The sequence below is a fragment of the Mchenga conophoros genome, linkage group LG8 (assembly GCF_057382185.1).
Source record: "Mchenga conophoros isolate Kocher_MC1m ecotype Shallow Benthic linkage group LG8, M_conophoros_male_GT1.1, whole genome shotgun sequence".
In the NCBI taxonomy this organism is placed as follows: Eukaryota; Metazoa; Chordata; class Actinopteri; order Cichliformes; family Cichlidae; genus Mchenga; species Mchenga conophoros.
This window is the reverse complement of record NC_140533.1, coordinates 13,186,520-13,326,720: the sequence shown is the minus strand read 5'-3', so window position 1 is coordinate 13,326,720 and position 140,201 is coordinate 13,186,520. Positions and strand designations below refer to the sequence as shown.

Below are 140,201 nucleotides of genomic sequence, written 5' to 3'. Positions count from 1 at the left end.
TGTTCATAAACAAAACAAATAAAAGCAAAAAATAAACCAAATTTGATTTCATAATTTAAAATTCACCGTACATCTCTGGCAGCAAGTCTTTTTTCATCCTTATATTTCCAGCCTCTTAGTCAGTTAAGGCCAGCTTTCAGTGGAAATCAATTACAAAGCACCTTTTGAAAAGTCCCTCAAGACCTGTTTGGTTTGTGGTGTGAACAGCGGTATCACATTACACATCTAAAGTGGGCTTCAATAGGCTACCAGTCATTAGAAGGTGCTGAGCTACAACACGGCTAACACCAGCCCTACAATAACCGCTGTGGTTATGACTTTTCAGCGGTGGTTACCACAGCACTGCTGCAGAGTTAGACTAGCTCGAGCACTTTGGAGTGAATTAATGCCGACTTGTAACCATTAGTGCTTTCCCTCACAAATCTGTGGACCTGAATAGTTATTTGTGAGTGGTTAATTTGAAGCAGACTTGTGACACGTGTCATCTGAAAAATTGCCTGTAACGTGATGTAAGGTTTGAATTTGACAAAAGTCCCCTGAAAACATTCAACCTTAGAATGAAACATTTATTTGCTACTGACTACAATCTGCAATTTAATATTTGAATCTTCTCTGTTTCGTTTAAATGTGTTTTTGCGCTTGTGACTGAAGAGTTTTTGTATATTCCTGCTGTCACTCAGGTGACTGTCTATATATTTCTCTGTGTGATGCAGGCTTTCATTCCTCCTATTCATTTTTTTTTTCTTTTTTTTAATCAGCCAACATCTGGTTTTAATTAAGGGGCCATATGGAAGCCCCCAACTCATGCACTCCTCCTCCACAGAAGATGGAAAGTTACGCATATGTGCAGTCACATTTATACCTGAGAGGTGAAAGACTGTGAGTGATGAACACTGTGACAGACAGATCCAGACAGCGAGAAGAGAGATGTTTTGGGGGAAGCGTTTCCTTAATTTGGATTAAGACTGCTCAGGCACAGGAATACGAATCGCTGAAGTTGAATTTTTGATGATACAGTAATCAATATGAATGAAAAAAGACTTCAGAACGTGATACTGTATGTAAATTGCTGTTGTCGACGCTCTTTAAAGTCTAGCTTTTGCGCGTCATGCCTTCATCCAGTGAAGCCATGCTGTTGGTTTGAATTGCTGGCAAGCAACAAAGTAACATATAAAGCTTCTCATTTGAAACCGTCGGTTATTAAGTTACTTTTCAAACAAGCAATCTGCAAAGAATACTTCACACAACAGCAACCGCAGGATTTTAGCCCTCCTACAGCTATCACTCTGAGTGAATCTGATGAGCTTGTTGCTGGGCAAATGGTGGAGGAGAAACCCTGAGTATTACTGTGCTGTGCGCTAAGGTGGAGTCAGTGGCAACAGCAATTTTATCTACAGTATATAGCACGTTTCATTACACATAAAAACAATGTGCTTAAGTCTATGTTGGCCAATGATGCCTTAAAGCAAAAACAACAAAAATAACCTTTACAAAAATAAAATAGAAGTTAACACACGCATTAAGTAAGTCTCAAACTATGGCTGCTGCATTGTGAATAAGATGAGGTCTCCTTACTAATAATGGTAAATGGTCTGCATTTGTATAGCGCTTTACACAACCAGTCATCCACCCATTCACACACACATTCACACACTAATAATCTGGATTATCCTGCATAATAGAGTGTTGCAAGAGTCTAACCTGCTTGGTATGAATGCATGCACCACTTTCTCAGAGTCAGTATAAGATTACAATTTTCTGATATTTCATACATTTTTAGTGTTAGAAAAAGTTCTCGTACACTGTCATAGCTAAGAGTGATGTCATACTAGTCCTCTGGCAAGTTTTTGACTAATATAGTTTTATTTAATGGAGGTTGTGCTAATCGGTGTTATAATCTATATTGGCAGACCAATCACAGTTGTTACATTGTTACAGAACCTCTATAACATTAATATAAAACAAGCTAATCTGTCTACTTTTCTCAGTAGTTGTAGTGCTGTAACCTCACTAATTATTTGTTAATGTTACTGTTAAAATGTACCATTGCCCAGCTTTTATGTTGACCTGGACACACTATGCGCAGTGCTTTTAACCTTGCTGTGCACTGTGTGATTTAAAATGCTGTACTCTCCTCAGTACAGCATTTTGCCCAACTCTGGTTTGGACCCAGGAACTGCCAAACCAGTCTAAGTCCTGAGGAGACCAAGTGCCAAGTGAGGTGTGAAGGAAAGGGAACGTGTCTGATGTTTGAAGGATGTGCTGATTTTAAGCAGTTAGAGAGCAGTGACATTCTCCTAATATAACTACATCTGTTTTCCCAATGTAGATGTATTACAATTTTCTGAACACAGCTATGGGAGTGAGAGGAACTGCTGCCTCTACGAGCAGAGGTATTGTGTGTCAAGTCATGCCGGCGAGCTGGCCACTGCGAGGGGGCCTCTGCTGAAATTGGGTATATCCTGGTACAGAATTGTTTCCTCAGCTGTTATATTTAGCTTTGTTTAGCTTTATTTTTCTTTCTGTTTTATCTATTTTAATTCTTTTTCTTGGCCCGACCTTTTTTTCGGTTTGGGCAACAGTGGATATGGCACACCGATCCACTACTTTGAGGAAAAAGGTGAATAAAAGCAGATGGGACTGTTTAACTGTTTGCCCATCCCTCACAGCTCTTAATAGAGATTCATTATGTTTGTTTGTTTTGTTTGGTTGAGTTCTTCACCACCCAATTTAAGTGAATATGTGACTTTTCCTCAGTTTGAAATGTTGCATGTGTTACGTTACAGTCATTACCAAAAGTCGTTAAAATTCTATTGAATCTCAGTCAACCCTTAAAGCTAGCCTAAATTCCTAACAGCTGCCTCCTCGCCTCTGCGTCTTCAGCCCTGTTCTAGCACAAGGGTTTTACTCACTGTCTATTTATCTTGATGTCTTTCTTTGCTCTAGCTGCTGTCTGTCCTTCAGCTTTTCTCCCACGGTGGAGCGTACAGACAGGCTGCAGATGGCACAGACCTCCACCCTTTCTGAGTATTACACCTCACAGCCCCGTGCATAACTGTGGCAAAGCCGAGCTGCAGCAGTACAAACATACAGAAAGCCTGCATTCCTATACACCCTGTCGGACTGCTTAGCATCAACCCCTGACTGTTGAATTTTTTAGTATAATGTTGTGGATATGTTAGCATAATGTTAGCTGAGGTTAAATGTGAAGACAGCACAGCTGGTGCAGTCCAAGGATGAGAGAATCAGATCAACCACAATAACATTTTTTACTTTGAACTTAGATAGATCATCAGTTCCCAATAATATGGCAACCTGCCAACGAACAATTTAAACGATTTTATACGTTGGTGTTTTTCATACATGCGGTGCAACATATTTTAAAGCTGCAAAGTAAATGTTCTACACAGTCAAGAAAATGCCTCTTTCTGAGGAAGAACAGAGAAACTGAAATTGTGGCTTTTGTAACTTGTGTTTCCAGGGCTAAAAATGCTCATTATTAGTCTTTTAAAGTTGATCTTAAAGTTTTATTTATGGGCGGCTAAACTCATTTCAGTCATCTGGTTTTGGTGATGGTTCTATTTTCTATGCCTGATTAAAATTTCCTGCATGTGTAGACATCATCAGCTGCAGCGGTGTTGAGATTTTGGAGTATTACCAACAACACTGTCATCACTGTAGCAGTTCCCATTTTAATGACCTTGCCTTTCATTGCCTTAGTCAGACAAAAACAAAAAGCTTTTAAGATGTATATCCAACTTTGTTCCACTTTTACACTGGTGTTTTAATTCTGCAGATTTGGGAGGGTTATAATGTATCTTATAACCCTGCAAATAAAAACAAATAGTAATTGTTGCCTGAGTTATCTTACGTAATCTACATATTCTGATGTTATGGGCACCAAATGTCAAATATTAGCTGTGTGGCAGGCAGGTCGTGGGCCCAAATGCACGACCTGGGAAATGGGTATAAATCAAAGATATCATTGAGTCACACTTAATCATGGCACATGTTACTGGATGGGATTTATTAGGAAGCAGGTGAACACTTTGAATTTAGAAGCAGGATAAATAGGCAAAGGTAGGGATTTGAGCCAGTTTGATGAGGTCTGTATTGTGATGGCTAGATGACTGGGTCAGCATCTCCAAAACTGCAGCTCTTGTGGGGTGTTTCCAGTCTGCAGTGGTCAGCATCTATCAAAAATGGTCCAAGGAAGGAACAGTGGTGGACCAGTGACAGGGTCAAGGGCAGTCAAGGCTCACTGATGCTCATGGACAGTGAAGCCTGGCATGTGTGGATCGATCCAACAGATGAGTTAAACCTGGTTAGAAAGGTATCAGAATACACCGTACACAGAGTGCACGACAGTTTCTTTCATATTGGTCTGCATAGACTAAAAACATAAGGGAAGCATGAATACACAGGAACACAAGGAGTTAAATATAAACCCAACTATAACTATGAACAGAGCTAGATGAGAAACTAAAACCTGCTATTATAAATATAAAGAAACCAACCAGGAAATAGCATTATAAGAAAAATACAAAACTCAAAACAAATGATTCTCAAAACCAAAAGCAATAATAACTTACTGAAAACACAGGACCCTGGATCAAAAACGCAGGGATTGTTACAACCAAAACTATTTCTCCTTCAAATGTAATTCATCATAACTGTTACAAACTTGGAAAATATGTTTTGTTTTCTTGTTCTTGTTTTGTTTCTATCTTGAGAAAGGAGCCACAGCCTTCATGCCCGAATATGTCTGTACATGTGAATACAAGTTCATAGCCAGAAACTAAATATGAGCTAAAGAAGTCCAACAATTCAAAATCACGCGATCCTTTCACTGGACTTAAATTCTCCTTTTTCGTCATTCTTTAAAATCAACCTGATGCAACCCTAAATGGAAACAATGGAACAATAACACATAAAAGGTGTATCCATTACAAGTGCTTTTTGCACACAGCGAGATAAAAAAGGCAGAAAAATTCTACTTTATGCATCATTCATAGCACCATACACTACACTATACTCAGGGATCACAGTGAGCTGGAATGATCCTGAATGGCATTTTTAGTGCAGATGTTCAAAGCAAAAATGTTTTCTTAAATGGCACGTCATTTTGAATTTAACATGCAAACATTGAAACAAATATCAGCTGTTTATGTGCAGTTTGTCACACAGTGTGATTGCACAATGCTAATGCTAAAGGTACCTAAAGATTAAGGTACAGCTGGGATAACGTCACTCAGAAAGAAAGACAGGACAGTTTGACACCGGTTAGTGTCCAGCACTGTGGTAAAGTTTGCAGTAATACTCGCTATGTTGGACTGGTGCAGAGTTGCTGTTGTGCTCATGGTCAGTGTAGATCGAATTACATTTACGTTGATCCTGATTAGTCATTCACTGAATTCCACCTTTATACTAACTGTTTACTGTCTAGGGGTCAGAGATCAGCTCCAATAGCTCATTCTCACACACTTCCAACACTGCAGTGTGGTTCCCCCACTTATTGAATCTCACTGATCCCACCAAATCTATACTTTTATTCATTTATTTTAGGTATGGAGACAAAGTCAGTCATCTATAATGTAGGCAACAGTAGATAGAGCTAATTTTTTTAATTCCCTTTGATTTTTCAGCTTGTGTTCTACCAAACAGATGTTAGGTAATATTATTTTATCGTTGGCAAAAATAAAATAAAAAATAGCTGGGAGAAATGTCCTCTAAGAACTGCTTTTTTACTTTTTGAATTTGCGCACAGGTACTTTTTCACTTTTACTTGGCTAATTTTTGACTCTATTTGAGCAACCACTGTGCGTACTTTTGCCACCTCTGATTAACTTTGAGTTAAATATTATTGTTTCTTTTAAGCAGACCCAGACAGCAGCCACAAACTTGTAAAGATTCCTTTAGAGATGCACACCTGAGCCGGTGTGACCTGTGCAGCTGTTTGCTTGTCTTGCTCGTTTCTTTTATAAGGGACAACAGTGAGTCAGTACTCACTGGGCTTTCACTTCAGTAATTCCTATCGGTGACTCCGACCCCGTCACCTTTTATCGCCTCACACACCTGCACATTCACTTAAATACCTGTTACGGCTGCAAACCCCTCATTTACTTTCCCTTAATGGCTTTTTCTCTAAATAACACTGGATAAGAGGATGTTTGTGAGCAGCTTAACATTCTGAGCAACTTAAACCTTACATAAATGTGCATTCGAGAACACACAGCCCGTTACCACATTAGGTTACACACACACGCTCACTTCCCCTGCATCCATCTGAATATCAGTGGAAGGTGAGCTCTTCCCATTGGGACCCATGCCAGTTTTCTTTTCATTACTCTACCTGGGAGCTGAACCCCCACTATCACAATAAGCTTTATTTTTATCGACGTGTCCAGACGGAAGCAGCATTCCAGGGAATTAGGCTCAGTTTCACTTGGCCTCCAGTGTTTTTAGGGAGTACTGTGCTCCAACAACTGCTGACCTCCCACCCCCCCTCACCTCAAATTGGAACACGGTGCTCACTAAATATCATATCTCCCCTGATATTGTATACTGTTGTTCCAGGACTGAGTAGAATGACTCCACTTGTCTGGCTTTCTGAAAGGCTTCACTGCAGCAGTTATTGGGCAATTAATTAAATTACTAAATGAGCGCTCACTATGTTTACACTCATCACACTGATAGCCATCTGAACTTGTCAAAAGCTACATGTCGCAGGCTTCTTTATCAGATGATAAGCAAAACCTCCTTGAATAGATGTATCAGGTGTTGCGTTTTAGCGCAGTGAGATGTGCCACCAGGCAGGGAAAACGCCAACTGCTATATGAACTGTAGCAAGCTATCATAGCGAGCATACTTCGGGGAGCTGTGTCACATATTTGTCTAGTATTATGTGTTGGTGTACTAGAGCATTTATCTTCTGAGGAATGGTTACAGTTGTCACAAAGTACTGCTGTTGTCTGTAAATCACAATTTAGCTGCTGCAGTTATAATACTATCACTTTGTGATACAAACTTTTTTTGTTCCTGGAGGTTTAACCATAGATGTTCCAATGTTTCCCATCAGCTATTCAAACTAATGCTTAAGTATGCACTTTGTGGAGAAGTAAGAAAGTCCATAGTCCATGTTAACTTGACTGGGAATCCCTAATTAGTTGTTGGTGTAAACATGTTAGCCCTGTGATAGATTTCCAACCTGTGCAAGGTGAACTTTGCCTTTTGCCCCAGGGTACATGGGTAAAAACTAAATTTTCCACCCATAACTGGAAATTTAGAGTTCGATATCTAAAGATTTTGAATTAATAAGTCAAAATTTAAAGAGATTATCTTGAAATTTTAAGTTAGCTCTGCTAATCAGGAAGCTGATTATCAGGAAGGACATCATTTCCTTGCTACCCAGAAGCAGAAGGTGGAAGGTTCCTAAAGGAGAGACACTCTAATTTAATTGTACGTACAATGACAAGAAACACATTCAATCATTCATACCAGTCACTACCTGAATTCAACTTACTAACTCAAAATTTCGAGAACATAAGTGGACATTCTGAGTTATTTTCTCAGTATTTTGACGTCTTAATTCAAAATCTCGAGTTATAGGATGACAATTTTTCAGTGGTGGAAACAATCTTTCATACTTCAAACATATGAGCAATGTTTTATGTGGAGTTTGGGCTATGATGCAGTGGTCGTGGTCAATAGTGAAATATATCTCAGGTCCAGTTGTATACATCTGTATACAGCCATTAAGTACTCTTAAACATTTTTTTACCTTTACTCTGCAGGGTTAGTGCTGCAAAGGGCTGCAATCATTTCTCAAACCTACCCAAGCAGTGTTTGAGTCTGAAATGATGAACTACCACGTGAAAGCAAAAGTTAAAAGTGAGTAAGCAGGACACAGATGTTGGGATCGCCTTCTTGATTGCAGACTTTCTTTCACTTCTTTTGTTTCTCATTGAATGAGGCCCATTTTGTTGCATCAAGGCACTGGCATCAAGGGACTTTTTGAACCTTCTAAACAAAACAGCACCATCTGAAGCCATGAAATGGGAACGATTGGGTGACTTTATTGTGTAATACTAAAAAAAAGCCCATAATCCTGATATGAGCTTAGCATCAAAATAATCCTTACTGTTCTTTGAAGCTCTCAGTCCAAAGGAAAAACTTCAAAATGCAAACAAAATCAAAACTTGATTCTTTGTAGGGCAGCTATAGAAGGTCAGTGCAGAGTACAGTCATGTACACAGGGGGCTTTTACCACATTGCTCACTGAAAAAATCCCTCTTTTGCCAACTGAGCACAACTCTAAAGGGAAAACCCAGTGTGGCAGGTATTTCCCAGGAACTCGGTTCTGCCAGGCTGTGGTGTTTTCATTAGAAAACCGAGGGTTTTTTCAGAATAAAGAGAAGAACTCAGTACTCAGCTTATGATAGGTCATTTACACAGAAAAACAACACAGTGTAGCAAACTCGGTATTTGAAAGTCTCACAATATTTCCAGGGAAGGCTGATTCTGGAGAAGCTTTTCATTATTAATAAAGAAACAGAGAGAGTTTTTATTTAAACCTGCTAACCACTGTGGACGTGTCACTTAAACTGACTTTTCCAAGTAAGAATGTGTGTAATTAATTATTTTTTCCACTAATTGCAAAGTAAATGTGTTGATTCATAAAAAAAGTCTGAATCATTTATTTAATTTAAATCCACACCATGATCCTTTCCCATCCTTGTAAAGCGTAAGTCAAAGAAGCAATACCATTAGTGGAAGGGTTAAACCGCCGCCATTGGTAACCACCTAATATCTACAACTTCTGGGTAAAACCACAATTTGCTTCTTAATGTCTTTGAAAAAGAAAATTAAAAAAAAACAGGTTTTTCTAAAGTGTCTCAAGATAATGTTAGTAAAAACATTGTCGGCCCACCTGTTAAGGCTCAGTTATTGCCACTTTTAAGGAAATAAACTTGTGGTAACAGCGTGCGCTAGCTAGAGCCTATTAGTGTTTTATCATCTAAGGCAGGCCTGGTTATGGAGGTTGAGGGGTTGACCTTGGGTACTGGGGCCTCCCCTCAGTGTGTATACAGATCCCCCCACTTTTAATTATGTGGGGATTACCCCTTTATATGAACAGGCTTTGTAGCATTAAAGAACCTCTTCCTCAAAAATCCTCCAATAAAAAAAACACTTCTGTAGCATCACAGCAGGGCACAAGCCAATCACTGTCTATCCCCAGAGTCACATGTTCATCAAGTGGACGTCTATGTTCAGATGGAGCCATTCATTATGGAAAATACATCACAAAAAGTATAGTTTTACTCACTATGACTGCTATTGTGATAAGAATGTTTTCACAAGAGGTGTTCCCACACTTTAAGACTTTCCTGTGTTTGGATTGTGTAGCTCGTTTGCCACATGGACTGAATAAATTAATGGACTAACATGGCAACTCTTCAACCCCCCTTTAGTACTTTAAAAGTGGCACTCACGGTGGTTTTTACCTCCAATCTTTTACGTTAAGCCATGCCTCCTTGGCAAATGGAAGAAAGGAAAGGAAAGAACTGTAAAATCATACAGGAATTCTGTTTATGAGGCACCGCAACACAGTTTGTTGGAGCTGGCGATGGAAGTCCATGTCAAAGGACAAGCAGCTGGACCTATAGTGGCATTTACCAGATGTTTTACCAGAAGTCTTTTAATATACATAGACTGACATATTTAACAAGACTCCGACTTACTACAGGTGTATCCACTGTTTCGGTAACACAGTGCATGCACAGCTATCCACCTCGACGTCGTGCCAGCTGTGGTGTTGCTCCTGGACTTTGTTCCCCACAGCCTGTAGCAAAACCCTTGCACGCAACGTGCCAACTGAAAGCACCCCAAATCACACAAAGAGAGGAGAAGCCAAAGTGGGAGGGAAAGCCGGAGGAAGCCTGCAGAGGGTTTAGACACAGGGCAAAAAGGAAAAGCCCATTAAGTGACTTCTCTAGCTTAGCCAGAGAAAGTCATACGCAGCTTAAAAGGAACGACTAAATTTCGCCACTTCTCTGCTGCCAGCTGTGAAAAATTATGTTTGTGGATCATAATTGCAATCTTCATTAAAGTGGAGGAAATCCAAGAAATGGCTTTGTTGAAACTCTGTTAAGTTTGGAGAAACATTTGTTCAACTGTAAAGGTTACATTTACCAAAACTGAAACATTACAATAAAGCCAGTGTATACAGGTGGCTTGAGGAAAGAAAATGTAATGAACCCCCAGTTTTTTACAAGCCTCAAAACCCCTGTGTACACCTCATTCTGGGTTGTGCTTGGACTCTTTTCCTGGCACGTCAAGATGAAAAATAATAATAAAGACAAATATGTAAGCACTGAGAATTTTAAGCCACTGGGATGCTTTTGTAGATGAAACTCCCACTTATGAACGATGACCTTCAACAAAGGTGAGAAAAGGTGGTCCTGCTTGTTCTTTTTACAGGGAGTATTGCTGAGCTCTTGGATTGTGAAGAATAACACACAGTTTTCGCCAACAGAAATGAGTTGTAAGCACTGTTAGACATGTTCACCGACAGGAAGCCGAAAGCGTCTGTTAATTCAGTGGGTACGGACAGTCGCTTGGCTGATCACTGGTGACTCTGAGCTTTGCTTTGTTTTTCCAGCAGCTTTTCAAATGTTAAATGTGCTCACTAACCAGTTGTTTGCCATTTGGCACAGGCACACATTTGGAGTTTTTCACTTAGAGCAACTTCCTATTGTACTGTTAGTGAAAAGAGTGAGAAAGCATCCAGCATTTTAGTATAAGGAGGATTTTTGTGAAGTGACAAAAAACATACGAATTTAGATTTAAGACTTATAGTTTTTAAACACAAGTTTTAATTATCAAAGGAGCGAGATGACATGAGCATTTAAACCGGTTGCTTTACAGTGGACCCTCGTTCTAAAAATAACCCGCGATAGGTGAAATCCACAAAGTAGCCAACTTTATTTTTTAGAATTATTATAGATATTTTAAGGCTCTAACAACCCTCACTACACACTTTATACACTTTTCTCAGACAGGCATGAACATTTTCACACTTTTCTCTCTTGTTTAAACACTCTCAAAGTTCAAACCTTCGTAGAAAATAAGTCCAGTTTTATAGACGGAAACCAAAAATTAAACCCTGTTTTCAGGTCCAGAACATGGGACTAGAGCAGCTGCTAGAGAATTCAACATTATGAATCAATGGTACGGAAGTAGAAAAAGCAAGAAGAATGAGTTGAGTAAAGTTTGACGTATCTGACTGTTTTATTTCGCTTAATGCGCCTTATAATCCAGTGTGCCTTATGGTCCGAAAAATATGTTAACTTCTACCTTCCTTTAGCTTTAACTTTTTGTGCGATGGTTAGCGTCTTCCTTTGCCTTTTGGGTGCTACCGCAGATGCCTTTGACGGTGCAAAACGTTTCGTCGACATTGTTGTGTTTGTTGGGGAGAAAACTTACAACCATACAGTACAGCACTTCAGAGTTATACTGCTAGCGATCGAAGATTTATGTAAATTTGACAAGCTGAACGCATTCTGTACTGGACAGGAGACAGGTCTACAACCAATCAGGACGCAGAACACAATGCGCTGTAAAAAAAAAAAAAAGAAAAAAAAACCATGCAAAATTGCACACAAAAAAATCCGCGAAACAACAGGGCCAGGAAAGGTGAACGAGGGGCCACTGTTTTGTGATGAGAAACATGTGGAAGAGTGACACCAAGAAAATTGCAAACTGAATTATTGTAGGGAATAATATAAATAATTTAGGATTGTTTTAGTTTCTTTTTTATATTTTAAAAATGAACAAAAAGCCTTTTAAGTTAGAAACTATGATTTTACAAGTGTAGTGTGTATTTGTCAACATATAGAAAGTACCGTGTACGAATTTAACATTTACCATAGTTCCTTCAGGGTCGATAAATTGATCTGAAGTTCAAAAGTGATAATAACGCTATATACGTATTGTTTGTATTGACAACATAGGGAATGCTACGTGATGATATATGGGGATTCTAAATATCACATCGGACCTCTGACCTTTTCTTCAAGATCAAATAAGGGCAAGATTTCATGAAATGTCTTTTATCTTAAAGTTCTACTCTCTTTGTTTTATTGCGACTTTGTTACATACACTACAGTAACACGTTATAACCATTTAAATACAATACGTTCCTCTAAAAAAAATCAATCAAAAACTATTACGTGATATTTATGACAAATATTTTAAGAACTATTACTGCAAAATGACAACCAGATGCAAACGGGGTCTTGAGGTGTCATTCCTTTTTATTAAAGGATCTATTTAAAATAATACAGGGGGGTAACATTTTAAATAAATCCTTCATTCTTCGGCAGTTTTTTTCTTTTGTGGTAGAACCACCTCAACTTCCCTCCCAACTCATCTTATGCCAGTATTTGGTTACAAATCCTTCCTGTCACGTTTTTTTGTTTTTTTCAGTCATCACACAGTGTAAACACTTCATATGGGGTCTAAAATCTGTATAACAACCAAAACCACTTACATAAGCCTGGCCTGCTTTCTTATTAACATTTTCACAGACTCTGTATATCTTTACCGTTATTTTCCCATTTGTAAGGAACACTTAAATCAACAAGCTTCCTACTAACATTTGCTTTTCTGACACTGTTTAGGCTAGGCACCAAAGTTACATATATCCACAGCATTAACCACAGGCAAATATCTCCTATCTGATATTAGCTTTGCCACCATTTCCTTGGACATCATGGTTATCACAGTCAGCAATAAAACAATTTCCTGGTGGTCTCTCGGTATCTTTTTCAGTGCTGGCATACAGTGCTGTAACTGTATGCCAGGCGTTCTTTATTAGCAGCCAACATGAACCATTGTACACTCGTAACCGGAAGTACCCCCAAAAAAACTATTTTTAGAGAGCCACAGCAACACCTGCTGGAACCCTCTGTAACAGCAGCAACGGCAGGCAGTATGGACAAACATTAAATTACTGTTATCTACACTTACTAAAAGGAAAAACTAACTAAGGAGAGATGAATAACTGTAAAGAAATTAAATAAGCAAAAGACAGGGTAGCTTGTGTGGTTGACACACTAAAATGCACAATCAAGCTAAAATGTGATAAAGCAGGCATAAACAAGAGACTGGCACATGAGACTGCCATTAAGCATTGGGCAACCAAACACGGTCACCAAGGCAAATAATCTGGGTTCTTCCACTAGCTAAAAACCAAGTAGAGTCGAGATGGTCAAGTCAAGTAGGTGCTAGTAGAAAAAAGTAGGACAAGAAAACACTAGGACAAAAAACAAGGGACTACAGGTCACCCCTCTAATCATGCTCTGATTGGAGCACTGGAGTCCAGGTTATGTTGCATTCACAGGCACAACTCAGGTAAGGAATGTTTTTCACTAGGAATTCCCCACATTGATACAAGTATCAAGCATTAGTATATGACCGGTTGGGAGTGAGAACAGGTTCATGGCACATGCAGTAACACCAGGTGCTGACTCACCTTCTTCTTCCCTCTATTTCATTCCTCTCGCTCCCTTTTGAATCTTTTTTCCCTCTTATTATTCTCTCTTTTTAATTGCAGATATTAAAAAAATTTCCAAATATTTCCCTTTGATGGGGAGGGATTCCTGACATCTCTTAGATGTCTGTGCTGCTTTGTGGTAACCCAACTCTGGTTGAAAGCATTTTCCTGGGAAAAAGAGGCGGCTCGCAATCGAAGGGGCACAGGGACACCTGTGGCTCTGGCGCGGCGGCGACTACAGATCATTCCTGGACGCGACTCAACACCGACCCAAGCACACAAATGCACGCACACACACATACACAGACTTCCACTCACACAGAAGAAAGTCCTCTGGCCTTCAACCTGGCTCTCCCCACATTTCCAGTGGCCTCTCCAGTTCATTCAGTGATGTGCACGCTAATGAGAGTAATATGTGAAAATGAGGACAGCTGCGTCTATAAACCCTGTCATCAATTTGTCCCAGTCATTAAAACTGGCTTTGATTGGCCTAATTGTGGTCAGTCATGCTTGCCAATGGTGCGGAAAAGTACATGGTATCCCTTTACAAGGAGAGTGGATGATGAAGTCGGAGCGCGTTGCTCTGCTATGGAACAGTGATGGTGAAGTATATTCTTTATATATATATTCAACCCGAGGCCAGAAGTGACCCATCTGATGAAGAGGAGAACACATAATGCACAAATGGCTGACAAGTTTAGACAGTAAGGTTGTCTTTCTGAATGTTAACTGCAACTCCTGTGATCCCCCCTGAACAATGTTTTATTTTTCCCTCCATAAACCAACTCAAACCTGCAGACCGCTACTCAAAACCAGTATATTATCTGATCAGGCTCAGCACCGAGCCGCCGCAGGATTGCATTCTTCAGACCTACATCGTGAGGTCTGCTGAGACAAAAACTTTCAGGTACTGTGAAACAAGACTCCTCCCGCGGGGCCATCGACTGTCACTCTTCAGAGCGAGGTGATTGACTCCCCGAATACTTTGCTCTTCAAACATCACATTTCTTATGCACACAAACACGTGCGCATGAGAAGAATGTGTGGCGGGCGGCCATGAGTGACAGCTACGCATGCCGGAAAAGGTGGGTGAAGAGGTGGGGGGGCAGCGTTTCTAGGAAGGTGTGATGGGGCAGCATAGGTCCACCAGGGCAGATGGCTGTGCCGGTAGGAATTCGTATTAACCCCCCCAAATTGTTTCCATGCCGTGGCCATCAAAACGCTGTCAGGTCACCATCTCTTCTCTCGTTTTCATTCTGCTTCATCCCTCCTATTACAGACGCTCACAGGCTTTGTTCTCTTACTTACTGGGTGTTTAGGGGGGGCTGTGATGTGTGTGCAAGTAGGTGTGTGGCTTGCCTGTGTTATATGTGCAGACTTGTTTCTGAGCCATCAGCAAAGGTCTAACCTCTTAAAAAGCAGTACTTGGAATAATTTAGGTGTAACTGAAAATACGTCTCAGGATTTCATGCATGCTCGGCAGCTGTAATCAATCTCTTTGAAGAAGTGGCCTGACTCATTTGGAAACCAAATAAATGGCCACTTTCGCTGAGCTGTTTGACATTAGTTTAACTGATTGTGGAAAATAGGACACTGATTTTAAGTACTTATGTCACTTCGGGTCTCTTTGTTATTTTTCAGCAGTTATCCAAACTAATATTCGCTGCACAAAAAAAAAAAATCCTACAAATTAGTATGGAAAAGGAAGTCCTTCAGCACATTTTATGAATGTCCAGTAAAGTATCTCAACCACCTCTGATGTTGCTGTAAAGGAAGCAAATCTGAGGAAGTTTACTCCAAGTTCTAGTCCAAGGTCATGGTTCTGGGTCCCAGCTGTGAGCTGTTTGATGGTCGGTTGAGCTCAGACAGAAAAAAACAACCTCTCCCCTGCCTGTCAGACTAAAGGTACAAGGCTATGTGTGTCTGCGAAAGGTGGGAGAGTGAGAGAGCTCCTATTCGCTATTTTGGGGATCTGGGGATGCTGCGCGGGGTTACTCGGGGCAACAGGCCACGCCTGAGCGGAGGGCTCTGTGAGGAGGGTGGGAGTTGATTACAAGCAAATGTCCTCCATCATGATCATTCCATTGCAGTACATCTCTTTCATGTTTTGTTGGACTTGACCTGACCTTGGACATATCACTCTCACTTCATATCACTCTCAACAACTGTCACCCATATAAAAAAAAAACAAAGGGCCATAAAATTGGCTAAACCTTTTGGAAGAGCTTCTTACATCCCAGCACTTTGAGAATGCACTCTAGTCTCAATAATGCATTCCCGTGGTTGTTTCTGTGATATGGGGAGCCCAGTCCTGCTGCCGTGTGATTTATGAGAAGCATCCAGGAGACGAGGCAGGAACAGAAACTTTGGGATCTGATTTTTCATTGTTTTCCTTCAGAGGTGTGGAAACATTCAGCAAAAAAATCCCCTGACTTCTCCTGGTCTCCTGTCACTGGTCTACTTTTATCATGCTATAACGCTCAGTACCAGGAACCCATGTGTCCTTTTCTTTTTATGCACACACATGTTTTTAAAACTGTCTCGTGGAAAGGATACACCAACACGCACTACACACACACATACACACACACACACACACACAGGAATACATTTACACCTCAAAGACTTAGGGCTTATGAAGCAAATCCATCCACTGATACACACATCGCATTTCTCTAGAGAGGAGGAAGATGTTTTTTTGACGTAAGCCTCTCAAAGCAGTGGGATGTGAGAGGTAAATCAAACATCCTGCAGTGACACAGATGCAGCCTCCCTGTAGGAATACCGTTCAAAGATTTCCAAGTAGACTGGATGGCAAGTACACAGACCGCTGATGTGTTCAGGAGAGAGAAAGCGGCAGGGAAAGGGGACGGCTAGAAAGAAGAAGATGGGAAAAAAAGGTGAAACGATGCAGAAAAGATGTTGGCAAAGGATATGAGAAATGTAAAAGGAAACGATGTATTGTGAAAGAAAGGAAGGTGGCTGTCAGAGCAGCAGGAACAACAGCAGAGACGAGACTGATGGGATGAATGAAGAGACACAAGCGGGGCTTTGGGGGGGAGGAAAAGATGCAGACGCAGAGTGAAGGAGTGGGTCCATATACAGCTGATTAAAACCACATGTGTCTGCCTGAGGTGAGGACACCGCAGCGCTGCGCACACATGCGAGGAACGAATGCCGTCACTCGCACCCATCAGGGGTACCGCACGCTTGTTTTCACAATTTATTTTCTCCTGCCAACTTTCTGTGCTCGCAAAAACTTTTAACATGTCATCTCCGCTGCGTCTGTCTCCCCAAACGGATAAATAAATACACACAATTGTTCTTGGGCCATCTTTCCTCTTACTTACTCTGCTAATGGAACAATACTTTGGTAAGCGTTGCCATGACAAGAAGCTCCCTAGAGAAACCTATGCGGTCAGAGGAGTCATGGGAAGAGGGCAGTGGGGGAAACCGGATGCCCAGGACACGTCGGAGGGCCCGGTACTATGAAATGTATCACGAGTCAGAATTTCAGGTGTCTGTTTTTAAAATCAGTTACATTATATATTCATCATCTCGCTATCCTCCTTTGCATTTATCCAAATTTGTCTTTCTATGAGCTTCTTTTTCCTTTTTTTGGATTAAATAAATATACATTTCCGTGCAATTTGGATAGCTTACATCCTGACAACCTTCACATGTATTAGTGTGCGTGCTTTAAAAAAAGCACAAAAACAGTCAAATTACAAAAAAAGTATCCATGACTTATATATATCATCTTTGGTAAAATGTATTTAGGACAGCTGGAAGAGCCTCGAGAAAGGAGGGAGTGAAAGGCGAGGGGTAGCTGAGAGAAAAGGGGGCGAGACAGCCATGCTATGGGAAAGTGTTTTGGGGAAACCAAATTAAGGGAAAGAAAGGCTGGACACAAAGGCCTTTGAAAGTGGCAGACAGTTCCCTTGACATGTGCCTTAAAAGAGATGCTGCCGCTGATGCCAAGAAGGGGGGAAATGATAGGGGAGAGAGAATGGAAAGAGAAGGAGGAAAGGAAGGAAAAAAAGAGATCAAGGCAAAAGATATAGCAAAACTAAGAGGGCAGACATAAGTGTGCACACACAACGAAACTCATGAAGGAAGACAAAGGTGAAAAGTGGAGGGAGGGAGCAGGTGAAGTCACAATAGATGAAATGAGCACAACGGATAAGGACATCAGTGCAGGCCTGTGGTCTGTGGAGCAGACCAATTCAAAACAGCCTTCCAAGGTATACGCTTTCTGAGCATGCCTGTGCACGTGCACTTATGCATGTGTGAGAACACTTAAGGGAGATGGATGGTTGGCTGGCAATTGCGCACTTAAATGTTCGTGTGGGAGAGGCGTCAGAAAGCGGAAGCTGAATTTAAACAGACTGTAAAACAATGAGCATCTGCAATTGTCTGATCCAGTTTTCAAATCTGAATGTACGGTATGGCACAGTGTACCGCCCTGTTTGGTTTAACGCAGTGGTTGTAATGTTTGAAGAATAGGAGGAAAAGTTGTTTTTTAAAAGAGACTGATAACGAGAATATATTTCAGAATCTTAAAAAAATAACAAGTAAAATCCTCCCAGGTTTATTATGTTGCAAACATGTAGATAGAGTGAAAATGTAATCTGCTCCTGCCTTAATTTTGGCACTTTGACATCATCGAAACAAACCAAAACGTGTGAGCATGCGAGACTGTACCACTGCACCATTCCTATTTCTGTGTAAGCAGTGCCTATAAGCAGAAGAGACCCAAGATCTTCTGCGTCAGATCTAAACAGCAAAACGAATGTACGTTAAATCGCTGCGAGGTAATTTATGGAACTGAAGGAATAAATGACATAAAACGCCCACTTTGTGTGGCGCTGCTTGCTGATGATGTCAACAACAAAACTGCAACATGCTTTTTCTCATGCAGATCCAGCCTCTTTGATGCAGGTCGGCCCCTCTCTTTTTCCGTGTCTCCCCTCTCTCTCTCCTTCTGCCATTGTGTGTCCCTCAGAATTCACACTGGACTCTCTCCCTCTCGTCCTCACACACACACATTTTATTCCTTCCTCGGGGCTGTGTCTGACTCCGGCATGAAATCAATTTCAGAGCCTGCACCCTCCCACCCCAGCTTTGGCGCCCATTCTCTCTCACCATGAAGCGAGACTGTTGCTGTGCCAGCCTGAGAATAACCCCCACCACCACCTTAATGCCCCTTTCCTGTCCCAGAATCCTTCAGTGCTCTACCCTCGTACCACCAGGCTCGCTTCCGTCCTCATCATCACCTGCTGTTCAAAGTAGCTGCGGAGCTCTCAGCTTTCTGTTATATGTAGCCTAGATTTTGATCAATACATGAAATAGGAATGCTTAGTTTAAATATAAAAGTGCAACTCATGGAGATAGTTGAGACCTGCGCTATAGTAAGATTCTTTGTTTTTTGCTTTTACTATCAGGAATACCTATGAAAATGATGTCTGAGAAATTCTTACTGGGTTTTTTCATAAATAGCTTGCCTTTGATCATCAAAATACACTCGCAAAAGCTAAATAGGATCCCATTAAAACTCCACGAGGAGAAAAAAATCAAAGGCGTAACAACAGTTTGGCAAAGTGACAACTGCATGAAAAGGCTCGGAATCCCAAAATTGGTATAAAGTGACAAACAGTGAGTAAGTTGAAAGAGGGGTGGACATATAGAGGTCCTGTGCCACAGCTTTTATCACTGTTATTCCCTCCACTGACACACACCGTTCTTTCCTAATCCACACTGACAGAGTTTTCATCATCTGAGGAGGTGGGGACGACGGAGGACTGAAGGGAATTGGTCGAGGTGGGGGGACTTTCCTCCGCTCTCTCTCCCCGGTGGCGTTGCGCGTTGAGCGGCTGCAACCGTGGCCACCAAGGCCCCCTTTGTGCCGGTAATCACCAGGTGGTGAGTGACGGCACCGTGGCCTCCCGCTCTCAGAGAGGGAACGGGGCTGGGGAGGGGAGGAGAAGGTGAAGAGGAGAAGGTGCAGGAGCGGAGCAGCCTGGAATGTTCCCAGAAGAGACGGAGAGTGCGAAAGAGAGGGAAAGAAAGGAAACGAAAAGAAAGAGGCCGTTTGACGAGACGGGAGAGGAGGAGTTGGAGCATCTGTACCTGTCTCACAGGTGCACCGCAGGAGGAATGTGCTTCGCTGTGATGACTCAATAGGGCTTGAACCGTCAATGAAATAGCAAGGGAAAAAAATCTTCTAACAGTGTGGGAATTGTCGGTATTTCACTCATTATCTTTCAAGTTCATCTCATAACCTTGTTTTATTTGACGGCTCCACTTTAACGAGCTGATGTCATATAAGCTCCAACCAGGCTCGCCGCGTGATTACCGCTATGATTTCATGTCTTGACTCAATTATGCTCACCGAGAAACGGCCGTAAGCACTGAGTGATGTTGAAGCACATCCGAGTCTCTGAATCTTGGGAACCAAGCGAGGAGTCAAAGTTCAGTTTTCCTTCCTCTGCCACTACACTTCTCTCTCTTCCCTTTTTTTCACCTACACCCCCTCCATCGCTGACTCACCTGTGATATAACAGCACCGACGTCCCCTTTTCTCGTTCTCTGTCCTACAGAAGCACAGATAGCAGTGTCACAGTCGTCTCTCTTTCACACACAAACACACACACAAATTCCAAGCCTTCCCAGCTGCCTGTGCACCTGGTCTAGCAGCTGTCATCACTGTGGTAACTGGCATACAGCAGGCTGTGTCACTATCACCTGGTTCATCTGCCTCTGAAGGAGAGAAAGAAATGGGCACAAAAGCAAGACAGAGAGGTGGTTGGGAACAAGAGTAAAAATTTGAAAGTGTGTTTGCACTGAATATCGGTAAAAGGACTGGTTATTATCTAGCGCCTTTCTGCTCAAGCACTCAAAGCACTTTATGCAACATGTCTCGTGCACCCATTCACACAAGGACTTTTCTTTGTCTAAGTGCTTCTAGCTAACATTCACACTTGAGTGAACGCATCAGGGGCAACTTGGGGTTCCGAATCTTCCTCAAGGATACTTTGGCATGTGAACTGAGAAGCAAACCACCAACCACTCGATTAATAGATGCCCTGTTCTACCTCCTGATCAAAAGCCACCCTAATATTGGACAAACAACCTATCGCATGCCATAGCAACTTCATCTTATACAGCAATTTTAATTATACTCATCTCCCATGCCCACCATACATCACTGTTAATAACTTCCACCCAGCTGCTCTTCATGTATCCAAGCAGCTATTGCCAGAGCTGAAAAAGGAAGCACAGAAGTCAGTGGAGTGGTCTCCAACCTCGTCTTACCTCTTCTGGCTCCAACAGAAAAACAATATGGTAACAGCCATAAAGGTAAAGTTAAGGTTCACGGGCATCTTTTAACATTTATGATTGCTTTCTGCATGCACTGAGGGTGAATATGATCCTCTCTGTTAGACGAGGGTTTATTTTACAAAAGAATTTTGTTCAGTGCCAGTGAAGCATCTTTGCAGGCACAAAGGCAGTAAGCAAAACAGCTGGTATTGTGTAAATGGATCCCTTAAAGGTACAGTCAAACATTCTTCAAGGCTTTTTATTAGAAAACAAGAATGTTGTGCTCATAAATATGCATTCATTAGTGTGTAATTACATCTTCCAACAAAGTGATATAGTCTCATAAACTTTAAAAATACATAGGAGCGGGTGGCAGTTTGTAGAAGCCACAGTGTTGCCCCACCATCTAGAATGCAGTGTCCAAGATGGACATAGCCATTCCACCCAATCGTGTTTTACATATGTGGCCAGAGACTGGTCACATATGTAGTACATCAAAGACGGAGGAGGCAGATTTTTATTTAGGCTCAAGATAAGATCATACCTATGTTTTATGCTCTAAGAAGTTGTCCGCTTCACCATAGAAACAGAAACACAAAGTAAAGAAACAATGTGAACCTCACACTCTTCCTGATAAAGAGTTTGATTAAATTCTCACATTATATGAGATTTTTTTCACTAAGTGTCTAAGTCTCACAATGTTAAAGCCACTTCAAAGTTTTGCTAACGCTGGCTAACAGCAGCTAACTGCGGCTAACATCGGCTAACAGGGGCTAACAGCAGCTAACAGTGACCGAAACACACTCTTACCAAAAAAAAAGTTCAGGATATGTTCAACAACTCAATATCACCGTCTTCAGACAGAAGTGAGCTTTACTTACTCAACAACTCCTATCGAGCTCTTTTAACAAAGTTTTACAGCCTCTTTCAGAGTAAATAGGCGTGGACACCAGCCTAAACAGACAGCCTACACGCAATACAGATGAACAGTGGCCGGAGCTCTTTGTCCTACGCTGGCCACAGAACTAGGATGATGCACTTGAATTGAGAGGGGTAAGAAAACAGAATCAATTTGATTGCACTATTTTACCAATCTATTGATATCTAGTAGTAAGATTTTACACACTGTAACTTTGAAATTTTTCTTTACATTTAAAACACTGGAAAAAAGCAGGTTTGCAATGGGGTTGCAGTGGCCTTACATTTGCTCTTGTTTGACTTTTTGTTTGTGGTGGACAAAAGAATGAAAGCTATGACTTGCTTCTGAAACTGTTTTAATTTTCCTGCAACATTATTTGTTCAGGTTGACGTTTGGCGCCTGTCAAAACCAATGATTGATCACCACCCAGAAATACACAGAAACTTGTTCAACAGTTCAAAAAGCCTTGCCCTTGCCTTTAAAACGGGTGTAGCAAAACAAGACTTTTAGAGACCCCCTGCACGGGCAGCTTTAATTACAGCAGAGGAAGTGGCAGAGCTTAACGTGAACCACCCTGCTTGGCTGTTGCTTCTCATGACTCTGAATGAAAGCAGAAAAGCAGTTTAATATCTTTTAATGTGCCTGTGTGTGAGAGAGTCGCACGCTAGCAGTGTGTGGCAAAGGCACCGTGCAGCATATGGGTAGGCCCGTCTGCTCTGCCTGTTAAGCAAGGGGAGGGGGGGGGGGGACATCAAAAGGTGGATTTTATACCCCCCCACCCCCTCTGCACACTCGATTCCCACACCTCACTATAAATCCCACCCCAAAAGGAGCCATTTATGGGACAATAAGAGCCAATTTATGGGCCTCCAGAAAATGAAGGCAATTCAGAGGTGTGGGATGAAAGATGACAAGGGCATTCTTGAGGTTACAGCCGTTAGCTAGTTGCCCTGTGTTTTTTCACAACTCTACAACAACATTGAATTCTGAAGATGGAAAGAAGAGGTTGGGTATTAGAGGCCTGGAGAATTTTAGGCGCACCAGTTCAGCATAAAATAAGCGCACATACCAAACAAAATAAGCAACTGTTTTATTGAGTTTTTGGCTGCATGGTGTTCTGGATTTAGATATTAGTTCAGATTTCACATTTAGTCATGTGGCTGTGGATTTGTCTCAGCCTGAATGACCTTGCCTATCCCCTGGAGGTCACAAAACGCTTGCCGTTGAATACATACATAAAGACAATGGCATTAGCAGCTTTTTTGAACACACACACACACATGCTAATAGACAGATGCACAGGAGAGGTGGACCAGATCACATCTGCCTCAGAGTTACTCAGGTGTGATGGGATTGCTAGAATACTGACATGGGATGTTTGAGGGGGGGGAAAGAAATCACAGAAAGGCCTGTGCTATACCTCAACTATTCAAGCATATACAATAGATCCCAGGCTTGCAGTGAGTGCATTGCCTGATGGGCGTAACAGCAAATCAGGCAATGCACTGCTGCTTTATCTAGCTGCTTGCATGGTTAATCGGTGAGCTACACTCAAATGGTGCATCTCTTTGAGGTTGCCCAACAATGAGTCAGCTACCTACATTAGGTCTGGAAACAACTCCCGAACAAATCAATGATTGCCCCATTTCTTTTTTTTTCTTTCTCTACTTCTTTTCTTTTTTTAATTCATTTTGTTTAATAGTCTGTAATAGTTACCACATATCATTAAGGCCAACCTCTGTGGCTTCTAACAGCGCTGTAGGCAAGCCAAGTGTTTGTTGTCGGCATTTTATTGGCTTCCAGGGAGGAGGGTTGTTGTTGTTCAGTGTAATCTTGGCACGCCAATAACAGGTTTCAATAAAAGCAGCTGCTTTCTTATGGTAGTTGAGCCGCTCTCTCCCCTACTCCTTTTTGCAAGTGTGTTGAGTGGAATAAATGGAGCGCTTCCTGTAGAGAAGAGTTTGAGTGTCTCCATTTGTCCAAACACATCTGCAGATTTTCTTTTCTTCTTTCTTGCTGTAGCTCTCAAAAATGTTCAGAAATCACTTGGTGCGTTTGTTTGTCTTTCTTGTCGTCTCTGTCACTCATTTCTACAGCAGGTTGATGTGGTTTATAAGCTATGACATAGCACAACAAGTTTAACCACACTGCCCCCTTCAGGATACAGAAGGTTATTGCAAATCAACCAAGATGAAATAGCAGATATTTCAAAGATTTTCTTGCAGTATTACATCTGTCCTTCTGAAGTAGGTTTGCATACTTTTTAAACACAGGTGAACAACACTGTACGACTAAACTAGATGTGTTTCAGTGATATTAAGTACCTATCCTATAATAATTCCGGCACAATCAGCACTTTAAAAATACAAAATAAAAAAGAGGGCAGTTCTTGCCCAACTTGCTGCACAAAGTTCCCTTAAAAATCCTTGTAACCATAAAGTCTGTCTTATCTATTGTTATATTGGCTGTAGAATTTGTATGAAGATGAAATGAGGAGAAGCGGAGATGAAAATAAGAGCAGAAGGAATGTTAAGACAAGTGGGCAGAAGATTGAGTAAAATTAGAAATAAGTCTGTCTGAAGTGGTGTCTGACTGGACACCGCAAGAAGATTGTGAAACACAGTGTAAACACCATGATTGATTGCACACAGTCCTGCAAATGTAATAAAGCAACAAAAGTTTCAAGTTTCCAGGAACTCTTAGAAAGAAACAAACATTTATGAGTAATATGTATAAAATCTTCCCGAGATTCTGAGTATGAAGCTTGATACTAACTCCTGATGCAGTACAAGGAAATATAAAACGTGTTAGCTCAGTTTTGTCCAGAACCAAAAGTTTGATAAATAGGAGTGAAGTCCTCCAGCTTTCTTCACCAAAATATCTCCTTTTCCTTGGCAATGAAATTGAAATTGCCACGACAGTCTACAGCTAAAAGATAAAGAAGTCCCTGTGTAACTAAAAGATATAATTTCTCTAGTGTAAAATTAAGAAGCACACTGATAAACATTATTGCATCTCTGCTGGAATATGAACCCTGACGCAGCTTAAAGTTTCCTCTCTTGGTTTCCTTGAGGTTCCGTTGTTTTGGTTTTTTTCCTCCAAACAAACCATACAACATTAAAAATTAACAGGGTTTTTTCTGCTTCTTTGTTTTGTTGGGGGTTTAGCTATGCTGGTGGCATGGTAGTGTCAGTCTTTTGTTTGCTCTGTCACTTTGTTTTGGGAAATGTCAAGAAACAAAGCTTTATACTGATATTTATGGTTCCCAGGACATTAAAGTCAGTGGATTTTTGTAAACCTTATATACTTTGAGTCATATAATGACTCAAATACAAATAAACTTGGCATCACAATAGGGTGTACAAAAACTGTATATAAAAGATGGAGTTTTGAATCTGAAAAATAAAGCCAATGAAGAAGCATCTAGAACCTGCATTAACTTTTCATTTTTTAGGCTTCAGGCACATAGAAAGCTGCAACAAGTCAGATTATGAAGGCAACTATGAGAAAAAGACCCTACCGTAAACTTTTTCCTATTTGGTTTAAGGACAAGATGCTCATTTTGTAAATTAGAGCCATCCATATATTTTCAAAGTTAGATCTACTTCTGTCTTATGACATCAAAAACCCATGGCCAAAATGCTCAAGATAGGGCTTCATAATTGTTTTATGTCAATCTAAGCAGAGTTACTACTTGCCACCAAGCAAGGTAGACAAACTTTAAACAATGTCCAAAGTTTGCAGTGACAGTTGGCGAGACCTGACCTAAGAAGGGGATCCCACAGGACTTCACCAACATCATTAATAGTTGCTACAAAGGCCACTCGCTGACAATGAAGAGGAGTGGAAATGAAAAAGAAGAAAAAAGAAAGAAGAGGAAAAGGAGGATACAAAAGGAAGACAGTGCTCAATGGATAGATAATAAAGATTAAATATGCTAAATGCTAAACTAAATGCTGCTATCCTAAAGTATGGGGGAGAGACACTTGAAACTTACGTGTAGACATCTTTTTTTTTTCTTCTGTTTACTTTTTAACACTCGTTAGCTTAGCTAGCCAAGCAGCCTAGTGTTTACCAACTCTGCTGGCTGTGATGTCACCGGCAGTCATTGGCTCAAGCTAGAAGCTAGTAGTTATAGTTTTAACACTTCGTAACCTGTCACCTTGGTCTTGGTCACCTTGGTCTGTGAATTTTTCCCTCACTACACCAACATAACCTTGAATTTGCACGGTCTCAAGCACTGACTGTACAGATATTGCACTGAACAAAAAAAATCTTGCATAGACAGTATTGTTGCCCTCAGGATGCACTGCAATCAGTTTCCAATCAGTCAGCTAGTCTATAGCACCAACATTTTCAGCTGTTTAAAATATGCTTTAGTTGTCATCATATTTTGTGGTGCTGCTTATCAATACTATTGAACTGGAGGTACAAATTTGCAGTTTGCAGCAATAACCACAGACCTCAAATTATCATCCAAATCACACAATGTCTACAATCAAATTGGTTTCTGGCAAACATATGGACTGTTTAAGTTCTGCACGCGTATACCCAATCAGCATGAGGTCAGTAGGCAACCATGGGGAACACTACAACCTTTGTCCCAGCTTGCTCCATCCGTACTTGGGCTTGTTTTTGAAGCCTCGGTTTGAACCCTCTGCTATCAGCCACCTGGGAAGTGAGTGACAGCTTTTATATGCCATAACACATGTAACTGATATGAGTCAATGTGACTCATCCAGAAATTACACACGATTTTCCACAAATTAGTTTCAGAGACGTCCCTCCGAGTCAAAAACAACTTTAATTTTCCTTTGTTTCAAATACCCTCCTGACTTAAATACAAGTCCATTTCCATCATCTTTGGACGGGTCCAGCTAATTTTGCAAAAGTCACATCTGACAGAGCCAGACAAATTCACAGAAATGCACAAAAGCTGTCACAAATATTGTTTTTGTGGACGATTTCACAGCCATTTACTAGTCTATCATGTTGTCAACTAGTCTTGTTGTCGCAGGCCTGAGCGGTCTGATCTCTGAGTGACAACATGTTCTGGTCACATAAAATGTACCGAAGCAAAAAAAAAGGTCTCTTTTTCCACCAGTTCATCAGCGTGTTGTTTCCAAGAAAAACCTCACATCAGTCAAGCTCAAAACAGCAGCTTGTTGCCATTGCTGGAGCCATCTTTGCTAACAGCTGTGCTTTGTAAGTGCAGCACCTCATCACTGACTGTGAGCTGTAGTTTCACCTTTACTTGTTATCATTTGTTTCTTTCACGTGTAGTTGTGCAACCGGTTGGTGGGGGTGATGAGAAAAGCCTGTGTGACTCTTTGAGCTTTCAGAATGGAAATGATTAAATGTACATATGTAAGATTTCCATTTTTGTTCATATCAGCTTGGACCGTAACGCACCCTTGGGCTCTCAACAAATCTGTAAGTCATGAAGCAATCGGGGAATAATCCTGGAACCCCAGTGCAAAATGAGACACTCGTTGTGATTAAAATCATTTTAAGCTTTAATTTCTATTTTTTAAAAAATCATGAAAATACAATTAATTCTGTCTTAACTGACTTTTTTCCCAGGTTTAAATGACATAAAGTTTGCATTTGAAAGCCAAACAATGAGTTCCTTCCTACAGCAATAGTGGGGAAGGGGGGGGGGCATAGATTTAAAAAGAGCTGAGGGGGTTTCCTAAGTCAAAGATGGTTGGGAACCAATGGTTTAGATGACAGTATAATAATGGTCATACGGCTGTGACCTCCCAAATGGATTCAGAGGTTATCCATGATTCACTCCGATAATGAGCCTCATCACTTAGGCTGTCACCCTCTCTCCTTTAAGGCCCCAGGCTAATATCTGCAGCCAGCAAAGCATGAAGGAGCAACATGAGCAGCAATCCCATGCAGCACTGGCCACTGTGATACATTACTGTAAGCGAATGAATAATTAGATACTTATTTTGCATAACACTGAAGCCTACTGCACTGTGTATGACTAGAGTAGGCGAAGAACTGATGTAAACTGGTCTGCTTTTGTACTCGCCGGTGCCAGTTTCCACTTGATTTAAACACATGTAAACACATTTTCCCTGAGGTGCATATTGCCGGCATTCAAAGGCTTTTTTTTCTTAAGCTACAGTAACACTTGACACCAAGGGAAATCAGGCCTTGGATTTACAGTTCTTCAGCTTGTCAAGTACTTTAAGGAAAGGACATTCAGTCATGGTTACTTCCTCAGAATTGTATGTTATTTGAATGTGTACACGTACACAAACATGACTGCAAGGCTTTCAATGGCTTTGGCGGGAGAGCTGTCTCCCTTTTGTTGGGAATCTTTACCTGTACAGCATGCATTGCAGATGGCTCTTTGGTGCTTTTCCTGAGTTCTTTCAGTGTTACTTAGAGGCAGTCAAGACAGATTGCAACCTATCCAGTTAGGTGAGATTTGCAGGGACACAGTCTGCGATAGGACGGATCAGAGCCAGCACAACTGAAAAGCAGGGGCTCCTGCTGGAGGCCACACTGACGACCCCAAGGACTGTAAGAAGGAAACAAGTGGTTGAGTTCCGGCAGCACGCTGGCGCAACTTAATCCAAGCCTGCAAATTAAAAAAAGGTAATTAATTTATTTGCATATACAGTAGTGTACATGTTGATACTATAGAACATTCTACTATATTGCATTGTATTTGTTTAATGGTGTCTTTGTGATCTTGTTCAGTTTTATGGGGAATCCTGGATGTTGTACAAGAAAAACGGCGGTGATTACTGATTTTTATCTGCTGAAAAGGTTACACAGCATTAACATTCGGATCTTATTACCACCAAGAGATCTCAAACATGATTTTATTCATGTTTTGTCCTCGGTCTTTTTCCAGATGTGCATGTGTCAGTGTTTGCTAATTTCTCACCTGGTAAACGCAGCAGGGGTGTTGAGGTGGTGAAACAGAGCCGGCTCACACATGAGGGAGGACCGCCGGCACACACTCACACAGGACTGACCCAGTGGAGCGAGGTGAACCCTCAGAGCACTTTTTGGTGGCCAAGTAGGGACAGATTTACTGCAGAAGTTCTTGATGATAACAAAGAGAAGGAAAAAACTGACAACGATTAGAGTTTGAACCAAGCAAGAACTGAAAAATCGCTCCTCTATCTAACGCTCATAAGGGAACAAAGGCCTGGGAAACAATCCTGACTTTAACTTAAAATCTGGATTTATCTATTATATAGATACACATATACACACATCTTTGATAATATTCTGTTTGATAGATCCCCAACTGGAGAAATCTTTTTCTGTCAATACTTTACTCATATGAACTGCAGTTGTGATCAGAAGTTTCCATGCACTCATCATGGGCATGAATGTTATGGTATTGCTCTATTGGAATATCCAATAGGACCCAATGGTAAAGTTTAAGAATTTGGAGGTAGACCTCCATGATGATACCACCACTATGCTGATACAGTGTTGTTAGGTTTGAAAGGCTGAGATTTACTCCTCCAAACATACCTCTTGTCACTGTGGCTAAATAGCTTAATCTTTGTCTCATATGATCATAAAACATTTCTCCAGATGACATCTGGCTTGTCCACGTGGGCAGCTGCAAATTTTTAGTCAAGCTTGAATACATCAATTTTGGAGCATTGTGATGTAAAAAATCGCTTTACAGTGACGTTGGTGTTCCAGGAGTTTCAAGTTCAGGGCAGGCTTGAGCCTTCATGCTTCCTGCGTTGTTCCTGAACCCATATTCCCTTTTGAGGACCTTTGCAAAGAAGTGACACATCTGAATAACTTGTGCTTACGTGCAACTGTCTGAATTATGATCTTGGAATCTGCAGTTGTTTAGAAATGGCTCCAGCTAGTGTAAATCCACAGTTCTCCTTCTTAGCTCTTCACTGAGTTCCTTGGACTTTCCCAATGTTCTGAGGTCAATCCAGTGAGCACTGTCAAACAAATCCTTTTTGTGCCAGCAAAGAGAAAGAGTTGTAGGCTATCATGATCACTAATGAGATGTTAATAGGATTTGGCCTGGTCAAGTTAAAAGACCCTGTAGAACCTTAAACTTATTAAAAGATTGAAGTGAGTGTCTGTATACACCTGAGACTGTAAGTCTAATTTAAAACCTGTGAGGATTAGAGAAAATCCAAAATAATTACCAACTTGTGCACCCAATTTTTCATTTGTAAAGTCATTAACGATGTATGCTGTACAATCATTCCACTCTGGAAAGAACAGTTAAAAAAATAATTAAAAGCCCCAAATTATTGTGTAAAATTCTGACCACAAAAATTCCAACAAAGGCACCGAGGCGTCAACTGATAGGTTTACAAAGGCATGCACTCTTTTTTGAGATTTCCACACATTTCAGAACATACTTCATAAATCTGATTTATGACTGAAATTTGCTGGGGTACCACCTAATAATAATACTCCATCGCTTTTTTACATCTTTGTACCTGGTGAGTGATGTAACCAAGGACCCGCTTCAGCATTCCCACACAAGTGAACTCCTGAGGAGTGAAGGACTTCACCTGCAAGATCAGACATAAACACGCTACCTTAAATGGGATTTGGGGAAATAATATGTGTGCAAGTTTGTACTGAGCATACAGTTTAACTGTGATTTAGTATATTTAGTCAAAACTACCTCACTTCTTAGAATCGCTTTGACGGCCTCGCGTATGTCACTCTTGTTGGTCACATCCACAGTCCATACGTAGGGTTTACCAATGAATTCCTCAGCATAAGGGTGCTGGGAGGAGATCTGCGATTGAAAATTATAAACTGTTATTATATCTTTGATAAAATATTGCCAGTATTTGGGATTCAACAATGAAATAACAATTTAGATAATATAAAATATTTATTTTCACGTTTTATCCCCATGATTTAAGAGTTGCTTGCCTGTCTTGTGGTGGGCTTGCCCTTGTAGAAGTCATTGCTGGCTGATGAGTGTGGAGGGTCAAATCTAGGCTGAATAAAGACACATCCCATTCCTATTGCCTCAATAGGTGCTGGACCTTCATAGGGGAAGCCAAGACCTACAAACAACTGAAAGGGAAGATTTATAATATTGCAGGTTATCCAAAATAATTCTCTTTCTACACTGTGATCGGCTTTAATTAGACCTTAGCTTTACGGAGAAGTTGTTGAAAGTGTTCCTGAGTCAGCAGTCCGTGGTTTCTGATGAAGCTGGGCAGATGCAATGTGTGTCCAGGAGGCTGATAGACTGTGGCGTGAGTCTCCAGTTCTTCACTGATCACTTTCACATACTCATATTTACCCTGGAGATTACACACAGAAAAACAACAACAATAAAAAAAAAAACAGATGGATCACTGAGTACATGAAATTCAAGCGTGTTCAAAACCAAAATATACATGATATAAATATTTTCTTCTGTCCTGTGGCGCTATTTATCCATCTGGTGTAAGCTTCCCAATTTTGGTGATACCGGCTGTAGAAATGTTTGCCTTCACATCAGCATAACGGAATAAACATTGCCAGTCTTGTGGTTCTCCAAAAAAGTTCCAAAAAATGCCTTTTAAAAACAGAAATAACGATCAAGTTTCTCAAATAAAGCCACAAACTTTCTGTGAGCAACAGAACCATTTCCGTTCTACCAAAGTGAACCCACCAACCTGGCAAGCATGCAAATAAATGGAGTGGTATTTATATAGTATGGTATTTAACTGTTCTGCTCTAAGTGAATGAAATCACACCACATAAGCCATATTCACCCATTTACTTGGAATTACTTCTGCTCTTTAAAGTGAGCTCAACCTAATAGTTGCATCGAGATCAGGGGTTCAGTGTTTCCAAAGTTTGCTCAACAATATTTGGTAACATGTAGACTGGAAGATGCCCTCTGCCCCCCTCCTAGCTATCTACCACTGATGAGACACTTGACATTAATGCTCCGTGTCTCATCTATAAGGTTTGCTAGTTGCATGTTTTCTTTGGCTGGCAGGCATAGTTTGGTATAAAGGCAAAAGCTTCACAACAATTGCCATGGAGCTTCAGATTTACTTATCTTTTAACTTTTCAACAATTCAAGTGGCTAGTGCCCTTAGTAACGCAGTTATTAGCAGTACCATCTAGAACTATCGTACTCGAGAGAAGGCAGACATTTTTATACCCAATATCTCCAGTGCAGTTCACACCAAAACATGAATCCTTAAATAAGTAGTTCTACAGGTCTGTCTATTAACAAGTATTTTTGAGTTTTGGGTGACGTACAAACTAAGATCTAGTCGATATGGTGGCCACGAGGTTTCAAACGCATTGCAACTTAAGGAAATGTCAACGTGTTTTTTTTTTCTACTGCCATTGTGTTTTATTCAAGCTCAGCTGTGTTGTGTGTTTTTTAATAGTTGGTGTTTTCCTAAGGTTGCAGTGCATTTAACCTCTCATAGCCATCAAGTAGAGGACTTCTTGGCATAATTTGTTGTGAATGTTTGTTTTCTGGTATGCACTTTTTTTGGTCCTCATACCTGCCACATGTAGTCCTGTTTTCCATAGACCACCGCTATCCTGTCTTTCTTGTAGCTCACTGGCTCGAGCTCGCTTCCCTTCCTAACGGTTCCTTCACTCACAAAGCCCAGGAAGGAATTATCAGGAGTGTGAGCTGGAGAGAACAGAGCAAAGAGGACTTAAAGGAGATCTAAAAATAATTACTCAAGGGTTTGAACTTCAGCTACGTTCAGAGAGAAAAAGGTAAAGCAGCAAGTCAGTCCAGTAAGTTTTTGGTAGAAATGCTGACAGACTTGAGCAGAAACTTCTCCCTAACTTGGTGATTATTTTAACTAAACTGTGATCAAAGACGGTGAACACTTATGAACCTATCTGCTCTGAAGATGACATAAAGAATAAGCTGATTGAGAGAAATGTGAAGGCTACTATTGCCGAGGACGCTTATTAGGACTATAGTTGAATAACAGTTTATATTAAAATTCTGCAAGAGAGGAAAAACATGCTGTGCAGCATAAATCATCCTCTGAAGGAAATGAGAACTCCACATATATAAGAAGGTTAGGTGTTTGGATAGGCAGCTGCCACCCTGCTGCCCTCTGACACACTGAGGTAGGTGTGAGAGATGAGTATTTACTTTAAAAGGAATGTGCCAGCAAAGGTGTGTGTTCAAACATCGATTTGTAACCTTTGCGTGTGTGTGTGTGTGCTGTCCTCTTGTCTCAAGATACTTGTTTAAAAGACCTTTGCCAAATCTCCCCTCATTCACCCAGCACAGAATTTCCTGCTGGCTCCTTTTCAGCTCCACTTGTCTCCAGCGTCTGTCTGGGTTCACCGCTTCACACACACCTATCAGATATAGTAGTGATATGCAATGAAACACTGCTATGGTCATGCAGCTTGTGGGGGTTTGGAGAAAAGCTGGGAGTGAATGAAGCGACCTTTGGTTTCTTCTGCCTGTTTACAGTTCTTGTTTCCTGTAATCCTTCAGTCAACTGTCTTCCTCTGGACTTTTGCAAAACAGAAGCATAAATGCTTAAACATTCTCAAACTTCATTCTTTTCTTTCGTCCTACCGTGTCCTTCTTCTGTTTTGTTTTCTTTCTGTCTTTTGGTCCTTCTCACATCCTCAACTAACACCCCCCTCCTCCTTTAGCAGGACAAATAAACAGTGTTCCAAGCTGAGGGATGAAGAGTGGCTCTCGGCCCAGGGCTTCCAGCTTTTCTCCATCTCCCGGCAGGGTGGGAAAGATGACAAGGAGAGGTGTTGGAATGAAAGCTCCGTCTGGGCACGAAGTTTATTTAACCTTAGCTGTTAATCCTCTCATTGTAAGGACACTTAGAGGGTTGCATTGGAGACATATATTTAGAGTGCATTTTAAGATAATTGTATCCATGCGTAGGAAAGACATAGGTACAAATCAACATGCGTACAAAATAACTTACGGAACATGGTCATGTACTGTGGAGGTTGGAGATCCCAGCTGCCCCACAGCGTTTTATATCCATGGCTACGTGCGTAGCTCGCAAAGTTAAAGGCTGGTTCAGTGCCAAATGAGTCCAAGATTCTGAAGCGACACCTAGAAAGATTGTTGTTTTTGTCATTCATTGATATACTTATTACTACATGTTTTGGCGCATAAAGCTGCAATCATCATGTGACATACTTATATTTAAAATCTCACAAAGCCCTGAATGTGTCGGGCAAATATCAGGGCCAATAAAAACTGGACAAAACAACATGTAAATGTTTAATTGCTTTGACTAAAGGATCTCACAGTTTTCCTACTTCACACTGAAACAATAATCCACTAAAGCAAGCTGTATAACTTTATGGAAAACAGAAGTAATTTTTTATTATTACTGGTGTTTTTTTTATTAATGACAATATCATTTTTTATTAATGACAATAATGGTAGTTTCTAAATCATTTATGACTACATCAAAAGTCTTCATAAGAAAGGACTTGAAATGTACTTCCTATATGATCCAGAAAATTGTTTATGTACTGGTAATGCTTGAAAGCCAGTCCCATGGCTCCTTGGAGGTGAGCGAGGCCATGATAGTCGGTATAAATGAGGTCAAAGGTGAGGGGCCTTTGGATCGGACAGCTGCCTCTGCCTGGAGCAGCACCTATCAAGCTGAATTAATCACAACAAACACAAGTCAGGTTCTAGAAAGGACAACAATAATATTGTTTCCCTCTTTTCATCACTACAGTGTAAAGTAATCACAGATTAGCTGGACTGACAAACACAAGGTTGTGTAAAACATGTATAAACTGGCTTTAAGGTCTGTAATTACATCATATATCAGTGATGCCAGAGTATAAATCCTATTCAGTCCAATTAACTAATGAAATTATGTCAAAATAAATAAAATTAGTAGTAGTAACCTGTGAAGTTGGTGCTGTGAGGTGCTGAAGATCAGGTTGTGGCCAAGGATTGTTAGGCAAGCGCTGAGGTCTGCCCACTGAACCAGTTCTCCTAAAGGACCACCTCTTTCCACCATTGCTTCAAAACGCTGGCCAACACTTCCAGATAGGGCACCAGGATAAAGCAGCACCTAAAGTATATAAAGTCCCAAATTATTATTTCATTGATTATCGACTATATAAAATGAAATACCTCAATAAACTTTAATCACTTATACATATACATATACCCTCATCTGTGTGGAGACTGTGTTATTGCTGCTCTCTTTCATCCTCAGACCAGCCTGTATCCACCGTTCAGACATTTTTTCCACTCTGGAGCGGATAAACTTCATTGCTGGGCTGCTGTTGTTGCTGATCGCCTCATACAGTGGGAGTAGAGATTTACGTATCTCAGCCTGCAAATGATTATAACATGAAAGCAGTGAAAATGTCATCATTCCACATCGACATACACAGGCGCATCAAGAAGCTACCTTCTTTGTGTGAGCTTGAGGTTTCTGATGCCATGGCAGACTAGAGTGGTTTCTTCCATCTCGAGGGGGACAAAAGTCCTCTGTCTGGCTGAGGTAAGTCAGTACGGAGCAAGTGGTACCATCCACTCCATAAAAAGCATAACAGGGGTCTGACTGCCACTGAGCCTGCAGGAACTGCCACAGAGAAACTTGTTGTGTTATTAAACATGTTTTTTACCTGATCAAAATTGGTCTTTGTACACTGCAAAAACTGAACCATAAATGACACATTCATTTCACTGCCATTCATTTCAATACAACTGAACTCATTTCACTTTTATTTATATAGCACCAAATCGCAACAGCAGCATATTATAAGGTAAAGACTCTATAATAATAGAGGGAAAACCCCAACAGTGGCTCCCTATGAGCAGGTACTTCGCAACAGTGGGAAGAAAAAACTTCAGTTTAACAAGAAGAAACTTCTGGCAGATCCAGATTCATGCTAAGGCAGGGCATCTCCCATGATTGGTTGGGGGTGAGGGGAGAACGATAAGACACACTGAAAAAGAGCTGGAGATTAATAAAACTAATGATTAAATGCAAAATGGTGCATAAGCACAAATAGTGAAAACAGAGGAGTGAAGAATAAAGGCTCAGTGCATCATGGGAAGCCCCCAGCAGACTAGGCCTATTGCAGTGTAACTAAGGGAGGATTCAGGGTCACCTGACCTAGCCCTAACTATATGCTATATTAAAAATGAAAGAGAGAGCGTCTTTAGGTAGAGAGTGAGTAGGTACCTTTTTAGATACTGTTTCTAAGATTTTTAGAACAGAGTACAATAACCTTACTTTTATCTTAATTTAGAAACAGTAAGTTAGAGGTCTTTATGTTTTTAAGACATTCCTGCAGATAAACTAATTGCTGTGTGTCATTTTGCTTCATGGGTAGAAAGAGCTGGTGTCATCTGTATAACAATAAAAATATACGGTGTACCTTCTAAGGGAAGCATTTATAATGTAAATAGAATTGGTCCCAGTACAGAACCCTGTGGAACTCCACAATTAACCTTAGTGTGTAAAGAAGATTCCACATTTAGATGAACAAATTTTTGACATTGCTTCCACATACAGTAGAATAGAGCTTTAGTCACACCCTCTCACAAAGAGAGAAGAGAGAGAAAAGTATAGATCAGGTGATTACAATGAAGGAACTAAATGCATTTGTCAGCAACAACTAATTTGCTTAGAACTTGATTGTGTATGGACAGCCACAGAGCGTCTTTTCCATTTACAAGGACTAGTATTATCGGGTTTTTAAGAAAATGCACAACACTTGTGTTACATAATGAATTTAACATATTGGCCAGTTACAGATATTGCGTCATAAAGCCATGGATGGAGCTGATACAATAACAAATCTATTAGCTAAGTAGGATTAGAAATGGAAGTCTTGTCTCTTGACCAGAAATAGATATTGACAAAAGTCATTCAAGGTTGAAATGTTTGCTAGGATGTCTTCATAGTAAAAATATATATATTTTTAAAGCATTTCAATATGGGCATAAGCATTCCAATACACCAATTAAATTTGCACTCCAAAACATTTCCACTTTCTCACCTCCACCTTCTCTGCACATACTGGATATGCAGGATCCACTGGCACTTGACACTTCTCGTTGGACCCTGTGGGGTAACATATTAACCGTCAAACTTTTTTTTCCTTTTTATGGCACTTTTGAATGCACCATTATTCTTTAATTCCTGCATCAGTAACAAAACGTATACTGTTGAGTCACCTCAACTCGGCTAATGAAGAACAGCGGACAATAACTTTGATATACAACCTCTTGACTGAAATGTGCACAGTGAGTAGCAGCCATCAGCACAATGTATAGTGCTGCCATGCCTGTATGAGGTATTAGACTAGTGCTCTCAGAGACCCTTTCCCGTAAACCCCCCACCATCTCTAGCCCATGTCAATCAACTGGAATGAATGCACTCACGCACACCTGACACACCTGCCTCCTACCAAACATTCCCATTTACCATGCTGGCCTTGCCAAAGTACACAGTCCTTAACTGTGTAAAACAACCTAGTAAAAAGGGAAAGAGAAGAAAACTTGTAGGCTGAGCTGAAGCATGAGCACCTAAAAACAGTGTTATGCTATACGAGCACAGCAGAAAGAAAGAAAAAACCTTCTGCAAAAACAGGAGTATGGGCAGACAAGTTGGTGAAAGGACTCCTGGGTAATTCAGACATATTTTATGAGTGTGAGGTAATGTAGGAGGGAGAGGGTGAGGGGCGAATAGGCTGGTATTGGTGGGAAGTGTGTGCCTCTGAATATGCGGGTGGCACATGTGGACATGCATGTCCACAGAAGTGTGTCTACAAGCATATCCATGTGATGGTGTCTGTGTGGCCTAAACTATATGAATTCCACTTTTTGAATCATACTTACCCATCCCCGGCACTCACATACCCATACAATCCTTCGCGTGCTAACTGGCGTGCGTGCGTAACCCGACTCTCACCTGACACCTCACAGGAGGGTCGTAACGTAAACTTTTTTCCCTCCCCATGCCCAGTGGATTGGTGCTGGCTATGTGGGACTTGTTAAACTTCTATTCAAGGACTTCATCCCCCATAACCACCTGCACACACACTGACCTGTAGACCCACCATTCACACCTTCTATTATCACAGCTTGTTAATTTCAGTGTGTGGTTAACCTTTTCTAAGGCTGTGAACCATACATTTGGCTCAGAGGATCACTGTACCGATACAGGCACCCACAGAGAGGTAAGTAACCAGCCAATTATTGGGATTTTTTTTTATTATTTAGTATAGTCAAAGCACAGTTTAATTTAAAAAAGTATAATTCTTATTGGATCTTGAACAATGGAGTGCTTCTAATGAAGGGAACTCTAAAATTAAGTTAAACTAGGAAAGATTTATATGCCCGACCTCTCAGTGAGACCCAGTCAGCCAAATTTAATCTCCTCAAATTTGGTTTTGGAAAACTTGAACTAACTAATAATTTGATTATATGTAAATTTTCCATGTCATTTTGTTTCATAGTTAAATTGTTAAATTTAATGGAATCTGATAAAATTTAATATACTTGATTGTTATACTGAAAATATTATACTGAATATATTTTTAATAATTAATTATTTGAAAAAAATACACCTTTGATTTTACATATTTCAGTTGCAAAGAATCTTTATATATACAGGATATACAGTTGTATACTGACAATTTACAAATTCTGAATGGAAAAAATAGTAATATAAAAAATGGTAATTCACTTTTTGCAAATTTAAAATTGAAGTTAAGTAACTATAACTTCGGGTTGTGCAAAAGTTTCGGCATCCCATTAAGTCATCTGTTTTGTATCAAGCTAAAAGTCTGTCTTTATTCTGTCTGCAATGTCCTGCGGATAACTATAACTCCTGAAATAGTTTTAGGTGGTCTTGTATATGTTTAAAATTCCCCTGCAGATTTTCAATAATGTTGAAGTCAGAGAACAGTGGGAGTCATTCCAAAAGCTTGAGCTCACACTCCTTGGAGATTTGCAAGGTGTTATTTTATCAAATTCCTATGGCTTTTTTGGCCAAATGGCACAATTTAGCATTTATTTGTCCCTCAAAGAAGTCTTTTATATCCAGACATTGCTTTACGTTGTTCACACGAGGACTTTTATGATGAGGCTACATGTAGAAGCTGTTAGTGCAGCAGATAAGAGAAGTTCTTTCAAAAGAGGACACACGAGCCACCGTCTGTGTTTGTTTCTATTCAGTCACTGATTTGAAAAAACCCAGTAGTAACTTGAATTTTTTTGAATTCTAAAATTGTTCGATTTGGCCATCGTAAGTGTTCTTTCCTTTCCCTGTTTAGTGCATAGTCAATTGACAGTAACACTTTATAATACAGCCCATAACTAAGGGCACAATTTTCCTGTAATTAAATAGGATTTCAAAGTGTTTAATTGAAATTACAGTGTAAATATATTTATCTAAAAATAATCAAAGGTAGGCAAAGTTAAGCCACTCTATATTTACCGAATACTTATGTTGAAAGAAGGAGAAATATTGTTTATTTTTCCGCTATGTTACCAATGAATAACGTAATACTTAAGGTTACTGACAGTATCATTATTTCTTTGTTTCCTGTAAAAACCTGACTTTTTACCTCCTTCTAGTGAAACTGCCTTTAAGTAGTTTTAGGCAAATATAATTGCAATTCCAAATAAAATACATTATAAAGCCATTTAATTACAGCGGAATTACCCCCTTAGTTGTGGGCTGCATTGTAAAGTGTTACCCACTTTTTTACTCTCAACTAGCATGCAAAGAACTCTATGAGCTGCATCCATAGATAGGTTTTTAGCACTCATGGACATATGCAAACCCGATGGATCAATTACAGGGTGCTTGGAGTTTAGTACCTTACCCAAGGATACTCTGATGTACAGATGCGGGAGCTGGGGATCAAATTACTGACCTCCTAAATTGGCAGACAGCTTTTGAAGTGTGTAGGTGATGATTGGCTAATGAGGAGATGTGTCTGAAACAAAAAGCATTATCTGCTCTACAAAAATAAAATAAAAAATAAAATGTGTGAGTAACTTCAGACTTGTACAACTGACTTCTAATTCTTGACACGTATGATTTGACACTAGGACGATTCAAAAACACTGACAACTGCCAGCACAACCCCTCAGCCTCCTAGTAGACACATCTGTGCTGTGAATATTTGAATGAAATTTAAAATATTCACAAGATTTTCAGAAAACTTCTTCTGACCTTGAGGTCAAGGTCACTGAGATTCGAACTCATCCAAGATTTTTAGTAGATACCCCTATGGTATAAATTTGAAACTCATACGTTGTCTCATTCTGAAGTTATGACATTCACATAGTTAGGTGTCCACGCCAGCTAAACCTTCTCACAGCCCCTATGCATATGACTGAATATGACAGGGTTTACTTTGTCTTTTGGTTCAGCAGATAGAGTTTCTTCCAGAAGTTTTTTCCCAGATCTCATCTTGACTACCACAACTCCCTCATTTTAATTCCTACAGAAACTGCAAGCTGGAATTGTTTTTTAGCTGCTTAGAGCGACTTTTGGTCAGAACAAGGTTTAGAGTCAGCAAATTTGCTCATTGTAGCTTTGAAGCTGTAGTGAGCAGAAAATTCCTAATCACAATTTTTGATGTGTTTACATTTGAAGAAAGATTTATTTTTAATGTCTGTTTGTTATTGTAGGGGTTGTATTCCCTTTATTTTTACTTCAATAATTACCACTAAAGCAAATATTATTTGCTCATGGGTGCCCAAACCATTGCGTACAAGTTTACAATTTCCACCCACAGGAAATAACAAATCCAAACTGAACAATGAAATACAAAACTGTCTCTTGAAGTCAAGAAAAAAGTGAGCACATATGGTAAGTCTATTCCTGTATCATCGTTTTAGTTTAAGAGAATCGAGGTTGATCATTGTAAACACAATGTAAACCATGTTAAGTCATTTAAGAAATATTGGAAGTGATAAAAGCCTGGACTTCACCTGTGTGTGATCTACGGCTAACAAGCGGTGTTGGAGCATCAGCCTGATGGTGGTGTTGGTGGTGACGGCTGAGCTGATCAAGCCTCTGCGATACTCTTTTCAGCTCTCTTTCTACTAAACGAGCCAAACCTTGCTGGTCCTGTCTGAAGCTGGGAAAAAGCAGAAACCCATGTGTGACCACAAAAATGCACTATAAGTCATATCTATATTTAAAAATACTGAGCTCCACAAATCAATACCTTTGCAGCAGCAAAGTGAGATCATTTCTGATCAGCTTGGAGCCATCTTTCTCTCTGCTCAGCCTCTGTACCTGAGTATTCAAAGCCTCCAAGCGAAGAGCCAGGTTACGAAAGCTAAGCCCACGCTGACCTGTAATTTAAAGTATACGCATAGAGTATGTCACATGTTGTAATCTAGAAGTGGTATTATTAAGTCTAAAATGAATATTATTAGTCTATTAAATAAAGGTATTCATAAAAACACACTCTTTCACTACAAAGAGCACTATTGCATTTTATTTGACTAAACTTATTTGCTCAAACCTTGTCCCATAAACCCCAAGAAATAGCAAACTCAGTGGGTTAAAATGTGACTTTAAGGTTTCCTGACTGAGCAACAATGAATGATGAACCAGGAGGGAGACCAGTCTATTTAGCGAATGCTTGCACATTCTTTATTAGAGGTCACGCTAGTTCAAAATACTGACCTCACGTGCTTTAGAAAAGGCTCTTTAGCGTTCCAGTTTGCCGGTTGGACTTGAAGCAGACTGGGTTTGAGTCCCGCCCACAGCCCTTTGCTGCATGTTTTCAAACTCTCTTACTCTGCTGTCCTGTCTTTCTTCACTATCGCTATCTAATAAATCAAAAAATTTAAATAAACAACAATAATAATAATAATCAAGCAAAAAGAAAAGTCTCTGAGGTGATATACAGTCATGGTTAGGAGTTTACATCCCCACCTCATGGGCATGAATTTTGGACTTTTAATGATTTCTTTGAACTTTTCTTTTTCAAGGGTAGATATGATTGAGTAGCACAAACTGTTACTGACTTAAATGTTGAATTTTCTTTGATCGTCAAAGGGTCAAAGTATACATAAAGACCCACATACAACCCCACTAATAGTTGGTTAAATTTCCCATAGCAAGTTCCACCTCGAGCAGATATTTATGGCATAATTAGTTCACTCTGCAAGGCAGAATTAGTATAGTTGATTTGAATTGTTTGGTTTCCTGAAATGGATCCAGCTTTTAAGTGTTGTCCACAAATTTTTAACAGGGGTGAATTCGGCGCTTTGGAAACACCATTCCAGCAGCTTAATGTTATCCTTCTTTAGCCGTTCCAGAACCAGTTTTGTTGTGTGTCTGGCATCATTGTCCTGTTGGAACACCCACTTGTGTTTCTATGTGCTCCAATCTTCTAACTGTTGATGTGAGGTGTAGTTGAAGAATCTGGAAGTAGTCCTCTTTTTTTAACTGCTCCATCCACTTCGTGCAATGCACCAGTACCACTGGCAGCAAAACAGCCCCGAAGCACCGCGCTACCACCATCATGCTGGACAGTTGCTGTAGTGTTCTTAAATTTGAAAACCTCACCTTTATACCTTCAAACATACCTCATGTCATTGTGACCACTAGCTCAATTTTTTGACTTGTTTGACCATCAAACTTTTCTACAGGAGGCTTGTCCCCGTAGGCAGACGCAAACTTCAGTCAAGGTCAATGGTGTTGATTTTTTGGTCTGCACCTTCTCAGTAAGATTCATTTCAGTGTTGACGGTGACGCTGGTGTTCCAGCAGTTTCCCATTCATGGCAGACTTGAACCTTCCTGGTTCATGGGGTTTTCCTAACTATCTTAACCGATTTCCTCTCATCTAAGGGTGACAGTTTGAGTCTTCCTCCAGACCTCTGCAAAGTGGTGACACATCTGAATAACTTGTGCTTACGTATAACTGTCTGAATTATGACCTTGGAATCCGCAGTTGTCTAGAAATGGCTCCAACTTGTATAAATCTACAATTCTGTTTCTTAGCTCTTCACCAAGCTCTTCACCAAGTTTCTTTGGACTTTCCCAAAGTTCTGAGTCAATCCAGTGAGGGCTGGTGAATAAATCCTTTTTATGCTTGCAAAGAAACACTACCAGTTGTAGTCCACCATGATCGCTAATGAGAAGTTAATAGGCCTTGGTCCAGTGAAGTTAAAAGACACTGTAGAACCGTAAACCTATTAAAAGATTTGTGTAAATTTATAATAGTCCTTCTGACAGTTGTAGACTTCTCACCACAACTGTACACATACATGAAAAAAGAGGTCAGTTGCCCTACGTCACCATACATACATCTTGCTAGTTGACCAAAGGAGGTAGGTTACAGTGATATTTTTAACACTGACTATTATGACAAGTTAAACAAGAACCCTCTACTTCTTGAGTTTGGGCATGTGGACTGAGTATATAGTAACTGGGTGACCTAAAGCAGCATTTTTCATTGTCAGAACCTCAGTTAGACAGCCCTCTAACTGTGAAAATAGCGACTGTATGTTGCCATAAATACTGATGATGATGCTTAAAGAGTTCAGAGTGAAACAGCGTAATATATTGAGGATGTCTTGACCAAACAAAAATTCTATTCACAAAGAGCATTTTAAAATAGTTTTGCTGGCATTGAGCATCAAATATTGAGTGCTACACTGGCTTTAACTTGTGATGCACAGAGAAAATCATAATGTCATTTCATCTTTGTTTGCTCAGCTGATTGTCAACATGTTATTACTGGCCTGCCAGGGCTCCTTTGGGTGCAGAGACAATGAGAGAGGACATGGGACCCTGCAATAACTTACAAGCTAACTGCATGACTGTAATAGTTCAAAGCTTGTAAAGATTGTGCAGCTAGTAAAATCATGTGTTTCTGTATGTTTACATGTCTGCAACCTTTACTTTGAAGTCGCAGACGTAGAAAATAGAAAATGTTTCAAATCAAATTCAAATCATTCCTCATTTGTGTTTTCTTTTTCTTTTTTTTCATATATTTGTCACAGTTACATGTTACAAATCCTTAAACAAATTCTTATAATAGACAAAGATAACCGGAATAAATACAAAATGCAGTTTCTAAATGATGATTTCATTTATTATGAGAAAAAAGTTATCCAAACCGACCTGCCGTATGTGAAAAAGTAGCTGGCAGCTAAACCTAATAATTGGTTGTGTCAACCTTGGCAGCAAGAAGTACAATCAAGCCTTTGTGATAACAGACAAATACTCTTTTACTACACTGAAAAAGAATTTTGGCCCATTCTTTTGTGCAGAATTGTTTTAATTTAGCCACAGTGGAGGGTTTTTAGGCCTGTTGTCATCATACTAACGTATCTTACTGGGGTTGAAGTACAGAATTGACTGGGTCTCTCCATTAGCCAATCAGAGGTGCACTTGCATATGATCATTGTCCTGCTGCTTAACCCAAGTGCCACTGAGCTCAAAGGCAAAAACTGCTCCCCAGACGTTGTCTTTCAGGATTTCCTGGTAGATCGCAGAATTGATGGTTCAATCAATTATGTGCATCAAAAATAAGCCTCTGCGAGATAAGCAGTTCAGAAGGTTGGATCTAAGAGTTCACACTTGGAAATTGGAGCAGAGATGCCAAAGGGATCAAACGCTGGGTCAGGGGCTCACTGGATTTTATTCCTTGTTGCCAAAAAAAAATCCCCAAAAAGCAAAACTAATGCTAGAAAACAAACGCGTTCATAAATACTTTGTGAACCAAACATCTACGCTTTTATAGGCCCCCTGTCAGTCAAGCCCCCTTAGAATCATCACTTTTCTCCCTGCCTGCTGTTCTTCAGATGTTTTTCTGGGTCCTTTTGTGTCCTCCTGGATGAGTTGTCAGTGCACTGTTGGAGTCATTTTGGTTGGTATTCCTGGAAAGATTTGCCGCTATTCCAAGTTTTCTCCATTTCTGGATAATGGTTCTCGCTGTCGTTCACAGGAGTCCCAAAACCTTAGAAAGCCTTTGTAAGCTCTTGCAGCCTATTGGATGTCAATGTCTTTGCCTCTCTGTTCGTTCTTTAAATCGTACCATGATGTGTTGATTTTCAAGCTCTTTTAGCCTGCTTCACTTTGTCAGACATGTTCTGTTTAAGTGATTTCTTGAATCAGCAGGTCTGGCAGTAATCAGGTCACGGTGTGGAAAGTGAAACTGAACTCAGCTTTCCAAAACAATGTGGTTAATTACCGTTATTTCATAATTTAATAGGAGGGGCAATTACTTTTTCCACAAAGGGCAGGTAGGAAATGAATGAATGAAATCATCCTTCAAAAACTGCATTTTGTATTTACTCGGGTCATCTTTGTCTAATATTAAATGTGTTTGATGATCAGAAAACTGTAAGTGTGACAAATGTGCAAAAAATAAGAAATCCTGAATTTTCATAATACGATATCAGTGCAATCGGGCATCATTTTAAGATTTAATATATCAAATAACTTTGCAAAACTGCAGATTTTCCACAGAGATGAATGTTTGGTGATAAATGGGAGCTGGATTAATTGTGTACAGCTATCGTGGGGCGATCGTGGCTCAAGAGTTGGGAGTTCGCCTTGTAATCGGAAGGTTGCCGGTTCGAGGCCCAGCTCAGACAGTCTCGGTCGTTGTGTCCTTGGGCAAGACACTTCACCCGTTGCCTACTGGTGGTGGTCAGAGGGCACGGTGGCAACAGTGTCCGGCAGCCTCGCCTCTGTCAGTGCGCCCCAGGGTGGCTGTGGCTACAATGTAGCTTGCCATCACCAGTGTGTGAATGGGTGGATGACTGGATATGTAAAGCGCTTTGGGGTCCTTAGGGACTAGTAAAGCGCTATATAAATACAGGCCATATTCCCATGTGGTATTTTTTCCAGTACAACTACTGCTGGGTGGCTCTTTGTACACAACTTCTGGTGGGTCCCACAGAGCACAAAGCAATTGTGGCTGTGTGTGTCAGTGGCTTAAATGCAGGAGTGGGTTATACTGTCTGCTAAAAACAATTTTCCTAGAATTTGAGACGAAAAGCATCGGAATGTTTAGACAAGTATCATCTTTTGTGGTTGCATTTTGAAACCGATTCACTGGTAGGCACATTGTTCAAGTCTTTCACAAAAGAGCTGGCTCTTTCTTATGTTAAGTGTATATATTTGGTTACTAATCCTCACAAGACAGCTATTTTTATTCACTGTAGAAGCATATTATGTATAAATGTATTCCTATGTGTGGCATTACCACACTTCATATAAGTCAAGTGAAGTGAATTAAGAAACCTTCCCAAACAACCTTGTCTACACCATCTTAAATGCCTTCCTTTAGAGAAACAGTTTAGCCAGACAAATTATTTTGGGATTGGCCACAAACCCACAACTGTCAGACGCCTGGGAGGGCCCACCGGGAACTGTGTACAAATCTTCATATAACACTGGCAAATCAGTCAGGTCAGATCTTAATCTCTGCACACAAAGAGCTTCTTTCATAATCACTGTTGCCCAAAACTATGGTAATGTGGGTGCGCGCTAATGTATTACCATTTTTGCATTTTCAGAAAAGTTTTAATAGGAAACTAAATCCACTTGTAAACTAAACTGTGTGTTCGTGTGTATGAGTTACCCAGATCCTCGGGTGAGCTCCCTGCAGGATCATCTCTGGTCATCTCCAGTGGCACCCACAGGCTCTGTAACAGCAGGGTGACCACAGACAGGCACAGACACAGCACCAGGCAGCCACTAGAGGGCACAATACACAGAGAAACACTCTACAGAACAATCAGTGGTCACCAAGCCTTTTTTGGTGTGATGTACCTCCACAGCCCAGCAAAATAGGCTCATGTATCCTTATTTGAAACTGGATGTTATTCAGTGTTGTGTTTTATGTTGACACACTGTAGAAGCCATTGTAGACTTTGTCCTACCTGTGAGTGGGTTTACTTTGACTCTAACTCTTCCACTAGTTTTAACTTTAAACTATATGCTAACACAATTTTAACATTATTGCTAGCTTTACCTATTAGCTACTCGTTTTAGATAATTATTTAAGCCGTTTTTATTACTTTAATATCCCGTTTCTTTTAGGTTAAGCCTACTTACCTGTTACTTTTGTTAGCAGTTGTTGTTGCTTGATGATAAGTCTACCTTTGGCAGACAGTTTAAGCTAACTATTTCAGCTACCCCATAGCCTGCGTTTTTAAACTGACAAAGGCTATGTCCACACGTACCCGGGTATTTTTGAAAACGCAGATTTTTCTATGTGTTTGCACCTTTCGTCCACACGAAAACGGAGATTTTTAAAAACTCCGGCCAGGGTGGATATTTTCTAAAACTCCGTTTTTGCATTTACGTGTGGACGAGAAAAACGGAGAAAACGCAGCGTCAAAGATGTGCGCCACGTTATTGTTTCGGTGAAATGAATTTCTACAATACTGTTAATTGTACTCTCTGCAGTGTTTAAATGCTTACATATATACACACATTTACTCTCCAGCTTTGTTTACTTTTTCCCACCGAGGCTTCTAGACTTCTGATTGGCCAACATTTCTACACGGTTAGGAATATAGCGCCACCTGCTGCTTTGGCATGTTCCTAGCAGCGTTTTCCTTCATTTCTGCCTTTACGTGTGGACGGGATTATTTTTTAAAACGAAAACGGAAAATCTCCGTGTACGTGTGGACGTAGCCAAAGAATGTAATTGAATACAATACAGCGTTAAAGTCAGAAGCTATCCCTCATTTTTATACATTGCTTGGATAATGGGACATAGGTGATGCAGTTTACATGGAAATACAGTATATCAGGCAAATGCATGGTCATTTTGTATGAACACATTTATTCTTCACACAGTTTGAACTCTCTTAGGCATCTTTCATGTAATTTTATTAAGTAGTTTTCATTCATCGTTATCCAGGCTTTTTCTTTTCTTTTTTTCTGTCTTGAGATGATCCCACTCTGGGCTTTGGCAGGCCAGTTCATGAGTTTCGTTGTGATTTTCTATCTAGATATACTTTTACTACATTGTTGAAAAATTAAGCTGTTGATAATTAGACTTTTTCCAGATGGTGGATCAAATCTGATGGTAAAGTCTGGCTCCTTGAAAGCAATATATAAAGAAGTGAGAGGTAGTTAAATACTTTTGCATAGTATTGAACTACCTCTAAAATATTAATTTTATATATAGGTGTATTTTGTTATCAAATCATAATTCACGTCTTTTCAAATGGTTGAGGGTGTAGTTTTGCCTTTAATCTCTAAAAATGCCCCCAAAGAGAACCTGTCTGACAAGACACCATTTGCTGCAGTAAAATCAACACCATCTTGTTGTTATTATTTCCTTTGATTGTTTATTTTTATTATTTATTGGCCATGCATCTTGCAGGAAATAAAACATCACTTTTTAAAATTAGTTTTCACCATGCCCAACCAGTTAAATGTCCTTTAAACTTTATAAATTTGGTTTTAGTAGTAACCTTGATGCGATTAAAAAAACACACACAGGCGGACTTTGCCTTTCACTAAATTCATTTAGTGAATGTGGGGAGCTAAATTGTTCCATGACTTCAAGTGAGGGGACTCTGGCGTGTAAAAACAAGTATTTGAAGATTTAATTGGGGCTTAGAGAGCCATCACTCTCTCTCACTTTCATCAGGCCAGTAAAAGTATTCACCCTAACCCGAAAACATACTGCATAGCCAGGCTCAAATGCCCACACAATAACTTTGAGGGCTCTCCTAGTGCCTATAAAGCTCCAGATTCAGATCCAGATCAAATTATTTTCCACTCAGTTGCATTTCATCAAAATTGTCAGTGCACTCATCACAAACTTTGAGCTGAACGGCTCAAAAGCCTCACAGGAGAAATCATGTTAAAACAAGTTACTGAGTAATGGTTGGCCTACTGCTGGTGATATCACATGCTGGGGAGATCCAGTTATGCACTAAAACCAGCTAAACAATTAGCTGTCAAAATGAAAATGACAATTTCAGGCAGCCAAAGGAAGAAAAGCAATATGTGACCTGTTTTTCTACTGTGAGCTATAACGAGACTGGGGCTTACCTACGAGGCCGCAGTGTGACGCGCATGGCCCTCAGTTTACAGGGAGTAGGATGTCACTGTCGAAGTAATAACATTAGAAATTCCAATAAATTAAACATGCACTACACTGCAAAAGTGGTACGGTTACATTTCTTATTAACTAATTTGGATTGAAGTGACAGAAAACCATTGTACTTTTTCTTTTTAAAATTGCAAATTAATGGGCACACTTTCCAGCTAAACTCCATCAACAAATTTTACAGGCATAAATAGATGTCAGAGTAATGCTGCTGCCTGCAGGAAAAACCGCCAGCTTGTTTGGCCAGTGGTCTTTCGGCATTTCTGTTATGTTCATTAGACTGATAGAGATGCTAAAAACAAAAAAACGCCTGTCACCAGCCTGTTGTAGGTCAGTGTGAGTCATACACAGAGATGTCTCAACAGTTTGCCTCACAAAACCAGTCAGCACACAGACAACCACACATTCAGAAACATCCTCACCTCTGTAGGCCTTCAACCCAACCCAGTGGCAGCCATCTGGCCTGCTTTGAAAACACAAACTTGAAAAAGCAAATAAAGTTAAGGACGGGACGTGGCTTGCCTCCTTTTTTACTTCTTTCCGCTCTCTTTTCCCTCCGTCTCTGGCCCTGCCTTTTCTCTCTCTCCCAGGGCCTATGGGTAGGCATCCTGCGGTAGTCAAGGGAACCAGACTCCCCTTTAAAGAAGACAATACCCAGAGTGCTGCTTCGGCCTTTCAGAGGTACAATGGAGCCCACGCTACTGGGTGTCACTTTCTTTCAGGCTCACATTAAGTCCTAGTAGTGAATTAATACACAAGCTGGGAACTTATTTAGGTAGCTCAGTGGGTGCAAAGCTTTGGTGCTAAATGAAATGTTATAGACACAAGATGGAAGGAACTTAATGACAGTGAAAATCATAATGATGGTGATAGAACAAAGAAAATGCCCACTCGAAAGTGTGTAAGTAACAATGCAGGGAAAAGATTGTAAGTTTGACATGTTATGTTGTAACTATGTCAGGGTTAGATAGAATTTCATGCGTTTGAGGCGCAGATTTTGGTGTATGTAAAAGTATGTTTCACCAAATCTGATTATGAATTACTTCTGAGATGGCCTTATAGTCCAAGTCCTGCAGTGGAAAGTGAGAAAGTGAAAATGAAAAAGGTCTTTCTAAAGCACTCCAGTGTTAACTTGGGCTTAAACGTTATAGCAGAGCATTTTTTTTAGGGACCTATATTTTCTTTGTCCTATTTGGCAGAAAAAGCTCTAATGTGTGTCACGTGTAAGTTAACATGATTCAGGGCAGCAAACATTCTAAGCTGGTTCCTTTAGGAGTAATTTAAGAACACAAACTCTACTGTTTTTGTGAGCATGTAGGCTACGAGTACATGTATGCTGTAAATACACTGCATCCGGCTTCTGAGAAAGTTCTTCCATTGAAACGCTCCAAGTGACCACCATGACTGGCAGTCATCAGGAAATTCACAGAAGCATAGTTGCCTTCTTAACCTGTTCCTAACTCTGCTTCATTCTTTCTCTAGTGCCAGTGGCAGTAAACAAAGTGGATCATGCTAACGTGGTCCCAGAGGACGCATTACGATACATTTTGGTACAACTAGGATGTCGCAGTACAGTTTTCCCCCAAAGAGACATATCGGTGTCTATGATGTGGCCACACCTCTGGTAGAATGAAAAATAAAATATGTGGGCATAGACACACCTGTCACTTCATATACCTGCTTTATTGTGGCAACAGTCCTGCTGTTTAAACAGAGCTTTTCCTTTATTCTTCCCATTATAACACACAAAGAGCTTTTCTAAGAACTTGAAGCTCGGTTAGATAAGATAAGATAAGATAAGATAAGATAAGATAAGATAAGATAAGATAAGATAAGATAAGATAAGATAAGATAAGATAAGATAAGATAAGATACCTTTATTAGTCCCACAAGTGGGAAATTTCATGTTAAGCCAGAATGAAAGGACAAGTCAAACTGGCCCTCTCTTCTTGCTCAGATCATAAGTATACAGGGTAGTATACCTGAAGTTCTGTGTCCTCAGTAATATGTCTGGGTGAAACAATGTTGGCCACAGTGTGACTCCAGAGCCACGTGGCTTCCAATGCCAACATGTACAGCTGACAGAGACTGCGTGGAGGTCTCTTGGCTGTACTAACTGCTGAAAGAAAACAGTATTCACTGACTGATTGAGTTCTCTCTCAGGGACATTCCTGATTTGGCTTCAAAGGGTGACTTGTCCAAAACCTGTCAGACCAATGGAAGGTCCAGTGCTGCTGCACGACTCGCTCAGAGGGTCCATTGCCTCCTGACAGAGAGGATCTTCTTGGCTATTTGTGCCCTATGACGAGAATGTAGTTCAAAAGTATTGACCCACCATCCTTGCTAAAGAACCCCTTACATTCAGAGTGGTATCCACAAACTGAAGCCCTAAATCAGTCAGGGATGATTTAATCCCTTCAATTGCCTTATCTTCCCATCGAGCTAGATGGGGAGGTCAGTTCTCCTCATGTGATGCTACAGGTCTTTGTGTGGTACATGGAGGAGCTTTGAAAATCAGGTCCCTAATGGTCATTTGGACACCAGTAAGTGGACCCTGTGATTTGACGGTCTCACCATGTGAAGCAGGGTTATTATTAAAGGGATTGGGGGGAAGGTGCAAAGAAGACCGGGTGTTTGTGAGACAAGGTACTGGCCAAAAGGCTTGGATGGTGAGAGCATCCACCCCCAGTTGGGGTATTTGTCTGTCTATTAAAATTGGCTCGGTTAGTATAGTGTGGTGACAGTGGATGACTGAAATAAACTGTCGACATGAGAGGACACATATACTGAATCAAAAACAGGGGTATTTAAATGGGGTTGCATAGCGGTGATCAAGTACAAGAGATGTGGGAATTAAATCAGAAATCAGAAATGAACCCAGTGTAGACTGTGTAAACGGGGCGATCGTGGCTCAAGAGTTGGCGGTTTGTCTTGTAACCGGAAGGTTGCCGGTTCGAGCCCCGGCTCGGACAGTCTCGGTTGTCGTGTCCTTGGGCAAGACACCTACCGCCTACTGGTGATGGCCAGAGGGGTCGATGGCGCAATATGGCAGCCTCGCTTCTCGCCCCAGGGCAGCTGTGGCTACAACTTTAGCTTGCCTCCACCAGTGTGTGAGAGTGAATGAATAGTGGAATTGTAAAGTGCTTTGAGTACCCGAAAAGCGCTATATAAATGCAATCCATTATTATTATTAAACTGTTGTTTTCATTTTTGTGAGGTTCATGTGCATCCCTGTGTTCTAATACGGATTGACTAAAGTAATTAAAGTACTGGAGCAAATGTATTAAGTTGCATTGATCCTATCTATGCTTTAACGGTGCCCTAGCCCCAACATATGCCTGCACATATGCTTCATGTAAGAGAGTGTGCTGATATTTGTGTGCATGATAATACATCCATTCTGGCTGGAGTGGGAGGTAAATGGCGTCTTGGGTGGTGCAAAGTGTGAAATAGAAAAAACTTGATGAGTTATGAGTTATCCAGAGAACCATGTACATGGATGACAGATTAGATCTGCCTCACTGTGACATAGCTGCTCTCTTCTTTTGTCATTTCTGTGTGCTGTGCAACGTAATCAGTTTTGTGGTGGCTTTTTACTTATATTATATAGGGAAAAACAAATGCTGATATGTTTGTTTATTACTAGTAGTAGTATTTGCCCCTTTTTCTTTATTACTGAAGTACAAAATGACGGTATAAAAAGACATAGGCAGTGCGTGAGAGGAAGAGAGACAGAGCCAAATAACATTTTACCCAGAGTCGCTCTGTGATGGCCCCACAATTTAATCATCAGTAATAACTGTCATGTGTTGGGCGGTTGTATTTTGATGGTTGCTTTGAGTCCTGGACAAAGGCAGGGCTTGTTGTGCTTGCCAGGGTACTTCCTGTCCTGTTCCAGTGCCATCATATATTTGACACAGAAGGTCTGGAAGTAAACAGGACATAGCAGATAATGGGATCTACCACGCAACAGTACTTTTCTTCAGAAACTAAGCCATGGATAAATATTTGAGTTACTCTTTGTTGCACTCAGCAGAGTTTATGGAATTTCATAGCTTTTTGTGTAACATAAATGTTTGATACTGGCATGCCCATGTCATAAACCCCAAATTTGGCATGTCTGCTACTAATATTATATAGTTTGTATTCTAGATTTATGTTTGTATTAACGTTGGTTTTTTTCCACAAAAATAATCTAACAACCTAGTGAGTGTACAGATAAGTAACTGAGAACAGTTTATATTTAACCACTCCATCTGAGCCCCTGTCTGCAGCTTCAGCAGCTGCACGCTCAAAAACGCTGCGTCCGGGATTGGAGGCAGTGCGCATGCTCGAGGGTACTTAATATGAACGCTGTCTCCCGTCTCAAGACATCTCAGACTCAGGTAGGGATATTCATTTAATTTTCTTCTAACAGCTATTTATATATCGTCTTCCTTGTTGTGGAGTAAAGGTCATACTCTGGCGTGTTTCTAGCTTTGTGGATATGACACGCTTTTCTAAAAAATAAATAAATAAGCGGAAACATCTTGTTATAAACAAACTCCAAGACAGCCTTTGGACCAAATTAATTTGTGGTTGACAACGTCCATGCTGGCTAATGAAGCAACGTTAGCCAAGAGCTTGCTCAAATGTTTTAGCGTTTGTCCGTATCTGCACGCTTGTTGTGGAGGTTATGTGTTTAGCGAGTAGGTTTTGTGCGGCTAGTTAAGGTTCCGGTTGCTCCTGAATTGCACTGACAGATGCGGCTAGCTAAGGCTAACAGTGCTAACTTGGCAAGTGTGAATGGAAAAGGGTATATCAGATTTACTCCGGCGGTAATGTTAAATACCCTGTGACCCGTGGCCGCTTGTTTCGTGCTAGCTTATTTTGCCTCAGCTGGTTAGCTGACGTTAATCGTTTATAGGATTGAAAATGCAGCTAATTTGGAGCTGTCACCTCAGTATGTGATGACACAATTGTACCTGCAGCCTTACCTTAGCCGTTTGTGTGCTTTTACTGAGCGTCCAGAATGAAACTAAAAGCAGTAATTGGTTTTATAGTACAGCTAGCTAACAGTACAGTACGCTCTCCGTTAAGGCTAGCAAGAAGCTTCCTCCTCCTCCCCTCGGTACGTTTTACATTAATATCTGAGGCAGGTTTTGTTTTGTTTATTTCAAATGGACATGGAGCATCAAAAGAAGTACGGAAATGTGTGTGTGTGTGGGGGGGTCTTTTCTTTCTGTAAATTTTCAGACACATAGTAATACAGCTGCCATCCCAGTGTCATTCTCATCTACATCTATTATCTGTGAATGTAAAGTGTATATAGTGATTAAATCAAACATTCTTTAGCTGGAAACCCTTAAACTATTACAATATTCTTTCTTTTTTGTTTTTTAAATGCCTACAGGAAAATTCTGTTATCTTGATGAAAGGTTAAAAATCTTTGCTTTGGTTTGCAATTAAAATGCAGTTTGGTTAGGATAAATCCAACCATTTGAGCCCTGAGATTTGGGAACTCGTAATTGGTCAAAATAATGGCTAGGCTGTATCAGTCTGACATCTTTATTGAGCAGCATTTGTGTAATTATTTTAAACAGGATTGCATTTAGATTTTACAGGTCACAAACAAAACAAAACCACAAAAAAAGGAAATGGCCGTAAAGCAAAAGTTTAGCAATTCTGTGGGACAAATAAGACTGTTTCACTTCTTGTTTTGGGGGTTCTTCAGTCATTCATAGTGATTGCACGCCTCGAGTGAGTTTTCCTTACTTTTCAGAGCCATGGTAAAAACTTCAGCTCGTACCTTTTGTTGTCATTAATTCCTTGTGGATTTTACGGTGTAATTCTCCTGTAATAGAAGCTGCCCTCTTTTCATCTTTGCCTTCTTTCTTTATTTTTAAATACAGATTTATTCTGTTCTTTAGTCACCCAGTGAAATATTCATCCTGCAAAACAAGACCAAAACTGCTCATTCCAGTATGTGGTTCATGAAATTCCAAACCTTTTTTCTCAGAACATTCCTGTGTTTAATGCGGACAGAAATTTCTATTTTTAATTCAAGCAAACAACAAGACCTGTGTGATAGAGCACAGTTTTTCCGATGAAGCCCAGACTACAGGTGTGACCGCACTATAAAACAGTGTGCGACTGTGCTACAGACTGCCAAACTATTCTTAGACCTAATCTTAGCCACTATATTATCGAGTCTGACTTTGATCAGTTGCACCCAGTGTCACGTGTATAATGGCAACATTTAGGTGAAACATGCCCTTATTTATTATAAGTAGGACAGTTATATCGCGAGTGCTCCCAGCTTCTCATGCAAGGATATGTTGATATCGTCCTCTATGTGACAGTTATATAAACAGATTTTTAATGACTGTCTCTTTTAGTGTATTGCAAGTGATCTTTGGACTGCCATCTTCATGTGACGTCTTGAGAAAGGGGAAATAAAAGCACCCAAAAAGATTGTGCTTCAGCTATTCTCCGTATGTTTCAGGGCGCAACTGATTTGTAGACGTACCATCTGCCTGTATCATGTGGGATGTGAAACAGTTAGTTAACAGCTTGTGACCTTCAACAATTACAGGTTTGTTTTTTTTTCTAGTAGCCAATTAAATCAGCCAAAGGTGTTTGCACACAAGTCATTTCAAGCTTTCACAGGTGTATGAGGTGTATGATGCACATGCATTTTTGTATTTGTCAGAACATGATTAGGGAAATTGATCAGTAGTGTGTCTTCATTACAGATTTACTGTGGTCATTATGCATTCCATCTCTCAAATCGCTTCTTATGGAAACAGAACTTTCTGAGTCTTTATTTTTGTGCATTTTTCTAATTTAACATTGCTACATATTGGGCAGTATTTTATGTATTCTGGTGTAAATACCAATGCTACATTTGTTATCCATTTATTAGTTTTTCTTTTTATAGCACTCGGTTTTTTTGTATTTTGTACAGTACCATGCTATAAAGTCTAATTTTCCACTTTCAGATATTCATATTTCTTCCTAATTGTATGCTTATCCTCAGCTAGCTCATATACACTAAATTGCCAAAAGTATTCACTCGTTTGTCATATAAACTTGAGTGACATCCCAAAAGACCCTAAGGCTACGTTCACACTGCAGGTCTTAATGCTCAATTCCGATTTTTTTTTAATCAAATCCGATATTTTTGTCTGCTTGTTCACACTACAAATAAAATGTGACAGCAAACGCGCTCTAGTGTGAACCCTCAAAGCGGCCCGCATGCACAAAAGAAGACGTCACACACAACGCGCTCTGTTTAGGCCCAGAACAAACAGTATTGTTTGACTGATGGCCGTTAATATAAAGACTTGTTTCATACTCTACATTTCCCAATTTTGCTTTAAGTTATAAAGTTATTTTGTTATTTACATATGGCCTAATAATTATCCTTATTGCTGTTTTAGAGCGGAGCGGTGCTTCAAAGGATAGTTGCAGATTTCTGTCAGAATCTGCAGATTATACAGTACAAATAAAATGTTCACGTTTCTCCAACGTTGTCTTCCCAACAGTTTCACTGACATCTACACTGGATGGCCAGGAAGCGTTCACAATGTCTTCTCGGGCGCTTCTCCGGCGCTGATAATTGGCGTCTGTCTTGTGTCAGTGACGTAAAAGACGGATTTAATGCGGCATGACCGTTCAAACAGCAGTCGCTTTCTAAAACATCGGATATGTATCGCATTCAGTACCACATACGAAAGTGACCCAGATCAGATTTGAAAATATCTGATTTGTGCTGTTCACACTGTCATACCATGATCGGATATGGGTCGCATAGCGTCAAATAAGTCGGGTTTGATGCGCTTTCACCTGCAGTGTGAACGTAGCCTAATTTATCCCAAAGGTGTCGTATCAGGTTGATGTCAGGACTCTGCACAGGCCAGTCAAGTTCTTCCACACACTGACCCAGATATCCATGTCTTTATGGACCTTGCTTTGTGCACTGGTGCGCCGTCATGTTGGAACAGTAAGGGGTAATCCCCAAACTGTTCCCAAAATGTCTTGATATACTGAAGCATTAAGAGTTACTTTTTACTGGAATTAAGGGGCTGAACCTAACTCCTGAAAAAGAACCCTCACACATAATCCCCCCCTCCACAAATTTTACGGTTGGCACAATACACAAGTACTGTTCCCCTGGCAACTACCAAACCAGACCCATCCATCGGTTAGCCAGATGGAGAAGTGTGATTCATCACTTGTGAGAACACGTCTCCACTGCTCTAAAGTCCAATGGTAGCATGCTTTACAGCACTGCACCTGACGCTTTGAATTGTGCTTAATGATGTTAGGTTTGGGTGCAGCTGCTTGGCCATAGAAAGTCATTCAATGAAGCTCTCTACGCGCTGTTCTTGAGCTAATCTGAAGGTCACATGAAGTTTGAAAGTCTATAGCTACTGACTCTGCAGAAAGTAATCAACCTCTGGGTACTATGTGCCTCAGCATCTGCTGAGCCAGCAGAGCCACTTTGTGGCTAAGTATCTGTCATTCCCAGTCACTTCCACTTTGTTATAATACCACTAGCAGTTGACTTTGGAATATTTAGTAGCACGACTGGGCATGTTGCACAGCTGACATCCTATCATGATGCCACGCTGGAATTCACAGAGCTCCTGAGAGCGACCCATTTTTTTCACAAATGTTTGTAGAAACAGTCTGAATGCCTAGGTACTCAATTTCTATACGCCTGTGGCCATGGAAGTGATTGGAACACCTTAATTCAATGACGGCGATGGGTGAGTGAATACTTCTGGTAATATATTGTACTTAGTGTAGATCAGGACTAATTAGATAAGTTCACTAAGGGCTCAGAAGGTGGAAGCCATTTTCGAACAAATCTTTCAAGTGATAAATATGAAATTTACATCGGTGGGAACTGAATAATTCTATGATGCTACTGACAGTTACTAATAATGCATGTGCATAACTATAAGCTTTTTTTGATTCTTGTCACCCTTGTTTTTTTCCAGTGACCACAATGGGCAGATAAGAAAGACAAAATATCTGCTGTGTGGAGGCTAGAAGGTTAGTAAGACCTCGGCAGATACCTCCTCTTTTCCTGCACGAGCAGTCCAGCAAGTTTACAGCACAATGGCTGAAGAAGACTATGGCAGCTTTGTGGACTGGAACCAGATGGGCGATTTGGCCAAGAGCAGCGGGCCCACCAAGGTGGACACTAAAGATCTGAAAGAGTTCAAACGGATGGCTCGACAAGGTTATTGGGCCAAGAACCACAAGCTGCGGGCACAAGTCTACCAGCAACTCATCAAAGCCATTCCTTGCCGTACAGTGACCCCAGATGCAGCAGTGTATCGTGACATTATGGGAAATGCAGCCACAAAGAAAACCTCCACCAACGTCCCACTACCAGAGTTTGTGGATGGAAATCCCATACCGCGGTACTGTCTGAAGCCGGAGGCAGTAGCCTCAGCCCATCAGATCATCAACTGCCTCGCTGGACACTTTCCAGATATCTCTCATTGCCCAGCTCTTCCTGCAGTTACTTCATTGCTCCTGCACTTCAGTGTAGACGAAGCTCAGTGTTTTGAGCATGTCAGCCGCATACTGGCATGCAACGAGCCAGGGAAGCGACTTATAGACCAGACCTTCCTGGCTTATGAGTCTAGCTGCATGACCTTCGGTGACCTAGCCAATAAGTACTGCACAGCTGCTCACAAACTGATCGTTGCCACGGCTCAGGATGTGATGGATGTCTACTCAGACTGGCAGCGCTGGGTCCTCGGTGACCTGCCTTTTAGCCATGTGGTTAGGGTCCTAGATGTCTACCTAGTAGAGGGCTATAAGGTTCTTTACCGCGTGGCAGTAGCCTTGCTCAAGTTCTATCGCAAGCATAAAATGGGAGCAGAGGGGGGGCAGGGCAACCAGCAGCAGGAGGATTCAAACAAAATCAAGGCAGATATTCAGGTATTTGTTAAGGGCATTGCTTCCACCGTCACACCTGACAAGCTGCTCGAGAAGGCATTCTCCATCCGCCTGTTCAGCCGCAAGGAGATCACCCTGCTGCAGCTTACAAATGAGAAGTCCCTGCAGCAAAAAGGAATCACTGTGAAGCAGAAGCGGTAAAGTTTAAAAAAGAAAAAAAAGAAAAAAGTAAATGTTTTATTTTTTGTTTTGTTTGTTTTTTTAAGTGGGTAAATGTACTTTCTAAACTTCAAAACTGGGCTATTTCCTGTGCGGACACTTTGCTACACGCTGTGTTTATGTCTAAAAATGTGGCTTTATGTCATTACTCTGCTTTTTTTAAGTTAATGTTACCACATGTAGTATAATTTTTATAATAAACTTAACCAAATGGCTTCTCACAGTCCCATACTAGGAGTTGAGCTCTTTTAATAAAATTAATCAGTCCACTTTGTTAATCTAGCAATATGTGAACTCTAATGTTTCATAATTTACCATTACCTTCAGTCTGGAAATCTACTGCCATTAGAATGAAAATACTTGAACATGACTAAACTTCCTTCACGGTTTGTGGACTTCACCCTGGTATGCATGGCATGCAGACGACCAATATAAACCATTTGAAATATAATTTAGCACAAGTGTAGAGTAGATATGTTTACAGTCTTAACTGTTTTAGCATTTTTTTTAATTTATTTTTTTTTTGTTGGTAGCAATGCCCTCTGTCTTTTAAGCTTTATATTCTGGCATGCTGTAGGAAACTGTTTGAGTTGCTTTGCATCCTTTTCTCACCGTCTGTTCTTTTTTCTTTTCTGCTTGGTTTGTGCCACGATTTTTCCATGCACCATGTTCTGTCTCATCTGCACACCACTCCTGTGTTTGCCACATTGGTTCTTTTACAGCCCTAGGTGGGTGCTCTTTCATGGTTACACTTATTTCTGATACCCGTTTTAAATAACCTGTGACCAAGTTGCTGTTTTGTGGTTTGGTTTTTTTTGTTTTTTTCCCCCGGGGGGGTGTATTTTATACATATCTCTTCACTGTATGGGATGCTCTTTCCGAACCTCTCTCTCGTTCCTGTGTCTAAATTGCTTTGGCATCTGCAGGCGGAACGTGCAGCTGGCACTTAACCCTGACACATTTTCCTCGGAGATAGTCAGTGCCAAGGAGATGCATGACATCTGGTCATGGATCCCAGAGCGCTTTGCCCTGTGCCAACCACAGCTTCTCTTCACAACCTCCACTCACGGTTGCAGCCTGAACAGGTGCATTTTACAATTTAATTAAGTGTTAGCTGCTGCTCATAATTTACATTTTATAACTTTGAATGAAATTAATAACTAAAAGTTTGGGTAAATCTGAATTTAAGGTTACATTTTTCTTTTAATGGAGTCAAATCAATTTCTTTCATGGCTTAAAGCAACGGCTTCTTGTTTTAATAAAGTACAAAATACAAAAGTGTGTTACTGTTGCTGCATTACGATCCACTGGATATGTGTTAGTTTCAGTATTAGGTGTTTAATAAGACTGTTGCAGTGAATTAAATGTTTTTCCTTTTTTACAGATTCTACTCGCATTGTGAGGGCCACGAACCCACTCTGCTCCTCATCAGGACCACAGATGGCGATGTAAGTAGCATTTTTTTTCTACTGACGTAAATATTGTTTATTTTGTCTGAAGGAAACAGTGGAATGTGCCATCAGATATTTTATTATGATCAACGAGCTAAGATAAAATACGAGTAAAATGCGACCTCATATTTGGAACCAACCTTTGGGCGATCTCGATCCAGTCTGTGATGTGTGAGAAGGAAAAATTAAGCAACCTCATCATACTTTGTACATTTTGTCACAATAAAGAGGAAGCAAAGATCAGTTTTCTCTGAACTGCAGAAAACTGAACTGCAGTTTGTGACTCTGCTCAGCGCTGCTGCCTCTATGAGCTCAGCGTGATGACGCTTGAACCAGCACTCCACCTGCTGCAGCCTCTGTGGTGGTGTGACCCTCCAGCTTGCAGAGGATCTTCAGAGCAGAAGCACTGCTGTCACCGGCTGCAGTCCAAGACAAAGTGGAGTTTAACAGTCTTATCAGTAAATGGATTGGATTGTTGTCAGAGACGGGCATGCATAAATGTTAGCTTAATTTTTCTCCATTTAGGGATGCAGGTCTGTACTGAGATTGCGTTAAAGTTTGAGTTTAATGCACAAGTAAAAACATTTGCACAAATGTCTTAACATATTTCTGCACTTTTTCTTTCTATGTTTCTGTTTTGGTTTCTTAGTTTAAGGGCTTTTGCCGACCCCCAAGTCATTCTTGCCCTCTGACCCTCCCTAATATATAACTATCATTAGTTTCTATCTTTGTCTGATACAGGGAGCATCAAAGGTAAAAATGTCATGTTTGACAAGTAAAGTCCTTCTTAGCACATGCAATAGGTGTGACCTACTCGTAGCATTAACTCAGTCATTGCTCTTTATTTAAGGAGCTAAAGAGGCTAAGATTAGGTTTCTGTTTTTCAAAGTAGACTCGGGTTATATTTTTGTCCTGGGTTCTGTGAACTGGGTTTAAAGTTCCTGATTATACATGTGTCATATGATTGGATTATCCTGGCATTAGTGTTGGCATCTTACAGACACCACAGTCAGAGTCCTTCCACTTGCTTGACTTTTGTCACAACCGCTGAAGGTGAATAAATCCACAAATTATCTCACTCATGCAGTTTTTACTTAATTTTTTTTCCAACAGGTATGCGGAGCGTTTCTGTCCACTGATTGGGAGGAAAGGAAGAGAGGAGGCAACAAGTTGAGCTTCTTCGGCACAGGGGAATGTTTTGTCTTCAGGGTAAGATTATTTTCAGTTATCTAGTAGCAAAAAACCAATTTTTTTTCTTAAAGACATCATTTGAGTCATTTTTAGACATAGTTGGAATTTTTTTGTAGTGCTATTGTATGACCAGCAGGGGGTACCATCTATCTTTTTTCAAATGTTACTGTTGTCAATATCAATGGCCCCAGTTGGTGTATCATTTGGAGAAGTTTTCATACTAGGGCACAGTTCCCTATTCATTGACATGCTGTCAAGTGCAAAAAAAACAGCCACTCTTGTTGCTATTCTGGTGGCAGCAGTGCAACATTGCCTAGAAATAGAAATAAAGACTGGCTGTCTGTTCCCTTCTCTATGAATTATTTACTTGGCTAACTGTGTAAAGCTCAGCTGTGTGCTGTCTGAGCCTAGACACCAGAAAACACAGTCATCTCAAACACCAATACTTAAGCACACACATATCGGAAACTCCTGTAACCCGAAGCCCTCAGTATCGTAGCAGGCTCGTACCTGATACCACACCTGACACACACGAGAGACAGACTCCAGGACCAATGTCTATTGGATGGGCAGTAGAGGTTTGAACAGGACCAGGAGAAAATTAGTAGGATACAAGATAATGTATGCCATGCAAACATTAGAATAACCCTACCAAAAAAAAAAAGTTATCAGTCTCCAGAAGACGTAAACTTAAAGGTCTTACCTTCTCTTATGGGATTTTTCTTTTCTTTTTTCTATCGTTTACATTTTCAAATTCAAGAAAAGGACCTCAAACTGATGTTTGAGGTCCTTTTCTTACATGATCAGTAATGCCCCTTTGACAAGTCTCACAGCTTTCTAATGCTTTGCTAAAAGCTGTGAAGGTGATCCTCCATTCTTCCTTCATAAGGCTTCTAGTTCTGTAATTTTGGGACTTGTATCCACTTCTGTTTTGAGCTCTGTCCACGGTTTTTAGGTAGAGATTGTAAAGAGGAAAACTTCTGCTTTGTTTGTTTGTCTCTTTTTTTTTTTTTTTTTTTTTTCTATGTGGTTGTATTTTTTTAACATGTTCAAAATAAAGATTACATTCAGTTCAGTTCTGTTTGCACCTCTTCAAGGAGCCTATTCTAGATTTTCAAGTGTTAGGGAGAGAGAGATTTTTTTTCAAAAACCTAGAGAAGAGAAGATGCCTGAAGAATGAAGAAGTGTACTAGTACAGATTTTCTAAAACAAAGGCAACGTGCAGAGCTGTAGTACCTACAGAAGAACAAAAATGATGAGCCATATCAAGCTGGAAGGAGAAGTAATTCAAATGAGTACATGAGTTTAAATACTTGGGGTCAGCCATCCAAAACAACTGACCGTGTAGAAGAGAGTGCGGGCAGGATGTTGTTAGTGGAGACGAGTATCACAGGTGATCTGTGACTGAAGGATGGCAGCAAGAATGAAAGGGAGGGTTAAAAGATGTTAGTGAGACATGCTGTGATGTATGGTTTGAGCACATTGCACTGACAAAAAGACTGTGGATGAGCTGGAGATGTTAAGATTTTCAATGGGAGTGACCAGGATGGACAAGATTAGAAATGAGTACATATCAAAGAAAGCTCGTGTTAGAGCTTGTATTGTTTCTCTGCTTGACTTAATTTACCCCATTTTCTCCAAACATTTCTTTATTCATTGTGGCCATAAAGCTTTGTTTCAACTTCATCAACACACTGGATTAGTTTTCTAATGTATGTGCCATGTTTAGATGTTCATTTGAAATCTTCTGATTGTAGACTCGTGAGGCATAAGAGAGGTTTTCTTCTGATGAGCCACGTTTTTGCAGGTGTTACGGCACAGTAAAGGTGCCACACCAGAGTCTACTAAATCATCATGAAGCTGCTCTGCAGTAAAAAGCTGAGTTTTCTTGTTTGTAGTTCTTAATGGTAAATTTCATGACTAGAAATCCAAGAAAATCTTCTGAGAAAACTGCTCCAACTTCTTAATTACATCTCAAACTGAGGACCCCTGAGGCTGAGTGTCTCCTCTGGGAAAATTTCAGAGTACCAGATGGCTGCTTAGAGGAGAATTTTTAAAGCAGCCATGACTCTAACAAGTAAAAGTTATGTTAAAGCTCCAAACTTCTAGAGTCCCCCATCTTCTGTGTTTGTGGTGTGACTTCTCCCCCCCCCCCCCCCCCCAATGGAGCTCAAGAAACAGTAGATTGTACTGAAACAGTAGATTGTACTGAAACAGTAGATTGTACAGTAGATTGGCAAAACTGTTGCCAAAAGCAACAGTTTTGTTAAAGAGATTAGACGGTGCTGCCTTAACTCAGCAGTGGAAGACAGAGCTGTTGAATTTGCTTGGTGAAGAAAATTCCAATGTCCACAGGAGACTGTTTTTCCTAAAGAATGCTAAATTCCATGATGCATCTATTTGTTAAAATCAGGATTCATTTTGGGATATTAACTAATTTATGTGATTTTTAAGAAAATGGGTGTTTTGTTCTATTATTACTTCATTTAATGTGTAGTTTTCTGGTGTGTAGTTGTTAATTATAGACATTTCTGTTTCTCTTGTTAGCTGAAGCCGGAGATGGAGCGTTACGAGTGGATAGTAATCAGTCACCCTGAGCTGGCTTCGTCCATCAAGACCCAGGCTCAGAAAGAAACGGCAACATCTGAAGACCAGATCACAGACAGCAATAGCTTACAGCAGCCAGAAAAACCTCCTGGAGAGCTGTCACCATTTCTGTCTGCCCGCCACTTCAACCTGAACTCTAAGAATACTTCTATGTTCATGTCTGGAAATGTTGACTCCATCATAGTGGGTGAGTGGACTTTGACAGTATGTCTTTTATGTGTATTTCCCATTTTAAAGCGTGTTTTTTAAATAGTAACTTGTATTCTGTCATAATTAGGAAAATTGGTAAAGAACTAGCGCCTAATTTCTTAAAGGGGGTGCCATCGGCGTACCTAATTCTAATCAGGTGCTGTTTTAAGCACACTGCTCTCCCCCTACATGATTTGATGATGAATAGTCATCAAATTGTCAAATTCTGAACACATTTTAATGACTTCTAAATCATTGTGATTTTTACTTTCCACAATAATGAGCTATTGGTGTAAAACACACTTTTCAGCTTTTAATAAATTTTGAAACTGTATTTTTAGAGACCTGGAATGTAAATGTTTTTGTGATTTGTAAAAGTGGTTTATGCTAACTCTGATCAGTAATGCTAAAGACCTTTACTGATATCCTTTGATTTTAAACAGGGTAGCACTTGATGGAAAGCTTTTACTGCACATGCAGTAAAGACTTTTTGCAATCTCAAACATTATAAATAACATTACTAAAATACTTAAACAGAATAATGAACCAAAGAATGAGTCTGGATAGTTTTATGGTCCAAGTTTGATGTTTTATTGTCTGGGAAAATCCTGTTTCACCAAATGAGCAAATGTACTCTATTGGCCTGAGATCTATTGACTCTGGAGGTGGTTTAGTACAGTGAACTCACTGTCATGTTCGGAAACTAGTTAAAGGTGATTTGAGCATTGTGACCTGGTGTTTTATCCTGCTGAAAACAGCCATCAGAAGATGGCGCTCATAAAGTGGGAAGGACACCATCAGCAGCAAAGCTAATGCAGACCATGGTGTTTGAACAATGGTCAAGAGACACAGTGTGCAAATATCCCCCACACCATTACACCACCAACAACCTGGTGTGGTCTTCTGCTGCTGTAGCCCTTTTGCTTCAAGGTTGCACGTGTTGTACGTTGACAGATGCTCTTCTGCATATTTAAGTTACTGTTTCCTTCCGTTAGCGCCTTTTTTTTGTGGACCAGTCTCTGTAAACCCCAGAAATGGTTGTGTGGGTAAAATCACAGTATATCAGCAGTTTCTGAGTTTCATACCAACCCAATGACCACATTCAGTCACTTAAAACACCTTTCTTCCTTATTCCATTTCTCAGTTTTAACTTTACCAAGTAATCTTGACCATGTCTACATGCCTACTTGCACTGAGTTGCTGCCAAACTGATCAGATGTGTTGATCACTATATGTCGATGAAACAGTGTTAATATTAAAGAATCTGCTTGGAAGAAGTGCTGATCGTTGGTAACTCATGCAAACTCTGTCATCTTCTTTCCGATCAGGAGGAGGCAACGGCAACGCTCTGTATATCGACTCTGAGCTGAACCACGGGCGCACTGGCAGTTGCACTACCTTTGACAACCCGCCCCTGTGTGCAGAGAGCTTCCAGATTTCACTGCTAGAGGTGTGGGGCTTCCAGGACACCATGGCCTCATAATGCTGAGCACATACATGCAACACATACTTAGGTATTCATCCACAAACACTTAAACATGTGAAATAAGAAGTCAAGTGTTTTAGGTGGAAAACAGACATGCAAACAAAACCACATCCGTCCTGCAAATTCAACTCTGAATTACTTTTTTAAAAAAATGTATTAAAGCAGTTTGTTCAAATTTCTGCAAATGAACAAAAATGTTTCTTTATTTTCCTGTTTATTTTTGTATTTATAGATTTGTGTACTCATTTTGTTGACGTGATAATGGAAATGTCCAGGATCAACCTGCTGAGCAAAAACATTTGATTTTCTGAATGTAAATTTAAGTCCTTTTTTTCTTCTGTAGTTTATCTCAATCTGCCAAACTCATTGTTAAGCTAACTCTGCAGTCCTCACATTACAATCAGGTCATGAGGTTTACAACAGCATGTGTGAAGTCGAGTCTCCATGTTTGTGATATATGATGAACAAAAGAACCTAGATGTTAGAGAACCTGTCGTATCTTCCCACACTTCCTGATATATCGTGATGGGAGATCTGACAAATGAATTCATGGTGTAAATGTTTATGAAGATCTAGTGAATTTTTATGTTGCCATTTTGCTCCCAGCTTTCTCTTTGAGTCTGTGATGATTGTCTCCCTTTTGTGCAGTATATGAATATAATGTTGTTGTTGTTTTTTCTTCTCCTCTACATCATTTTCCTGTTATTTCCGTCCTTTCCAGTATAAAGATTGTAATGAGAAGTTGAAACGCTGTCCTGTTCCTAAAGTGTCGTTGGGGGGCCTCTGTGTGAGAGTGTGGATTTGAAAATGTGCTTCAGTAAAGTGTCAATTGAGTAATTGCAAATGTGAAAATACAGCATTAAGCTTTCATCAGAGTCATTGTGTTGTCATTGTTATTTTGTCTTGTTACTGAAGGTGTTTTCACCCACACACTGCAGTCCAAAAACAGCTTTAAACATCCATTTCCCTAAAACAACTCAGTGTGAGAGTAATACTAATGAATTCACAGTGAATAAATGGGTGTAAGTAAAAGTATTTCTACTAGTGAGAATGATTTTGAAGCGAGCCATCTGCTGCGGTGAGGAAAAGTGAACTCCAGACCCTGATTCTCCTGACATTATCCACAGTTCACATTTGAAGATTTAGCTTTCTAATCCTTTCAAATCTGTCACGTTTGTTCCTGCAAAGCAAGAGTTGCATTTTCTCAGATTTTCACAGAAGTGTGCCACATGCCTTTACGGTCAGCTGACCACACATTGTCTTGTGTTTGCTCTGTACTCCCAGCGGTTACTTTCAGTTAGCCTTTTCCCAAAGGGACTGCAAAGTTATACAAGTGTATACTGAAAGCCATATCACATAGGGATTGAGTTTTTTTGGGAGGGGGTTGTAAGCCTTCAAAGCACCTCAAACCCACAGAGAAATCTGTGATATTAAAACCACAACTGACACCCTAATTAGCAGAAATTAAATTCTTGCAAATTGCATATAAATCTGTAGTAAAGCTCCAGCTTTAAACTACTAAGAATGACAAGTAAATTGCTCAGACACACGCACCACGTCTATTTTCGTTTGGCTGTCTTGTGCATGTCTCTCTTTTGTGGAAGCTGACACTGACGCTGCATGACTGGAAAATATTCAGCAGATATGAGTCAGATATAGTTATAAATATATCTTGGTAGTGAGCTGCGCTGCAGAATTCAATTCATAGAAATCCATGCCACATTTCAATCAAACCTAACAGAGAAACCGAGCCTGCTGTATTTGAATCATGCATACCTACCAACTCACAGCTGTGGAAACTGATACACCTGATTATTTATCAGACATTTTATTTGGCATGTCAATGTGCAAGCGATCAATGTCAGTGCAGTCATATAAATTAAAAAAGCGCAAACTGATTTGCAGTGTGTGTGTGCGCGCCTCGCTGTAATGTATCTGCAGAGATGCAGCAGCTTAAATGGTGAAGGAGTGGAGTAATTCCTTCTTTTACAGTAAGTGGAATTGACTCTGTCTCACCAAGGCTGTGCTCTCCATTCAGGATTCACACTCTCCTAATCGCACATGCACGGCTATATTTAGCTGCTCCTTTGGATGCTGGTCTGGCGCATCTCCTTGAAAAACCATGCTTCTTAGCCTCGAGGAATAAGATGCTTAAGTGTTTAACAGTACACTGAGACTGGTCTTTTCCTTGACCGCCACCCCTGCCACTTGGCTTAGTGAGTGGGTGGGTTAAAACACAGGCTGAGGAGGTCCCAACGAGTTCTGATCTGATTCAATGACTGAATATTGCAGGAGCTGGTACTGGGGTGTGTGTGTGTGTTTAAAATGATGTCGAGGATTTCTGTTTCTTATGTAAATTTAGACACTGGGTATCTCAGTGTTGTTATGTAAAGGGAAAATTTTACATTATCTATGACATATAACATGTGTGGAACTGAGCAGAATCACTGAAAGCTAAAGGATGACAGTGTGCACTGACACTTTGTAGCAAACGTGCCTTTCATGATGCCCTTGTGAGAACTTCTCACAGTTCCCTCTTTCCCTTCCTTAAAAGTAATTCCAGAGATCAGCCAATAAATTATAGCGTATGCTCTCCTTACAACACAGTCATTACCATTTACTCAAAACAAACAGGAATCAATGAAGTAGGTATGTAGACTATCACATTACATGCTATTAAATAGGCTCTGAGTATGAACACTATAATCCAGTCTCAGCTGAAATGCTACACACCTCTCTCTTCACCCCCCCACCCGGATCAATGAGTGTTCAGTCAAGGACCAGAAAAAGAGAAAACAGAAATGAAAGTCATTTCATTCATAGTGACCGTTTTGCTACCAGCATCACCACACACACAAACACACACACCATCCCCATCTCCAAATGTTCTGTTCTTGTTTTATACCCCTGATTTACTAAGATACTGGCCAGTTAAAGTGATCGAAAGGAAGGAGGCCTGTGGTCCTTGTGGAGAAATGGCATCACGAGTCATGAGGCTATTACAGTAGCACTGGCGGAGGGGGCCTGCATGTAGTGCTGACTTGACTAGGCAATGCAGAGTGAGCAGGGTAAGAGGAATAGATGGGAGAAGAGGAGGAGGCATGGGGACTGCACAAGCTTTCTCTGAGTCACACATGCAGACATTCTTCATCTCTAACTCGGGGTGCGAGCTCTCATGACCCCTTCCTCTTTCTTAATCTCAGTGAAATGGGGATTCTCCCACTGTTATGTGGTACATTGCTGCATATCACACCTGACTGCAAACCACCTTCCACTAAATGGCCCTAGCCCGGGTGCAAGGTGTAGAAAATAATAAATAAGATATCTATTGCTTTCACCCATCATTTCGTCCTCATTCTTCAGAAGGGTGAATTAAATGTAGATATCAAAGGGAAAGCCTGCAGCGGAGCATACCAAAGTGAAGCACAATAGGGGTGACCTTTAAAATAAAAGGTGAAAAGAAAGAACAAAAACGCTGTTTTTGCTCAGACTACGTCATTAAAACATCGCTTTAAACCCGTACATTTTCTTTCGTAAACAGTCTGTGTCGAACAGTAAATCATTAACCTTTTTTTTTTACTGCGCCCCCCTCTCACCCTGTCAGTGATAGGTTTTGTCCGTACGACCAGTCAGGTGATATTTTCCGCTTCGCCATTTTGTACTGCTGCGCCGGGTATTTATCGCAGGAGTCGTGACTGTTTCGTTTACACTGTTAGGTTAGGCGACAAGAAGGTTCCTTCTTAGTATAGTCGCTTCAGCATTTCAATTCCGTGGCCTTCGACAGGTTTCGTGAAGTGCGCTTTTTGACACACCAGATATAATTAATTTTGTATATTTAGTTTATTTTTTTTTATACCGTAAAACGTGAGAAAGAATGTCGTCTTCCGAAGGCCCCGAGTACGCCCCGTTCTTCTCAGCGATGGGTGCCTCTGCGGCGATGGTGTTCAGCGGTAATTATAAAAGGATTATATTTCATATATCAATTATTATTTAACCAGTGGTGCAGTTTTCTTTTGCAGCTTAATCCTTTTTGTGTGTGTGTGTGCATGTGTCCCAACGCGGCGATCTCAGCCATAGTACTTCTTTCCGAGCTAAGTGTGAGGGCCGTCCGCTATCGTGGCAAAGCTAATCTCGAGCAGTCGTTTATTTAGACTTCGCTGGTGCAGCCAGTGATTGTTGGCGTGTTCCCAACTTGCTAATTTTTAGTTTGTATTTCTTTGTGAATACAATTGTCACAGCTAGCCTTCCCGCTTCATCATGAGACTGCGAGGACTAGTCTAAGCTAGTTGACTAGCTGATGACGACTACAAAAGTTAGCTCTGGCGTTAGCCTGTTTTGTCTAAAGCAAAAGGCACGAGAGAGGAAGGGATGCGAACATATACGATCGTGCCAATACTCTATTCAAATAAAGTAGTATTATGAGACTGAGTTGTAATATGGTTCACTCGTAACACAGCCTTTTGTTAGGGTGCTTCTTTTAGGCATGTTGGGTTGATTGCCACTTTCCTCTAAAATGCCACCCTGCTGCATTAAGGCTACAAGGGTGTTGAGTAATAAGTTGTAGGAGTTGTATTAAGAAAGGACGCAATTTTAGAAAGTGAAACTCGTAAAGCTCGAGTTTTTTCGCTCTACATAAACGGTTTGAGTTTTGTTTGTAGCGTGTTATCGAAATTACTGGTTGGTTGAAAACCTCTTTCTTACAACTGAGCACTGGAAACCAGGATCAGCTGGTTAACTTCCTTATTGGTGTAAGGAATGACACAAGATCACATGATTATCACATGATGAGCCTTCTGACTCGGAAATGCCATCTGGGTATTTATCTTCTTACACGTTAACTTCAGGATGTTAAAGTTAAGAAGTCAGCAGGGAATTGTTTTAAATATCAAGTCATTGTTAACTAGTTTCAACAGGACTGGTTTCAGGGCTTTAAGATGGAAAGTGGGAAGTAATATAAAAAGTGAACTTTGATACCTGCTTGTTTTTTTTATTACAGGTCACAATTGTTTTATGGACTATTTCCTAATTTAATACTTCTCTTCCTTTAATTTGGTGTAATGGCAGTAATGTTTTTCCACACTTCAAAAATAATTTCACATTGACAAAGTTTACAATCATGCTGCAACAGTTAAACCACCAAGCCACTAATTGACCAATTTACAGAGTTGTAACTCCAGGCATGAGGGAGCTCTGTCATATTTATCTTGTTGATACCTTTTTTTTCAAGACATCACAAGATCTGTGAAAAATTGGCATTTTCAGACCTCATCATGAGATTTCATGAGCTGCAGCAATTCAGATTCAAATATGATATAGTGAGTGCAAGTAATAAGTAATAATGCCCAGCGATTAATCATGTGTTATATGTAATTGCCCCATGTTAGAATACTTATTATTATTTTTAAGTCTGTGATGGTGAAAGAGTAACAAGTGGGACACTGCAGAGAAGAAAGGGGGCTCGTGCTTGCATGAAAATGGGGACTTTTTATGAATCGAGCTTCAGCTTTGAGCAGTCTAATTGTTCTGTGGTTTCATTAACAGGAATTGTTGCCTGTGCTTCTGTGACATCAATCACTGCAGTGTACATGAGCTCTAAAATAGTGGCTGCCATTTAAGTTTATTCTCAACATGTCGTACTTTAAGGGGTTGGCTAAAGATTCTTACAATAGAATATTTTAAAATGTTTGAACGTATCTGCTGAAATAAGTGGATGCCTTGGTTTTTAATAACGGCACTTGGCGTCCTGCTGTCACATGCTGTGAGTTGCAGCAGGTGTCAGGTGATAATGAATTGTTTTAGTGATCTTTAGCTAAGAACAGGTGTTACAATCTGTGGGACAAGTAGCACTTCTCCTGTGGCAGCATTCTTTCTGTTTCTCCTCCTTCATGAATCACCACAGCACCTTTTCTCTCTGCAGAACCAATAAAAATAAAATGTAGATTTATATCCTGATTGACAAACCTACTGATTGTGGGGTTGATGCATGTTCATTGCTTGAAAAACTGCTTCTCTTGCGCTGCAGTAAATTTTCGATTTCCTGCAAAGCTTATTTTTCTTTTTTCTGCCTAATCATTTTTAGAAAGTGATTTTTAGTTACTTGACCTTTAATTAACATTTGCGTTATTTCTCTGTCTTCCGTGTTGAGAGATGATTGGTGATGGCACATATAGGTTCTAGACATCCCCCTCAAGCTTCTGATGCAATATATCGGTCAGGGCAAGTCTTAGTTTTCACAACCAGCATCTTTTCCTTTCCACGTTGCAGCTAGAAGTCCTGTTTTCTAAGACTGGTTAACGGTTTTCGAATGAAGAAATTGCAGTTTCATGTTGAATTTCTTTTCTTTCCTCAAAACCAGTGCTTCCTCATTTATCTGCATTCATGGCAGACGGATGGGCTGTCTGCTGCGTAGGCATTTCGCATGCAAGATCATCTCTAGCTGCAGGCACCTCCCGCTCTGACAGAATAAGACGTCATAAGGGCATCCCATACATAAAATATTCTGTGGGTGGAAAGGAGGAAAAGCTCTTTACCTACGCTGCGGGGATTAGGATTAAAATCCAGAGGTTTTTCTTCCACACCACTGTAGAAACCATTCTGCCACACATCAAACTTTTAATCATCAGGACAGAATAAGAATGTTTATCAGCGCTCACCTGTCACGCTTGAGTAAGGCCTAATAGACCAAGAAAGAATAGTCGAGGGATTATATTACTGACTGTAATGTATTACACTCACTGATGATGGACGGCTGAATTTTTCTAAACTTTTAAATAGACGAAGGCTGAAGTGTGTTAGCATATTGCCCTGTAGTCATTTGGTTTATCAATATAATAGTTTTCTTTTGGGGAAAATGCTTTAAACATCGCTGCTGTCTCAATCAGTTTTTATATTGAAGCACTTCGGTCAGTGTCACGTCTAATTTAAAGCATTTACACCCCCGGCTGAAAGTTTGGCACCTCCAAAGTCAAAATGAAAAGTAAAACTCTTTTTCTCACTTCTTTTGGTTCTTGCAATTCTCACAAAAAACAATGCCCAGTCATACAAAGACACATCTGAGTAGATGAGCAGGAGTGATTTAACCTCTAGTGATATCATCAGTCTGATGTTAAATCAATATAAGTAGTGAGGGGGGTGTGGGCTGGCTGCGGGCTGGCTGCCATGTGCACATTTGTGGATTGGCCTGAATCTCCTTCCTGTCTGTCTCTAGATCTGTTTGCCAGATATCCTCGCAGCTAGTTTTATTTAAACTGACCAGAAAGCCATCTCTCCAGGCTCTACACAGTGCAGGACACCTCGGGCTGTGTTTACCAGGCTGTCTCCAAGGATGATCTCACAAGAGACTTTTCTGATTTAATCATCATCTGCGTGTTGGCTACAGAGAGCCAAGAAAATGACATTGTCAGGGCATTGGTTTTTACACCACTGATATGACAAGGTCAGCTTAAGATCATAGTGGCCTCATAAATGAGAGGTTACAGATTTACACTTTTTTTTTTTTTTTCCCCCCGTATTCTCAAATATTTTGTTACATGGGATTTGCCAGCTTGGTAACAAAATTTGAGTGCAAAGGCTGTATTGAGCAATATTGTTGAATTTGTGAAAACTGAAAATTTCCCAATAAAAATGTGAATGTGTTTATAGCCAAAATGGTGGCCCATACAGAATGTAAGCAGTGTGTGGTCAGAGCTTTGAGCTGTTTGCTTTGAAGTGAATGAACAGGTTTGCATTAATGTGCACACACCTTTGACAGAGGAAACCTTGTCAAACCAGCCTCTCTGATTCTCGACCCTCTTTCAGCCTTTTGTTTGTATATTGAGAAATGAGCCACATTGACCTTTTTTGTCAGGCAGAATTATGACTTGTTGTTAATGGATGTCTTTTCTTCTATATTTGTTTATACTATGCTTTTCTAATTTCGAAACGGGCAACTATTGATTTTTCTTTTACTCTGCTCCTGCCGTCAGACTTGATTGTGTGTGACGCAGACGGTGCCTTTGTAAGTCACAGATCAGCAGAGCTAAATTCGCTGGTGAAGCTTTTTGTTCTCTACGTCCCCCATTACTTTACAGCCTGACAGGCTAAAGATGTTACACAGCAGATGTTGCAGGGTTGTGAATAAATATGTATTCACACTGCAGTTTTGTGTGTGTACTGAAGCCCAAAGTTCTTCAGAGTGTGATATATACAGCTCTGCAGCCTAATTCTGAAATAACATTGGTTGAATGAGAATACATATTTAATTGTCTAAATCTGTATTTGTAGAAAATGTTTTCATTGGTTTCAATTTGAAGGGGAAAATTTCCCAAGTAGAGCCATGTTGGATTTTTAAAGGGAACAGAAACTAACAGCTGTGTCGTTGCTCAATCTCCTGTTTCGCTTCTGCTTCATTATTCAGCTCTGCCTTCTGGGTTCAGTCATCTGTCTACCAGCCCATTGTGACCTGTGCATTGTAGTTTATGTGCTCTAGTTTGCTGTGTTTTTATTTATCTAACTCGTTATCATTTCTGTCATTCCTTACAGCCTTGGGAGCAGCCTATGGCACAGCCAAGAGCGGTACAGGTATTGCTGCCATGTCTGTGATGAGGCCAGAGCTCATCATGAAGTCAATCATCCCTGTGGTCATGGCGGGTATCATAGCCATTTACGGCCTGGTAGTAGCAGTGCTGATTGCCAACAACACTGCAGAGAAGCAGTCTCTTTACAAGTGAGTTTGCCTGACAAATTATTTTCTATAGATGCACAATTTGCAATTTTTCTTTTTCTTTCTGAAAGACTGACCGTCCAGTTCTGCTTTTAGACAATTTGGATTTCATTGTGTGTACTCTAATTTGGAATATTCAATCATTAAAGGACGTTCTTCCAATCTCGCTCAAAATAATGAGTTCTGGGATGGTGAACAGGGCAAAGAAAAAGTGTCAAGTCCCTCATTATCTAAGGCCAAGTCACACAAGTATAAAGACGAGATATATGTATAAAAATATATAAAATTTCAATCAGTTGGTAAGCAATTGCTGGTAGGCACTAGGTGAAAAAGGCCATTTGCACCAAAAACCACCTTATGATTGCTTTGGTTGCTGCATTTTCCAATAATTTCATGAACAACTCAGACTTCTCTGCAAACAGTTGCCAACCAGGAGCCAAGTGGTGGTAAAACTTGAACAAGTGCAGACGTTTTTGGTTTCTTTCACACTTTTCAGCCTTACTACCACTTGGAAAGTAGTTGGTTTGGAGAGAAGTCAGCCTCTTCCATCTGAACCTTGGGCAACCACGACAACCTGCTAGCAACCAAATCAATCACAAGCAAGTTTTCAGTCCAGCACTGTAAGCCTGTTTCACCTATCACCAGCCAGCAGTCATTCGCTGGCAGGTCGGATATCACATTTTTCCGTAGCAACCTGTTTCACGGTCGCCAATCTGTTGCGGGGATAACTGATCAAGACGGACAATTATTCACACTCCATATTTATTATAAATATTAAGAAATATTTGTTCCAAACATCCTTGATTTCTATCTTAATTCATTTATTCTGTGTAATGCCTGACAGTATGGGCAGTGTGCCCATTTTTTTTTTTTTTTTTTTTTAAAGAAGTAAAAGTGTTGTGGGGTTTTTTTACGCACTTCACTGAGTAACGCACATGATTTGTTTGTTTGTTTGTTTTGTTTGTTTGTTTTTGTTACTACACAATGGAAAGGTATAATGATCTGGAGATGAACACCACATGATCTACTTTGGTTTTTTTTTTGTTTTTTTAAATTTCAGAATGACTTTTACTCAGTATCATCAGACTTTTAGCTGCTCTGAGTGTTTGCCTGGGCTATCGAGTCCCTTGCTATAAGGAAAATCTGTTAATTGAAAAAATGGGGAATGAGTCATACTGTTGAACTGAGATTCAACAGTATGACTCAGTAACTGGGGGGAAGAATCAAATGAACATGTTGGTGATTGAATAAAATGTTGCATTGGTTACAGCTTGTAAAAGAAATATCAGCTTTTCGGGTCACTAGACTTGTATCGAAGGACAGGCTGTGATTAGTCACATTAGTCTTGAAGATGCTCTGATTTGTGTCAACTTCAAAGGTTAAAGCAACATCTTTGTGCTAACCACTGTCTGTGTCTCTCTCTGTGCAGGAGTTTCCTCCAACTCGGAGCTGGGCTGAGTGTGGGCCTCAGTGGACTGGCAGCAGGTTTTGCGATCGGCATTGTCGGCGATGCGGGCGTGAGGGGCACAGCTCAGCAGCCAAGGCTTTTCGTGGGCATGATCCTCATTTTGATTTTTGCTGAGGTCTTGGGTCTCTATGGGCTCATTGTTGCTCTCATCCTCTCAACAAAAGGTTAAAAAGAGAGAGGAACGGGTTTGGGCGGGGGATTTTGGCACGCAAGATGAAAGAAGTGATGCAGGAGGGGTAAAAATAAATTAAAATGGCTCCATAAATATGGTCTTATCTCAATGTGTACAGTCGTCCCAATTTGATAGTCAACTTGTAAATGCGCAATGTAGTGATTTGTCTGTCTTGTGTGTGGGTGTGTGCGTGTGTTTAAAAACAACTGTATGATGAAGATTCCTTTTCTCCCTCCACTTATTTCAGGCTTTGAGGCCAGCTTGGCCTCTGGTCTTAGAGAGCTGACCAAAGGGCCGTACAGCTTTTCTTTTTTTTCCCTCTCCTCCCATATCAGCCTGGGAGTTGACACAGTTTCTGCATTAATCTTGAGGATCTATTTGTAAAAAGAAATGTGTATGGACTAAAAAAAAATTTTTTTTTTCTTTTTCCACTGATTTTATTTATAAGAAATTGTTCTTTGAACTGTTTAATGCAGCAAAAGTCTCTTAATTCCCCAGGATATATACATATATAAATATATAGACATATAAATATCTATATAGATAGATTTAATGCACTGTGGGTTAATCGTGATAAGTGGTTGGAATTCCTCTGGACGTAATTCTTGGTTTAATAATTAAGATTGCCTTTAGTATGTTGCTGGTGGAGTGGGAGTTTTATGTGTAGCTGTATTCTAATCATTGCGAACATTCTCAAACTTCAGTGTTTTTCCTGTAGTACTGCTGTTTGCATTAAAAGTGTGTGTGCCCTGTGTTGGGGTCTCACAAGTGTAATTTCCACATTTCATCTCCTCTCCATCTTATTCACCTGCCCCCTTCTCCTCCCCTCATCCGTGGATGTACTTCATCTCTTCCACATTCCAGCCGTAAGAATCCTGCATGGGTTTTAGTGTTTTGTTGCTGTTGGAATATGAACCTGAAGCACAGGCTGGTTTCAGAAGATTATGATCCAGATCAAGAATCAAGACTTATGATATCAGATTTAAATAATATCATTGCAAAAAATGAGGGTTAAATGGTGTTTGGGAGATGTGTTGTAGGATGTAACAGGGAGATTAGTATGCAAAATTCGACCTAGTTTCCTACATGGACTTGACCAATTTGATCTGGAGTCTTGTTTTCTGAAAATGGTACTGCTGCTGATGCATTTTACCGAAGCACCAATCGACAAACCTGTATTGTCACTGGTATTGAATTTATCCTGATGTGTCGACGTGAATGTTTTCACAATTGAATTAAAGATTCCAACTTAGATTTGACTTGCGTCCAAACACACAGACTGTAGCGTTTTCAGTACTCCATATTTTATTGTCGTTTAAAGCCTCTCTTGGGCAGCACAGCTTACCATCGTATTACAGACCAACATACAAAGAAAGGTCAGCTGAGTTGTTAACAGTAGTTATCTTTGTTTTGTTCCGCGCTCAGAGCCGACAATCTTCAAACCACAACAAATGCAGCTTCAGCAGACATATGCACAAAGTCTGCTGTGCAGCAGAGATAACGGACACTACCAGCATGATCAGTAAATGGTTACATAAGGCTGGAACTAAACAAAGGAAGTCAACACTTCTCATGTAGTTTTCACAGCACAACTATGCAAAATCTGTCTCAGTCAGTTTGTAGGCTGTTGAGCAAAGTCTGAGAAATACTGCTAATGGCACTGAAGGTGGCACTGTCAGGAAATGACTGTGTGAAGTCTCTGCCCTCCTCTATACTGGCGCTGAGAAGAGGATCCAATGGCACACAACCTGAAATGAGTGAAAAGAGATGACTGATCCCACATGAGGTTAACTCTTAATACACATCCCAGCATCCTCTGTTAGTAGTGCAACTCAAATTAGTCATTGATGAAATGTGCTGGCTAAAGCTGGCGACTCAATGCCACTGGTGAGCTGATCGATCTGCATTATTGATTTTCACACAAAGTGGTTATGCAGTCAGGAGAAATTATTGAATTATCTATTCATCTGAGTGACACCTACTGATCAGTTATGCATCATTCTTTTGAACAAAGTGTCTGCATAGACTTTAAGCAGCATGGAAGTGATGGAAAACCCCCAGAATCATGACTGGTGGGTCAGGAGTGACACTTCCTGCTAGTGTACTGAGACACCTTGTGGCTGCATGCTAGCATTACAAGTAATTCACTGCTGTGACTCTCACCTAGAAACACAGACCCAGTCGTTTTGGCCAACTCTTCACCACCACCCTTTGAGAATACATTGCTGCACTCCTTAAAAAAAAAACGAAAAAGGTAATGATTAAAATAAAATCAGGTTATTCTAAATGGAGAACCAAAGAACGGAGATAAGACTAGAAGAGTGCTAAATAAACATAGTTTGGTGAGTAAATAACTGAGGACATATTAAAAGGAGCACAGTGTCTGATAAGTTGTATATTTCAGTAGAACAAATAAACAGCAGCATAAAGGCTCACTCACAGAGCAGTGTGGACAAACAAATCCACTCATGTTCTCTACGATCCCCAGGATCCGTACACCTGTCTTCTTGCAGAAGGTGATCTCTCTTCTCACATCACCTGTAGATACTGCCTGTAAGAAAATACATGACCAACTTACTTTGAGTGTCATTCATAAAAGAGTGTTTTTATTAGCATGCATTAGGTGGTCCAGCAGTTCTGTCTGTAATAATGACCCCAATAAAAGGAATATATGACAACATATTTTGGTCTTTGCAGAAAATACTACACAAGAGAGGTGCAGTGATGGCCAGTGTTCTTATTTACCTTACTATACAAAACGTGTGTTTTTTCTTGCCTCATTCTGATATGTACCTGAGGGGTGGTGACCAAAATGGCTCCATCCACTCTGTGCTTCTTAAGGTTTTCCAGTACGGCCAAATGCTCATCTGATGTCCCGGGCGGTGTGTCCACCAGCAGCACATCCAGCTCTCCCCAAGCTACATCTGACACAAACTGACCAATCAAAGCTGTGGGTAAAGCACATGCAGACATGGATAGGATGAATGGTAGAACAAACTTGAGCTCAACAGCAAAGTCTTCAAACACTGGGCTGGTGATGCAAACAGTCACATTGCACAATTACTTAAACTTAGTACTGTGAATGCACACAGGGTTGGAGATTCTTGGGAAGCACAGGGTGCTTGTTTGTGGTGCTCTTCAAGACCTCAAAGGATGTCTTGAAGAGCACCTTCACAGGTCTTGTACAGTTCAAGCCTTTCAGATTAGTAGTCTAGCAGATACCGTTTTTCTTGGGACCCCTCCACACCACAGCTTCATCTGGGTCCTCCAATAGAAAGCCAATAGACATAAGGGCCAAGCTCTTCTGGGTGTCAGTGTATACCGGCACCCAACCCGAGTCACACTGGTGCACGTCGGGCCGGCCCATACTCAGCATACGAGGAATGCTTGGCCCACAGAGGTCAACGTCGAGGATGCCAACCTGATTAAACCAGAAGTTCCTGAATGAGCTTCCCATTTGTATGAACATAGTCAGGCATAGCAAAACAAAACAGTAACACTGATGGGTGATTTCTCCATTTAAAAAAAATAATGAATCCAATTAAGCATTATAATGTGTTGTAATATAACAGCATGGTGGTAGGGCTGTTCGATGTAACGATATCGGATGACGATATAAAAACATATGTCGTTTCATTTTATGCTATCCTTTGTTTCGTGGTGTCGCAAAATAAACTGTTTACGGTAATATTTTTTCATGTTTTGATGGTCACTGTAGTGGCTTTATTAAAGTTCTCTCTTTCTCTTATATTTAATATAACCACACTATGGACGGACAAGCCCGTTTTTATGCGTTGTGGTTAACAACAATGACGGTAACACCATCGCGTGTCCGCTTGTTTATCTTCCACATAAACCTTTCACAATAAAGCTCAAGATCCTGTTGAGACTTTTCAAAATAAACTGAATCACGTGAAAGAGCAGATTATTTACGGATGAGAAGTAAAAAAGAGCAGCCAGGTGCTAAAAAATAAACCTTAGACTCAAACGTTAGAACAGGCTTTTCCCCACAGCACTCCGTGTAATAAACACTCACAAAGAAAACGGTGGCTGTTACAACTTGTGTCTAAAAATGTATAGTTTCATGCATCGGTTAAAACACTGGACTCCAGCTACATGACGCGCAGCTGGAAACACTTCCCGCAAGATGGAGCTGCCCGAGATTCACAGAATTTACAGAAAATGTTACATTTTTGTGATTTATATCGTTATCGGGACGATAGATGTCTTATATCGGGATATGAGATTTTGGTCATATCGCACAGCCCTACATGGTGGCATATCTTGACATGAACTAAGCTCACCTTCTTCCCAGCATGCTTCAGGGCCAGCGCCAGCTCTGTGGTGATGGTGCTCTTTCCCACTCCTCCTTTCCCTGACAGAACCAACACAACGTGTCGGACCTGGCCCAAGTTTCCATCTGATTTAAAAAGCAGAAAAAAACTAATAAATTAAGGCTTTATTAGTTTAAATTTAAACAAGCTATGAGACACTCTACCTAATCTGGAAACAGGTTTTAGATAGTGCGGAGGGCACGAGCCCAGTTCACAAGTTCAGCATCAAGTTACTGTCGTTACAGTGCACAGTAACTATATAATTATACATGTTTATTACAAACTTCACTTTTCTAAGGCGATGAAGGCCTTTTACTGAGTATTGAACGACACGGTGGTTAATCCTTAGCAAACGACAGTCAAACATAATCTGAAACGGTCAGTTAGCTTCTGGTAGTTAATTGGCTAAATTAACCGTCAACTACCGTCTCCTAGCATGACAATACACAAAATATATGATAATTAAAAACTGCAGGTATCTGCGAATACTTTTGTTCGCCGGTAACTTCGACTTACCATTAATTTCTTCCATATTTTGGATATCAAATATGCGCACAGAACATGAGGGATCAACTTCCGATATAGTCACGCAGCACCTATCCAATCATACAATACATCCTACATCCAAGTCCCGCCTTTCTTTAAACACAACCAATAGGTTTCTGAAGGGTAGTGCGCTGCATTCAAGAGCGAAGCAAACGTTCAAAAACACAGAGTAAACACGCCCTTGACTGCATGATAATGGTGATCATTATTTTAATCTGGGTCGAAATCTAGAGTCCTACCACGCCAATTTTTTTTAATCTTTGGTTGAGACTGTTATCTGACCAGAAAGCAACAGTTTTAATTAAATGTCGTGTTTAAAATACTTTACTTCCTTTGACTACGATGACCTGGATGACTGAGAACCTTCACAGACACTTTACTTCTGTGTAAACGCTTTTTGGAGAAAAGCAGAAAAAAAATGCTTTTATTAACGTTGCTGTTGACTGGGAACACAAAAACAAACCACAGAGCAACTTGTTGGGACGGATGAATATGGTTTATAGTTTTTGGGGTTATAAGACTTTATTACGAGAGGAGTGCCAAGCCCATTTTAGAGAAATTTCGGAGTGACGCACAACACCCATGCCCATGGATTTGATTTTCCTCTTTAGCGTTCTCTCTTTTTCTTAAATGGATCGTATTGAAGATGTGTTTTCACAATTCGTCTTTCCATTTAAAACACAAAACTTCGCCTGAATTGGACGTGCACACATTTTCAGCCTTTTTTTCTTTGTTTTTTGTAGACATACAGTGTGGGGAAAAATCTTAAATAGGAATGTGACGGGGGGCGGGGGGCAGATGGGATATTGCACAGTGGCAGGAATGAGCAGCAGTACAGACTGAACAGTACAGAAGGTTTTCTTTTGTGGCAGTTGTTACAGTATTGCACTTTTTAAAAAAAATATAAATATCAATAAAGTGGAGTGACCAGTGCAGATTAAACAGAGTACTTGTAAAGCAAACAGACTCCTGTAACGTCTGCCAGATGGTAATAAGGAGAAGAGCTTATGTGCTGGGTGGCTGTGCTCCTTGATGATGCTGTGTGCTTTACGGTGAAGACAAATGTCCTGAATGACAGGAAGCCTCATGCCAGTGATGTGCTCTGCTGCCTTCACCACCCTCTGTAGTGATTTACGGCTGCTGGCAGAGCAGCTTCTGTACCAAACTGTAATGCAGCTTGTCAGCAAGCTCTCAATTGCACACCTGTAGAAATTTGAGGTGGTTTTGGCGTTCATGCCAACTTATTCGTCTCCAGGTTTGTATTATCAGCAACCCACAGATCAGAATCTGTTCAGTAGCAACAATCCCACAGCATGAATATACCCTATATATAATTAATATATAGTTATTATGCTTTATAAATACCGCAACTAGGTGACTACACAAACCAACATGAACTCCTCCTCCACACAGGTCTTATCCAATAAGCTGTGAAGAGGGCGTGGAGAAGTAATGTTTACTTCTGTCTTGTAAGAAGTGGGACAGATGCACGCTGCACCCGTGACACACTTGGATATAGAGACACACCAATGAGCCACTGCAACACAGTGAGCAGGAAGAGTACAGCAAGGTAAGCACAGAATTCCTGCTGGGAATGACACAGTCCTGTTGCACTGCCTGTTATATATGTGCTAAGATAAAGGATCTGATCATATTTAACGGAACGATTCATCGCAAGCGTTATGAAGTAGACAGCATTCCTTCATGAGGAAATGGATCAGATTCAGGTACATGCGTACATTTTCAGTAGTTTTAAACGTGCCTTCATTATTGCTGTGGCAGTCCACTGGCACCATACCTGTCCTTACATAGACTGACAAAGGAGCTGCTCAAACTCGGTGCTCCGGATGATGATGCATTTAGAGTAATGTAGGGTAAGGCCCAATTAAAATGAGACTGGCTCCAGACTAACTAATCTAAATTAATGGCACGCTCCTGCACCTGTTTGCAAAGCGGTAACCAGCTGTTCCCTGCAGGCATTAACCATGAGAGTTAACAACTCAAGATGTGTAGTTTTTAGCAAATAAAGGCTCTGGTTGTGGTTTGGGTCGTTAACTGTATGTTATTACAGGGTATAATAAGTCTGCTACTCATATTATTTTGTAAACAAGGGTACATTTCAGAGAGGCAAACGCTGCCATTGAGGCATGTGATTGTGCATTTGGTAAACAGTTTGAATAAGATTAGATTCGATGTTTGAAAAAGCACACACAGTCTGGTGATGTTCTGGTTATTGCATTTGTAATTACAGTGTTTTTAACGAGTAAAGCTGACTAAGAATGGAAACAGTGTTGTTGACAGCTTCATTTGTAATTGACTGCAGTCAGCTATTATTGTAGTCTCAATAGTGTGCGCGCATTTTATAGCTGTTTACTGGCTGCCACTCCTTGAGCCTGTTTCTGCCAGAGTTTCCAGCCTGTTTTCCTCCTCACTGTTGCCAAGTTCTTGCTCAAAGGTGGTCATATGCTTGTTGGAATCTTTACGTTACAGCTTGAGACGACTAGTGTTGTGATTTGGCGCCATATAAATAAAACTGAATTGAATTATTGCTCTGTTAACAGCCAAAATCACATGATACAAATGATATAGGTTTCTTATTTTAGCTGTAATTGCTGTTACACCTGACCCACTTATCAGTGGTCAGGTGACCCTGGGAGTCCTGTGAAGCATGGGGGTCCTGTGAAGCATGGGGGTCAGCTTTAAAAAGTCAAAGGCGTGCATGAAAACACATCCTGTTGCTAACTGTGGCATATGGGACAGATGGAAATAGAGAAGCTGACACACAAAGATCATTCGAGGTGACTAGAAAGGCTTCCTCACAGTAAATCGTGCAGCTTGTCTCTAACTGTAATATCATATGTGGAAGTGAAAAATAAGGTCAGCAAACAAAACAGCTGAACTGACAGAGAGTAGTTTGGATTGACCTACTTTCAGTTGCCCTGCAGGTTTGTTAGAAACTGGTGAAATATGATAGCAGTGAGAGGTGGTTCAGACATGTTTTTGGGCCTGGGCCTTATTTTGTAGTTAAATTTAGATGAGTCAGTATGCTGCTTATTCCTAGACGACCCTCACCAGATTTTATACAAGGGGGGAGGGGGGGCTTTATATTAACTAAAGTGTCATATAATTATATAGTGTAGTATTAAGTGGACACGGCCCTGAAAAATAAAGGCATTAGACTACGTGTCCTTGGGGAGTGGAATGCTGTAGACTCTCGCTCATGCTTGCCTGGGAAAAAATAGATAACAGGGGACCATCTTCTAGTGAAAAGTTGCTGAAACGCTGTTGTTTAGACTTGAATGAGCGAGCTGGTAATAAAACTGTTAGGGGCACACCACCATTTTGAGATCCGCGGCAATGTGTCATGCAGGAAGCGTCTCTCTTCTAGAAGTATTGTGTAAGAGAATCAAAGTGTGAAATGATACTGAGCAGTGTGTTGTCTTCCATCGGATGCCTATGAGGAATCAAAAGAACTCGGTGAAGTGTTGATATTTAACAAGTACACGTACAGTGCTAAGCAGGAGTTTAGCAGTGACTGCACTTGACATAAATAAGAAATACGTGGCATCCTGTACTTGTGCCAGCTGGTCATCAGGTGCTGGGTTGGCTTTCCACAGAACTGCAATGCTAAGAAGAGGCAGAAACGGACGGGCTCGGCACTTGGCCTGGAGTCAAACCTGGCAAGAGACAGATGCCATGGCTGTGATCCAGTCATCAGACAGAGAGGAACAGGAGGGTCGGACAGTCACACAGGTGAGACTTTCCTGTTTGTGTTTACTGGAATATAATTGAAACTGGGCTAAATGGAAAAGTGGTTTCACTGGAAATGAAGAACTGTATCCCTGCAATGTGAAACAGAATAGTTCTATTTAGAGTAAGTACAGCTAGTTTTTCCACTTGGACTGTTCACTTTCTGGAATAGCAGTGTGTGAAATGTGGTCATGACATGACAGCATGCCCAGTACTTTTAAAGAATCTTCTAAGTTTACTTGCTTGTATGCATGACCTCACATCACTAGTGATACACAGTGTTCAAAAACATAGCACACAAGTTCCCGTCTGGCTCTTTAGATTGCAAACTTTCCCCTTTTTTTTCCATTCAGCCTTGGCAACCTATGTTGCTCTTTGATAGCAATTTGTTGTGATCCTGATTCAGCTCTACTGCTGGAGCTCACTGCCCCCCTGGACTAGGGCCACGTCCGTGGACTTACAGGATCCTGTTTGTAATGTTTGCGTCAACCAGATCAGTGACTTGGAGCCTGAGGTGGATTACCGGGCCGGGTTCCAGACTGTCTCTGAGGTGGTGGCATTGCCAAGCACAGTACCAGTGAAACGGGAGTCTTTCTTCCACTGTGACCCAGAGGAAGAGCTCAGTCCGCTTCTTGGCGTCATCAGTGACTGTCTCTATGGGGAGGAGGACAAAGGTGAGCAGAAGCTGATGAAAGACAGCATAAAGATGCATGTAAACAATATTATAATTTGGGCATGTTGTAGAGTCTTTATATGCTTACGGCTGTCTGTCGGGGAATATTAACACTATATTCATTCATATTCCAACTTCTGTGCATTGTAAAGGTGTGATTAGTGCCACAACAAGCTTTCACTATCAGTGTCATGTTTAAGGTTCAGGATGGTCAGAAATCAACATCTTCATTTATTTCCTTTGCAAACTCATGAACAGAATAAGAAGGCTGAGAGTCACGTACACACCGATAGATCTAACACGCTCATGATAAGCAGCTGTAACATTTACCCATTAAGATGTTACCATCTGCAAATTATACTGAGCACAGCATATAGCGGTGCCATGAAGTTTAAAGCTATTTGATCACAGATCCCTCAAAACTGCATGATGAACAGCCTTAAAGTGGCGGTAGATGAAAAGCCAAGAAACATCGGTGTGCTTCGTTTTTGGAAGAACATCTGGCATAACTGCTCGTGCATGGCGTGTGTCCAGGTTTTGACTGGGTGTGGGATGACCACTGTAAGTCCTCTGGAGCCTTTCTGAGCTGTGACAACAGGAAGGTGAGCTTTCACTCAGACTACAGCTGCGGCACCGCTGCAATCCGTGGCAACAAGGAGCTCGCAGACGGCCAACACTACTGGGAAATCAAGATGACCTCCCCTGTCTACGGTACAGATATGGTGCGTAAGAGAAGCTAAAAGAATACTAAAGTTGTAACAAAGTGACCTGAACATGAACATTTTTAAAATGTTTGTTTTGTTTTGCTTTTCTGGTGTAGATGGTGGGAGTTGGAACTTCAGAGGTGAACCTGGAGAAGTTCAAGTACAACTTTGGCAGTCTGCTGGGCCATGATGAAGACAGCTGGGGGCTCTCCTACACCGGTGAGTTATCAGATATAATGACTTTGATTGATAAGAAAACAGTAAATAAAACAAAAATGTTTCTCTGTGTGTTCAAAGGTCTGTTCCAGCACAAAGGGGACAAAATAAAATTCTCTTCTCGGTTCGGTCAAGGCTCGATCATTGGAGTGCACCTGGATACGTGGCACGGCACCCTCACCTTCTACAAGAACCGGCACTGCATAGGTTTGTGTTTTCCTGCGTTTTAAGGATAAGTAGAAGCTTTATTTGTCGGTTGCAGTTGCCTGCAGCTGAAATGACAGACCTACTCGACCATACATAAAATATACAAACACTGGGGAGACAGGTCGGGCTAGGCAGCAAAAAAAAGGGATGGACAGTGAGATGTGTAACACATAGGGGCAATTCAGGAGAAAAAAATGGTTTCTGCCCATGATGACTTCCAACAAGTGAGTCATCATGAGGAGAAAACAAAAACCTCCATAGCACATAAAGAAGCACAGATATCATCACACTGTAACACCATGAAACACAGATAAGCAACATAAGTGGGGAGGGTGGGTGCACCAATGTACACAGTGGTCATGGTCACTGCGATTATTCGCGCCTCCAGCTGAGCCGCTGTCTCCATCGGGTGGGAGGTAAGCATGGGAGGAGGCATTGGATCCGTGGAAGGGAGTGTGGTGAGTGCACGTCAGTATCAGTGTGCATGTGTGCGTGTCGGGGTGTGTGTCCTGAGTTCAGCTTGAGAAAGTGTCCTTTCGCCTGTTAGGCCAAGATCAACAGTCCGCAGCCTACGCAGGTGGCCTTGAGGAATAGGGCAGAGAGTCAGGTTGTTCTCGTTATCATATCTCTTGGAAGCATGTTGTTGTTCTCCTCGGTGTCAACCTTCAAGTAGCTGGCACCATCGGGGGGTGGGGGTATAGCCACATTAGAGATGTAGGTAACTGGTTTAGGGCGAACGGACTGCATCCATTTTTCAGTTAGTTACGTTTGTCTGCATATTCTAATAATCCCAATGGGCTCTGCCTGTCCTGCCAACAGGTGTGGCTGCAACAAGGTTACACAACAAGAAGTTGTACCCCATGGTGTGCTCCACAGCAGCCAAGAGCAGCATGAAGGTGATGCAGGCCTGCTATACACCCACCTCCCTGCAGTACCTTTGCTGTGCAAGGCTGCGCCAAATGTTGCCGTGTTGCCCAGACCTGTTTAATGCCCTGGATCTGCCCCCTGGCCTGCGTGTCCTCCTCCACATACAGCTGGGCTGGGTCTTCAGCCTCAGCAGCAGCCCCGAACCCTCAGAGGAGCAGGAGGATTTCGGCAAGACGAGCCTGCCTTCGAGCCCCTGCCCCAACCTGAGCCCGGTGTCCAGTGCCTGTGCTTCCCCCAGCCCCTGCACCAGTCCGATTCCCAACACGGACCCTTACCCGTCACCTCAAACTCATTCCAGCGCTTGCTCCTGTCCCCCATCTCCTCCCAGCAGCGACTACGAGAGCTGCTGCTCCGAGCCAGAAGATTATCAGTGCAAAAGGTGCCGTTGGACTTGACCACGTGGTCCAGCGGAGGAGATGTTTGACAAAAAAGAAAGAAAATTGGCACACAGCTTTTCTACCGTTGCCACAAATTTCTCCTTTTGTTGATCACAGAGAGATATTTTAGCCAACATTTGAGTGGATCGTTGCTTATTTGTTTGCTATGTAACAAGTATTTGTCTTCCACATAATGTTGAAATGAACAAGAACAAAGAGTGTGTGTGTGAGAGAGTGTGTGTGTGTGTGTGCGAGTGAGAGATGAGGCCTGCTGCCATTTAAAGAGGTTAGATTCAGAGAGAGAAGAGGCAAACAAAAGGTAAACTTCTAGAAAGCCGTAGACTCTGGAAGGAACAGAGGTGCTTTTTGATACTGTGAAATCGACTTTTTGTAAACGTGTTTTGTAATCGCCATTTTGTTTAAATGTCAAAGGTAGCTCTGCACTGCACTCTGCAGTTTTTTTTTGTTTCATTTTCTATTTCCAGTTTTTGCTACTTTTCTTTATGGATTTTCTTACTCAGGTTCATTCTTTAAAATAAAACCAAAAAACTAGAAAGTGCCTGCTTCAGCTTATTTATTCTAGAAAGATTCATACATATACATACAATTTATGCAGCTTATATATCTCCTATTTATACACAAAAAGCTGTGCTGAAAAACAGTCATCACATTATTCCCGGTACTCCAGATTATATTCTGGTAATCTATACATTTAATCTGCAGGAGTTAAAATGAGAAGAAAAAGTGCTTTTCCTGGAAAGTAAATCTCAAATCCAAGGCATATTTTTAACTTGTAAACATCAACATTAACATATTAGCAGCCAAGTGGAGACAGAGCATTATCAGAAACCAGATTCGTCCTCGCTGATGTCTCCCGGTCTTCTTGCTCTCGGATTAGTCCAGGACCAGCTGGGGGTTGTGGGCTGTGAGGCAGCGATAGACTCGGGCTGAAATCTCCGGTCCCACGCGTCTCTCTTTGCCTCCGCTTTTCGCTGAGAGGCCCGCGAGCAGCCCTTTTCTGTCCTCCTCTGACCCCAAGCTGTTATAAGCCTAAAATGAACAGAACATATTACAGAAGAAGAGTTTTTCTTCACGCAAACCTTATCAGACCACAGCGTCTCCTCACCTGTAGCAGCAGCTGGGGAGATGGATAGGATGCGGTCACAGCAGAGGCCACAGCAGGGCTGACTCTGTTCAGCTGCTGGATCTGCCTGCTCCAGACCTGAATCAGGCCGGAGCCATCCTTCTCTACCCAAACCCCACTGGCCCATGAGCCATCCACGCAAAAGGGCAGTTCTGCTCCCTCTGTCAGGAGTCTGCAAGAGCACAAAGTGGAGGTTTCATTAATTCACAGTCAGCCGCTATACTGTCTATGTCAGGGCACAGAACTGTGGCATACTTGAAAGGGCGTTTGGACAAAGCTTTGGTGACAGCACAAACATGATCAGTGACCTCCTGCCAGCTATCCAGGAAAACCACGGAGATATTTTTGTAGAGCTGTAGATACACGAGAACCTGGAGATGAAAGCGTTTCAAAAAGAGAGAGAGAGAGAAAGCTATTTGTTATCCATCAAGCTTTTTTGAAGATGTATACGAGTTCAAGATTCAAAGTGTTTATTGTCATGTGTACAGAGAAATAGCATCTCTCTGTGCAATGAAATTCTTCCTTTGCTGTCCATACACAAATGCCAAGTTAGATAGGGTTGAAGGAACAAGACCAATAAGGATAAAAATAATGAAAGATAAATAAATAAGTACAACAATAAGTAAGTGAAGACAAGTGAGGTACGCAGATGTTGATGTAAATGGATGTACAAAGGAGCTTAATGTACAAAATGAACTTAGTGTGCAAAGTGTCCTGATGTGCAAATTGCAGTTGACGTAGGTCAGCTGTGAGTTGTGTGTACATGTGATAAAATTAGGAAGTAAGAATCGCAAATCCTTGAAAGAAAGACAGAGATTCAAAGCAAACTGACCTCCTCAATGTCCAGATGATCCATCCCCAATTTGTATTGTAGAGGCACACTGTGGGCGTTTGACCTGTTGGTAAACAATAGATCAGGTCATACAGTTTCCGCACTTTACTTATAATCAGAAAGTGGAGAAGTGAAGGAGCCACTGGGTAACAGAGGAAGTTAAGTATTCCCAGTTAAGCTGACCTGTAATCTGGCTCAGAGTCTGTCACTAACAGAGTGACCACCTTCTTGCCATCACGGTTGAGAAACTCCAAAATCGGACTCCAGAAAGACCCCACCCCCGTCTCCACCGCTTGGCTGTGGATAATCTGCGGAGTGGCAGAGCGCAGTGTGAGTTCGAGGAGCCACAGCTCCTTCATACAGTCAATGACACCATTACAACAGCTCAAAGGACTGCTTACTCTATTCACAGAGATCACTACATCCATGAAATCAGCCAGACTCAGGACCAGAAGCACCTGCTCTTCCTCCTCCACCACTGAGACCATGCCACCTTCTCCCTGCTAAAGCCAAAACAGTAATCCCTCACGGGAATCAACAAAAATGTAGCAAATTGCTAAATCTAGATTGAGTGAGCTGCCTACCTGAGGTAAATCTTGGGTCCAGGCGATGCTGCCAACGAGCTGCTCGCTCTCGATGCTGAACTTCCAGTCAAGGGAAACCAGAGTGTCCAGCAGGACGTCTGAGCCATCCTGCTGCAGAAGAACTGAAGAAAGATACAAAACAACACAGCAATTTGTGCGTTTTTGTGCATTATAAAGCCCACTGCCATCCCCGCAGGAGTCATAGTCAAGGAAAATGACATTTTTAAGGTGGTGCCTTTTAGGCTGGAAACAACAGCCATTACTTAAACAGTACTTAGGTAATGGTTCTTAAAGATTTAGACAGGCCCTTGCAAGGAGCATTGAGTCACTGATGTGGAACGTAGACCAGGATGGAAATGCAAGACTGCAGTTTGACTTTGCTGCACTTTTTCCCCCTTAAATTCAAACTGGACATCTTGTTATTGGTAATGACTGTGGAGTGGGGGCGTGAACGCTTTTGAGCTTATGCAGGGTGTTGAAGAAGTAAAGATGCCGTGGAAAACTGTATCGTAAACTAGAAATACAGAAAATACTCTTTAAGAGACAGGGATGGGATCATACATGGCACAAATACAGTCAACACAAAAGAGATCCTACCTGTGTCATTTTACATCTGCACATATTTATTTATTTATTTTTTAAAGTTGGCCCCAAATTGTAGTTGTAAAGTTAATTTCCGGCGACACCTGAAGGCATCCCTGTGTCCGTGTGTACCTGGGTGTATGCAGACAGTGATGCATTTGAGGCAGTTTTCTGGCCGGAGACTCTTGAGGGTCTTGGCTGCCTCTCTCCTCCTCTGCTGCTCCCGTCTCCTCTCCTCCTGCTCCTGGGCTCTGGCCGCTCTCTGTTTCTCTCTCGCCTCCTTCCTCTCCTTCACTTTCAGCCTGTCCTCTTCTATTTCCTCCTTACTGCGACGTTTCCTGGCAGGACTCGGTGTACCGGACCCACCTGCTGCTGGAGGAGCCAGAGCAGCAGACCCCCCCCTATTTGCTGCTGAATTGTGTGAACCCTGCTCCTGCTTTTCTGTGCTGGCTGTCTGGATGCTGTTATCGCTGCCCAAACCGGGTTTTGTTTCAGCGTCGCTGTCCTCAGACTCAGAGATTTCCCACGTTTTAGCTCTCCGTAACAAAGACATCTCACATGTTAGAGTCACAGCCGAAGTCCTTATTTGTAAAACCCTGAAAAAAACTTGGGAATATCTGAGTGGTACGGCATTGTTTGTATAAGCCCACGATGGTGTTCGATGAGGCACAAATCACCCAAAACTCGCGATACTTAGTACTGATGGGATTTCCAGCTCTTTTTAGAGAACCGTCTCTTTCGGCTCGACTCACTAAAAAGATTCGACTCTTTCGGTTCCCAGCCGACTCTTCAGGTTGTTTTGTTGCTTTAATTAATTTATTATTAACAACAATATAAAATTGTGCTCAAAAGGAATTACTATTGTAAAAAAAAGTGGTTTTATTTATATATGTTTATATATAAATATATACGGTGGTCCCTAGAGACAAAGCACTACAAACTCCAAAGCATGTACAAACTCCAAAACACATTTCTAGCATTAACTGAACTTCCAAAACAGAGCTACCTAGATCACTTAAATTACACAATTGAAAGCATATGTGTATTGTTTGTGTATTTATACACAAGCACTCATATAGATTCAAATAATTAAAAAAAAAAGTTCATTTACCTGTTACTACCACACACCAAATCCGGTCGTTGGTACTTTCTGGCTTGTGTAGCCACTAGGATCCTAGCATCCTAGAGCACTTCTGTTGTGGTTTGTACGTGTTTTGGAGTTTTTATGTGTTTTGGTGTTTGTACATACTTCGGAATTTTTACGTATTTTGGAGTTTTGACGTGTTTTGGAGTTTTTACGTACTTCGGGGTTTGTACATGCTTTGTCTCTAGCGCCCACCGTAAATATACTTTAATTTATTCACTCCACATAAAAGGTAATAAATAAATCTTATAATACTAAAAACAACTATTTACATTTCTACTTTTAACCATTTAAATTTTCAGCTTTTTCCTGTGAAACAAATTAAAAGTGAAACAACACAAAACACTGCAAACCACAACACAATTAAATATAAATTAAAATATGAAAACAAAAAGAGCATGCACATTCTGTAAAGGTCCAGTTTTGTTTATTGATCTAAGCCTGAACAGCTACGCGTAGTGTCCAGTAGAGTAATTTGCAGCCCTTGGAATGCGGAGCGAGGTACATGTTTTAAGTTGTATTTCTTTGCTTAATTGATATTTTGTTGTATTTTCTGCTTTATTTGAGTTCATATTTGTAATAAGCGTCTAAGAAAATGTATTTTGTGTTTCTGTTTGGTTTTCACGGTGCATTGGCGCACCTGGCGCACTGTTAGATTCTGAATGAATCTCAAAGTAAAAATTACTGCACCCGTCGAGGCTCTCTCTATTTCTTCCTTGGTCCGAGGGACTGCTACAGTGAAAACTCGATCGCTGAGTGAAGGCTACTTGCTAGCTCCCATGCCAGATGAGTGCAGCCCGTGCCACGAGCTGGGTCCGTGTGTCAGCTGTGAGAGATTTCTACACCAGTCAAGATCATCTTTGCTTCGTTGCCTACTGTTAGGTATTTTAGTACCATGGTAGCATTTACTGGATATTGTTTTATAGTGACATTATGCAGGAAAACTCTGTCATTCAATAAGGCCCCTTTGTTTTAGTTATTTTTCTCTTTGACCCAAGAATTGATGTGTGAGAATCACAGGCTGGTACAAGGTTGAAATACCACAGAGATCACTCCCTCAGCTACATTAGTTTCTTAATCTTTTAGACGCCTGTTGAAGGCCAAATGGTTTGTTTCAGATTTCACTAATGAAAGAACTCTTTATTTTGTGCCTTGAAAATATGTCGCTGAGATAATCACAATTGTAGCTGAACTGATAAACTACACAAAGGATGCTTCTTCACCCATGGGCAGGAAGACGCTGCCTTATCTTGGTCTGTACTGGTTTAAACTGATAAATCTGCTGTCTTGGGAAGACAACCTGAAGCAGTCTCTGTTTTCTTGTTCTCCCAAGCTGCTCCCGAGCTCGTACTAACACGCTGAATGGCATGCTTGAATATTACTTGAGAATATATTTGACTGTGTTACAGACTAAGGGACATTCTCTGCTGATAGGTGAAGGTACATTCTCTGCTGATAGACGTCCACGCCTCGGAGGAAGTCGATCCACGGATTAGGCCCTGGAAACCGTTTCCTTCACCTACCTCCCCTTTGAACTCTGATGGTCACTTTACGAAGGTGCAGGTATTATGCCCATTAAGGACTTTGCTGATAACAGGACTCTGCACTCTAATTCAGAATTACTTGCCTTAAATATTTTTGTGGTTACAGCCTTAAAGGTATACTGCATTGCACTGAGTAATTACAATCTTTAAATTGTATGGGTTTATTCTTCTTGAAAGTAACGTATATCAGCGGTATTTACAGTTACATTTTGTCTAATATGTGGGTGCTAATCTGTTTATTTATGTGATGTAAACGTCTGATGTGAGCATTGTTTCCAAAAGTAACACTCACGTAAGTTTAAGTCCAGACGTTATCGCATAGAGCAACATACACATTACAGTAACAAAATGTTGAACGCTGCTGAAGAAGCCGACGACTCAGAGCAACAAGGAGTAAGATCCAGCAATCGTGAAAGGCATTTAACTGAAAAGGGTAAAGAAATGCAGGAATATGAGGCAAAGAAAAATGAGAAGGCATTTAACAAAGCTTATGACACTTGGAAGAAGGCAGCTAAAGAAATCAGAACAAAGCTGAAAACTTTCTGCTCACCTGAAGAGCTAAACAATGCCAGTCATGACATAAGAGACAAGCACGCTGTAGTACAACAGCATTATGAACCCGTTCGCCGCAGCCAATCCATGACGCCCGACATTGTTAAGCGAATGGATGCTTGTGCAGTGCTTACAACTGACATTTGTGAAGTTGTTGCTAAACGACAGGAAAATATCGAGCAGCTCTTTAACGATCGCCTTGAAAAGGAAAGAGTACGAGTGATGTTAAACAAAAGGGACTATGGTTCTGTGTTTGGTGATACAAAAACTGAAACGTCGTTCCCAGAGGGTTCAGTTGCACGCTCAAAGGCAGATTCTACTGGCAGTCGTGAGGTGGAAGCAGAAGCTGAACTTGCAGCCAAAGTGGAACAAGCAAAGGCCACACAAGAAATATTGGCACAGGAAACCAAGATCAGCCAAATGGAAAATGCGTGGAAAATAAAGGAAGTGGAAACAAAGGCAAAGTTGGAGGAGGAAAAGACTAAACTTCAACAGTTAAAGGCAGACAGTGAAGTGAAAGTAGCAGCTGCACGAGTAAGAGCCCTTAGCGCTCAAAATGACATTGAAAGCCATGATCAAGTGTCCTGCTACAACTTAGAAAATTCCGCAAATCTCCCCAACAGCGCACCACGGCTCTCTTTAAATCCACAAGCACCAACATTTAGACTAGGGCTGCCACAAACGATTATTTTGATAGTCGACTAGTCACCGATTATTTATGCGATTAGTCGACTAATCAGATCATCATCCACTGGACGTAAAACTACAGCTTATTGCACCAGCAGCATCTGCTCTTATATAACTATCATTAGCTTACAGCTTTAAGCTTTTAAGGTGCTAACTAAAAATAAAGACAAGATGATAGTTTATTCAATTTTAATGAAATTTGCAGATTGTTTCGGTGAAGTTTAATAAACTCCTTGCTATCTAAAATATAACAGGACAACGGAGTATATTCTCCAGCATCTCACACTTCTGATAATCAGCTGTCTGCTTGACGTTTATTCAGCTGTGTAAAAACTATAACTTTAATCTCAGACAAACCGATTTACTCAGGAACAAATAAAATACAAAAAAAAAAAAAAGCCAAACAACAACATTTTTAATTTATCTAAGTGACTCATATATATTTAACCTGAGTAGCGAAAGACGGCGGTGGGTTTGAAAACAATTTGCCGGGAGTCCGGTGTTCTCACCGCGCTAGTGACCTAGCCCCCGGCTAGCTATCGAGCTAGTGGGTAACAGACGTCTCCGAAAACGTCGGAGCGCTTTTGAAAATATGTGGTGTCCTGATAAACTGAGCCGATATTTGAGGTTTACACAGCTACATTCTCGGCTGAAAATATGTTAAACGTTTATTTTGTGACCCAGAAAGAATAATAAGAGTAATATTAAAACTAACTAGCTGCCGCCATTGTTGGAAACTGAGCTGGGCCGCGCTATGAATTCTGGGACACAGCTGCTTCTTCTTCTTCTTCTTCGGGGTTTAACGGCAGCTGGCATCCTTGTACATGCAGTGCTGCCATCTTCTGTTTCAGTCCGTTATTACACTCTTAAATCCTGCTACTTATTCCTGCGTCTTTTGGGATCTTACAAAGCTTCAAACGACGCGTCGACTATTAAATCAGTCGTCGACGATTTTGATAGTCGACGTAATCGTGACTAGTCGACAAATCGTGGCAGCCCTAATTTAGACCTCACAATACTACTCCAGAACGTGAAGAACTTAGCTTAGTTCAAGCCCTCGCTAGCTCTCTTACCCTAAACAGGCTTCCTGTACCTGAGCCCACCATCTTTAGTGGCGACCCCCTAAAGTTTATGGATTGGAAGGTATCCTTTATGGCACTAATTGGTGACAAACCTTTACCTGTGTGTGAGAAAATGTTGTATCTAAAGAGCTATCTTGCAGGTGAAGCACGAAAGGCAGTAGAGGGATATTTCTTCCGCAACAGTGAGCAGGCATACGCAGGCATTTGGAGCGTTTTAGAGGAAAGGTATGGCAGCCCATTTGTTATCCAAAGAGCCTTTAGGGCTAAACTCACAAAATGGCCTAAAATAGCTGCCAATGATCCTAAAGCACTGAGGGAGTTGGCAGATTTTCTCCAAAGCTGTGCAGAGGCTATCCCTCAAGTCAAAGGCCTAGAGATCCTTAATGATTGTGAGGAAAATCACAAGCTTCTAAGAAAACTGCCTGAGTGGATAGTGCAGAGATGGAGCCGCATTGTGGTGGAGGAGCTAGACAAAAGCCAAGACTACCCCAACTTCGCTCGCTTTACAAAGTTCATACAAAATGAAGCTAAAGTAGTTTGCAATCCTGTTGCCTCACCATTCCTAATAAACGAAAGGGCATCAGAAGAGCGGCATGTTAAAAGAGCGAAGGCACTCAGTACTACCATCCAACCAAAGTCTCCACCAATCCCAGTATCTACTTCTAGACCTAAACCCCCATGTTTGTTTTGCAAAGAAGAATCGCACGGCATAGCTAAGTGTCCTGCTTTTGCAGCGAAAACTAGTGATGACAAGAAAGTTTTCATTCAAGAAAATCGTCTCTGCTTTGGGTGTTTGAGGAGGGGTCATGTAACCAAAGAATGCAGAGGACGTCACTCCTGTAGTAAGTGTGGTCGGCGTCACCCCACCTGTCTACACACAGAAAGAGTGAATGAACCTAAAGAAAAGAAAACTGAGGATTCTAAATCCCCAGATGAAGGTGCAAACAAGGAAGTGCATAATGTTATGACTCATGTACTAACAAGGAAACTATCTTCCACATCCAGCATAGTACCAGTATTTGTGTCAGTTGCATCTGAGCCTGAGAAAGAAATACTTACATATGCCCTGCTTGACACCCAGAGTGACTCATCCTTTATTTTAGAGGATTTGGCCTCAGAACTAAATGTAGACGCCCAACCAGTGCAGTTAAAGCTTAGCACCATGACTTCCGTCGACACAGTCGTTGCAAGTAAACTTGCCAACAACTTACAGGTGCGTGGGTTTGATTCTGAGACTCGTGTCCGAATAGAACACGTCTACTCTCGTGACTTTATCCCAGTTGACAAGTCTCATATCCCTACCAAGGAAACTGCACTTCAGTGGCCACACCTTGAAGGCTTAGCTAACAAGTTACAGCCATTACAGAACTGTGAAGTAGGTCTATTGATTGGTTATGACTGCCCATCAGCACTAGCCCCCCTAGAGATCGTCACAGGCAAAATAAACGAACCTTTCGCACAAAGAACCCTACTAGGATGGAGTATTATTGGTTCTGGTAATCCTCACCTAGACAGAGAAGGTAACCAGAGTTATGTGCACAGGATCACAGTCAAAGAAATGCCCATACCATCAGCCACAGAAGTACTCAAAGTCCTAGAGACTGACTTTAATGAGAGAAACTATGAGGATAAGTATGTATCACAGGATGATGTTCGCTTCATACAAATCCTCAGTGATACAATAAAACAAAGATCAGATGGGCACTATGAGATGCCGCTTCCCTTCAAGGGCAATGATCCACCAGCGCTTCCCAACAATAAGAAGTTAGCCACAGTCCGACTGCAACACCTGAAGAAAAGGCTAAAGGCTGATAAACAGTATCATGAACATTACTGTTCCTTTATGAGAGACATTATCAGCAGTGGTGATGCAGAATTAGCACCTCCTTTGTCTGAAGGCAAGACTGCATGGTACATCCCACACCATGGGGTATATCACCCGAAAAAACCAGCCAAGCTAAGAGTTGTCTTTGACTGTTCAGCAAAATTTCTCGGTGTCTCATTAAACGACACTCTTCTCACAGGTCCAGATATGATCAACTCATTGGTGGGGGTACTCTGTCGTTTCAGAAAGGAAAATGTAGCCATAATCTGTGATATCGAGAGAATGTTCCACCAGTTCTCTGTTTGTCCAGACATGCGCAACTATCTGAGATTTCTGTGGTGGCAGGATGGACAATTAGACAAAGAACCCAGAGAATACAGAATGGCTGTACATCTATTCGGTGCCAGTTCATCCCCTGGATGTGCTAATTTCGGCCTGAAATATTTGGCACAACAGTACACAGCAGACTATCCTAAGGCCTCAGAGTTTGTTGAACAGAACTTTTATGTAGACGATGGTCTAACTAGTGTCCCATCAGTTAAAGAGGCACAAGAACTCATCACCGAAACACAAGCACTTTGTAGACTTGGCGGTCTACATTTGCACAAGTTCAAAAGTGATGCGCTTTCCCAGCTGGAACCCTCAGACAGAGCAGACACCACAGAACTGCTTGATCTCAAACCTGACACAACAGCTGAAGGCCATGTGCTCGGCATCCAGTGGTCAATCAAAAATGACACTTTCAGTTTCAAAATAAACACTAAGGACCAACCTCCTACTCGCCGGAGCATACTGTCAGTGATCTCATCCCTGTACGACCCACTAGGGTTCGTAGCTCCCTTCACCTTAAGAGGCAAAGGTATCCTACAGGAACTGTGTCGCAGAGGCATTGAATGGGATGACCCCCTTCCTGACAACTTACGCTCACGGTGGGAGGACTGGAAAGATGGGTTGGAAAGACTAAAATCAAAGGTTGCACTGCCTCCACCAGGAAAGTTTGTGAAAGAGGACTTATATGCAAGGAAACGTTGGCGCAGAGTCCAGTATCTCACTGAGCAGTTTTGGAGTAGATGGAAAAGAGAGTACCTTCTGAACATATCTATGAGACAGAAATGGCACCTACCACGTCGAAATCTTAAAGTCAATGACATAGTCATTATCAAAGAAGACATGCTTCCCAGAAATCAGTGGCAACTGGCTCGAGTGGTTGAAGCTCCAGAAGAAGATGACGGTTTGGTCCGCAGAGTCAAGCTTCAAGTTGGCGATCGGGGCTTAATAAAGAAGCAGGGAACAGCACACAAACCTCACGTAGTTGAGCGACCTGTTCAAAAGCTTGTAGTTCTATTAGAAAATAACTAATTGATGTTTCAATCAATACTGTCACATACTGTACTGTACTGCAAATTTGGGTATTAAGTTGTTTAAATGTACTTACAAAAATAAATGGCCAACATCAAACTATAATCAGTCCAATGAGCAGTACAGAACCCTGATTGTAATTTATATAATGTTTTATTTCTCTAGGACACCTGTAAGTTACTTAGCAACAAACACATACGTTTCTGTCCAGGTGGTTTTAAGATATGAGTTTCCCAGTATCAGCCACAGAAGAAGCGGCTATGATTTTTGACGCTGTTTCTACAACGAAAACGATGGCGCAGCCGGCGGAAAAAGGTACGTCTCACTGCAAAGTTAATTATTAAAAACACAGCAAGTCAGCACAGATTACTGATACGAACCAGACCTCTGCTTGTGACCCTGAACACGCTTCCCTAAAATCTCAGCATTTTATACTTCCACTGGGATTACAGAATTACATACTTTTTTCTCCTTAAAAACAAGCTAAAAACCAAAACGCACAATAGCGCTTTGTTGAAAGCCAAAAATGTCCTCAGACATAAAGACAAGTATTTGTTATATTGATCTGAGGCTGTTGCCTTTTTAAATCACCTGATGTTGCCCTTTCTTTATTGTGCTTCACTGTCTTGCAGCATACTATCGCTTTGTGGTGCTCTTCTTTAACTGTCTGCTGACCTTTGGGTCCTACTTTTGCTTCGACATTCCCAGTGTGTTACAGGATCAGTTCCAAGGGGTGAGCAAGAGGCAGCGCTGCTTACAGATCGCATCAATATTGCACGACTTGATTATCAGGAGGGAAAGACTGATGTTGTTTTTAATGTTTGACAGAACCTGACGTGTCCCAATGCGACAGTGATCAATGGGACAGTGGACTGTGTGGAGGGACTGGGGATGACCCCTCAGCAGTACAATCTTCTCTATGCCATCTATGCTTGGACGTAAGCACGTTAATGCATTGATTTCACTGTGAAAATGCAGAAAAGTGGCTTATCAATGAGAAGCTTCTCTCTGTTATCAACAGGAATGCAGTAGTGGTGATCCTGGCTGGATTCCTGATTGACAAATTAGGAAATCGCTGTAAGTTTTGTTTTATGTTTTCTCTCTGCATGGTCTGCAGTTATTTTTAATCTACTGACAGTAAAATGATGGTACAACCATTTCTTTTGCTCCTCTTTGCAGTCGGTGTGTTTCTCTTCTCTTTTCTCTGTGTTTTGGGCTCATCGCTGTTTGCTCTCGGCTCCCACTTCAAGGGATCTCCCTACTTGCTGCCGCTAATGCTCACCGGCCGTCTGCTGTTTGGATCAGGCACTGGATCTCTGACTAGTAAGTTCTCTTCATGGATATGAACAAATATTCTCTGCAGCATCGCCTTTGAGGAGCATTTCTTAACCACTCAGTTACCTTTCTCCTTCTTCATTAGTTGTTCAGAATCGCATCACAGCCTTCTGGTTCAAAGGGAAGGAGTTGGCTTTGGCTTTCAGCCTGACCGTGGCCCTCTCGCGGCTGGGCTCGGTGTTGAACTTCTTCCTCACGCAGAAGTTTGAAGAAAAATATGGCATGCAGTGGACACTCTGGGGTGGTAGGTGACGAGTGTGTAGAAATCTCAAGGCTTATGGTGTGGTGCCATGTGACCTGGGTTTCTTATGTTATTGTTTCTTAGGCGCACTGTTGTGTGTGCTGGGCTTCACTTCCGCTGTCATTGTCAGCACCTTGGACAAGATTGGAGTGAGACAGCTGGGTCTCGATGGAGCCATCCAAGAAGAGTCTCGCAAAGTGGTACGATCAATATCCTTTAATAATAACAACATGCATACATAACACTGAAGATTAAAACCTTAATTTTTCAGTATTATGGACACACTAGTGATCTGTGTGTGGAGCATCATTTATTGTTGTGTGTTTTTATGTGTAGAGGATTCAGGATGTGAAGCTCCTGTCAGTAAGATACTGGCTGCTGGTTCTCACCATCATGTTCTTCTACAACGGCGTCTTCCCCTTCATTGCTGATGCAAGGTAGAGTTCTCAACATAAAGTGTGAGCATAAAGACTTGTACATGCAGAGCTGCTTTCAGAGTCATCCGTGAAACTTAAACCTGCATTCCTCTAAATACAACAGCACGTATTGCAAGTGATACTAGTGTCACAAACATTTACATCTGTCTTCTTCTTTTTTCTTTTTTTTTTCCATATCCCAGCAAGTTCATCCAGGATAAGTACAGCTACTACAGCCAGGAGGAGGCAGCTTATATTGTGGGAGCAGTCTATGACAGCTTAGTGGTCCTCTCAGCCATCGTGGGCATTCTCATTGTACGTATCTTTAATTTAAACCCAAATCTTATTCCTGTCTTCAATTCAATTTTATTCATACTGCACCAGATCAAAACAACTGTCCCTGTAGGGTGCTTTATATGGTATGCTAAGACCCCCCATGAGCAAGGACTTTGTGACAGTGGGAAGAAAAACTCCCTTTTAATAGGAATAAACCTTCATCAGGTACAGGAGGAATCTTGAAACACTCTCGCTGTCATGCGTTCCAGGATTATGTGGGTCTGCGGGGAGTTTTTGCATTGGCGAGCGCCGTCTTCACGCTGCCCGTGTTTGGACTCCTGGCTTTCACTTTTGTCCCTCCTCTGGTTTCAACCATATGGCTGGGAGTCACCTACTCCTTTGCTGCTGTGAGTGCGGATTTTTTTTTTTAAATTCATTTTTGATAAATAAAATCTTAGACGTCAGAGTTAAAATGGTAAATTATTACAATGAATTAATGTATTTTCTAGTATGTTAAACTTGTTGCTGCCTGTGTGGCATTCCAGGCCAGCATGTGGCCGTCTATTCCCCTTGTCATACCTCAGGCAACTCTGGGAACTGCCATGGGCCTGGCCACCTCCGTACAGATGTTTGGGGTCGGGATCTCCAATCTCATTGTTGGACAGATACTAGGCACCAAGTCCAGGTGGGGAGAACCTGACATTAGAATCTCATTGCAGTGCACTTGTTTAGAAGGTACCATGAAAGCTGCAGCAATCGCTTCAGAGTGTCGGGTCAGAACATTTGTTAATGTTCACATGAGTGTGGAACAAAACAGCAGAGTCCAAGTTGTCGTTCTTCATATTTAAAATTGAGAAGTATGTGTGTGTGTGTGTGTGTGTGTGTACAAAGCATAATAATGCAAACCAGTTACACTTCAAATTACATCATACACATAAAGATACAGCTGAGCTGTACTCAAATGCAGTATATAAATAAATAAGCTGGCATATTACTTCAGACTGGTTATGTAAACCTAAAGTCAGATAATATGAATTAACACACATACAGCTATGCAATGAAAGCAACTTCACACTATTTAACATCCAGTACACAGAGCACAGAAACAACAAATCTCTCTGCTAGAAGCTAGTCAGTAATAAAATCTGTTATGTTAGCGAACTGCCACTTATGCAGAACCTCATTTAAACAGAAGCACAAAGAACTGCTCATATGTCATCAAACACGCTAAACATGGCTAAACAAAAACATGACTAAGTGAAGTACATCTTTAAACATACGGTCTCATGAGCACACGCACTGTCAGTTGTTTAGCTGCTGTTTGTCTCTGAGATGAAGCTGCCCACATGCACACCTATGGTGCATTCAAGGGTACATGGGAAATCCCACACACAATTCTACCTTTTTGTACAGCACTAATTGTCCTTCCAGTCTTGTTTAGCTCTGCAGTTTCTCCATTTGTGTTGCAGTGAAACTAAGATCCCGCTGTGGCGTTGGCAGAGGATGATGATCTTCATGTTGGCCAACACCATCAGCTGCATTGTGACCTCAGTGCTGCTTAACGTTGTTGATCACAGACAGGTCAGACATCTGAGGTTACCTCATTTGGTTACCTCATGACTTTATTTTCTCGAAACACTATCAGCAGAAAGTTAATGATGCCCCCCACCCTTACAGGACGGGATCCTCAACAAGACAACCAAGAAGTCAGGGCAGGCACAAGAAGGCTCCAAGAACTCGGGCGCAGAGAAACTTGAAGTGAAAGCCGCTCACCCAGGCAGAGGAGAGGAAGAGCCAAATGAACAGAAAGGAAAAAGTGCACACTTTCTTTAGTAAAGTAGAAGTACAGATACCTGGGTTAAAATAAAATACTCAATTAAAAGTTGAACTACTGAAGCAAATTTTTTACCTAAGCAAGAGAGAAAAAGTACAGGCTCTGAAATGTACTCAAAGTAGGCAAGTAAAAAGTTCTTGAAGGACAATTCTACTGAATTGTCCTTCAAGAACTGTTAAAATGACAATCAATCTAATTGAAACAGCTGCATGTTACAGATGTGGCCTCAAAGATTTGTAGTTTAGATTTAAAAGCACTTAATGTAATGAACTCAGTCATTTTCCATTCGTTCTGCAGTTTGTTCCAAGCTAAGGGTGCTAAATGAACAAAAGCTCTCTTACCAAATTCAGTTTGGGCAAATATACCATTTATACTGTCTTTACACTAGACAGTATAATGTTGGAATTCAGTGAATGAATCTAAGCATCACTACTATAAAGGGACTGAGTAAGGTGCTGCTGAAATGGTGGTCAGCAGTATTTCTCATGTCAGAGATAACAGAACTACCATTAAAGTCAACCTCAGGTCCTTGGTCGCCTCCCTGACTGAGATACTTCTTGCAAGAAAAGCATGTGAAGAGTCCTGCCAAATCAAAAGGTCTTCTACTTCAATGTTCTTTAAGTCAAAGTGTTCCTGAATGCTTCTGAAGTCATTTTGTAAGCGTGGATTTTCTTCGATGTCATGTTATTCGTCTTCACATGCAGTGAATGAGTAACTACCATCTACTTAGGTATGTGTCTGCTTGTTTGTTTGTTTTTAAGCAATATTTAACTCATTACCACAGGTTGATTTCACTCAGGTTATTAAATGACAGATTTTCATTTATTTGACTTTATCTACAGGACATAAGTAGATAATTCAATTTTAAAACACATTTTATCTCTGCTGAAATAGCTATAATAACTACTGCCATGAATAACTGTGTGGACATTACTGCTGTTACTAAATCATGTTATATACACTGAACAAAAATATAAACGCAACACTTTTGTTTTTGCTCCCATTCCCCATGGGATGGACGTAGAGACCTAAAATTCATTCCAGATACACAATATAACCATCCCTCCCAAACAGTGGTCACAAATCAGTCCAAATGTGTGGTAGTGGGCACATCTGCTATATTGAGATAATCCATCCCACCTCACAGGTGTGCCACATCAGGATGCTGATCTGACATCATGAGTAGTGCACAGGTGTACCTCAGACTGCCCACAACAAAAGGCCACCCTGGAATGTGCAGTTTTGACTCACAGCAAAATGCCACAGATGCCACAAGCAATGAGGGAGCGTGCAATTGGCATGCTGACAGCAGGAATGTCAACCAGATCTGTCGCCCGTGCATTGAATGTTCATTTCTCAACCATAAGCCGTCTCCACAGGCGTTTCAGAGAACATGGCAGCACATCCAACCGGCCTCACAACCGCAGACCTCGTGTAACCACACCAGCCCAGGACCTCCACATCCAGCAGGTTCACCTCCAAGATCGTCTGAGACCAGCCACCCAGACAGCTGCTGGAACAATTGGTTTGCACAACCAAACAATTTCTGCACAAACTGTCAGAAACCGTCTCAGGGACGCTCAACTGCATGCCCGTCGTCCTCATCGGGGTCTTGACCTGACTCCAGCTCGTCGCCGTAACAGACTTGTGTGGGCAAATGCTCACATTCGATGGCGTCTGGCACGTTGGAGAGGTGTGCGCTTCACGGATGAATCATGGTTCACATTGTTCAGGGCAGATGGCAGCTGAGAATGTCCCAGTTCTTGCATGGCCAGCATACTCACCAGACATGTCACCCATTGAGCATGTTCGGGATGTGCTTGACCGGCGTATACGACAGCATGTACCAGTTCCCACGAATATCCAACAACCTCGCACAGCCATTGAAGTGGAGTGGACCAACATTCCACAGGCCACAATTGACAATCTGATAGACTCCATGCGACGATGTGTTGCACTGCATGAGGCAAATGGTGGTCACACCAGATACTGACCGGTTCTGGGTCCCCAGACCCCCAATAGTGCAAAAAACTGCACATTCCAGGGTGGCCTTTTGTTGTGGGCAGTCTGAGGTACACCTGTGCACTACTCATGATGTCAGATCAGCATCCTGATGTGGCCACACCTGTGAGGTGGGATGGATTATCTCAATATAGCAGATGTGCCCACTACCACACATTTGGACTGATTTGTGACCACTGTTTGGGAGGGATGGTTATATTGTGTATCTGGAATGAATTTTAGGTCTCTACGTCCATCCCATGGGGAATGGGAGCAAAAACAAAAGTGTTGCGTTTATATTTTTGTTCAGTGTAGTTATGGATGTTAATTAAAAGATTTAATGATCTTGCAGGCCAACAGGTTAACCCACAAATGTTGGCAAATGGAGATCAGGAACCTGCTAATGGCTTCCTGAACGATCTGTATCTCGCTCTCCGTGATTATTGTTGCTATCTAGATGAGCTAATAGCTTCAGTACTGGCACAATATGACAATTACCTTTACGGGGACGAAGATGATGACGATGATGACGACGACGACGACGATGTTCAAAATATTCATGTGAGGGACAACGGTGACAACGATGAACAGCACGGGGATCACAATGCTGTGGTTGTGATCATTTTCAATGTTGGTGGCATTGAAAATGAGGAGGCATTTGAAGGCCGCATGGATGTTCGCCAGTACATCCCAGAAGAGGACCCTCAGCCAGGTGTTTCCAGGAAGAGGTCTAGAGAGAGGGATGAAGAAGATTTAGGACCAAACAAAAGAATGAGATGGAGCGATGATGACTCTGAAGTATTTGAAGATGCGCACGAAGAGCTTGATCATGAAATTGGAGGCTCGAGGAAGCGTTCCCGAGAGGATTTTGAGGAAGAAAAGCAATACTTGCCTGTGTGCAAACTTCAGAGGTGTTCAATTGAGTCGACCAGCAGCAATGAAGACTAAGACTACTTCGACGGGTTTTTTCAGTATCCTTTCAGTAATCTGATGGCCTACTCAGGTGATCCTGAATCCTCTATGCTGCAATAAGCTGGGCATACACTGTGCTGCGATTTTTCAGTCGCGTTATTCGGCTCCTGATCAAACTGTAGGATTGACTCGCAGGGGTGAGAAGTTTGATCAAGGCCAAACTCGGGACGATCCCCAAAACGATCGCACGACTGAAAAATCGGCTCAAAATGGGCCAAAAATCGCACAGTGTATGCCCAGCATTAGGCTGCCGGGGGATTCCCATGATGCACTGGGTGTTTCTTCTTCACCCACTATGTTTAATAGACCTCTCTGCACTGAATGGTACTTGTTATTAACCTCTGTCTCTGTTCCATGTCTTTATACTATTTTCCTTGCCCCTCCCCAACCGGTTAAGCCTAGTTACCACTGGAGATGGCAGAACAAACTGGCGAGGAGTAGCAGGCAGCGCTGGTTTAAGAAGCCCTCCTGCTGATTGTTTGCAGATGAGGCCCAGGTGAGATGCTGGAAACTCCACCTCTGAAGTGCGGACACAGTATCCCCATTCCAAGTGGAAAAGCCCCTCAGACACTTCCATGGTGCATGACAAGAAGGATGAGAAAGCATTCATGGTCCATCCATCCGTCCGTCAGCGTAATGCCTAAAAGTTTATTCAGATGTAAATGTATTACATTTTTAAATAAAGATCATCAGTGTTTTTAATGACGCTGCATTTCATTCACGTGTCTCTATTGGACAGTGTTGTAGAAGTTACAGAAGACAGGAATCAGTTCCAGCTTGGCCTGACATTTGATCACTAGTGATGTGTGATACCACTGATTTCCTTTCCGATCCCATACCACGTAAAATTCAGGGTGGTATCGACGATACTGCTCCGATACTTTGTACAAAAACTTTACTCTTTTATTGTATCTCAAATTATAGCGTCATAATCATTACAGGACATCAGATTACTTGTTCTTATCACTTAATAATGCAGAATTCATCATATAGAAATCAAAAACCTGAAGTTGTGCACTATGTGAACACCTTGCCTGCCTGCAGCACTAAAGGACTCCCTGAGAGACGTCTGTCTCACCCTAGCAGCACCCGTCCTTCTCCTCCTCTTCAGTTTGCCTCAACATAAGCTCGTCATATTCTGTGATATGATTTACTTTGAGGTGTTTGACAAGGTTAGTGGTGTTGCCACAACACCTCACTTTCTTGCCACATGTATCGCAAACCACGTCTGGGCTGTTTGTGGATGTAAAATACGTGCGCACATGACTCCAGTTACGCTCAGCCATTGTTGTGAGTGCGCACGCCACAGGCTGCCACACATTTATACAGCCGTATTTCACACATGACTATAAAAGGCGGAAGAGGGAGTAGTTCTTTCCAATGTAGACAATCTGAATGATAGTTTCTTTCCACTGTGTTCCTGTTAATGAAAAACTACAATTTACCCCAAAATGATTCAAATATCGATATTTTAATGTGGAAACCTTCTGTTTCCACATCTGGACTTTCTGTTGCTGCCCACGCGGGTGAAACTTTCTTTGAAGTGGCTCATTGAAGTTGTAATTGATAATCAATTCCCACACAATGTGAGAATCCAATCAATTTGTTTATCAGGGGAAAGGTGTGATTTCTTAGGACACTGGAGCCTAACATTAACTGGTTTAAAATTAGCTTATTTCCATAAGAAGAAAAACATACTGAGAAAGAGATCACCAAAATATACATGTACAAATGTGAAATAGTCATATGTAGTGTGAAAGAGCTATTTGACATCTTTAAATTCAAAGTAATGTATAAATCCACTTACATAAAACATGAAAAGGCGGCGCAGCGATGCCCATCTCAGCCAGTGTATGATGGTGGGGCAAGATGGCAGCTTCCACAACATGACGCCAGCTCCTATGTATTTTTAGTAGATAAATGATACGTTTATGTATCAATTTGTTGGAAGATGTAATTACACCTTAATTATGTAATTAGAAGCAAAAATGATTTTTTTTAAATCAAATCACCTCAAAAAATTACTGTACTTACTTTCTAAATCATTCTTTACCTCTGAAAGGGGTGGCTGTGGCTCAGGAGGTGGAGCAGGTCATCTACTAATCAGATGGTTTTTGGGTCGATCCCTGGCTGCTCCAGACTGCATGCTAACTGTCCTTGGGCAAGACATTAACCCCAAGTCACTCTCTGATGCATTCATCAGAGTATGAATGTGTGTGAATGTTAGGTAGAAAGCACAGAAAAAGGGCTTCTATGAACAGGTGTGAATGAGGCAACCTGTATAGAGCGCTTTGAATGTTCAGGTAGAGTAGAAAAGCACTGTAAAAATTTCTCTGTGTTGATTTCTTTTGGACCTCAAACATTACTCACCTTGTTGCAGGTTTCTTTATTAATGCTGAAAACCCAGAATGGAAACTGACCTTACTGCTTCCTTCCTTTCCAAACTATTGCGGCTCCTCCAACCAACGGCCGCGGCAGGCTAAACATGAGGACACAGATGACGTGCAACAGTAAATGGTAAATGGCCTGTATTTGTATAGCGCTTTTCTAGTCCCTAAGGACCCCAAAGCGCTTTACACAACCTGTCATCCACCCATTCACACACACATTCACACACTGGTGATGGCAAGCTACAATGTAGCCACAGCCACCCTGGGGCGCACTGACAGAGGCGAGGCTGCCGGACACTGGCACCACCGGGCCCTCTGACCACCACCAGGCGGCAACGGGTGAAGTGTCTTGCCCAAGGACACAACGACCGAGACTGTCCAAGCCGGGGCTCGAACCGGCAACCTTCCGATTACAAGGCGAACTCCCAACTCTTGAGCCACGATCGCCCCATGAGATACACCTCTGTACTATTTGCTACTTTTATTCCACATACAACTGTCCACTGTACAAATCGGCACACGGGCTCAAACCATTAAACAAATGCACAGACTGCACAAATAACTGCACCATTTACTATGCCAAATTTCAACATTGGCCTATTGCATAACTTAGTGCAGAAGTATACATAAACCAAAAGATGCATCAAAATGATTCAAGCTGCGCTCAAGCTGCAGTCAACAGAAGGTTTCGCCTCATGCTCACCCTACCTTTCTGCTCATTAACATCAGGTGCCGTGAACAGGTGAGTGCAACCACATTTATCACACCCATTAAATCCTTTTATCTCATTGTGTTTGAATAATTGTAATTCCTTCTACTGGGATCTCAGCCAGAAGTCCATCTTTCACCTCCAGCTCATTTAAATCTCAGCTGCCAGACTTATAACAAATTCAAAGAAATAAATCATCATTCTCCTCCTCACAACCTTTTGGGTATACGATACATGGGTACAAGCCTTGTTACAGATTTGGTCACTTTTTATGAACCAAGTCACTGCCTGCATTCTGCACATCAGACACTCTTAGCTGTCTGTGCAGCCTGGCTCAATGCAAAAAGAAAACAAACCGTTTCGTGTTTTAACTCTTTGAACTTTTCTTTTGTGTTTTTAACTAAGATTTTATTGTGTTCTTTAACACACTTTGTAACTGTTTTGAAAGTGCTAGGCAAATTAACTGTTAACTATTACTGTTATTATTGTTATTGACAGTCTGGAGCTTTGGCAGTATGGAAGGTGGATGCGAGAGGGAGACTTCATGGAAACCACCTTTTTCTTTCCCATCACCATATTCCTGAATGTTTCCAAATGCATAGGTTAAAAAAAACAAAACTCGTTGCTTTTTTAAAAATTCTGCAACACTCAGAAATCCTAGCAGCTGGCACCACCAATGGACGCATAGCAATGTGGAGGATGGTGGTGCAGTCGGGTAGCAGTAGACACTAAGCCCCAGTGGAAACTGCAGACACCAACAGAAATTGGAGGAAATGTCACTCAGCTACAGGTAATGTCTTGACCAGCATTAGTACATTACTTTCGTTTGGTTTAATTACACTTTTATTTTAACTGGAGATTGACAGTAACAACACTGTTTTTCTTTGAGCCAAAATTTCATTGAAGGAAATTTCAATGCAGCTTTGATGCTGGATGGAGACAGCAACGCATTTTAAAACCCTGACTTGGACTGTGGGAATCAAGTCTTTACAATACGCACACACACACACACACACACACACACACACACACCAGCCTGACCAATAAGAGCCAAGAGTTGCAGTGATAGGCAGGCTGAACCAGCAAATAGCCAGAAACAACTGGTCAGTGCAGCACCGCCTCAGGTACCACATACAGATTTTAACTGGCTTCTGACTTTGTGTGGTGTGGAGTATGCTAGATTTTATATAAATATGGATGAGATTAGCTGGGGATGAACAAAATCTCCTTCAGCAACTATTAAATAGCCAGAAGGGGCCAGACAGTCAATATATTAATTCAGCGTTCCTACAGAACAGACCGTAAAGCATTCCCAAAAAGTCAAAACAATTATTTTAGCAGCTGATTTCTGTACTTAAAAAAACCCCAAACAAACATTTATTATAGCTCTATTATGTAGGTAATGTAGGAGACGTGGACACAAATACACAGAGGGTTAACGAGGGAAGTGGGAGCACACGGGGAACACAGGCGACACTGATAATCATAACGAGACACGGCAGGAGTAACACAACACTGACGGGAGACTATCAAAGTAAAACAGGAAGCACACAGAGACGCAGACCAGATTGGAAGAGAACACAGACATAGCGGGCTGGGAAAACATGGAATAAAACACAAGGAGGAGAAACGAGGCATGGGGGCTGGCAGATACACAGAGGGGGCACACAGGGGGTAAAGTCACGAGGGGAAATCAAATAAGCAACATCTTAACAGAACAACCGAGGGACCCTAAAGCTGACATCAAACAACAACAATACAAGACACACAAAAAACCAGGTAGAAGTCCCAGGACCATGACATGCAGGTGGTTACATATGGTTAAAATGATTCAAATGCACTAAGTATGCATGTTTTTCATATCAATATAGTCCATAACTTGATTACTGTCTGTAGCCCACATGATTAAACACTTTAGTTACATAAAACATGTGAGTTTAGATTTTATCTACTGTATAGCCTGTATAGTAAATTAATATGTAGCCCAATAAGTATAAAATCCAGAAAGCTACACAACATGGGACGGTTCATTTACAAACACAGTTCTAACTTGAGTTTCACACAGTTTTTATTAGAAAACAATCAAATTGTTAAATGCTTCAAGTACACAAAATGTCAGAAATCTGCACCGTCATGAACAGAAATTTAAACCTAATTTTTCGTGATTTGTTGATTAACCCTCCGAGGTCTAAATCCCACGTTGTGCACATCAACATCACAGATTTGTACAAATAAAATTTATAACAAAGACATGTTAAATATTAAGCACTGGAAACAGCTTGTTGTTTTGTTGCCATAGCGTTTTGTTTTGTCTCCATTTAAAAGATATCAAAATCTGAGCAAACAACTTGATGTCAAAAGAATCTCTGCACATTCCGCAGTCTTTGCTGCTAAAGTGACATCACAGCATTTAAACATGTTTGAATGAAAACATCAGCATATGAACACAAAACTGAAGAGACACTGCAACCGAATGAAAGCAGACCACTATTTAGTGACATTTGGACGTTTCCCTGAGGATTAACTGCTGTGTAATCTACCAAGAACTAAAGTAAGCTCAAATTTCAGTTTATAAACTCAAGATCATTTACTTAAATATATAAAGCCTGATTTCCCTGCTTGCCAGGACAGTATTTATGTACTTTACATTGTGCAAGACTAGACTATATTTTCCATCATAGAGAGGATGATGTGGATCTATTATTCAGGAAAACAAATGAAGACTTAACTATTTGTCAGCTGATGTAATATTTGACAAATGATACATAAATTAGAAAATGTTCTTAATCATATCTTAGAGTGACAGAAGCTCTTTTTAACACGATTATTTCTCAGATTATTTTGTTCATTTAGGAAAATAGAGAAGACGTAAGTTTTGTTCTCAAACAAACTATTAGAATTTCTGAGAAACTGAGCCTACGTGCACATGTACACGGCTATTTTTGAAAGCGCAGCTTTGTCTCTGCATTTGGGCCTTTCGTCCACACCTAAACAGCAGATTGAGTCACTGAAAGGTGAGATTTTTAAAAAGGACGTTTTTGTGTTTAGGTGTGGACGAGGAAAACGGACATTTACTCAGGCAATGTCAAAAGTGTGCGCCGCTGTTGAAGTCACGCTGTGGCCACGTTATTGTTTACGTGAGATCAATTTCTACAATGGCAGATGTAGACAACATACTGTGTCTGTTAATCTTAGTATCTGCAGTTTTTACACGCTTACATCAGACGTGGATTCTACATTCAACACAGACGCTCTCCCAACCCAAATCCTGACGTCGGTTTGGAAGAAATGTAATTTAAAAAAATGACATTTATGTATGCTGTATGCATTTAGTCCATTCCAAAGTTGTGAGTCTGTCTTTAGTTATTAACATTTGAAATGATGAAGGCACGTGAAAGTAACACAAAATTAGCTGCTTTTCCAGAAAAAGACAAAAACTTCTCAGAAGTACGTAAGGTTTTATGAGGTTTTCCCACCCAGGCTTCTAGACTTCTGATTGGCCAACATTTCTACACGGTTAAGATTTGGCGTGTTCTTGACAGCGTTTCACTTTGTTTTTAGTGTTTAGATGTGGAAGGAGATATTTTTTCAAAACTGCACATGTGGACTGGATTATTTTTTTTTTTTAAACGAAAAAGGAAAATTGTCCGTTTTCAAACATAGCCGTGTACGTTTGGACGCAGCCTAAAGTCATCACAAAAAAAGCAAATTCTCTGAACATTCTGGGTTGAGGTTTAGTGATCATTGTTGTTTTGTGTTCCTTGTAGTCAAAATGAGTGCAAGTGGAGACGGACCACAAAATAACCAAAACGGTAAGCACATGTACTCAGTCTTGAAATTGATGAAAAACAGATTTTCAGCAGATAGTTATGGATGTTAATTAAAAGATTTAATGATCTTGCAGGCCAACAGGTTAACCCACGAATGTTGGCAAATGGAGATCAGGAACCTGCTAATGGCTTCCTGAACAGACTGTATCGCGCTCTCCATGAATATTGTTGCTATCTAGATGAGCTAATAGCTTCAGTACTGGCACAATATGACAATTACCTTTACGGGGACGAAGACGATGACGATGACGACGACGACGATGACGATGACGACGACGACGATGACGACGATGACGACGACGACGACGACGACAACGACGATGACGACGACGACGACAACGACAACGACGATGACGACAACGATGACGACAATGACGGCGGCGACGGCGACGGCAACGATGACGATGACGACGATGTTCAAAATATTCATGTGAGGGACAATAATGCCAATGGTGACAACGATGAACAGCACGGGGATGCTGTGGTTGTGATCATTTTCAATGTTGGTGGCATTGAAAATGAGGAGGCATTTGAAGGCCGCATGGATGTTCGCCAGTACATCCCAGAAGAGGACCCTCAGCCAGGTGTTTCCAGGAAGAGGTCTAGAGAGAGGGATGAAGAAGATTTAGGAGCAAACAAAAGAATGAGATGGAGCGATGATGACTCTGAAGTATTTGAAGATGCGCACGAAGAGCTTGAACACGAAACTGGAGGCTCGAGGAAGCGTTCCCGAGAGGATTTTGAGCAAGAAGAGGAATACTTGCCTGTGTGCAAACTTCAGAGGTGTTCAATTGAGTCGACCAGCAGCAATGAAGACTAAGACTACTTCGACGGGTTTTTTCAGTATCCTTTCAGTAATCTGATGGCCTACTCAGGTGATCCTGAATCCTCTATGCTGCAATAAGCTGGGCATACACTGTGCTGCGATTTTTCAGTCGCGTTATTCGGCTCCTGATCAAACTGTAGGATTGACTCGCAGGGGTGAGAAGTTTGATCAAGGCCAAACTCGGGACGATCCCCAAAACGATCGCACGACTGAAAAATCGGCTCAAAATGGGCCAAAAATCGCACAGTGTATGCCCAGCATTAGGCTGCCGGGGGATTCCCATGATGCACTGGGTGTTTCTTCTTCACCCACTATGTTTAATAGACCTCTCTGCACTGAATGGTACTTGTTATTAACCTCTGTCTCTGTTCCATGTCTTTATACTATTTTCCTTGCCCCTCCCCAACCGGTCGCAGCAGATGGCCGCCCCTCCCTGAGCCTGGTTCTGCTGGAGGTTTCTTCCTGTTAAAAGGGAGTTTTTCCTTCCCACTGTCGCCAAAGTGCTTGCTCATAGGGGGTCATATGATTGTTGGGGTTTTCTTTGTAAGTATATCTTACAATATAAAGCGCCTTCAGGTGACTGTTGCTGTCATTTGGCGCTCTTTAAATAAAATTGAATTGAAAATTAAATAGATGTCACTGTGATGATTTCTTCCCTGCATAGAAAGCTTAGACCCAAATGCAGATTCAATGCACATGGTTAAACTATTTATAAGACTTTGTTTAAAGAGAGGGAATGGAGAACATGGCTCGAGCTAGGAGTGTCAGCAGACAGCAGGAACCAGAGGAAAAGCTATCGAGAGACTGAACACCTGGCTCCTGATGGGAACAATCCAACGGGAATTCTGCAACAGAGGGAGAAGAAGTTGCTGGACGGGTAAGGGAGTTTGAGGGTAGGATGAGTACGTTGGCAGAGGAGACCTAAACACAGGGAAAACAAGGTTAAACACAGGGAAGGAGCACGCCAGAACTGGAGCAGAGGGGAAGCCTAGTTACCACTGGAGATGGCAGAACAAACTGGCGAGGAGTAGCAGGCAGCGCTGGTTTAAGAAGCCCTCCTGCTGATTGTTTGCAGATGAGGCCCAGGTGAGATGCTGGAAACTCCACCTCTGAAGTGTGGACACAGTATCCCCATTCCAAGTGGAAAAGCCCCTCAGACACTTCCATGGTGCATGACAAGAAGGATGAGAAAGCATTCATGGTCCATCCATCCCTCCGTCAGCGTAATGCCTAAAAGTTTATTCAGATGTAAATGTATTACATTTTTAAATAAAGATCATCAGTGTTTTTAATGACGCTGCATTTCATTCATGTGTCTCTATTGGACAGTGTTGTAGAAGTTACAGAAGACAGGAATCAGTTCCAGCTTGGCCTGACATTTGATCACTAGTGATGTGTGATACCACTGATTTCCTTTCCGATCCCATACCAAGTAAAATTCAGGGTGGTATCGACGATACTGCTCCGATACTTTGTACAAAAACTTTACTCTTTTATTGTATCTCAAATTATAGCGTCATAATCATTACAGGACATCAGATTACTTGTTCTTATCACTTAATAATGCAGAATTCATCATATAGAAATCAAAAACCTGAAGTTGTGCACTATGTGAACACCTTGCCTGCCTGCAGCACTAAAGGACTCCCTGAGAGACGTCTGTCTCACCCTAGCAGCACCCGTCCTTCTCCTCCTCTTCAGTTTGCCTCAACATAAGCTCGTCATATTCTGTGATATGATTTACTTTGAGGTGTTTGACAAGGTTAGTGGTGTTGCCACAACACCTCACTTTCTTGCCACATGTATCGCAAACCACGTCTGGGCTGTTTGTGGATGTAAAATACGTGCGCACATGACTCCAGTTACGCTCAGCCATTGTTGTGAGTGCGCACGCCACAGGCTGCCACACATTTATACAGCCGTATTTCACACATGACTATAAAAGGCGGAAGAGGGAGTAGTTCTTTCCAATGTAGACAATCTGAATGATAGTTTCTTTCCACTGTGTTCCTGTTAATGAAAAACTACAATTTACCCCAAAATGATTCAAATATCGATATTTTAATGTGGAAACCTTCTGTTTCCACATCTGGACTTTCTGTTGCTGCCCACGCGGGTGAAACTTTCTTTGAAGTGGCTCATTGAAGTTGTAATTGATAATCAATTCCCACACAATGTGAGAATCCAATCAATTTGTTTATCAGGGGAAAGGTGTGATTTCTTAGGACACTGGAGCCTAACATTAACTGGTTTAAAATTAGCTTATTTCCATAAGAAGAAAAACATACTGAGAAAGAGATCACCAAAATATACATGTACAAATGTGAAATAGTCATATGTAGTGTGAAAGAGCTATTTGACATCTTTAAATTCAAAGTAATGTATAAATCCACTTACATAAAACATGAAAAGGCGGCGCAGCGATGCCCATCTCAGCCAGTGTATGATGGTGGGGCAAGATGGCAGCTTCCACAACATGACGCCAGCTCCTATGTATTTTTAGTAGATAAATGATACGTTTATGTATCAATTTGTTGGAAGATGTAATTACACCTTAATTATGTAATTAGAAGCAAAAATGATTTTTTTTAATCAAATCACCTCAAAAAATTACTGTACTTACTTTCTAAATCATTCTTTACCTCTGAAAGGGGTGGCTGTGGCTCAGGAGGTGGAGCAGGTCATCTACTAATCAGATGGTTTTTGGGTCGATCCCTGGCTGCTCCAGACTGCATGCTAACTGTCCTTGGGCAAGACATTAACCCCAAGTCACTCTCTGATGCATTCATCAGAGTATGAATGTGTGTGAATGTTAGGTAGAAAGCACAGAAAAAGGGCTTCTATGAACAGGTGTGAATGAGGCAACCTGTATAGAGCGCTTTGAATGTTCAGGTAGAGTAGAAAAGCACTGTAAAAATTTCTCTGTGTTGATTTCTTTTGGACCTCAAACATTACTCACCTTGTTGCAGGTTTCTTTATTAATGCTGAAAACCCAGAATGGAAACTGACCTTACTGCTTCCTTCCTTTCCAAACTATTGCGGCTCCTCCAACCAACGGCCGCGGCAGGCTAAACATGAGGACACAGATGACGTGCAACAGTAAATGGTAAATGGCCTGTATTTGTATAGCGCTTTTCTAGTCCCTAAGGACCCCAAAGCGCTTTACACAACCTGTCATCCACCCATTCACACACACATTCACACACTGGTGATGGCAAGCTACAATGTAGCCACAGCCACCCTGGGGCGCACTGACAGAGGCGAGGCTGCCGGACACTGGCACCACCGGGCCCTCTGACCACCACCAGGCGGCAACGGGTGAAGTGTCTTGCCCAAGGACACAACGACCGAGACTGTCCAAGCCGGGGCTCGAACCGGCAACCTTCCGATTACAAGGCGAACTCCCAACTCTTGAGCCACGATCGCCCCATGAGATACACCTCTGTACTATTTGCTACTTTTATTCCACATACAACTGTCCACTGTACAAATCGGCACACGGGCTCAAACCATTAAACAAATGCACAGACTGCACAAATAACTGCACCATTTACTATGCCAAATTTCAACATTGGCCTATTGCATAACTTAGTGCAGAAGTATACATAAACCAAAAGATGCATCAAAATGATTCAAGCTGCGCTCAAGCTGCAGTCAACAGAAGGTTTCGCCTCATGCTCACCCTACCTTTCTGCTCATTAACATCAGGTGCCGTGAACAGGTGAGTGCAACCACATTTATCACACCCATTAAATCCTTTTATCTCATTGTGTTTGAATAATTGTAATTCCTTCTACTGGGATCTCAGCCAGAAGTCCATCTTTCACCTCCAGCTCATTTAAATCTCAGCTGCCAGACTTATAACAAATTCAAAGAAATAAATCATCATTCTCCTCCTCACAACCTTTTGGGTATACGATACATGGGTACAAGCCTTGTTACAGATTTGGTCACTTTTTATGAACCAAGTCACTGCCTGCATTCTGCACATCAGACACTCTTAGCTGTCTGTGCAGCCTGGCTCAATGCAAAAAGAAAACAAACCGTTTCGTGTTTTAACTCTTTGAACTTTTCTTTTGTGTTTTTAACTAAGATTTTATTGTGTTCTTTAACACACTTTGTAACTGTTTTGAAAGTGCTAGGCAAATTAACTGTTAACTATTACTGTTATTATTGTTATTGACAGTCTGGAGCTTTGGCAGTATGGAAGGTGGATGCGAGAGGGAGACTTCATGGAAACCACCTTTTTCTTTCCCATCACCATATTCCTGAATGTTTCCAAATGCATAGGTTAAAAAAAACAAAACTCGTTGCTTTTTTAAAAATTCTGCAACACTCAGAAATCCTAGCAGCTGGCACCACCAATGGACGCATAGCAATGTGGAGGATGGTGGTGCAGTCGGGTAGCAGTAGAGGTGACACTAAGCCCCAGTGGAAACTGCAGACACCAACAGAAATTGGAGGAAATGTCACTCAGCTACAGGTAATGTCTTGACCAGCATTAGTACATTACTTTCGTTTGGTTTAATTACACTTTTATTTTAACTGGAGATTGACAGTAACAACACTGTTTTTCTTTGAGCCAAAATTTCATTGAAGGAAATTTCAATGCAGCTTTGATGCTGGATGGAGACAGCAACGCATTTTAAAACCCTGACTTGGACTGTGGGAATCAAGTCTTTACAATACGCACACACACACACACACACACACACACACACACCAGCCTGACCAATAAGAGCCAAGAGTTGCAGTGATAGGCAGGCTGAACCAGCAAATAGCCAGAAACAACTGGTCAGTGCAGCACCGCCTCAGGTACCACATACAGATTTTAACTGGCTTCTGACTTTGTGTGGTGTGGAGTATGCTAGATTTTATATAAATATGGATGAGATTAGCTGGGGATGAACAAAATCTCCTTCAGCAACTATTAAATAGCCAGAAGGGGCCAGACAGTCAATATATTAATTCAGCGTTCCTACAGAACAGACCGTAAAGCATTCCCAAAAAGTCAAAACAATTATTTTAGCAGCTGATTTCTGTACTTAAAAAAACCCCAAACAAACATTTATTATAGCTCTATTATGTAGGTAATGTAGGAGACGTGGACACAAATACACAGAGGGTTAACGAGGGAAGTGGGAGCACACGGGGAACACAGGCGACACTGATAATCATAACGAGACACGGCAGGAGTAACACAACACTGACGGGAGACTATCAAAGTAAAACAGGAAGCACACAGAGACGCAGACCAGATTGGAAGAGAACACAGACATAGCGGGCTGGGAAAACATGGAATAAAACACAAGGAGGAGAAACGAGGCATGGGGGCTGGCAGATACACAGAGGGGGCACACAGGGGGTAAAGTCACGAGGGGAAATCAAATAAGCAACATCTTAACAGAACAACCGAGGGACCCTAAAGCTGACATCAAACAACAACAATACAAGACACACAAAAAACCAGGTAGAAGTCCCAGGACCATGACATGCAGGTGGTTACATATGGTTAAAATGATTCAAATGCACTAAGTATGCATGTTTTTCATATCAATATAGTCCATAACTTGATTACTGTCTGTAGCCCACATGATTAAACACTTTAGTTACATAAAACATGTGAGTTTAGATTTTATCTACTGTATAGCCTGTATAGTAAATTAATATGTAGCCCAATAAGTATAAAATCCAGAAAGCTACACAACATGGGACGGTTCATTTACAAACACAGTTCTAACTTGAGTTTCACACAGTTTTTATTAGAAAACAATCAAATTGTTAAATGCTTCAAGTACACAAAATGTCAGAAATCTGCACCGTCATGAACAGAAATTTAAACCTAATTTTTCGTGATTTGTTGATTAACCCTCCGAGGTCTAAATCCCACGTTGTGCACATCAACATCACAGATTTGTACAAATAAAATTTATAACAAAGACATGTTAAATATTAAGCACTGGAAACAGCTTGTTGTTTTGTTGCCATAGCGTTTTGTTTTGTCTCCATTTAAAAGATATCAAAATCTGAGCAAACAACTTGATGTCAAAAGAATCTCTGCACATTCCGCAGTCTTTGCTGCTAAAGTGACATCACAGCATTTAAGCATGTTTGAATGAAAACATCAGCATATGAACACAAAACTGAAGAGACACTGCAACCGAATGAAAGCAGACCACTATTTAGTGACATTTGGACGTTTCCCTGAGGATTAACTGCTGTGTAATCTACCAAGAACTAAAGTAAGCTCAAATTTCAGTTTATAAACTCAAGATCATTTACTTAAATATATAAAGCCTGATTTCCCTGCTTGCCAGGACAGTATTTATGTACTTTACATTGTGCAAGACTAGACTATATTTTCCATCATAGAGAGGATGATGTGGATCTATTATTCAGGAAAACAAATGAAGACTTAACTATTTGTCAGCTGATGTAATATTTGACAAATGATACATAAATTAGAAAATGTTCTTAATCATATCTTAGAGTGACAGAAGCTCTTTTTAACACGATTATTTCTCAGATTATTTTGTTCATTTAGGAAAATAGAGAAGACGTAAGTTTTGTTCTCAAACAAACTATTAGAATTTCTGAGAAACTGAGCCTACGTGCACATGTACACGGCTATTTTTGAAAGCGCAGCTTTGTCTCTGCATTTGGGCCTTTCGTCCACACCTAAACAGCAGATTGAGTCACTGAAAGGTGAGATTTTTAAAAAGGACGTTTTTGTGTTCAGGTGTGGACGAGGAAAACGGACATTTACTCAGGCAATGTCAAAAGTGTGCGCCGCTGTTGAAGTCACGCTGTGGCCACGTTATTGTTTACATGAGATCAATTTCTACAATGGCAGATGTAGACAACATACTGTGTCTGTTAATCTTAGTATCTGCAGTTTTTACACGCTTACATCAGACGTGGATTCTACATTCAACACAGACGCTCTCCCAACCCAAATCCTGACGTCGGTTTGGAAGAAATGTAATTTTAAAAAATGACATTTATGTATGCTGTATGCATTTAGTCCATTCCAAAGTTGTGAGTCTGTCTTTAGTTATTAACATTTGAAACGATGAAGGCACGTGAAAGTAACACAAAATTAGCTGCTTTTCCAGAAAAAGACAAAAACTTCTCAGAAGTACGTAAGGTTTTATGAGGTTTTCCCACCCAGGCTTCTAGACTTCTGATTGGCCAACATTTCTACACGGTTAAGATTTGGCGTGTTCTTGACAGCGTTTCACTTTGTTTTTAGTGTTTAGATGTGGAAGGAGATATTTTTTCAAAACTGCACATGTGGACTGGATTATTTTTTTTTAAACGAAAAAGGAAAATTGTCCGTTTTCAAACATAGCCGTGTACGTTTGGACGCAGCCTAAAGTCATCACAAAAAAAGCAAATTCTCTGAACATTCTGGGTTGAGGTTTAGTGATCATTGTTGTTTTGTGTTCCTTGTAGTCAAAATGAGTGCAAGTGGAGACGGACCACAAAATAACCAAAACGGTAAGCACATGTACTCAGTCTTGAAATTGATGAAAAACAGATTTTCAGCAGATAGTTATGGATGTTAATTAAAAGATTTAATGATCTTGCAGGCCAACAGGTTAACCCACGAATGTTGGCAAATGGAGATCAGGAACCTGCTAATGGCTTCCTGAACAGACTGTATCGCGCTCTCCATGAATATTGTTGCTATCTAGATGAGCTAATAGCTTCAGTACTGGCACAATATGACAATTACCTTTACGGGGACGAAGACGATGACGATGACGATGACGATGACGACGATGACGACGATGACGATGACGACGATGACGACGACGACGACGACGACGACAACGACGATGACGACGACGACGACAACGACAACGACGATGACGACAACGATGACGACAATGACGGCGGCGACGGCGACGGCAACGATGACGATGACGATGACGACGACGACGATGTTCAAAATATTCATGTGAGGGACAATAATGCCAATGGTGACAACGATGAACAGCACGGGGATGCTGTGGTTGTGATCATTTTCAATGTTGGTGGCATTGAAAATGAGGAGGCATTTGAAGGCCGCATGGATGTTCGCCAGTACATCCCAGAAGAGGACCCTCAGCCAGGTGTTTCCAGGAAGAGGTCTAGAGAGAGGGATGAAGAAGATTTAGGAGCAAACAAAAGAATGAGATGGAGCGATGATGACTCTGAAGTATTTGAAGATGCGCACGAAGAGCTTGAACACGAAACTGGAGGCTCGAGGAAGCGTTCCCGAGAGGATTTTGAGCAAGAAGAGGAATACTTGCCTGTGTGCAAACTTCAGAGGTGTTCAATTGAGTCGACCAGCAGCAATGAAGACTAAGACTACTTCGACGGGTTTTTTCAGTATCCTTTCAGTAATCTGATGGCCTACTCAGGTGATCCTGAATCCTCTATGCTGCAATAAGCTGGGCATACACTGTGCTGCGATTTTTCAGTCGCGTTATTCGGCTCCTGATCAAACTGTAGGATTGACTCGCAGGGGTGAGAAGTTTGATCAAGGCCAAACTCGGGACGATCCCCAAAACGATCGCACGACTGAAAAATCGGCTCAAAATGGGCCAAAAATCGCACAGTGTATGCCCAGCATTAGGCTGCCGGGGGATTCCCATGATGCACTGGGTGTTTCTTCTTCACCCACTATGTTTAATAGACCTCTCTGCACTGAATGGTACTTGTTATTAACCTCTGTCTCTGTTCCATGTCTTTATACTATTTTCCTTGCCCCTCCCCAACCGGTCGCAGCAGATGGCCGCCCCTCCCTGAGCCTGGTTCTGCTGGAGGTTTCTTCCTGTTAAAAGGGAGTTTTTCCTTCCCACTGTCGCCAAAGTGCTTGCTCATAGGGGGTCATATGATTGTTGGGGTTTTCTTTGTAAGTATATCTTACAATATAAAGCGCCTTCAGGTGACTGTTGCTGTCATTTGGCGCTCTTTAAATAAAATTGAATTGAAAATTAAATAGATGTCACTGTGATGATTTCTTCCCTGCATAGAAAGCTTAGACCCAAATGCAGATTCAATGCACATGGTTAAACTATTTATGAGACTTTAGAGAGGGAATGGAGAACGTGGCTCGAGCTAGGAGTGTCAGCAGACAGCAGGAACCAGAGGAAAAGCTATCGAGAGACTGAACACCTGGCTCCTGATGGGAACAATCCAACGGGAATTCTGCAACAGAGGGAGAAGAAGTTGCTGGACGGGTAAGGGAGTTTGAGGGTAGGATGAGTACGTTGGCAGAGGAGACCTAAACACAGGGAAAACAAGGTTAAACACAGGGAAGGAGCACGCCAGAACTGGAGCAGAGGGGAAGCCTAGTTACCACTGGAGATGGCAGAACAAACTGGCGAGGAGTAGCAGGCAGCGCTGGTTTAAGAAGCCCTCCTGCTGATTGTTTGCAGATGAGGCCCAGGTGAGATGCTGGAAACTCCACCTCTGAAGTGTGGACACAGTATCCCCATTCCAAGTGGAAAAGCCCCTCAGACACTTCCATGGTGCATGACAAGAAGGATGAGAAAGCATTCATGGTCCATCCATCCCTCCGTCAGCGTAATGCCTAAAAGTTTATTCAGATGTAAATGTATTACATTTTTAAATAAAGATCATCAGTGTTTTTAATGACGCTGCAGTTCATTCATGTGTCTCTATTGGACAGTGTTGTAGAAGTTACAGAAGACAGGAATCAGTTCCAGCTTGGCCTGACATTTGATCACTAGTGATGTGTGATACCACTGATTTCCTTTCCGATCCCATACCAAGTAAAATTCAGGGTGGTATCGACGATACTGCTCCGATACTTTGTACAAAAACTTTACTCTTTTATTGTATCTCAAATTATAGCGTCATAATCATTACAGGATATCAGATTACTTGTTCTTATCACTTAATAATGCAGAATTCATCATATAGAAATCAAAAACCTGAAGTTGTGCACTATGTGAACACCTTGCCTGCCTGCAGCACTAAAGGACTCCCTGAGAGACGTCTGTCTCACCCTAGCAGCACCCGTCCTTCTCCTCCTCTTCAGTTTGCCTCAACATAAGCTCGTCATATTCTGTGATATGATTTACTTTGAGGTGTTTGACAAGGTTAGTGGTGTTGCCACAACACCTCACTTTCTTGCCACATGTATCGCAAACCACGTCTGGGCTGTTTGTGGATGTAAAATACGTGCGCACATGACTCCAGTTACGCTCAGCCATTGTTGTGAGTGCGCACGCCACAGGCTGCCACACATTTATACAGCCGTATTTCACACATGACTATAAAAGGCGGAAGAGGGAGTAGTTCTTTCCAATGTAGACAATCTGAATGATAGTTTCTTTCCACTGTGTTCCTGTTAATGAAAAACTACAATTTACCCCAAAATGATTCAAATATCGATATTTTAATGTGGAAACCTTCTGTTTCCACATCTGGACTTTCTGTTGCTGCCCACGCGGGTGAAACTTTCTTTGAAGTGGCTCATTGAAGTTGTAATTGATAATCAATTCCCACACAATGTGAGAATCCAATCAATTTGTTTATCAGGGGAAAGGTGTGATTTCTTAGGACACTGGAGCCTAACATTAACTGGTTTAAAATTAGCTTATTTCCATAAGAAGAAAAACATACTGAGAAAGAGATCACCAAAATATACATGTAAAAATGTGAAATAGTCATATGTAGTGTGAAAGAGCTATTTGACATCTTTAAATTCAAAGTAATGTATAAATCCACTTACATAAAACATGAAAAGGCGGCGCAGCGATGCCCATCTCAGCCAGTGTATGATGGTGGGGCAAGATGGCAGCTTCCACAACATGACGCCAGCTCCTATGTATTTTTAGTAGATAAATGATACGTTTATGTATCAATTTGTTGGAAGATGTAATTACACCTTAATTATGTAATTAGAAGCAAAAATGATTTTTTTTTAAATCAAATCACCTCAAAAAATTACTGTACTTACTTTCTAAATCATTCTTTACCTCTGAAAGGGGTGGCTGTGGCTCAGGAGGTGGAGCAGGTCATCTACTAATCAGATGGTTTTTGGGTCGATCCCTGGCTGCTCCAGAGTGCATGCTAACTGTCCTTGGGCAAGACATTAACCCCAAGTCACTCTCTGATGCATTCATCAGAGTATGAATGTGTGTGAATGTTAGGTAGAAAGCACAGAAAAAGGGCTTCTATGAACAGGTGTGAATGAGGCAACCTGTATAGAGCGCTTTGAATGTTCAGGTAGAGTAGAAAAGCACTGTAAAAATTTCTCTGTGTTGATTTCTTTTGGACCTCAAACATTACTCACCTTGTTGCAGGTTTCTTTATTAATGCTGAAAACCCAGAATGGAAACTGACCTTACTGCTTCCTTCCTTTCCAAACTATTGCGGCTCCTCCAACCAACGGCCGCGGCAGGCTAAACATGAGGACACAGATGACGTGCAACAGTAAATGGTAAATGGCCTGTATTTGTATAGCGCTTTTCTAGTCCCTAAGGACCCCAAAGCGCTTTACACAACCTGTCATCCACCCATTCACACACTGGTGATGGCAAGCTACAATGTAGCCACAGCCACCCTGGGGCGCACTGACAGAGGCGAGGCTGCCGGACACTGGCACCACCGGGCCCTCTGACCACCACCAGGCGGCAACGGGTGAAGTGTCTTGCCCAAGGACACAACGACCGAGACTGTCCAAGCCGGGGCTCGAACCGGCAACCTTCCGATTACAAGGCGAACTCCCAACTCTTGAGCCACGATCGCCCCATGAGATACACCTCTGTACTATTTGCTACTTTTATTCCACATACAACTGTCCACTGTACAAATCGGCACACGGCCTCAAACCATTAAACAAATGCACAGACTGCACAAATAACTGCACCATTTACTATGCCAAATTTCAACATTGGCCTATTGCATAACTTAGTGCAGAAGTATACATAAACCAAAAGATGCATCAAAATGATTCAAGCTGCGCTCAAGCTGCAGTCAACAGAAGGTTTCGCCTCATGCTCACCCTACCTTTCTGCTCATTAACATCAGGTGCCGTGAACAGGTGAGTGCAACCACATTTATCACACCCATTAAATCCTTTTATCTCATTGTGTTTGAATAATTGTAATTCCTTCTACTGGGATCTCAGCCAGAAGTCCATCTTTCACCTCCAGCTCATTTAAATCTCAGCTGCCAGACTTATAACAAATTCAAAGAAATAAATCATCATTCTCCTCCTCACAACCTTTTGGGTATACGATACATGGGTACAAGCCTTGTTACAGATTTGGTCACTTTTTATGAACCAAGTCACTGCCTGCATTCTGCACATCAGACACTCTTAGCTGTCCGTGCAGCCTGGCTCAATGCAAAAAGAAAACAAACCGTTTCATGTTTTAACTCTTTGAACTTTTCTTTTGAGTTTTTAACTAAGATTTTATTGTGTTCTTTAACACACTTTGTAACTGTTTTGAAAGTGCTAGGCAAATTAACTGTTAACTATTACTGTTATTATTGTTATTGACAGTCTGGAGCTTTGGCAGTATGGAAGGTGGATGCGAGAGGGAGACTTCATGGAAACCACCTTTTTCTTTCCCATCACCATATTCCTGAATGTTTCCAAATGCATAGGTTAAAAAAAACAAAACTCGTTGCTTTTTTAAAAATTCTGCAACACTCAGAAATCCTAGCAGCTGGCACCACCAATGGACGCATAGCAATGTGGAGGATGGTGGTGCAGTCGGGTAGCAGTAGACACTAAGCCCCAGTGGAAACTGCAGACACCAACAGAAATTGGAGGAAATGTCACTCAGCTACAGGTAATGTCTTGACCAGCATTAGTACATTACTTTCGTTTGGTTTAATTACACTTTTATTTTAACTGGAGATTGACAGTAACAACACTGTTTTTCTTTGAGCCAAAATTTCATTGAAGGAAATTTCAATGCAGCTTTGATGCTGGATGGAGACAGCAACGCATTTTAAAACCCTGACTTGGACTGTGGGAATCAAGTCTTTACAATGCACACACACACACACACACACACACACACACACACACACACACCAGCCTGACCAATAAGAGCCAAGAGTTGCAGTGATAGGCAGGCTGAACCAGCAAATAGCCAGAAACAACTGGTCAGTGCAGCACCGCCTCAGGTACCACATACAGATTTTAACTGGCTTCTGACTTTGTGTGGTGTGGAGTATGCTAGATTTTATATAAATATGGATGAGATTAGCTGGGGATGAACAAAATCTCCTTCAGCAACTATTAAATAGCCAGAAGGGGCCAGACAGTCAATATATTAATTCAGCGTTCCTACAGAACAGACCGTAAAGCATTCCCAAAAAGTCAAAACAATTATTTTAGCAGCTGATTTCTGTACTTAAAAAAACCCCAAACAAACATTTATTATAGCTCTATTATGTAGGTAATGTAGGAGACGTGGACACAAATACACAGAGGGTTAACGAGGGAAGTGGGAGCACACGGGGAACACAGGCGACACTGATAATCATAACGAGACACGGCAGGAGTAACACAACACTGACGGGAGACTATCAAAGTAAAACAGGAAGCACACAGAGACGCAGACCAGATTGGAAGAGAACACAGACATAGCGGGCTGGGAAAACATGGAATAAAACACAAGGAGGAGAAACGAGGCATGGGGGCTGGCAGATACACAGAGGGGGCACACAGGGGGTAAAGTCACGAGGGGAAATCAAATAAGCAACATCTTAACAGAACAACCGAGGGACCCTAAAGCTGACATCAAACAACAACAATACAAGACACACAAAAAACCAGGTAGAAGTCCCAGGACCATGACATGCAGGTGGTTACATATGGTTAAAATGATTCAAATGCACTAAGTATGCATGTTTTTCATATCAATATAGTCCATAACTTGATTACTGTCTGTAGCCCACATGATTAAACACTTTAGTTACATAAAACATGTGAGGTTAGATTTTATCTACTGTATAGCCTGTATAGTAAATTAATATGTAGCCCAATAAGTATAAAATCCAGAAAGCTACACAACATGGGACGGTTCATTTACAAACACAGTTCTAACTTGAGTTTCACACAGTTTTTATTAGAAAACAATCAAATTGTTAAATGCTTCAAGTACACAAAATGTCAGAAATCTGCACCGTCATGAACAGAAATTTAAACCTAATTTTTCGTGATTTGTTGATTAACCCTCCGAGGTCTAAATCCCACGTTGTGCACATCAACATCACAGATTTGTACAAATAAAATTTATAACAAAGACATGTTAAATATTAAGCACTGGAAACAGCTTGTTGTTTTGTTGCCATAGCGTTTTGTTTTGTCTCCATTTAAAAGATATCAAAATCTGAGCAAACAACTTGATGTCAAAAGAATCTCTGCACATTCCGCAGTCTTTGCTGCTAAAGTGACATCACAGCATTTAAGCATGTTTGAATGAAAACATCAGCATATGAACACAAAACTGAAGAGACACTGCAACCGAATGAAAGCAGACCACTATTTAGTGACATTTGGACGTTTCCCTGAGGATTAACTGCTGTGTAATCTACCAAGAACTAAAGTAAGCTCAAATTTCAGTTTATAAACTCAAGATCATTTACTTAAATATATAAAGCCTGATTTCCCTGCTTGCCAGGACAGTATTTATGTACTTTACATTGTGCAAGACTAGACTATATTTTCCATAATAGAGAGGATGATGTGGATCTATTATTCAGGAAAACAAATGAAGACTTAACTATTTGTCAGCTGATGTAATATTTGACAAATGATACATAAATTAGAAAATGTTCTTAATCATATCTTAGAGTGACAGAAGCTCTTTTTAACACGATTATTTCTCAGATTATTTTGTTCATTTAGGAAAATAGAGAAGACGTAAGTTTTGTTCTCAAACAAACTATTAGAATTTCTGAGAAACTGAGCCTACGTGCACATGTACACGGCTATTTTTGAAAGCGCAGCTTTGTCTCTGCATTTGGGCCTTTCGTCCACACCTAAACAGCAGATTGAGTCACTGAAAGGTGAGATTTTTAAAAAGGACGTTTTTGTGTTCAGGTGTGGACGAGGAAAACGGACATTTACTCAGGCAATGTCAAAAGTGTGCGCCGCTGTTGAAGTCACGCTGTGGCCACGTTATTGTTTACGTGAGATCAATTTCTACAATGGCAGATGTAGACAACATACTGTGTCTGTTAATCTTAGTATCTGCAGTTTTTACACGCTTACATCAGACGTGGATTCTACATTCAACACAGACGCTCTCCCAACCCAAATCCTGACGTCGGTTTGGAAGAAATGTAATTTAAAAAAATGACATTTATGTATGCTGTATGCATTTAGTCCATTCCAAAGTTGTGAGTCTGTCTTTAGTTATTAACATTTGAAACGATGAAGGCACGTGAAAGTAACACAAAATTAGCTGCTTTTCCAGAAAAAGAGAAAAACTTCTCAGAAGTACGTAAGGTTTTATGAGGTTTTCCCACCCAGGCTTCTAGACTTCTGATTGGCCAACATTTCTACACGGTTAAGATTTGGCGTGTTCTTGACAGCGTTTCACTTTGTTTTTAGTGTTTAGATGTGGAAGGAGATATTTTTTCAAAACTGCACATGTGGACTGGATTTTTTTTTTTTTTAAACGAAAAAGGAAAAACGTCCGTTTTCAAACATAGCCGTGTACGTTTGGACGCAGCCTAAAGTCATCACAAAAAAAGCAAATTCTCTGAACATTCTGGGTTGAGGTTTAGTGATCATTGTTGTTTTGTGTTCCTTGTAGTCAAAATGAGTGCAAGTGGAGACGGACCACAAAATAACCAAAACGGTAAGCACATGTACTCAGTCTTGAAATTGATGAAAAACAGATTTTCAGCAGATAGTTATGGATGTTAATTAAAAGATTTAATGATCTTGCAGGCCAACAGGTTAACCCACGAATGTTGGCAAATGGAGATCAGGAACCTGCTAATGGCTTCCTGAACAGACTGTATCGCGCTCTCCATGAATATTGTTGCTATCTAGATGAGCTAATAGCTTCAGTACTGGCACAATATGACAATTACCTTTACGGGGACGAAGACGATGACGATGACGATGACGACGATGACGATGACGACGACGACGACGACGACGACGATGACGATGACGATGACGACGATGACGACGATGACGACGACGACGACGACGACGACAACGACGATGACGACGACGACGACAACGACAACGACGATGACGACAACGATGACGACAATGACGGCGGCGACGGCGACGGCAACGATGACGATGACGATGACGACGACGACGATGTTCAAAATATTCATGTGAGGGACAATAATGCCAATGGTGACAACGATGAACAGCACGGGGATGCTGTGGTTGTGATCATTTTCAATGTTGGTGGCATTGAAAATGAGGAGGCATTTGAAGGCCGCATGGATGTTCGCCAGTACATCCCAGAAGAGGACCCTCAGCCAGGTGTTTCCAGGAAGAGGTCTAGAGAGAGGGATGAAGAAGATTTAGGAGCAAACAAAAGAATGAGATGGAGCGATGATGACTCTGAAGTATTTGAAGATGCGCACGAAGAGCTTGAACACGAAACTGGAGGCTCGAGGAAGCGTTCCCGAGAGGATTTTGAGCAAGAAGAGGAATACTTGCCTGTGTGCAAACTTCAGAGGTGTTCAATTGAGTCGACCAGCAGCAATGAAGACTAAGACTACTTCGACGGGTTTTTTCAGTATCCTTTCAGTAATCTGATGGCCTACTCAGGTGATCCTGAATCCTCTATGCTGCAATAAGCTGGGCATACACTGTGCTGCGATTTTTCAGTCGCGTTATTCGGCTCCTGATCAAACTGTAGGATTGACTCGCAGGGGTGAGAAGTTTGATCAAGGCCAAACTCGGGACGATCCCCAAAACGATCGCACGACTGAAAAATCGGCTCAAAATGGGCCAAAAATCGCACAGTGTATGCCCAGCATTAGGCTGCCGGGGGATTCCCATGATGCACTGGGTGTTTCTTCTTCACCCACTATGTTTAATAGACCTCTCTGCACTGAATGGTACTTGTTATTAACCTCTGTCTCTGTTCCATGTCTTTATACTATTTTCCTTGCCCCTCCCCAACCGGTCGCAGCAGATGGCCGCCCCTCCCTGAGCCTGGTTCTGCTGGAGGTTTCTTCCTGTTAAAAGGGAGTTTTTCCTTCCCACTGTCGCCAAAGTGCTTGCTCATAGGGGGTCATATGATTGTTGGGGTTTTCTTTGTAAGTATATCTTACAATATAAAGCGCCTTCAGGTGACTGTTGCTGTCATTTGGCGCTCTTTAAATAAAATTGAATTGAAAATTAAATAGATGTCACTGTGATGATTTCTTCCCTGCATAGAAAGCTTAGACCCAAATGCAGATTCAATGCACATGGTTAAACTATTTATGAGACTTTAGAGAGGGAATGGAGAACGTGGCTCGAGCTAGGAGTGTCAGCAGACAGCAGGAACCAGAGGAAAAGCTATCGAGAGACTGAACACCTGGCTCCTGATGGGAACAATCCAACGGGAATTCTGCAACAGAGGGAGAAGAAGTTGCTGGACGGGTAAGGGAGTTTGAGGGTAGGATGAGTACGTTGGCAGAGGAGACCTAAACACAGGGAAAACAAGGTTAAACACAGGGAAGGAGCACGCCAGAACTGGAGCAGAGGGGAAGCCTAGTTACCACTGGAGATGGCAGAACAAACTGGCGAGGAGTAGCAGGCAGCGCTGGTTTAAGAAGCCCTCCTGCTGATTGTTTGCAGATGAGGCCCAGGTGAGATGCTGGAAACTCCACCTCTGAAGTGTGGACACAGTATCCCCATTCCAAGTGGAAAAGCCCCTCAGACACTTCCGTGGTGCATGACAAGAAGGATGAGAAAGCATTCATGGTCCATCCATCCCTCCGTCAGCGTAATGCCTAAAAGTTTATTCAGATGTAAATGTATTACATTTTTAAATAAAGATCATCAGTGTTTTTAATGACGCTGCAGTTCATTCATGTGTCTCTATTGGACAGTGTTGTAGAAGTTACAGAAGACAGGAATCAGTTCCAGCTTGGCCTGACATTTGATCACTAGTGATGTGTGATACCACTGATTTCCTTTCCGATCCCATACCACGTAAAATTCAGGGTGGTATCGACGATACTGCTCCGATACTTTGTACAAAAACTTTACTCTTTTATTGTATCTCAAATTATAGCGTCATAATCATTACAGGACATCAGATTACTTGTTCTTATCACTTAATAATGCAGAATTCATCATATAGAAATCAAAAACCTGAAGTTGTGCACTATGTGAACACCTTGCCTGCCTGCAGCACTAAAGGACTCCCTGAGAGACGTCTGTCTCACCCTAGCAGCACCCGTCCTTCTCCTCCTCTTCAGTTTGCCTCAACATAAGCTCGTCATATTCTGTGATATGATTTACTTTGAGGTGTTTGACAAGGTTAGTGGTGTTGCCACAACACCTCACTTTCTTGCCACATGTATCGCAAACCACGTCTGGGCTGTTTGTGGATGTAAAATACGTGCGCACATGACTCCAGTTACGCTCAGCCATTGTTGTGAGTGCGCACGCCACAGGCTGCCACACATTTATACAGCCGTATTTCACACATGACTATAAAAGGCGGAAGAGGGAGTAGTTCTTTCCAATGTAGACAATCTGAATGTGTCAGGGTCCTGGGTCTCCTGACCCAGCATTTCAGTTCTTTGTAATTTTTGTATTATTGTACTTGTGTGAGTTTCTATGGTTTCTAGTTTCGATCCCTTGCCCTTCATGTTTCTCTATGTCCCCTCTGTTCTGTGTAAGTCTGTGTCTGCATGTTTGAGTTCCCCTCTGTGTCTCTCGGTTCTTAGAGTCCTCTGCCTTATGGTTTATGTCTTTGTTTCTTAGTTGCAGTCTCCACTGTGTCAAGTTCGCGTCTCTGTGTGATCCTTCCTGTTTTACTTTGAAGGTCCGTGACTTATGTGAATGTGTCCTGCTTTGCTTGTCTCGTCAGTTCTAATTTCCCCCAGCTGTGCTCTCCTTCTGTGTCTCATTCTCCTCGTTACTTCCCAGTGTATTTAGACCCTGTGTTTCTCTGTGTCAGTGTTGCGTCGTACCCTCAACTAGCTGTGTGTGTTTTGCCTCCGTGTTGCCAGTGGTTTGTTTCCAGTTCAGTGTTTTAGTCCACCAGCGTTTTTGTTTGTCTTTTGGTGAGTTTAGTTAGTAAGAGGTTTTCCAGCATTAAAGCTGCGCTTTAAGTTGAATTTCTGTGTCTGAGTCCTGCATTTTGGATCCACCACTCCTGCTTGCCCGCCTGCCACACAGCCAACCATGACAGAATGATAGTTTCTTTCCACTGTGTTCCTGTTAATGAAAAACTACAATTTACCCCAAAATGATTCAAATATCGATATTTTAATGTGGAAACCTTCTGTTTCCACATCTGGACTTTCTGTTGCTGCCCACGCGGGTGAAACTTTCTTTGAAGTGGCTCATTGAAGTTGTAATTGATAATCAATTCCCACACAATGTGAGAATCCAATCAATTTGTTTATCAGGGGAAAGGTGTGATTTCTTAGGACACTGGAGCCTAACATTAACTGGTTTAAAATTAGCTTATTTCCATAAGAAGAAAAACATACTGAGAAAGAGATCACCAAAATATACATGTACAAATGTGAAATAGTCATATGTAGTGTGAAAGAGCTATTTGACATCTTTAAATTCAAAGTAATGTATAAATCCACTTACATAAAACATGAAAAGGCGGCGCAGCGATGCCCATCTCAGCCAGTGTATGATGGTGGGGCAAGATGGCAGCTTCCACAACATGACGCCAGCTCCTATGTATTTTTAGTAGATAAATGATACGTTTATGTATCAATTTGTTGGAAGATGTAATTACACCTTAATTATGTAATTAGAAGCAAAAATGATTTTTTTTAAATCAAATCACCTCAAAAAATTACTGTACTTACTTTCTAAATCATTCTTTACCTCTGAAAGGGGTGGCTGTGGCTCAGGAGGTGGAGCAGGTCATCTACTAATCAGATGGTTTTTGGGTCGATCCCTGGCTGCTCCAGAGTGCATGCTAACTGTCCTTGGGCAAGACATTAACCCCAAGTCACTCTCTGATGCATTCATCAGAGTATGAATGTGTGTGAATGTTAGGTAGAAAGCACAGAAAAAGGGCTTCTATGAACAGGTGTGAATGAGGCAACCTGTATAGAGCGCTTTGAATGTTCAGGTAGAGTAGAAAAGCACTGTAAAAATTTCTCTGTGTTGATTTCTTTTGGACCTCAAACATTACTCACCTTGTTGCAGGTTTCTTTATTAATGCTGAAAACCCAGAATGGAAACTGACCTTACTGCTTCCTTCCTTTCCAAACTATTGCGGCTCCTCCAACCAACGGCCGCGGCAGGCTAAACATGAGGACACAGATGACGTGCAACAGTAAATGGTAAATGGCCTGTATTTGTATAGCGTATAGGTCCCTAAGGACCCCAAAGCGCTTTACACAACCTGTCATCCACCCATTCACACACACATTCACACACTGGTGATGGCAAGCTACAATGTAGCTGTTATGTATGAACCAAGAATTATTGTGTGCTATGCAAGCCATCGCCAGTAGGGGGCACCACGCCCAGTTATGTGTGTATGTTACTTCTGTGTGATCTCAATAAAGAAGAAGTCAACTTGTAAACAAACTGTTGTATGTGCAGTCTGACTCGGCATAATCCTTAATAGTGTATTGACACTACAGTGGAAATATAACATAAATTGGCGACGAGTTGTGACGTCTGGAAGACTTGGCTGTCTACTGAGCATGAACTGACTGCGTGGCCGAGTTCGGACGGAAAACGGACGATCGCGTGGTGAATTAGCATCGGAGCTAGCTGCTAGCTGCTTTTCGCCGACGAGTCAAAAACGACAGTGTTGGCTGTGGACAGCGGATACATCATGGCTGGAATGATTGGACAGATGGACCCTTTTGATGATGCTGGTGAGCAATGGGCGACGTATATTGAACGTTTTGAGCATTACACCCTTGCTAATGACATTCAGCCTGAGAAACGGGTCCCGGTGCTGCTGAGTGTGATGGGTCCCAAGACGTACAGTCTGCTGCGTAATCTAGTGGCGCCAAGCAAGCCTGGGACAATGCAGTATGACAATATTGTGGGTGTTTTGCAAGCTCATTTTGCTCCCAAACCGCTGGTAATAGCTGAAAGGTTCCGGTTCCACAAGAGGAATCAGGGGGAAGAAGAAACGGTCGCACAGTATGTGGCGGTGCTGAAAAGACTGTCAGAACATTGCGAGTTTGGTGCGTATCTGGAAGATGCTCTACGAGACAGATTTGTGTGTGGATTAAAGTGTGAAACTGTGCAGAAGCGTCTTTTGACTGAGAAGGATCTCACGTTTCGCAAAGCAGTTGATTATGCTGTGTCGGCAGAGACAGCAACACGTGAAGTGCAGCAGTTGAGTGGTTCCCTTAAAGTGAATGCAGTGCTGTCACAAAGAGGTGAAAAATGCCGCCGCTGCGGGAAAATGAATCATACTGATGATGACTGCTGGTACAAAGACCGTGACTGTCACCAGTGTGGAAGGAAGGGCCACACGAAACGCATGTGCAAAGGTAGAGCCAGAAGCAGCCAAGATTGGAACAGGAAAGAGAAAGAGGGGAAACATGAGCTGAAAGGCAATGCAGTTAAAAACAGAGCAAAGGACAAAAAGAGGAGAATTCATCATGTTGCCGCTGAGGAGAGTGAAAGTGAAGGAACCAGACCCGACACTGATAGTGAGTTGGAGCTGTATTCTTTGTCACGAAAAGAGAAATATTCACGTATCTCCCTAATGCCTGTAGTTAACGGGAAGAAAATGGAGATGGAGCTGGATACAGGGGCTGCTGTGTCTTTGATTCCATGGGAACAATATAAAAGTATGCTGAGTCAGTTGCCGCTGCAACCCACTGACATCATGCTGAAAACGTACACTGGGGAGCCGCTGGCACCAGAAGGGGTCATCAAGGTGCAAGTTGAACTGAATAAGCAGCGTGCAACTCTACCCTTGTACGTGGTAAAGGTGGATGCTCCACCACTGTTTGGTAGGGAGTGGCTGAGAGTGATTAAGCTGAACTGGAAAGACTTAAAGATGGTCCATGCCAGAGAGCAAAGCGGAAATGACAATCTGGAGGCTGTGCTAAAGAAACACTCTGCAGTTTTCTCTAAGGAGCTGGGCACAATGAAAGGAATTAAAGCCAGATTGACTCTTAGGCCTGATAGTGTCCCCAAATTCTGTCCACCACGTAACGTGCCTTATGCTCTCCGCCCTCGGGTGGAGGCAGAACTGAAACGCCTGACTGAGCTTCGGGTGATCACACCAGTGGAGCATAGTGATTGGGCTACGCCCGTGGTCCCTGTCAACAAGAAGGATGGCTCAGTGAGACTCTGTGGTGATTTCAAGGTCACTCTTAATTCGCAGCTCTGTGTGGATAAGTACCCACTTCCACGCATTGAGGACCTGTTTGCTTCTCTAGCAGGAGGTCAGCATTTCAGTAAGCTAGACTTAGCAAATGCCTACTTACAGATGGAGGTAGAAGAGGAGTCTAAGAAGCTGCTGACTATTTCGACACAAAAAGGGCTGTTCCGTTTCAATCGCTTGCCTTTTGGAGTGGCGTCTTCACCTGCATTGTTTCAGAAGGCTATGGATCAAGTGCTTCTCGGCCTACCATACACCCATTGTTATCTGGATGACATCCTCGTCAGTGGTCCAGATAAAGAGACACACCTGAGATCCCTTAAGGCAGTTTTGGGCAGGCTGGAGGACTATGGCCTGCGTCTCAAACAGGAGAAGTGCCTGTTTTTCCAAGAATCGGTGGAATACCTGGGCCACATAATTGATGCGGCAGGGTTACACAAATCACCAGAAAAGGTGCGTGCCGTTATGGAAGCTCCAGCACCAGCTGATGTCAGCCAGTTACGTTCTTTTCTGGGAATGCTCAACTATTATGGACGTTTCATACCTGATTTAGCTACAGTCCTGAAGCCGCTGAATGAGCTACTCAGTAAAGAGAAGAAATGGCAGTGGACATCAGCCTGCGAGTCAGCTTTCCAGAATGCTAAAGAACGTCTGGCCTCACCAAAAATACTCACCCACTACAATCCTGAACTGCCTCTCCATTTGGCATGTGACGCTTCACCATATGGCGTTGGAGCCGTGCTCTCACATGTCATGCCTGATGGCCAAGAACGGCCAATTGCTTATGCTTCACGAACCCTCAGCAAAGCAGAACGAAACTATGCTCAGATCGAGAGGGAGGCGTTGGCAATTGCTTTTGGAGTGCGCAAGTTTCACCAGTATCTCCATGGTAACAAGTTCACCTTGCTCACTGATCATCGCCCACTGACCTCAATTCTGAGTCCAGTAAAAGGTACACCATCAATGGCACTTGCGCGAATGCAGCGTTGGGCGCTCCTTCTGTCAGCACATAATTACACCTTACAGTATCGGAAGGGGGCACATCACGCCAATGCTGACGGTCTGTCACGTTTACCTCTGCCCCTTGCACAGAAAGAGAAACAGGGAGCAGTTGAGGTATTCTACGCATCTCAGCTGGACACATTACCAGTCAGTGTCGCCGAGATCAGACGTGACACTTTGTCTGATGTCACTTTGTCTCGTGTGCTGGAAATGGTAATAACTGGACGTTTTCCAGCAACAAAGGACACAGATCAAGAGCTGTCACCCTATCTGATGCGCAGACATGAACTCACAATACAGCAGGGATGCCTCATGTGGGGCTTGAGGGTGGTTGTGCCACCTAAGCTGCGCTCTCATGTACTGAAAGAGCTCCACACTGCACATCCAGGGATGGTGAGGATGAAGAGCTTAGCTCGCAGCTATGTTTGGTGGCCTGGCATTGATTCTCAAATTGAGCTTCAAGCTAAAGCCTGCCACTCTTGTCAGCGTGTGCAAAAAGAGCCTGGGTTAGCGCCTTTACACCCTTGGCTGTGGCCTTCCTGTCCATGGGAACGGATCCATGTGGATTTTGCGGGTCCATTTGAAAGTCACATGTACCTGGTGGTGGTAGATGCACATTCCAAGTGGCCTGAAGTGCATATTATGGATAGCACCACAGCTGGTAAAACCATACAAGTGCTACGGGGTCTCTTTAGTCGCCATGGCATGCCGCACGTCCTGGTGAGTGATAACGGACCGCAGTTCTGTTCTGAGGAATTTAGGGTGTTCCTGAAAGCTAATGGAGTCAAACACATCCGCTCTGCGCCGTACCATCCTGCCATCATAGAGAGGATGATGTGGATCTATTATTCAGGAAAACAAATGAAGACTTAACTATTTGTCAGCTGATGTAATATTTGACAAATGATACATAAATTAGAAAATGTTCTTAATCATATCTTAGAGTGACAGAAGCTCTTTTTAACACGATTATTTCTCAGATTATTTTGTTCATTTAGGAAAATAGAGAAGACGTAAGTTTTGTTCTCAAACAAACTATTAGAATTTCTGAGAAACTGAGCCTACGTGCACATGTACACGGCTATTTTTGAAAGCGCAGCTTTGTCTCTGCATTTGGGCCTTTCGTCCACACCTAAACAGCAGATTGAGTCACTGAAAGGTGAGATTTTTAAAAAGGACGTTTTTATGTTCAGGTGTGGACGAGGAAAACGGACATTTACTCAGGCAATGTCAAAAGTGTGCGCCGCTGTTGAAGTCACGCTGTGGCCACGTTATTGTTTACGTGAGATCAATTTCTACAATGGCAGATGTAGACAACATACTGTGTCTGTTAATCTTAGTATCTGCAGTTTTTACACGCTTACATCAGACGTGGATTCTACATTCAACACAGACGCTCTCCCAACCCAAATCCTGACGTCGGTTTGGAAGAAATGTAATTTAAAAAAATGACATTTATGTATGCTGTATGCATTTAGTCCATTCCAAAGTTGTGAGTCTGTCTTTAGTTAGTAACATTTGAAACGTTGAAGGCACGTGAAAGTAACACAAAATTAGCTGCTTTTCCAGAAAAAGACAAAAACTTCTCAGAAGTACGTAAGGTTTTATGAGGTTTTCCCACCCAGGCTTCTAGACTTCTGATTGGCCAACATTTCTACACGGTTAAGATTTGGCGTGTTCTTGACAGCGTTTCACTTTGTTTTTAGTGTTTAGATGTGGAAGGAGATATTTTTTCAAAACTGCACATGTGGACTGGATTTTTATTTTTTTTTTAAACGAAAAAGGAAAATTGTCCGTTTTCAAACATAGCCGTGTACGTTTGGACGCAGCCTAAAGTCATCACAAAAAAAGCAAATTCTCTGAACATTCTGGGTTGAGGTTTAGTGATCATTGTTGTTTTGTGTTCCTTGTAGTCAAAATGAGTGCAAGTGGAGACGGACCACAAAATAACCAAAACGGTAAGCACATGTACTCAGTCTTGAAATTGATGAAAAACAGATTTTCAGCAGATAGTTATGGATGTTAATTAAAAGATTTAATGATCTTGCAGGCCAACAGGTTAACCCACGAATGTTGGCAAATGGAGATCAGGAACCTGCTAATGGCTTCCTGAACGATCTGTATCTCGCTCTCTGTGATTGTTGTTGCTTTCTACATGAGCTAATAGCTTCAGTACTGGCACAATATGACAATTACCTTTACGGGGACGAAGACGACAACGACGATGACGACAACGATGACGACAATGACGGCGGCGACGGCGACGGCAACGATGACGATGACGACGACGACGATGTTCAAAATATTCATGTGAGGGACAATAATGCCAATGGTGACAACGATGAACAGCACGGGGATGCTGTGGTTGTGATCATTTTCAATGTTGGTGGCATTGAAAATGAGGAGGCATTTGAAGGCCGCATGGATGTTCGCCAGTACATCCCAGAAGAGGACCCTCAGCCAGGTGTTTCCAGGAAGAGGTCTAGAGAGAGGGATGAAGAAGATTTAGGAGCAAACAAAAGAATGAGATGGAGCGATGATGACTCTGAAGTA

At 41.4% G+C, this 140,201-nt stretch overlaps 11 protein-coding genes and 3 long non-coding RNA genes across 27 annotated transcripts; 8 read left to right on the top strand and 6 right to left on the bottom strand.

The window, feature by feature from the left end:
• Nucleotides 1-26,625: 26,625 nt before the first annotated feature.
• On the bottom strand, nucleotides 26,626-47,219 carry LOC146568327 (alpha-1,6-mannosylglycoprotein 6-beta-N-acetylglucosaminyltransferase B-like). Of its 6 annotated transcripts, XM_085284306.1 has the most exons (18): nucleotides 46,830-47,219; nucleotides 46,354-46,469; nucleotides 40,968-41,097; nucleotides 40,729-40,877; nucleotides 36,777-36,841; nucleotides 35,177-35,350; nucleotides 34,931-35,098; nucleotides 34,662-34,831; nucleotides 34,276-34,407; nucleotides 33,713-33,846; nucleotides 33,012-33,116; nucleotides 32,291-32,424; nucleotides 30,926-31,081; nucleotides 30,702-30,848; nucleotides 30,445-30,561; nucleotides 30,254-30,328; nucleotides 28,705-28,865; nucleotides 26,626-28,392 (listed from the first exon to the last, which is right to left on the bottom strand). In XM_085284306.1, the coding sequence occupies exons 2-18, from the start codon at nucleotides 46,394-46,396 to the stop codon at nucleotides 28,221-28,223; spliced, it is 2,232 nt and encodes a 743-aa protein (XP_085140432.1). In that variant the 5' UTR covers nucleotides 46,397-46,469; nucleotides 46,830-47,219; the 3' UTR covers nucleotides 26,626-28,220. The 6 variants fall into 6 exon arrangements, 5 of the variants coding, with proteins under 5 accessions (XP_085140432.1, XP_085140435.1, XP_085140434.1 ...); XR_014893613.1 differs by lacking the exon at nucleotides 26,626-28,392 and adding an exon at nucleotides 29,600-29,754 and having other exon boundaries at nucleotides 28,747-28,865; nucleotides 46,354-47,219; XM_085284309.1 differs by lacking the exon at nucleotides 26,626-28,392 and having other exon boundaries at nucleotides 28,719-28,865; nucleotides 30,450-30,561; nucleotides 46,354-47,219.
• A 5,699-nt stretch (nucleotides 47,220-52,918) lies between these two features.
• On the top strand, nucleotides 52,919-66,768 carry tbc1d24 (TBC1 domain family, member 24). 2 transcript variants are annotated; one of them, XM_085284311.1, is made up of 8 exons: nucleotides 52,919-53,231; nucleotides 55,331-55,420; nucleotides 57,834-58,943; nucleotides 59,892-60,050; nucleotides 60,350-60,413; nucleotides 61,530-61,625; nucleotides 64,155-64,401; nucleotides 65,732-66,768. In XM_085284311.1, exons 3-8 carry the CDS (start codon nucleotides 57,955-57,957, stop codon nucleotides 65,884-65,886), a joined length of 1,710 nt encoding a protein of 569 aa, XP_085140437.1. In that variant the 5' UTR covers nucleotides 52,919-53,231; nucleotides 55,331-55,420; nucleotides 57,834-57,954; the 3' UTR covers nucleotides 65,887-66,768. The 2 variants fall into 2 exon arrangements, with proteins under 2 accessions (XP_085140437.1, XP_085140438.1); XM_085284312.1 differs by lacking the exon at nucleotides 55,331-55,420.
• Nucleotides 66,769-69,544: 2,776 nt separating this feature from the next.
• Nucleotides 69,545-77,501, top strand: atp6v0cb (ATPase H+ transporting V0 subunit cb). Its single transcript, XM_085284305.1, has 3 exons — nucleotides 69,545-69,839; nucleotides 74,410-74,593; nucleotides 76,020-77,501. Exons 1-3 carry the CDS (start codon nucleotides 69,764-69,766, stop codon nucleotides 76,225-76,227), a joined length of 468 nt encoding a protein of 155 aa, XP_085140431.1. The 5' UTR covers nucleotides 69,545-69,763; the 3' UTR covers nucleotides 76,228-77,501.
• A 13-nt stretch (nucleotides 77,502-77,514) lies between these two features.
• On the bottom strand, nucleotides 77,515-81,224 carry nubp2 (nucleotide binding protein 2 (MinD homolog, E. coli)). The gene is made up of 7 exons (XM_085284304.1): nucleotides 81,081-81,224; nucleotides 80,535-80,650; nucleotides 79,453-79,651; nucleotides 79,024-79,178; nucleotides 78,671-78,781; nucleotides 78,394-78,463; nucleotides 77,515-77,978 (listed from the first exon to the last, which is right to left on the bottom strand). The coding sequence occupies exons 1-7, from the start codon at nucleotides 81,094-81,096 to the stop codon at nucleotides 77,839-77,841; spliced, it is 807 nt and encodes a 268-aa protein (XP_085140430.1). The 5' UTR covers nucleotides 81,097-81,224; the 3' UTR covers nucleotides 77,515-77,838.
• A 1,327-nt stretch (nucleotides 81,225-82,551) lies between these two features.
• spsb3b (splA/ryanodine receptor domain and SOCS box containing 3b) lies at nucleotides 82,552-88,530 on the top strand. Of its 2 annotated transcripts, none has more exons than XM_085284300.1 (7): nucleotides 82,552-82,680; nucleotides 84,728-84,863; nucleotides 85,354-85,534; nucleotides 86,068-86,255; nucleotides 86,354-86,456; nucleotides 86,535-86,660; nucleotides 87,480-88,530. In XM_085284300.1, exons 1-7 carry the CDS (start codon nucleotides 82,640-82,642, stop codon nucleotides 87,980-87,982), a joined length of 1,278 nt encoding a protein of 425 aa, XP_085140426.1. In that variant the 5' UTR covers nucleotides 82,552-82,639; the 3' UTR covers nucleotides 87,983-88,530. The 2 variants fall into 2 exon arrangements, with proteins under 2 accessions (XP_085140426.1, XP_085140425.1); XM_085284299.1 differs by having other exon boundaries at nucleotides 85,267-85,534.
• eme2 (essential meiotic structure-specific endonuclease subunit 2) lies at nucleotides 88,524-91,777 on the bottom strand. 2 transcript variants are annotated; one of them, XM_085284301.1, is made up of 8 exons: nucleotides 91,239-91,777; nucleotides 90,525-90,646; nucleotides 90,342-90,443; nucleotides 90,124-90,248; nucleotides 89,941-90,004; nucleotides 89,364-89,479; nucleotides 89,091-89,280; nucleotides 88,524-89,014 (listed from the first exon to the last, which is right to left on the bottom strand). In XM_085284301.1, exons 1-8 carry the CDS (start codon nucleotides 91,657-91,659, stop codon nucleotides 88,859-88,861), a joined length of 1,296 nt encoding a protein of 431 aa, XP_085140427.1. In that variant the 5' UTR covers nucleotides 91,660-91,777; the 3' UTR covers nucleotides 88,524-88,858. The 2 variants fall into 2 exon arrangements, with proteins under 2 accessions (XP_085140427.1, XP_085140429.1); XM_085284303.1 differs by having other exon boundaries at nucleotides 90,342-90,440.
• Nucleotides 91,778-93,378: 1,601 nt separating this feature from the next.
• On the top strand, nucleotides 93,379-104,424 carry mfsd1l (major facilitator superfamily domain containing 1-like). 3 transcript variants are annotated; one of them, XM_085284295.1, is made up of 15 exons: nucleotides 94,551-96,176; nucleotides 96,256-96,340; nucleotides 99,511-99,614; nucleotides 99,932-100,032; nucleotides 100,128-100,237; nucleotides 100,321-100,376; nucleotides 100,479-100,622; nucleotides 100,720-100,878; nucleotides 100,960-101,075; nucleotides 101,212-101,312; nucleotides 101,495-101,606; nucleotides 101,837-101,974; nucleotides 102,113-102,252; nucleotides 103,037-103,148; nucleotides 103,245-104,424. In XM_085284295.1, exons 3-15 carry the CDS (start codon nucleotides 99,524-99,526, stop codon nucleotides 103,398-103,400), a joined length of 1,536 nt encoding a protein of 511 aa, XP_085140421.1. In that variant the 5' UTR covers nucleotides 94,551-96,176; nucleotides 96,256-96,340; nucleotides 99,511-99,523; the 3' UTR covers nucleotides 103,401-104,424. The 3 variants fall into 3 exon arrangements, with proteins under 3 accessions (XP_085140422.1, XP_085140421.1, XP_085140423.1); XM_085284296.1 differs by lacking the exons at nucleotides 94,551-96,176; nucleotides 96,256-96,340 and adding an exon at nucleotides 93,379-93,813; XM_085284297.1 differs by lacking the exon at nucleotides 96,256-96,340.
• A 170-nt stretch (nucleotides 104,425-104,594) lies between these two features.
• LOC146568320 (uncharacterized) lies at nucleotides 104,595-107,026 on the top strand. Its single transcript, XM_085284298.1, has one exon. It carries the CDS (start codon nucleotides 105,724-105,726, stop codon nucleotides 106,348-106,350), a length of 627 nt encoding a protein of 208 aa, XP_085140424.1. The 5' UTR covers nucleotides 104,595-105,723; the 3' UTR covers nucleotides 106,351-107,026.
• A 1,168-nt stretch (nucleotides 107,027-108,194) lies between these two features.
• On the bottom strand, nucleotides 108,195-108,870 carry LOC146568319 (uncharacterized). Its single transcript, XR_014893514.1, has 3 exons — nucleotides 108,745-108,870; nucleotides 108,409-108,530; nucleotides 108,195-108,273 (listed from the first exon to the last, which is right to left on the bottom strand). It is a non-coding gene; the product is annotated as an uncharacterized LOC146568319 (long non-coding RNA).
• A 3,007-nt stretch (nucleotides 108,871-111,877) lies between these two features.
• LOC146568318 (uncharacterized) lies at nucleotides 111,878-114,759 on the top strand. Its single transcript, XM_085284294.1, has 3 exons — nucleotides 111,878-112,024; nucleotides 113,241-113,285; nucleotides 113,378-114,759. Exons 2-3 carry the CDS (start codon nucleotides 113,246-113,248, stop codon nucleotides 114,121-114,123), a joined length of 786 nt encoding a protein of 261 aa, XP_085140420.1. The 5' UTR covers nucleotides 111,878-112,024; nucleotides 113,241-113,245; the 3' UTR covers nucleotides 114,124-114,759.
• Nucleotides 114,760-114,882: 123 nt separating this feature from the next.
• Nucleotides 114,883-117,214, bottom strand: LOC146568317 (uncharacterized). 2 transcript variants are annotated; one of them, XR_014893611.1, is made up of 5 exons: nucleotides 117,089-117,214; nucleotides 116,753-116,874; nucleotides 116,527-116,618; nucleotides 115,126-115,359; nucleotides 114,883-115,050 (listed from the first exon to the last, which is right to left on the bottom strand). It is a non-coding gene; the product is annotated as an uncharacterized LOC146568317 (long non-coding RNA). The 2 variants fall into 2 exon arrangements; XR_014893612.1 differs by having other exon boundaries at nucleotides 114,883-115,359; nucleotides 116,772-116,874.
• A 3,011-nt stretch (nucleotides 117,215-120,225) lies between these two features.
• On the top strand, nucleotides 120,226-123,118 carry LOC146568316 (uncharacterized). The gene is made up of 3 exons (XM_085284293.1): nucleotides 120,226-120,371; nucleotides 121,585-121,629; nucleotides 121,722-123,118. The coding sequence occupies exons 2-3, from the start codon at nucleotides 121,590-121,592 to the stop codon at nucleotides 122,480-122,482; spliced, it is 801 nt and encodes a 266-aa protein (XP_085140419.1). The 5' UTR covers nucleotides 120,226-120,371; nucleotides 121,585-121,589; the 3' UTR covers nucleotides 122,483-123,118.
• Nucleotides 123,050-125,208, bottom strand: LOC146568315 (uncharacterized). 3 transcript variants are annotated; one of them, XR_014893609.1, is made up of 4 exons: nucleotides 125,108-125,206; nucleotides 124,880-124,971; nucleotides 123,479-123,712; nucleotides 123,050-123,403 (listed from the first exon to the last, which is right to left on the bottom strand). It is a non-coding gene; the product is annotated as an uncharacterized LOC146568315 (long non-coding RNA). The 3 variants fall into 3 exon arrangements; XR_014893610.1 differs by having other exon boundaries at nucleotides 123,050-123,712; nucleotides 125,127-125,208; XR_014893608.1 differs by having other exon boundaries at nucleotides 123,050-123,712.
• Nucleotides 125,209-128,570: 3,362 nt separating this feature from the next.
• Nucleotides 128,571-131,499, top strand: LOC146568314 (uncharacterized). The gene is made up of 3 exons (XM_085284291.1): nucleotides 128,571-128,717; nucleotides 129,933-129,977; nucleotides 130,070-131,499. The coding sequence occupies exons 2-3, from the start codon at nucleotides 129,938-129,940 to the stop codon at nucleotides 130,861-130,863; spliced, it is 834 nt and encodes a 277-aa protein (XP_085140417.1). The 5' UTR covers nucleotides 128,571-128,717; nucleotides 129,933-129,937; the 3' UTR covers nucleotides 130,864-131,499.
• The last annotated feature ends 8,702 nt before the right edge of the window (nucleotides 131,500-140,201 follow it).

Coding starts and splice junctions, on each gene's coding strand:
- LOC146568327 (XM_085284306.1), bottom strand. CDS start 46,396: ATGACCAGAGATGATCCTGCAGGGAGCTCACCCGAGGATCTGG. Junction 35,351..36,776: donor TATGTGCAGAGAAGGTGGAG/GTGAGAAAGTGG, acceptor TCTCTGTGGCAG/TTCCTGCAGGCTCAGTGGCA. Junction 34,408..34,661: donor TCACAGCACCAACTTCACAG/GTTACTACTACT, acceptor TGATTAATTCAG/CTTGATAGGTGCTGCTCCAG.
- tbc1d24 (XM_085284312.1), top strand. CDS start 57,955: ATGGCTGAAGAAGACTATGGCAGCTTTGTGGACTGGAACCAGATGGGC. Junction 60,414..61,529: donor TCAGGACCACAGATGGCGAT/GTAAGTAGCATT, acceptor TTTTTCCAACAG/GTATGCGGAGCGTTTCTGTC. Junction 64,402..65,731: donor TGTTGACTCCATCATAGTGG/GTGAGTGGACTT, acceptor CTTTCCGATCAG/GAGGAGGCAACGGCAACGCT.
- atp6v0cb (XM_085284305.1), top strand. CDS start 69,764: ATGTCGTCTTCCGAAGGCCCCGAGTACGCCCCGTTCTTCTCAGCGATG. Junction 69,840..74,409: donor TGCGGCGATGGTGTTCAGCG/GTAATTATAAAA, acceptor CATTCCTTACAG/CCTTGGGAGCAGCCTATGGC. Junction 74,594..76,019: donor GAGAAGCAGTCTCTTTACAA/GTGAGTTTGCCT, acceptor CTCTCTGTGCAG/GAGTTTCCTCCAACTCGGAG.
- nubp2 (XM_085284304.1), bottom strand. Junction 79,652..80,534: donor TGAAGCATGCTGGGAAGAAG/GTGAGCTTAGTT, acceptor TGGTTTAATCAG/GTTGGCATCCTCGACGTTGA. Junction 78,782..79,023: donor TTTTGGTCACCACCCCTCAG/GTACATATCAGA, acceptor ATTTTCTTACAG/GCAGTATCTACAGGTGATGT.
- spsb3b (XM_085284299.1), top strand. CDS start 82,640: ATGAGCCACTGCAACACAGTGAGCAGGAAGAGTACAGCAAG. Junction 86,457..86,534: donor CTGGGGGCTCTCCTACACCG/GTGAGTTATCAG, acceptor GTGTGTTCAAAG/GTCTGTTCCAGCACAAAGGG. Junction 86,661..87,479: donor CAAGAACCGGCACTGCATAG/GTTTGTGTTTTC, acceptor TCCTGCCAACAG/GTGTGGCTGCAACAAGGTTA.
- eme2 (XM_085284301.1), bottom strand. CDS start 91,659: ATGTCTTTGTTACGGAGAGCTAAAACGTGGGAAATCTCTGAGTCTGAG. Junction 90,444..90,524: donor GGACCCAAGATTTACCTCAG/GTAGGCAGCTCA, acceptor TTTTGGCTTTAG/CAGGGAGAAGGTGGCATGGT. Junction 89,281..89,363: donor TTGTCCAAACGCCCTTTCAA/GTATGCCACAGT, acceptor GTGCTCTTGCAG/ACTCCTGACAGAGGGAGCAG.
- mfsd1l (XM_085284296.1), top strand. CDS start 99,524: ATGAGTTTCCCAGTATCAGCCACAGAAGAAGCGGCTATGATTTTTGAC. Junction 101,607..101,836: donor CCATCGTGGGCATTCTCATT/GTACGTATCTTT, acceptor CATGCGTTCCAG/GATTATGTGGGTCTGCGGGG. Junction 101,975..102,112: donor TCACCTACTCCTTTGCTGCT/GTGAGTGCGGAT, acceptor GTGGCATTCCAG/GCCAGCATGTGGCCGTCTAT.
- LOC146568320 (XM_085284298.1), top strand. CDS start 105,724: ATGTTAATTAAAAGATTTAATGATCTTGCAGGCCAACAGGTTAACCCA.
- LOC146568318 (XM_085284294.1), top strand. CDS start 113,246: ATGAGTGCAAGTGGAGACGGACCACAAAATAACCAAAACG. Junction 113,286..113,377: donor ACCACAAAATAACCAAAACG/GTAAGCACATGT, acceptor ATGATCTTGCAG/GCCAACAGGTTAACCCACGA.
- LOC146568316 (XM_085284293.1), top strand. CDS start 121,590: ATGAGTGCAAGTGGAGACGGACCACAAAATAACCAAAACG. Junction 121,630..121,721: donor ACCACAAAATAACCAAAACG/GTAAGCACATGT, acceptor ATGATCTTGCAG/GCCAACAGGTTAACCCACGA.
- LOC146568314 (XM_085284291.1), top strand. CDS start 129,938: ATGAGTGCAAGTGGAGACGGACCACAAAATAACCAAAACG. Junction 129,978..130,069: donor ACCACAAAATAACCAAAACG/GTAAGCACATGT, acceptor ATGATCTTGCAG/GCCAACAGGTTAACCCACGA.